This window comes from Diadema antillarum, unplaced genomic scaffold, assembly GCF_040938485.1.
Source record: "Diadema antillarum isolate AM-2024a unplaced genomic scaffold, OU_Dant_1.0 scf00000212, whole genome shotgun sequence".
Lineage (NCBI taxonomy): Eukaryota > Metazoa > Echinodermata > Echinoidea > Diadematoida > Diadematidae > Diadema > Diadema antillarum.
Window position 1 is genome coordinate 1344379 of NW_027271101.1, and position 125938 is coordinate 1470316.

At 39.6% G+C, this 125938-nt stretch overlaps 2 protein-coding genes across 2 annotated transcripts in view; one reads left to right on the forward strand and one right to left on the reverse strand.

Annotated features, from left to right (window-relative positions):
* Positions 1 to 15036, forward strand: part of LOC139724410 (uncharacterized) — a 16105-nt gene extending 1069 nt beyond the window's left edge. Inside the window, exons 2-13 of the mRNA XM_071635555.1 lie at positions 2761 to 2792; positions 3151 to 3205; positions 4653 to 5484; positions 5991 to 6089; positions 6811 to 6928; positions 7815 to 7963; positions 8589 to 8724; positions 9522 to 9721; positions 10169 to 10298; positions 11129 to 11271; positions 12670 to 12798; positions 13771 to 15036. Of these exons, the coding sequence (XP_071491656.1) occupies positions 2761 to 2792; positions 3151 to 3205; positions 4653 to 5484; positions 5991 to 6089; positions 6811 to 6928; positions 7815 to 7963; positions 8589 to 8724; positions 9522 to 9721; positions 10169 to 10298; positions 11129 to 11271; positions 12670 to 12798; positions 13771 to 13847 (2100 nt within the window). The 3' untranslated portion in view covers positions 13848 to 15036. The remainder of the gene's footprint in view (positions 1 to 2760; positions 2793 to 3150; positions 3206 to 4652; positions 5485 to 5990; positions 6090 to 6810; positions 6929 to 7814; positions 7964 to 8588; positions 8725 to 9521; positions 9722 to 10168; positions 10299 to 11128; positions 11272 to 12669; positions 12799 to 13770) is intronic.
* Positions 15037 to 29605: 14569 nt separating this feature from the next.
* LOC139724413 (D-glucuronyl C5-epimerase B-like) lies at positions 29606 to 120699 on the reverse strand. Its single transcript, XM_071635559.1, has 4 exons — positions 120629 to 120699; positions 71132 to 72072; positions 32521 to 32757; positions 29606 to 30991 (listed from the first exon to the last, which is right to left on the reverse strand). The coding sequence occupies exons 2-4, from the start codon at positions 72042 to 72044 to the stop codon at positions 29952 to 29954; spliced, it is 2190 nt and encodes a 729-aa protein (XP_071491660.1). The 5' UTR covers positions 72045 to 72072; positions 120629 to 120699; the 3' UTR covers positions 29606 to 29951.
* Positions 120700 to 125938: the final 5239 nt, after the last annotated feature.

Sequence of the window (125938 nt, forward strand, 5' to 3'; positions counted from 1 at the left end):
GAATGTGTTAGAAAATCTATAGCAATATCACTCACGGTCCTCAGTGGGTTAATATGACATTCACAGGGTACACAGATTTTGAGGTTTTAATTTAATGGAAGTCATGAAATTTTAGGAATAGATATTTTAGTTGTCATAAAAATTAAAAACAAGATCTGTACTGATCATCTTGCACAAAGTGATAGAGAAATAATCTTTTTTTTTTCCTTAAAATGCAAAAGAAGTGATATAAAGATCTACTTTGTTCTTTGATGCATGATGCAGAAACAAGATTGAAGGAATAATTCATTTTGGGGGTGGCAAACTTGTGCTGTTTTAAAATGATTAGTGCCTTCAACAAATTTAGGTGGAAAATTGGTTGCTCTGAGTGAGGCCAGGGAGGTGTAAAAAAGGAGAGACATCTCTTCGTAATTCATACAAACCCATATTTGGGTTCAAAGCGTTACAATGGGATGTCTAGCATTCCACTATACCCTTTGAAGTCATGCTCTGCACTGCTCTAGTTGCAAGGCGAAGTTCGGAGACGAAGAACGCATTTCACCTTTTGTTGAATTACAAGCTTTATTTCCCCGTAAAATTTTAAGTGAAATACTCAAATTGATAAAGAGTAGTTTAGGAAAGAATTCAATATTATAAACATGTATTTCTAGTTTCTTCGTAATGTGCAAATGGAAATGAAATGAAAATTAGGCCCTCTTAAAAACATAATTTTTTCTATAATGTGCACATTTCTGCATGTAAGATTTTTATCCTTTAATCTGGGATATTTTGATCTTTCAAATAAACTACTCCGCGAAAGCGTGCTCCAACGTGCTTTTAAACTATTTGCTGTTAAAATTGTCAGTTTTGCACTGCATTGTGATTCGCTGCTCCAATTCAAGGTACACAAATTCATTGTTGCCATCACATTGAAAGAGAGAGAGCGAAATGCAGTAGGGGCAAGTATTTCTAGACATGAGAGCACTAGTCCCGATAATGGATGCTCTCTTTTCTCGAAGCGCCTGATTTCCACCTGTAGTTAAGCGCATAACTTCTCGGCGGTGCCGCGCATCCTTCAAAGGAGAGCAGGAGTTGTCTCTCCTTTTCTTACACCTTCCTGGTGAGACTGAGCCGAGTATTGTGAGAATGGAGTTTTTTATATTGTTGTATCCTGCAATCATATCACCAGGACCAAACTAGAGTCTTTCAAGAGGAGGTGCGCCCAGGTAGTACCTGTCCATTGGATTGACGTGAGGAGGCAAAAGGTGCACTTTCTGGACATGTTGAACCTGCCAACTTATCAAGGCAAACTCGACTGGATGAAAGTGGTTGAAGGTGGAATGGTTTTAGTCTTTTCCATTACCCATCTGTCGTTGGCCCCATTGTAAGATGGGAAAGGGAAGGAGAGAGATGGGTCTTGCGTGACCCGAGTATGAAGCAATTAAAGAAGTGTAAAGCAGGGGGTCTTGCGTGGCCCCAGGTCATACTGAAAGCACCAAATGGGAACCATATAGCCCATGATATGTACGTATGGCGGGCTTATCCCATGAATGGGTCTTGCGTGGCCCACAAGTACAAGTTTAGAGTGATGGCCAGTTTTGGAGGGCCTTGCGTGGCCCAGTGAGTTGGAAGTGTAGTGACCAGTGTATGGGGTCTTGCGTGGCCCATTGAATTGGAAGTGTAGTGACCAGTTCATGGGGTCTTGCGTGGCCCCAAACAGTATGTTGTGTTATGGAAAGGGTCTGGCGTGGCCCTTTAGTTTAATATCAAGTTGAAGATTATGCCTAGACTGGGTCTGGTGTATCCTCTGATACACAAGTAAAAGAGTGTGTAGGCTGGGTCTTGCGTGGCCCAGGGCTGCAGGCAAGGTATTTGGGTCTGGCGTGGCCCAAGTGTGAGGACAGGCAGTGAGTGGCAGGGCCTTGCGTGGCCCAAACACGATGAGTAAAGTAAGTGGAAGACACTCTTGACTCCAACCAACCTGTGGATGGATGTCTTACGCTCTGCTTATCACCAGGCCACGCCCACACACCAATTCCACCTCAGTCATTGGTTGACGGTAAGCTGCTTGTCCCGTGTTGTGGTGATTGTTTTTTGCTGCAGTAGTTAATTGTAGGCAGCAGATGCAATGGCATAACAGCAGTTGCCATAGATGTGTGAATTGTATCGTCTTTGTTTCATTATTGGCATCTGTTAAAACATTTTCTTTTTTCATACACTGTAAAAGGTCTCCTTTTCCTCAACATGAAGTATTATGACTGATAATGTTCAACAGTGATGAATGTGAAGTCACATTTTTTGGATTTTAATGCAGAGCTTGTTAGAACTTGTTTTTATTTTCCCCCCAGCTATGGAGTCACAGAAACTGAGAAAACCTAGTCTACTACTGAATGTACTCTGGCAATTCCATTTTGTTAATGCACACATGACATGTTGCATTCATCACAGTGGTAGGTGATGTCATGCCTTGAAAATTTCAAGAAATGTACATGTAACTTTCTTCATATTTGGAAACGAAAGATCTATAAAAGGTAGCTCTTCAAATGTGTGTGCGAATAATACTGTCCGTCATACTTGCAAAGAATTTGTGATGGAGGGAACCTTAACATGTGTTTTGAAGAAGAAGAAAAAAAAGAGGAGTATTGGAACAATCACATTACATGTATCTAATGTTTTTGTTGTTCAGATTGCATGGTATAGAATTGTATTTCATGTTACTTAATTTTAAGTGATTTTTCAATATTTTACAACATATTTACTTCATTTTTCTTCATTTTACAGGCTGCAAAGGTAGCTCCAGAAGCCCCTAAAAAGTAAGTTTTTTAAAAGAGTATGTTCATGTATTTGACATGCTGTAGACTTTGAAAATTGTCATTTCCCAATGTCGGGGAATAATTTCTAGAAGGAAAAAAATTAAATGCAATCTTCAAAGAAAGAAAAAATATTTCCCTATAAACTGTATGAGATGAGTGTTTGTTGTGCTCTACAAGGGAAGACTTGCTACTTTATAATGATAATGATAAAAAAACAGAATCAAGAAATGCCTGATAAAGATAAAGCTGGTTCATATGCCCATGAAAGAAACTCAACTTGTCTTCTTTATGCAGGAATGGACTGTTTTATATTCTCTGTTGATATCTCCTGAAAATTGTATTTCCATTTTATTTTCAGGGCTGATAAGAAGGGCAAGAAGAAAGCCTACAACAATGTTCCACCTCCTAAGCCAGTAAGTATTTTAGCACTAAAGTGCTGAAAAACAAGTAATGTTTAGAAATGCAACACTCTGCAGGTTGAAACACTACACACAAACTCAAATTAATCACATTTAAAGGGACTGTACAGTACTGGTTGAGGTGGGGATCCATGTTTTGAACATTCCTAAGTGAGATAATGAGAAACCTCTTATGAAATATGAAAGAGCATGTAATTTTAAGAAGGATTCAATGTTAATTTGATGAAAATTGGTTTTCAAATGGCTGAGATATCCCAAAAAGTGGTAATAATAAAAGGCGACAGGCCATGCCTTTTATTAGGATCTCTTTGTTTTACTTTGTTTTTGGATATCTCAGACATTTCAAAAGCGATTTTCATCAAATAAACTTTTGATACCCCTTAGAATTGCATGCTCTTTGACATCTCATAGAGTGGTTTCTGAATATCTTGCAAAACGTTTAAAGCTAAATCCTCACCTCGACCAGAACTGTACAACCCTTTAAAGTGATTGTATACAATGTAGTATTGGTGGAGATAAGGATTGGGCCTCAAACTTATTGTGAGATATTGAGAAACCACTATGAAATATTACAAAGGATACCATTCTGAGAAGAATGCAAAGTTTATATGATGAAAATCAATTTTGAACTGGCTGAGATTTCCAAAAACCAGAGTTAAACAAAGGGATCCTAATAAAAGGTGGGTCTCACTTTTTTTAGTATCGTTTTGTTTCCAATCTTAGCTATTTCAAAACAAATTTTCATTATATGGTGAATTCCTCTCGGAATTTATGCTCTTTCATATTTCATAAGAGGTTTCTCATTATCTCACAAAAAAAGTTAGAAACCTGATGACATCAACCAAAACTATATCATCCTTTTAAGTGATGATATTGGGGTAGGGATTGCAACAAAGAGGGGGTCGATAGATGGTTAGTACGAGACAGTATACCACATGTTGCTTATGAGGATGATCATACACATTTCAATGACTTTGATATCCATGGCATTTGGTACGGGTTGTGGAAAACCTTGATGCATTATCAGTAAGAGCAATGATTTAAAGAGACCTTTTATACACTGCTTTGGGGTAAATGTCTTGCATTCATTTTTGTGTTGGACTGATCCTCATGTTATAGTTGGCCTAGTGATTTGCTTTTTAAGTGAACACTAACTTGTTGGAGACAAGGGAGTGGGTATAGTTACTGTATAGATTGTTGTTTTCACAAGGGTTTAATTTTCACGATTATCACAAATCACTGTTTGATCATGAATTTAGCAACATGCGAAAATGTTGCAATGCACTAGAGGGTAATACTTGCAGTGCAATAACGATACCGTCGGTGTCAATTCGGGAAAACAACATCCTGTGAAAGTGTCTGTGAGCTCCTTATTTGTGAAAATAACAGCTTCTACAGAAAACAGCAATGCCAATAATTTTCCTTGACTGGTTCTTTGCAGGATCCAGTTGAGGAGGATAGTGACAGCTCGGAGAAAGAGGAGGAGGAGGTGCCAGTGAAGAAGGGGTCCAAGCAACAAGCTGCCCCTGCAAAGAAAGTTGTTAAGCCCCAGGATGAAGATGACAGCAGTGATGACGACAGTGATGAAGATAGCAGCGAAGAGGAGGAGACGAAACCGGCGCCCAAGGCCAAGCCTGCTGCAAAGGCACAACAAGCCAAGGCTCCGGCCAAGGCTCCAGCGAAGGCAGCCAAGAAGGAAGAGAGCGATGAAGATGATAGCGACGATGACAGCGACGAAGATAGTGACGAGGAGGAGGAAACACCAACACCAGTGAAACCGACTCCCAAGACCAAGCCTGCTGCCAAGGCACAAGCGAAGGTCCCAGCAAAGCCAGCTGACGAGGAAGATGATTCCGACGACGATTCTGATGACAGTGAGGAAGACAGCAGCGAAGAGGAGGAAGAGAAGCCGACGCCTAAAGCCAAAGTCCAGAGCAAACAGCCTGCGAAGGCTGCCAAACCTGCTCCCAAGAAGGCAGCTGCCGCCGCAGCCGACGACAGTGATGAAGACGATAGCGAGGATGACAGCGATGAAGAGAGTGAGGAGGAAACCAAGCCCACACCAAAAGCCGCTGCCAAGGCGGCCGCTCCAGCGAAGGGCAAGCCGAAGCAAGAGGAGGAGGAGGAGGATGACAGTGATGAAGACGATAGCGATGAGGATGAGAGTGAAGAGGAGATGGAGACGGAGCCTACCAAGGCAGCTGTGAAGAGGAAGAAACCGGAAGCAGATGAAGAGAGTGATGATGACGATGATGAGGATGATAGTGATGAAGGTAGGATTTATGTTTTTCTTGCTTTTGTGTTTATTATCCTTTTCATGCTTTTGCCAAGAGGGTGCCTGAGGAAATTTGAAAAAATTGATGATTAATGATTATAATAATCCGTTGCAAATGCTGATGTTGTTGCAGCCAGACTGGCCTGGGAATTCTTCAACACATCCCTCTCCTATGTAATTTCTGATCATTTTCAGAAAAGTTGCTTTTACATTCTTTATTGAATGTTTATCTTGTGAAAAATTGTAACAACGGTAATTTATCTTGTGCAGGATGTCGATGGTTTTTCAATGAAGCTGCCACAGTGTAAGATTATGAATAGAAAGAGTAATCACTTTGAAATGATGCTATGATACAAATTGGTTGTCAACTGGTATTCTTCAAGTTTACTTGCATGCTTCCAACAGTCGCTCTTTCAAAACTACTCTCAGTTTGTGAGTGGATGGATGCTCAATTTTGTAATCCCTGTCACAATCCCCCCCCCCCAAAAAAAAAAAAAAATACAGAAGAGGAACCACCTGTCAAGAAGGTAAAGACACCAGCTGGAGCCAAGAAAGCCAAGGAGAACGGGGCTGCCACGCCCAAGGCTGATGGGGACAGCTCTGGTGAGTGTTTCTGTGTTTGGGGTCGTTAATATTTTTCCTTATTTGCACAACCTAGTGGGTACAATTACAGTGCACTCCCATTATAACGAACACGGTTATAACGAAATTCCGGTTACAACGTAGTAAAAATTTAAGCTCCGACATTATCAGCTCTATGTTTTGTTGTTTATTTGTTCGGTCATAGCGAAATTTTGATATAACGGAAGAAAAATGCCGGTCCCAAGCACTCAGTTATGATGGGAATCCACTGTATGTGGAATGGTGTACCTCAGCTCAGATATTTTCAGTACAGACAGGAGCAAATTAATATTTCCAATGTGAGGTTTAAGCAACTGATAACTCTTGAAGGTTGGAAAAAGGAATCCTTTGTGTGTGTGTTTGTGCATGGAGTTTAGAACTGACTGATGTAGAAGTGTGAAAGAGGCATCAATTATGTGAATATTTCTACACAAAAATGAAGGACAAGGTTTTTGATAAAGTACTGAGTACAAGAAAGTAAAATTATTGTACTTAAGGAATAATTTAAAGTGTGCATTGGTACAATGTATCATTTCATGGGCTCATTGTGAAAAGAAGCGAATGGACTGCGGGGATCTTTTAATGCCATTTTAGTTTCTGACCCGCCTTCTCTGACAAACTGCGCACCAATGTCCTTCAAATATATTTGAAGGAATATGATAGTTTAACCCCCCCCCCCCCCCCTTTCTGGTCCTACATGCAGATGTGATCAGTATCTTCATCGCAAGGGTAGATCCATCGACCACTCCGGAGCAGATTCAGGAATTCTTTGAGGAGAACGGTGTGACATGCTCTAATGCCCGCATGGTGAAGAGCAGGAAGTAAGTGCTGCTTGTGCAATTTGTCAATGTTCCTTATACAGCTGTAAATCTATAACCTTTCTTACCATTGTACTTATTATCTTGGGAGGAGGGGGGGGGGGGGATGAAAGAGCGATAGGATATAAGTGTACTATATTTGTATGTCAGAGGGAAAACAAGGGGTACTGTGTGCTACAGTTGTAACAAAATTTGATTGGCATTTGCAATGAAATAAAGAAATTAAATAAAGATTCTGGTACCAAAATTGTTTACTATTATATGTCTTTATGTACTTTATTTGTTTGGCTTCAGCGAAGTTTCAGTATAATGAAAGATAACTGCCTGTCCTAGAGACTTTGTTGTATCAGGAGTTCCGTGCAGTAATCATCTAGTAAGAGGTTTAATTCTCAAGAATATTAATTCTGCATGGCTTGCAAATTAGAACTCCTTCAGGGCCCAGCAAAATAGATGCACGGAGATTTTCAGAGTATGCTCACTTGTTTAATGGCATCTAGGTATCCAGGCTTAATGATGACTGTTGCATCGCTGAAATTACAGTGTGAATGTTGAAATCAACGACGAGGCATTTGTCTGAAAGCCTGCGAGAAAATAATGAGGAGGAAAAAAAAATATTCAAGCTCACTTTCAAACCTGCCAAAAACGTATGTGATAAGCACTGTAACATGTTTCCTAGCATTTTTATACAGTCTTCCATGTGCAAATCACGGATGGGACATTACAGGGGGAAAAACTCTCTATCTGCAGAGTTATTGCAGCTACCTGAAAGGATCTTGTGATTTCATAGCGGATACAGTGTAAACATCCAAGTGTGAGATGTCACATACAGTATTGTCACTGGCACTGATGCATGATATAAAACAGAGTCCGACATTCGGTTTTCCTGTAGGTTTGCCTACGTGGACGTGCCCACTGAGGAAGAGTTCAACAAGGCCATGGAGCTGAACGAGAGCGAACTCAACGGCAGCGTCATCCGGATGGAGCGCGGCCGCAAGATGGACAGCAGCAAGGCACCACAGAAAGCTGCCCACACACCAAGTAAGACGAAAAGCTTGCCTTGGGAATAACCCCCCTTGATCGTTAGACATTCCATTTCCACAAACTTCTTTTAAATCCCCCTTCCAGCTGTGCACAAATACTATTCATGTCTATTTATTCATTTATTATCATTTATTTTTTTGACCTGCATAAACCTTATGGGAAGAGCGTAAAGAGCATTAATTGTATTTTCTTATACAATGATGTATTACACTTTGTCAGCTTTTCACAAAGGTTCATCTAATATTGTAGAACATGTAGTGTTATTCCAGAGTATGTGTCTAGGTAGTTGAAATGTGTAGGAAATTGATTTCTTTACACTTCTAAACAGGTTCTTGGGAACAGAATGTATTTGGTATTCAAAGTCTGTTGCTGAATCGTTGTTTGGCCAAAAAAAAAAAAGAAAGAAAAAAAGAAAGTGAGAATAAAGAAAAATAGTTTTGGTCGTCAGGTATCGGAGAGTCGGTGAAATTTTAAGAAAGAGCTCATGGTGTGTTAACAGTTGTGCCAAAATTGCTAAGCAAAGGCAAATAATGCCTAGAAAATTATGCAAACAGGTTGAAGGAACTTACTAGGTATTTAAAGGCAGTGAGGAAATTTAACATCTTTTATCCTTGTCCTGCAGGGAGAAGCGAGGGTTCAGACGACCGCACTCTGTTTGCCAAGGGACTCAGTTACAGCACCACCAAGGAGACATTGGTGGAGACATTTGGGGCATCTGATGCCAGGATTCCCGTCAACGAAGAAGGGCGGCCAAAAGGGTGAGCTATTTAAAAATTTATAAATCCTTTTCCAGCGTGTGACATCAATTGAACATAATTTTACCCCTTGTTCTTGCCAAAAACTAGCTCTTTCAGTCACTGTCAAAACGACTTGGTTATGATGGGCAGACTTGTACTAGAAACCTTTCAGAAATGTGTAAATCCAAACCCCCTAATGTACAGCCACTTGCCTGATTTCGTAAAGGCAGTTTGGATCATATTTGCAATCAAAATTTGTTTGTGATGTACAACCAGTGTGAAGTCGGAACACATCTTGCCCCATGTGTTGTTTACATTTGTGCCATCAGAAATTGCATTATTCTTGGACCAAAGTAAACTGCCTTGTGAGTTTCTGCAGTGGTTTCCATACCAGGACATAATCAATAGAAAAATGATCAAATACTGAACAGAGAGTCCTTACCAGACACCTATGTTTTGACTTTAGTGGAATCTCGTTATAATAAGGTCAGATATAGCGAAATGCCTGATAAGCAAGGTAATTTTTCAGGTCCTATTCTTTTTATATTCTTTCTTTGTATCCCTGATGCAGTGGACCCCCATTATAACAAAGTCCTCGGGACCGTCAATCTTCTTTTTGATATATCAAATTTTTGTTATAACCTAACAAATAAACAATAAGAGACATAGAGTGGATAATGTTGCAGCCTGGATTTTTACTTTGTTGTAGCCGGAATTTCATTGTAGCGGTATAACAAAGAAATTTCAGTGACCCTAAGCAGCAGCTGTTTATAATGAGGTTCCCCGGTGTGTATTCTTCCCCTCTCCCCAATCACCAGGTTTGCCTTCATCGAATTTGAGTCAGAGGAGGCTGCAGACGAGGCGATCAAGGCCCATCAGGGCGTTGAGATCGACGGCTGGTCCCTCATCTTGGACTACTGCGGCAGCAAGAGGAAGAACTTCGCCTCGCCGGGAGGCGGCCGCGGGGGCCGCGGCAGATTCAACTCGCCCCGGGGTGGCTTTGGTGGCGGCGGAGGAGGTGCGTGTGATGGCAGAATCCTCTTGTGCAACTTTTAAATAATTATCGTGAAAGAATTGATTTGACTCTCTCACCTGGTCAATGCTATTCTATGACAAGCTAGTATCAAGAAAAAAGAACAAACCCCCACATTACAATCCTATGCCCTCCTGACTGTCAGAAATTGATGGTATTTTGTTTTGGTGCATCTTGATTTGTCTGTAATTCTTTATGTCTTGTTTTCAAGTTTCAACACAGTGACATTCGAGTGTGTGTGGTATGCGAATTACTCCGCACAGTCATGTCAGATTCACTCTGACGGAAGTGTTATTCAGTGAAGTTTTGTAACCTCTTTTCTGGTTTAATTTATAAAAAATAATGCCATTGTGTAAATTTCTTTTCCTGGCACATGTACTTTGCCCATAGAAGGTGTTCTAAATCATTATGTTGCTGATCATTTTATTGCAGACAACTCGAACAGCAAGACACTGTTTGTGAAAGGTATTTCGTCAGATGCGACGGAAGACTCCCTCTGCGAATCTCTCGGATGCACAGCAGTCAGAATCCCCCGGGATCGGGAAACGAATGAGATCAAGGGGTAAGAGAGCATTGAAAAGTGTCAGCAATTAAGTTTGTCCAAAGTTCTATGCATGTTTCATCTCACAGACTGCCGGGCACATCCTGAGCTTGCTTGAAACGGTGTAATTGGTGTAACTACAGTATGAGCATAACAGGCAACATTCATGATTTGGTGGATGCATCTGGAACTTGATTCTGGATGCCACAGTTGTATTCGCGACAACATTTCTGGGACATTTCTTGTCTCTCTTTGAAGCGAGAAGGCGACCTGTAGTGATTTGCTGCAGGAACAATAATTAATCAATGTCCAGGTGTATTAAGAAACCCTTCAAATAAGGCATGCCTGTGGCCATTCCAACCGCTTGCATGTAAGACCGAAGGGGACAGCAAATCTGGGTCAGATCCACGCATGCAGGAGACTGTCCATGTCCTGTGTCGACTAAGCTGGCCCAACACTGAAATACCTGTGTAGATATTTGTCAGTTTGTACAAAGTGTTACGATCGCCATCAGGGTTATTAATCTGTATTGATTTTTGAGCATACATGTCATGTGTGTGGTGTATTTGAGAATATGATAACACTGTACTCTATGACCCACCATATTCGCAAAGGTACTTTCAAGTCAATCCATGGTTTATGCAAATTTCTTTCTTATAAATGTGTGCAACAGATTTGTGTATGTCTGCAAAACATCCAATAATGACCACATGTCGATTCACGCATGTGAAAGGTACACCTATTTTACTCTTATTTTATTCCATGGACTGAAATTTAAGCCACTTCTGTGAATACGGGCCTGTGGTCGTAGCTCTTTGTGAAAACAGCGTTGTGCATTTTCCATCATGCAGATTTGCCTATGCTGACTACGAAGACCACAGCGCTGCCCAGTCGGCCATCGATTCTCTCTCTGGCCAGGATGGACTGTACATGGATTTCGCTCGCGAGAGGTCCAGCTTCGGAGGCGGCAGAGGCGGCGGTGGATTTGGACGAGGTATGGACACAACTGTTCCATACTATTAAACTGATGATTAACCTCAATTGCTACTGGCTTATGGTAACTGATCTCTTCTCATTGTATCAGGGCTTGGATGTGCAAAACACTAAATATGTTACAGGTGCTCTTCTCCCAGGGGTTAAAGGGAATCTCTCCACAAAAATCTACATTTTGAGAGGTGTGAGAGCATGTCCTAAGAACTCTAGAGAAAATTCTATCCCATCACAAGAAATGCCCAAAACTGTGAAATATCAATTTTTATAAATCAACACGCACTAGTGCATGCTGCAATAGTAGCCAGACCTGAAAATAGTAGCTGCGCGTAGACCATTGGTGTGTGCACCTTTCCTTCGTTCGCCTCCGTCTGCACACAGCTATATCGAATACTGTCTGTCAGTATCGCCTCATCGAGCCATATGCATCCGCATGAGTAGATGCTGCCGCGGCTGCCTGGTCAGTTAGTGGCTCGGCCCGGCGCGGCAGCACCAACCTAGCTGCGTATGTGGACATTTGCGTGTTTTGAGAGTATCGTAGTACACTGATCGTACAGAAAATCATCAAACTACGCAATCGAATGCAGTCGATAACGCCAGACAACTACTCTTAAATCAAGGCGCATGTAATTTTTGGCATTTTAAGAGATTGCTCTATGTCTCTTTATATATTGCTATATTTCTGTATGTGAGTAACGTTGCACTCTTATATTTGATAGGGATATTACCAGTACAATAACCTACAATGTCAGAAAACTAAATTTCTGTGTACAGATACACTTAAGTTTGCTGTGGATTAGGAGTAGGAAAAACAACATACATGTATATAACTGAAAGTTTCATCAAACTTGGAAAACGATAAACCTGGGAGAAAATTTAGCAATATCAAAGTTTCACATGTTTCCAGAAACAGTGGCTTTGACTATAGTCTCATTCAAATCAGACAAGGCATCGACATTGCACCTCAGAACTCTCCTGCAGCAATGGTGTTTTTGCAGTAGAACTTAGCTACTGCTATGAGCAAAGAGAACATTCCAAGAATCGTTTTTGTAGATGATGCAGAAATAATGCGTATGCCCAGTACTTAATCTCCAAGATATGTACTTTTCAGCCAGAAACACCTCTGTAATACCACAGTATTTATTAGCATGGTATTGTGACAATGAGAAGTGCTTACCTCCGAGAGGTGTACTTGTGAGCATAAAATACCATGGTATTTTATGAATGAGAACGGTCCCAACTGAAATACTGCGATATGTATATTACAGACCTGTGACAATAAATTACAATGGTATCTATTACTAAGTAATTCCAATATGAAAGCAACTACTGTGCAGTGGATTACCCTGCATCGAGCTGTAACAAATCTCTCCCTCTCTCTCTCGACTCTCCTTGCCTTCAGGTGGCGGATTCAGGGGAAGGGGTGGACGAGGCGGTCGTGGCCGAGGAGGATTTGGTGGTGGCCGAGGAGGATTTGGTGGTGGCCGAGGCGGCTTTGGCGGACGAGGAGGTGGACGAGGTGGCAGCAGAGGTCAGTATGGGGGGCTGAGTGGTCAAGTGTCAACATTTGTATTCAGCAATTTACTTGTGTGTTCAGTGTGAGTGAAAGCACGCCTCTCTGGTGTTAAAAGCCATTGGATCTAATTTTACACTATTAGGAAAACGTGCGTGTTTTGTACAATACAGTGCACTCGCATTGTAACAAACACGATTATAATGAAATTTCGGTTACAACGAAGTAAAAATTCAAGCGGCAACATTATCCACTCTTGTATTTCTATTGTTTATTTGCTCGGTTGTAACGAAATTGCGATACAACGAAAGAAATCTGCCGCTCCCGAGGACTTCGTTATAATGGGAGTCCACTGTACTTGTATATCACTGCTGTTATTTAAGACAGCTTTGCATTTCATTGTCTTTTTAATGATTGGATGATGTACTAGGCACACTCTAAATGATGAAAAAACAAATATTACTTTAATCCTGGCCAATAAAAGCTTGCTGCTGTCGAAGCAGCCTGTTGAAGCAGCCAGAAGACAGAGACTGTAATGACACAGCATGTCTTTTTTTAAAAATCTCTAAGATATCTAATCAAGTTGATTACCACATGCTTGTAATTTTGATTCCAGTTTGTTTCAATGATTAAAAACAAACTAAACAAAAACAAATGATGATCATGTAGAATCAAGTGGAGCAACTTTTACAGAAATTTGTAACACAAAAGCTGCCAAGTTAGCAAAAGCAAATGATGACTTGCCCTGGGTGGCAATACAAACTGTGTTTGGAAAGATGTTGAATTCTGGATGCTACTTGTTATCCTGCTACTTGTAAAACAACATATTTGCTTACATGCATCAGTTCAAACTTAGTATAGAGATATCTTCTTGAGAATGCTGGAATATGAGGAATGTGAACCTTTGATATGTTTTGTGAACTCCCCCCCCCCCCCTTTGTATATATTAGTTGACTTATTTTCAACCTCTCATCTTATATTCATTTCCAGGACGTCCTGGGCTTGGTTTCCAGAAGAAGGACGGGATCAAGGATTTCCAAGGAAAGAAGACGACATTCGATGACTAGGAATTAAATCTCTGAAACAAACTTTTGGACTTATTGAACTAGCTGCAAGGTCAGCTAAAATGCTTGATCACCCCTGTGAGACCCAAGCTGTGAAAATGACATCCACAATACACTTGCTCGACAGTGTGACCAGCTGTGAAGTGGTCATGCAAAGCCGAAGGTGGTCTTGACGGTCAAACGGTGGCTAAACATAGGAACCGTACAAGCTGTAGCACTGAAGTGGACCTGACATGACGGAGTTGGTCGCAACAGTTGTTTCAATCTGCTGTTGTAGGCAGTACTTTTAAAATAACCAACAAATGTGAACTCAGTATTAACAGTTCTTGTCTGACCCATTTTAGGTAACGATTTCAATTTAAGCATTCTGCTTTGGCCAGATTAATCACATTTAAAATATGTGCATAATTTTTGAATAACCTATATAACATTGAGGTGTTGTTCAACTAGCAGTATGTTGTCTTTGAAAATTTATGATTTGATGTAAAGCATTGGTCCTTACATTTTCTCCCCAAGGTTAAAAGAGTGATCCCATCCAGGGAAAAATTAAAGTAAATTTATGAATATTGTAAAAACTTTGTATATTATCTGCGAGCTGGAGGGTCACATTGTACGTATGAAGGGAGTTCTGGCCGTTTGAAAGTGCGTAAATCATATCGCTTGGTGGTCAGCAGGCACTGTGAAGGGGTTGTATAGGGTCATTCCTATGTCCATTGCGTACTTCTCCCTTCCTGTATACAACATCACTTCACAAAATTCATCTGATAAATTTCTCAGTTGAACATGTTTCAAAATATACTTTTTTGCATCCTAACTCTAAACTGTCTTACAGGCAAAGCCCTACAAATTTGTTAAAGGAAAATGTACAGACAAACAGAAATTCAATCTATGTGATTATTTCTTAACCTCTCAGTAGTTGTTAGCAGGGTGTATGTGAGTCGTATGAAAGGACTAGTACCTTAATTTGTGTTGCCAAACTTGCAGAAACCTTGACCGAAAGATCGGTCTGTATCTGTTCGTCGGGGATATGTTCCGCGGAGACTGCGTCTGTACGGATCCCCTCACGGAGGAGAGCAATAACGTCAAAAAAATAAAATAGAATAAAAGACTCCTCCGGACAGACAGATCTTTCTGTCTAGCAGAAACCCTAAATGTGTAAAAATACTTTTAAATGTAATCAGCTATGAGTTAATTTGATCTGTACTCTAATCAGTATTCTTGTATGCTCTTGTCTCTTATTTTTTTTTTCCTGGCAGAATGTAGAACTGCATGGATGCGTCATATTCCAGGACAGTAGGAATACATTCAAATTTTGTTTCATTTTAATCACCAATTTACCTCTCAAATCATATCTGGTTAAAACACTTAGGGTGTCCACACCCCACTCTTAGAAACAGGAGTGTGAATAAGAGTTTTCTTTGTTGCGGCACCAGACTCTAATGAAAAAAAAAAGTCTTTATGCCTTGAGATAAGTTTTTAATGCATCGTTGCATTGCTGTTTTGACTATGAATTTTACAAAATGTACCTAGATTATGTGATTTTACAGAGAAGTGTGTACAGTTGATTAAGTGCATTTGGACAGCAGTGTCTGTGCTTATGAGATATTTATGTGTCTTTGGATATTAAAATCTGGAAATTTTATGTAAGTGATGCGTACTTGTGAATTCATTCGTTTCTGTAAGTTACCAGACTTTCTAATGGTTTTGTGAAAACACAAAAATCTTGTCTGATTTTCATGAAACTCCCTCTGTTCTGTTAGTTTCTCTGAGGTCTATTTTCTGTGGTCAATTAACTTTTCACATAGTCTATCACTTGTACTGAACCTACAAGACCCCATTGATGAAATTTATATGTTCATGTGTATGTCCATTCACACATACGTACACACCACAGACAGAAACACTATAGACTTCCAGTGCAGGAAAAAAAGAAGTAAAACAACACAATGTATTCCAAGAGGATAATGTTTGAAACTGAAGGCATTTATGCCTATGACATGCTGTCTTCTTTTTTTTTTATTCAATCTTGAAGCCAGGTGAAATTGAAAATACTAACATATTGCTTCTCTTCTCTTTTCCGACATGTTTGTTAATTTACAGATCAGCAGTTGCGATCTTAAAGGGATAGTACAGTTTTGGTGGAGATGAGAATTGGGTTTTTAACTTTTTGCGAGATACCAAGAAAACACTTATGATATAGTACAGAACATACCATTTTAAGAGGAATTCAAAGTTTATTTGACGAAAATCCGGTTTTGAATGACTGAAACATCAAAAAACAAAGTAAAACAAAGCGATCATAATAAAGTGTGGGTCCCACACTTTATTAGAATCGCTCTTTTTTATATCTCAGCCATTTCAAAACCAATTTTTATCAAATAAACGTTGAATTCCTTATAGAATTACATGCTCTTTCACATTTTATAAGAGGTTTCTCATTATCTCACAAAAAATGTTAGAACCTGAAATTAGGTCTCAACCATAACTGTACAATCCTTTAACAAATCTAATTTGTAGAGGGAGACAAAGTGAAGAAACTCGCACCTGAACCTTCACCCCTCTGAATGATATCTTTCTTTCATTTAATATGCCTTGTCCGCCCTGGACTACTTAACATAATGTTGGAAATTTCGGAGCTTGGGTATTTGTTCCATGTTCATCGTGTCACTGCCGGCAACCAGGGACAGCCTGGTGGTAGTGTCGCTGCCTGGAAAGCAGTAGATGACAGGTTCGAGTTCCACTGGTTCCTTTTTTCCGACATGTTTGCCAATTTACAGATCGGCAGTTTCGATCTTAACAAATTTAATTTGTAGAGGAGACAAAGTGAAGAAACTTGCACCTGAATATTGCTTCTCTTTCATACAATTCTCACAGAATAAAATGGTGTAGATTATTATTCATCCAGTCAAAATGTGATTCTCCAAAATTCTTATCACAAAACTGAAATGGAAATGTGAAAATCTGTGTACGACTTCACACATATAAGGACCATTCTTCCACTAGAAGGACACCAGAAGGAGCTGATTGTTTAACCCTAATCAGGCTGGGGGGGGGGGGGGGGGAATCCGCCCCCCCCTTGACGTTTCGCGCAATATCTTCACAGCGCGATAAGCTTCCGCCGCGATGTTTCATGACTTTTTTCTTTAAGTATCGCGCAACTTTTGAGACCCAAATTGTTGCGCCCGCGTGTACAGTTTTGACGTGACGCCCGTTTGAAAAAAATTTGTCAACCCCAAAATTGCTCCAAAACGTGATTTGTGTACAAATCTAATGCAAATTGTGTTTTTTCAATTAATTCACATAAAAATTCATATGTTGACTTAGAATGGACGAAATTAATTTATTTTAGCATAATAAAGCTTCGAAAAATGTCTGTGACAAATTTTGGCCAAAAAAACAAACAAAAACAAAAGGTCGAAAAACAAGGAAATAAATAAGAAATTCAAAAAACAATCAAATACATAAGAAATTGATTTCGATACAGATTTTTTTTTTATCCTATGTCTCAGGAGAATGATACAAGAAACATTTTAAAAAGAAATTAGCTTAATTAGAGCATTAATAAGTGATTTAGAGCCCAAAACTGATTTTATGCATAAATTACAATAATTAATTAATATAAAATATAAGAAAAATTTTTCGGAGAAAGCAACCATACATTTTGATAGTATACGTCGCAGGCGTCGCGTGTGCCGATTTTCGGCGCGATCACGCCGTTCCATAGGCGAGATCTGAAAGGGGGGCGGAATCCGCCCCCCCCACCCCCCCCCCCCCCCCCCAGATATAGCATAGCCAAAAAAGCCCAGCCTGATTAGGGTTAAATCGGCAAAATGTTGCACTGCATAATAGTCCAGTCAAAATATGAAATGACCCACAACTAATTGCAACAGAAACGATTCCACTTGCATTTGACCCGGAAGAGCTATCAAAATAACATATTAAAAGTTCCCTAAAATTCGAGTGGTGGATCAGTGTCTAATTTGCATAAATTCAAAATGGCTGCCATACAACTATTTATGCCTATATCTGGGGATATATAACCCACAGAAAGTAAATTCCGGTGTCTAATCCTATGTTTTTTAGGTCAAGGAATACAATTATGTTATGTATAGCAACTTTCAAACATCCTTTTATATAGTTTTTGCATATATTTTGCATATAATTACATGCAAAATGGCCGCCATATTGCCTGCGCAAGCCCGTATCTTCGTATATCATTAATGTAGTACACTCAGGAATAAGTCGCTATATATCTGGACATAAAACCCGCAGAAAATAGATTCTGGTGTCTAAACCTATAGCTGTTTTTTAGGTCAGGGAATACAAGTATGATATAAGCAGTAACTTTCAACTTCCCTTTATACAGTTTTTGCATATATTTGCATTCAATTAAATGCAAAATGACCGCCGTAGTGCCACTACAGGCTTATATTTCTATCTGTAAAAGGTACCTAGTGATGGTGTCTGTGGTCTTAATTTTACTGTTGAGAATCACTGATGTAGAATACGTTCCACTCAGGAATAGTTACCTATATTTCACTAAAAATTTGCATATATTTATACATAAATCTATTCAAATTACTACTGTGAATATGATTTCAGATATACGAATACAAGCTGCAGAACGTTAATTGTACTGTAATGTCTCATCCAAGATATCAAGGGAAAATTGTTATAATACCATTTAAAACCTTGATGATTATCCTACTCCTAGTGTGTATATTCTTGCATTTATCAAAAGTATTGTATTACATTGTACTCACATTTTCTTGAGATACAGCCTCAAAACAGAAAACAACTGTAAGTAGCATCGAATAGAACATACCTTTATTTAACTGTAAATTCAACTTATCTTCCAAAGTGTGCTCAATAGGCACACAAATATTAAAGTCTGAAATTATGTAGTAGGAATCGTTAAAATATTTCATGATTGCATGATATTTAATGTATTATGTTTTGTAGTTTGCCCTCATGTTTACTGCTTATTACTTGTGTCTATGTTGCAATTCTTTATTTCTTCTCTCTTTTTTTTTTTGCCAAAGGGGGGGGGGGCATATCATCAAGTTCATGATTATCCATAAGCTACTCTACAAAAGTTTCATGAGTTTGGACATATCTCATATAGCTTTCAAAGTGTGCTTACGGTACACAAAAATTGGTCTTAAATCATTCAGCAGGGTTTTTTTCAAACATCTTTTTTCTTACCTGCGATGATTTACATCCATGTTTAGTTGATACTTGTGTCCTTTGTTGCAAAACTTTTGGTAAAGGCATGTTTATCAATGAGCAACATATGACCGTGATAATTTGTATGGAAGTGGATTTTGTCATATTCTTGCACGGTTTCACCCAGTGACTCACTGAAAATGTAAAACATTGTGATTTACAGCCAGATACAAAGAAAAAGAAAAAAAAAAGGAAATGCCTTAAAGGAGACCTCCGGATGACTTTCAGATTTTTACATTTGAATAACTATTAGTTATACAGAGGACAGAGTTTCAGAATTTATGATAACTGGGTTGAAGAATAAGAATATTTTCAAAATTTAGAACAAATTGAAATGAACAAGGATGATGACATGGCAGAGTCACCATAAGAATGCTTTAATTGGGACTCAAGGAAGCAGAACAAAAGAAGAAGGCATGCATAGATTATACACAGGTGAACTCGCAAGCAAGTGGCATTGTAATGGAATTACACTGCTACATTTCTGAAATATGTGAACCTCCAATGTCATCATCCTTGTTCAGTGTAATTTATTTAAGGTCTTTCAAAGTATTGTTTCTCTGATCAAGAACCACAATAAATTCCACAAATCTATACATGGAGTTGTCGATTTATGTACTACATGATGTGAAATTATGAAAATCGTCTGGAATGTCCCTTTAACAGTTCTATTACTAGTACTCTGGATTCATCAGTCGATCAATACAAACAGCATCCTTCTCATTGGCTTCAAGCTCATACAACACATATAAATTCTTATAAGTCTTACTTTTACCATTTTTCGTGTTGTATCTGCAGCTTTATTAAAAGAAATGTTTCCTATTGCATTGAGGCTTCGCACTAATAACATTTTCACCAACACACAGTTGTTGTTTTTTAGAAATGCGAGCAGCATGAAGGCTGAATTCAATTTTGCTGGCGAAAAAGCAGTCTTAAGTCAGATAAAAAAGAAAATATATAACATCATTTTCTGTTCCTAACCCTTCCAAAAGGTCCCTTCCCTCCACCTCGGTAGCAGCTTTTCTTCAAGTTAAACAGTGGAAGGGAAATGACATGCAATCATTGGAATTGGGACGATTTGAGGAAGATGTTTAATCAAAAAATCAAATATGTTCTGATCACTACAGACAAAGCTGCAGCTATTAAGGAACTCCTGAAGAAAGTCTGATGCAACTGCAAGACAGGATGTTAGCAACTGGCAGTGTATAGTTGCAGGGCAAGCAGATTTGACTGCACACAACCCATACCAGTGTCAGATGCAGGCCATATATCAGACACTTGTAATGTTGTATTTCTAAAATATGTGAGGAGTGAGATTATGCTGTTCTAATTGGTGACTAGGAATAAGAAGCATTCTCGAAAGACATCGACACAGTGTGCAACAAACGTGAGACTTACCACGCTTCAGTATGAAATGGAGCCGAGATCCTGTTTGCTTTAAATTAATCAACTGCAATTTCACACCATCCTAGTCCAGAATTTGTGGTAAACACATAAAACACTGTGAGTGTAAGCTATACTCGTTTTTCACTTTTGTCATTGATCTCTATTTTGAGAGATCACATTACATACCTTAGTATCTGTATTATCACAAGCTAGAAAATGAAAATAATGTACAGGAAACGAAAGAAAGTTTTCTTGAAATCAAGTGACTTTGATCCATTAGATTTTAAACTCATCTTAGCCAAAGGTTCAAGACAGCAAAAAAGGTTCAAGCTAATATTGCAAATAGCCATCATTTATATTCTACTGTCCGGTCGTCGGTCATGCATACATTTTCAAAAACCATTTCCAGGTTCTCTTTAAAAAACCCATGTAATGACAGATTTTCAACAAACTAGGCAAGTAGCATCCCAAGGATGATAGACTTTCAAGGTGTTCAAATAGACACCATGTCCAAAAGGTCCCAGAACCCCGAAATTAAGGAATCTATTATAAAAAAAAAACTCCCCTCACACACATACACCCTCACACACACACACGCACACACACACACACAAAAGTAGAACCAAGTGTAACAGAGCTAGGTATAATGTACAAAGTTGAATATCTTGGAGATTGCATATAGATTTAAGTTTACTTTCGCAGTTTAACTTGTTTTCGAAATATTACACATTGTATATATGTATATATATATATATATATATATATATATATATATATATATATATATATATATATGATACTTGTAATCCATGTGTTAGTACCAGTACAGAAAAGATGACGAATTAGGGTGATAATGCATTTCAGTCCAACAGTGCTATTTATTCAGACCAAATTTTCGACGAAAACATTTGTCTTTCTTCACAATTGTCATTGTCGATCCTGAGGAAGACGAATGTATCCGTCGAAAATTTGGTCTGAATAAATAGCACTGTTGAACTGAAATGCATTACCACCATACTTCGTCATCTATTATATATATATCTATATATATATATATACTCCACCCCCCCCCCCCTCCACCCCAGGCCACAGGATGCCCAAAGGCACCTTAAATATTACTTATAGGTGCGCACGCCTTGGGGCTGGGACCAAATTATTGGGGGCCACTTTTGATTTTTGATCCTCTTTTTGAAAACATATATGGTCAAATTTTCAACAAACTTAGTACTGTAGGTGCATTTATTGCTAGTGTCATGAATATATGAACATCATGCCTCCCTGGACCATGGAGGTCCCTAAAGGCTTGTAGATATGGTCCTAGAGGTTCCCAAAGTCTTCCAATTTCCTCTCTCCCAAGTAAAAGTCTGTAAGAATGGATGGAAGGTGAACTTGAGATACTCAGTGAGGGCTGGACCCCTGGGTCTTTTATTCAGAAAGTGAGTGAGTGACATGGTACCCTGATAAGACAAGAACATTCTCTAAACAAATGTCCAAACTCATGAAACTTTTGTAGAGTAGCTTATGGATATAAGCTACTCTTAATTTGAATAGATTTATGTATAAATATATGCAAATTTTTAGTGAAATGTAGGTAATTATTCCTGATTGGAACGTTTTCTACAACAGTGACTTTCAGCAGCAAAATTAAGACCATAGACACCACCACTGGGTACCTTTTACAGATAGAGATATAAGCCTGTAGAGGAATTATGGCGGCAATTTTGCATTTATCAAATGCCAATATATGCAAAAAATGTATAAAGGGAAGCTTGAAAGTTACTGCTAATATCATAATTGTATTCCCTGACCTAAAAAAAAACATAGGTTTAGACACTAGAATATATTTTTTTGTGGGTTTTAGGTCCAGATATATAGCGACTTATTCCTGAGTGTACTTCATTAATGGTATACGAAGATACGGGCTTGCACAGGCAATATGGCGGCCATTTTGCATATAATTATATGCAAATATATGCAAAAACTATATAAAGGGATGCTTGAAAGTTGCTACAGATAACATAATTGTATTCCTTGACCTAAAAAACATAGGTTTAGAAACCGAAATTTACTTTCTATTGGTTACGTATCCCGAGATATAGGCATAAACAGGTTGTATGGCGGCCATTTTGAATTTATGCAAATTAGACACTGATCCACCACTCGAATTTTAGGGAACTTTTAATACGTTATTTTAATAGCTCTTCCGGGTCAAATGCAAGTGGAATCGTTTCTGTTGCAATTAGTTGTGGGTTAACCCACTTTTTGTCGTATTTTGACTGGACTATAAGCTTCCATTCCAGTTTTGTGATTTATAAGAATTTTGGAAATTATCACAGAAATATATTATGTTTGTGTCGTGTACTTGTATGTGTGCTTGTCACATTTAAGTGATTAAGAATCTATTGATTTATCTAAATGCTCAACTATTATTTCCAGGTGTGTTCGAATCTCCATTTTGCCAAATTAGGCGTTTTCACATCAGCCCGATGTTTCGAAATAGCGCGCTATTTTCTGACTTGGGGAAATTAACCCGATCACGAAATAGCGCGCTATTTGATAATGTGAATACAAATTAGCGCGCTAATTGATCGAGAAAATTTCTCGAGTCCAACTCGGGAAATTTCTGAAATAGCAGGATAATTAATGCGAACTATGAATAGGAAATGAATAGGAAATGAAATAGCGCGCTAATTTGCGATCGCAAAAAATATCTCGAGCTTGGATTTTTATCGGGCTGATGTGAAAACGCCTAATGATGGTGCATGAACCCTATTTCTCACTCCCACAGAGATTTATTTTAGAGAAACATCACATACACATATTAGTCTCCCACTGACATTGCACACAGATCTTCACAAAATGTAGTTTTGGTTGAAATGGGGTTTCAGGTTTCCAACTTTTTATATTTTTTCAAAGATAATGAGAAACCTTTTGTGAAATGTGAAAAAGCATAAAATTCAAAGAGGAATTCAAAGTTTAATTGATGAAATATGGCTTTTGAAATGGCTGAGATATCCAAAACAAAGCGTTCCTAACAAAAGGTGAGACGCAACGTTTATTAGGATCAATTTGTTCTACAATGTATTTTGTTTTTGGATATCTCGGCCATTCCTAAAACCGATTGACATCAATTTCTTTTTGAATTTCTTTTAGAAGTTTATGCCCTTGAATATTTCAGAAGTGGTCTCTAATCATCTTGCAAAATTAAAGTGATTCTAACACAAGGAGTTCATTGCTGTATACAGGATGGAAATAAAAGTGAATGTGTCTTCCATGGACTCAAATACACACACATACACAGACACACACATGCACTAATTAAAAAATATGAAGTACCATTAGCAAATCACTAAATCACACAAAACTGCTTTTCTGTACAAAATATGTACCCACATTATTTAATTCAACATTTCTTGTGCAATAACATGAGCAAGGTTAATTTTACTTCTCAAATTATATTTCCAAATGTTAGTACAGTGTACAACATCACCATGTACCCAGTACTTTTGCATGTAAGAGTGGACTGTTGACAGACAGTACATTTTCCCCAAGACTCGTGCAAATATAGACACGCACTATCTCGTCAATGAAAAAAAACAGAAGAAAAGAAAAAGAACAGCACATGTAATCACAATTAGTCTACTTCAGAGTCCAAATATACAAATATGCCTCACCTTTACAGAAGAAATATAACATTTGCAATATCACAGTTATCTCAGCCTCTGTATACCACAGTCAAATAAATAAAGTTAAAAAAAAAAAAATGAGTACATCTACATAGTGAACACGATGTCGAAAATTTAGCGAAGGAAACATGAATAGTACCACAAGTGGAGATACAATGAATTCCTGCTTGTGCCCAAAACAGGGTTCATCAGTGAATACGTACTGAAAAGAAACGTAGTGCATAAGAAAAGCCTGAGCAAAAGTTTGGATAGCTACTGGTCGCAATTCATGCCTTTCCATAGATTCAGTTGTAGGAGCACAATATATGTTTACACATTGCATTACTTGAGGTACTCTATAATAAATGTCGTTGACAACCGATGACGACTGAAAATCATCGTTCACGTGGGCAGTTGTAAAATATTAAACATTTATTACTGGTACACTTGGATGTAGTAATGTTAACTGCTGTTGATGCATGGAGTCCTTACATCACTCACTGCCATCCAAATGTGATCTTAACAGATGGACAGAAGTCAAAAAGTCTGTTTGTCCAACTCTTGTCTTTACCAGATTGGAAACCTTATCTCATACAAGGTCTGTGATGGCCACAAGTTTGTGATCCAGGAAGGGTCCATAGATGGACCCCTAATATAACATGGTTACTGTGCCCCATTACTGGGGAACGTTGCTATAGAGAGGACCTAAAAATCATATCAATTACATTGTATTCTCACTATATCAGTGTACAAAATCAAAGAAATATAAAGAGTTAGGACCTGCAAAATCACCTTTATGAGATAGGGTTCTGTTATGTCCAAACTCTTTAGAAGAGGTTTCTACTCTACTGTTAGCTTATCATGGTATACAAATGTAGTTTCCTGATAAAGGCTCCTTCGCAGTTTGAGAACTTGCATCACTGCAGCTTCCATATCCAGTTTACGTTAATTAAAACATGTTACAAAAGAAAAAAATATAGCACAAAATGTTGCATATCACTTGCAAATACATTCAGACGGTCTCCTGTTGCAATATTGATGACGAAAATAAGAGTGGCACAATGATATAAGCATATATTTCTGGGTTTTCCTTTCCCCTTGAACTTGCTGCAAAGGATGGTCCATCAGTGTTTAACATAACAACATTTGACATCTTGCTGTATTGTCTAGAAGCAGACTCAGTAACATAAGCAATAACATTTTAATATATCCAAATGCCTGGCAAACGTGGCACCAGTAAATAAATATATACCAAGCACTTCACATTTCAAAGGTCCTCGAACCTACAATGTACACTCCGAACCAAATGTAATTAAAGAATGGAACAAGCAGGTTCTGAATTCCTGCTGTACTTGTACAACAAATAAAAATATGGCAATCAAACATATGAGTAATTTATTCTCTTCAGCTTCATAAACCATAGGTCAATGCATTCTTGAGAGAAATCTTCTTTTTTCTCATCAATTTCAATTTCACTTCCATTGAATAAAAGTGACAATCATGGTAAGGATGCTACTTTGGTTTAAACTGTTAAGCATCTTCAAAGAAATCATATCTTTCTGAGAATTTCCACAACATGTAAATAGATACTCTCAAAGTTAATGTATTCCATGGCTCCTCAGTTAGAAATACTCACTTGCTTGTCACTATTTAGCAAGAAAAAAACAATTATCTACATCATAGTACTTTTGACTTCTCGTCAAAGTTTTCTATACGTCATTGTGACCTCATCACATGGTTTCTGCAGCACTGTATAGCCGACACGGACCAAGAGTAGGAATAAGCAAAAAGAGAGAATACACTAGAGATTAATTTCTAGAATCTGAGACACTGCATGTTGACAATATTCAACATGTGTTGTGCATGAACACAAATGAATACATACTCCATGGGTGACTACAAAATGCTCAGCTCCAAGTCATTGTACAATTGGGTTTTTCTTTTCATAATATTGTACATTGAGTACATATTTCATGCCTTTTGCAACCTTACAGGGAAATCTCACAACACACTTGAATTGATCAAAGATAAAAGGAAAGAAAAAAAAAGAAGAAGAGGAAAGTCATACAAAGACAAAAGATATGAACAAGCTCAAACCGGAAGAAACAGAGTTCTTGAGTATTACAGATTCACCCACTTTGGCAAAGCAGCAATAACTGTTACAGTGATAGTCCCATACATACAAATTAGATGAGGTATTGACACCACTGTCTAGCCATTGTCCCACTGGTTTTTAAACAATATTTGGATTTTTTCCTTTTCTTTTTTTTTTGTGCAATATTCTTAAAACTAAAACTTACTCCCCTTTTACAGCCATCAATGCCATAAAAACTGTGAATAGTTTGATGCAAAGAGCTTAATCTCTTCTTGAATTTACATCATGGACGGAAATGAGGTCGCGCTTTGCACCAAATTTGAATTGGAGATTTGTCACGCCATAAAGGCATTACAGCCTCATCTACATCTACTTTGCATGTGGCTGATTGCGACCAATGGTGTGGTCTTTCTCTGTCCAGCTTGTAAGGTATGGTCTTTGCTGTTATTTCAAAACACGACATGGAGTCTCATTTTTTGTTTCTCTGCCTAAAGGGGCCTGAGGTGGGCTTGAATCCCTAACCCACAGGTTCAGACAAACCTGTGCTTAGCAACCACTCGAGGGGAACCGAAAAATATGGCGTGGCGTTACACTCAGGATGGTGTCCAAATGAATAACTCACATGTGTAATAAACATCATTCCACTACACATTCACATGTATCAAACCCATGATTTCTTTCTAGATGTGTTTGTAGCGGCCTGAATAGCAAGGGGGTGGGGGTTGTTGGCTAGGGATGGGGATGAGCAACAGTTGGGGTACTATCTTTTGAGCATGGACATCAAGATTATAAAAGTGGCTTTCGGATACAACATAGTGCGTATAGAAATGGAACTTCCTGTTAATATCTCCGAGTGGTTTAAATCTATGATTGTGGGGTACACTAAGAAAGGGAGACATGCATGTGTGTGAGTCGCATTCGTGTCAAGGTCCGAGGAAACAATTTCCTGTGTTGTTAAATTTGCAAATAGCACCCAACTTGTGAAATTTGCGAAAATAAAAACCTCACGAAATATATGGTGTATACAGTAACCTCCTACAAGCGGCTTGTATGTATGGCAAGTGCCTGCTATTTTCACTAAGACATTTGGCATCGTCTTGGTAAAGAGTGATAAATTAGCTAAAAACAACAACAAACAGACACATATGTCTTGAATTTGTTTGTTTCCTTTTTTAGTTGGTTTTTTTTTTCTTGTTACATTATGCTAATGACCTCACTGGCTGCAAAGGAAAGGGACTCTTTGTATCTCTTTTAGAGAGAGAGAGAGAGAGAGAGAGAGAGAGAGACAGAGAGACAGAGAGACAGAGAGACAGACAGACAGACAGAATTACAATGATTAGTCTCATTCAAAACTCCATTGAATACACATTTATATCTAGAAGGAAACCTCAGCATCAAATCACATTGCCTTCAAACAAACAGATTAAAAATACAAATGTTGCAGTACTGTAAAAGAATAGAGTACTTGAAGAAATTTGTTCGGTTGGACAGGACATCATACATTCTGCAATATTCTTCTACAAAATGTGTTCCAGACTCTTGAGAATCTGATCAGCTAACTGCCACGTTAGACGATTTTACTAACACTTGGTGACCGCATTCATCAGCGCAATGTCTTGGGTCAAAATCTTCTGGCAAAGTTTGTGAGTAATTTTTTTTTTCATGGTCATTTTTAGGTAAATATCTTGCGGTAAATGTCAGTAGTACACACATCTAGACAGTCACATGTAGACTGATGTTACAAAGCAATTTGAACTCTTTCTCTTCAGGTAATGGGAGAAATCAAAGACACATGAGAATGGGCTATAAAAATGTAAATAATATAATTCAGCCATATCACTTCGCAAGTCAATGGACTGGCGTAAAGCAAACAAGTTTTCATTTCAGTACATCCTCAGAATAATTCATCATGGCACGTTGACACGGAAAATATTACATTGTAATATTCCACTCTCGTCTCCCCAAGAGTCCAATGTATCGGTTGTCATGGTAACATCAATTCTTACACTGTGAGAAGTAACTCACACATGCATTGTGTCGAGCACTTTGGCAGATTGCACGAAATGGCAAAAAAACAGGAAAAAAAAGAGTAAAGATACAAAACCAAATTATTTACAACACTGAAAAGAAGGGGAAAAAAAATCACTTTCAGAGGATGAGTACCAACTATCGCTATGTTTCATCTGTGCTATAATCAATTTTAGGTATTTTGTGTAAATCTATTTGCTATCTAGTCCTTTCTCCTTTTACTCTTCAATCATGTCCTATTGTGTCAGTGGGCTTATTAAAACTTCATTCGAGGATGCAAGAATGCAAAAACTGATGTACAAAATGCGTATCGGAATAAAGCCATTGACAACCCACTGTTGAATGTGAGTTTCCCTTTACAGCAACTATTTGTTCGCTTCTAGATTGAAAGAGGAAAAACATAGGAATTTACCCATGCATTAAGAACATGAATTCAAAATAACTAAATGAGCTTCACGGGCTGAAATTTCTGTCACATGTCAGGTAGACACATATGACTAATTTGGGGAAACAGTTCAAATAAGTCGGCTTTTATTATTCATATGTTTAAATTTCACAGGAATTCACTTTATTTCAATATTCCAGAAAAATGGCCTCTTCTTAAAAAAAAAAAATTCCAAAGAATATTCAAACAAAATGTTATGAAACATACAATATGCTTCCGTCTCTTTGTTCATTTTGACCATTTTGATTGGTAACAAAGGTACTTGTTTATGCCAACATTCAGACATGAAAATAAGGTTTCCAAAGAAATTTATGAAAAAAGAATAAATAAATATAATAAAATCAAATGTGTCAGTGGGGATTTCACTTCCTCTTGTCAAGAACATAACGAAGTGGTAGATTTGTTAGGGCGCCCCCTGTAGAATCTGAGAGACATGGCAGCGCTTTATCACACGCCGTGCTGTTAAGTCATTGCCTCCCGGGAGCCCCTTGGGATACTGTGCAAGGCCAGAGGGCATTTCAGAATCTAGTTGGGAATGGGTTAAAGAGGATATAGGGGCTGGATGTACCAGGCACTGAGTATGGTTTCGGGCTCCTACTCAAAAGATCCGATCAATTTTTCCTCCATCTTTTTTTTTTTTTTTTGGGGGGGGGGGATGAATGGCAGGGAGCATTATGGAATAGATCAGCCATGACCCATGTCTCAAATGCTTTACCCTTCTATTGTTGTCCAATGTGGCACTTTCATACAGCAAATTCAAGAAACAACACAATACACAATAGAACAGAAAAATTTGACTATCCACCTGCAGTGCACATCACTACAGTACTTTGTATACAGTTTTTAGTCCAGAGAGAAACTAAAGATACTACCACCTGAAAAATTGAAGAAAAAGAAAACAAATTGCATGCTCAAAAAGACCTTTCTGCATCAAAAAATATAGTTTTACCTAAAACTAAAATAATACTGCTCAATTTGAAATTTAGAGATACCTCATTCTCACAGAGAAATCAATAAAATTGTATTAGTATTGCATATCCAGTACGCAGATTTTGTTCCAGAGTACTCTCCATGTGAGAACTACACCTTTATCTGGCAGTTTCCAGAATGTTCTTTTTTTTTTGTTCCCAGTAGAAACGGCGATATGGTGCCTTGTGAATTTCTGAGAGGCATAGCTCTTGTTATCAAGGTGTAAGATTTGGAGATATATAACGACTATCAGATCTGCGTAGCTTTGTGGACGCGGCTGGCAACACCCTGTGCTAGTTGTGCTTGGCTCTTTTACCCTTGGTGTAGCCAATCCAGCGCGCTACGGTCTCCTTGAATATGGGCGAGGAGTCTATTGATGCGAGCAGCTGCAGCTGGCTGATGTGGGTGGCGTGGTAGTCCCACCGCGCCAGATTGGGGGCTTTCCCCAGCGCCACGTGGCGGAGGTCGTACGTGGTCCCTGAGCCGACGTCGAACAGGGGCAGCATGGCCTTGAGTGATGCCATCCCCTCGTCGAACAGCTTCTGCGCGTCGCGACTCTCGTCCCGCTCGGCGACGGTCAGCAGGTCGTAGAGACCGATCAGGCTGTAGATGAAACCGTTCAGGACGAAGGAGCTGGGGGATGTGGGATACTCCTCGTACCACGTAAACTTGTCCATAAACTTGGCGGTAATGCCGCCCTCTGATGAGGGATACTGGAAAGGACCCGTAGCACGTAAGGCTGCTTGAAGGTACTTTTTCCTCCGTGTCTTGATGAATGCTCGCGCCAGCGTTGACATGGCCTGGCCTTGGGCCATCGCTGAGTACCATTCGGGCGGGAGGGTCATTCCATCTAAAACCCTCTCTACCTTGATCGACCAGCCGCCTCTCGCGTCCTGGTGGTTGACCAACCAGTCGGCCGCATCGAAGAAGTGCCGCATGTGCCGCGACCTCGCCAGCACGATGTTTGCGATGCGGCCGTGGCCGCGCAGCTCTATTCTCACCAATCTCTGCAGTAAATACCTGATGGGCTTGTTCCTATGGTGAATACCCAAAGTAAAAGCCATGGTTTTTCGGTAATCCACCTGAAGATTTCTTGTGATGGTACGCCACCGCGCCACGGGACCAAGTCCATGCACGACAAACCCGTCGCCCACTCGAAAACCGTCCTCCCCGCTGACGTAATGCATGCTGATGAATTTTCCGGCTTCCTCCCGCTCGGCGACTATCGTGACGGAGGCATTGGCAAGAAGTTTTAGGTCAAAACTGAGCACAAAGTCTGATTTGGAATCCAACACACGGGACCAGGCAGCAATGGAAGACAAACTGTATTCGCCTGGATGGAGAGATGAAAAGAAGAAGCCGACAGTTAGTGACAATTCTCAAGAGTCGTTCACATCTTATGCTACTCTGTGTGAAAAGTGGTATTCACACTCACGCGAATTAGCGGAATACAAATCGCAAGATATTCACTGCTATCCAAATCTCGAGTGTTTTGCCTGTGTGGACATTAAAATCCCACTACACAGCGCGATCAGCATTGTGATCAAAATCTCACGAAATTTGGTGATCATTTCAGAATTATCGCAATAATTTGAGAAATAGTGAGATAATGTGCACGACAGCCAGTGTGTGAACACTGGAGCAAAAAATCTTTGAGACCTTTTATCCCATCATTTAATACAAGTACAACTGAACAGCGCCCGGAACACAACGGCTACCATTTCGGTAGATTTCAGGCATACACAGTTTTGCCGACAAATCATAATTGGCAATTAGCACGATATTTCTCTTTGTCTAAACAGGCATAAAAAATCTCAGTATTTGGATAGTGATCATTATCCCGCTATTTTGTCTGTGTGAATGTGACTGAAGTTGATTCAAAGTATCAAGCATAATCATATACAAAAGACAGTAATGTTTCATTACAATTTGATAAGTAGATGATATTTATTGAGTTATGAACTTGTTTTCACAAAACAGAAATGCTGGTCAAAACTGCATGCAGAAATTATGAAAAAAAAAATCACTGTCTCAAATGACTCTTACTGAACACAGATCTTGATGACATTTCTTGTTGTATGGAACTGAAAGGAAACCTCGATGAAATTTCTCCCATTACCATATGTCCCCCCAAAAAATTACAACAGTACCCTCCACAACCATAACTTTAAAAGTGGTGAATCGACCCAAACAAAATTTTTTTCAGGGTATGAAACTGTAATTCATTGCCCACATCTTACAGAAAAACCCCATTCAGTTTGCTTCAGTAGTCAAAGAGAAATGAGGATTTTTGTAGAGCATGTCAAGAATCCCTTCCCTCCAAGTTCTGTCTATCGTGTTTACACATTAATATGCAGTTCCAAGAGCATCCAAGTGCTAAACTTGAAAGAATCAGACTCATGACATGCTGTTACAACAATCCACATTTCTCTGTGACCACTTAACCAAATTGAACGGGGTTTTCTGCAAAATAGAGCTAAGATGTTATATTCTAAGATCCTGAGGTAGCATTTGGACGGTTTAATCATATTGGGTGTTATCAATGCAAAAAACTGATTGTAATTTTTTTGGGGGACATACTGTATATCTGTCTGATTGTACTCAACAGTCAACTTAACCTTTTCTGTGCCAGGGACTTCGGACATTGCGAACATTTCTATGGTGTTTTCTTCGCCAATCGGCACTTCCAGCACACAAAAGAATTAAGTATGGTGCCAAATCTGATGAAAAAATATCAATTAAAATTGGTGTACCCGTATAGGTACACCCTAGACCAGTAGTGTTGAATGTACTCTTTTCAGTATGCATTGAAAAAGCAGTCAGATAGATGGATAGAAAGAGAGAGATTATGAGAGGACGAACCCGCCGTTTTGAACTCCAGCACCAGCGACCCCTGCTCCTCGTCGTCGACGATGCGGAGCTGGCCGTGCGGATCCGGCGAGGACCAGGCCGAGAGGTCCCCGCTGCTGGCGTCCTTGTACACCGTCATCGTGGGCGGGCTCTCCGTCAGGTTCTTGCAGTAGTGGGTGAGGCCAAACTGGGCTATCTGGATCGGGTAGTAGTAGCTTTGTTGGTCCCACTGGTTGGATAGGGGCACACCTGTAGAGGGCGGCAAACAAAAAGTCGGCACTGTCAATGATAAAGTTTGTTTTCACTATGAATCAACTCGGTGGAGGCTTTTAGGGCAACTTGCGCTCAACTTGCTGCCAAAAGGAATATGAGTTAAATTACGTTCAAAAACAATGAATGAATGAAGTTAAAAAAAAAAAAAACTGCCTGTACAGAGTAGGACCTCAGCACTGCAGGATAGCTTTGTAACAGAGTTTTGTTTTAAGATCGCATTGCTGAAAACTGCAAATAGACCCCCTTAAAGAAACAACAATGGAGCAAAATTAGATTACACATTTTCAGTAACTTTGTCGTTGACACGAGTAGTACTGCACGGGGTATTTTTGAAAGCTCAACCTTCATGTCTATCACTTTCTCGTGACAAATTTCAGCTCGTTTGTGGCTTCATCAACAACTTGAGGATTGCTCAGTTTCGGCGTTTGGCATTCTGCTCCCACGCCCGAGGGAAAGATATTGAAATGATGATGGTGCGATAAAGGCATATAATCCCATACATCTTTACTTGACTAACTGGCATCTATATCATCAAAGAGATGGATTAGTAAATAGGATGAAGCTAAATATATAACTCATTTAAAAAAAAATGGTTGTAAGAAAAAAGGGAAAAAAGGAGAAAAGGTTAGCCAGCAAGATATGCCTGCCATGAGGAGTGAGAGAGAGAAAAAAATTATGTGCCGGAAAATAAGGCAGCACAAAAGGCGTCTCACAAATGCCAAAGGGGTATATCCACTTTAGAATAACAAGCACGCCCAGTAAAGTCTCTTTGATCATCGCCGCTGTTCTAGATAGCTATCAGCATACACATGGTGAGCAACATCAATGTGAAGTTTTGGAAGGGACGGGTCGGTTGGTCGACCACTGTTTTCCAAAAAAAAAAAAAAAAATGGTGGGGGATATTGAGTTCAACCGGCTGGACAATATTGAGTTCACTTGACTCAAGTGTTAAAAAACAATAGAGATTGAAACCTGCTTGTCAAGGGAGGGGTGGTGAGGAAGAGAATGCGGTATCAAAGGGAGTGAAACATCCCCTCCCCCCCCCCCAAAAAAAAAAGAGAAGTTCAGTGGTCATAAAAAGGCATGGAAAAGTGGGAATGTTCTACACTCTTTCTTGCTAGAACATCTGGACTTGTTCTGTCAAAAACCAGCACCAATATTGTAACAAAAACTGCAATGGACAAAAGAGGCAAGAACGGGCAATCCACCAAAGATCTTTTAGACATTCTATATGGCTTTAACTGACCCTCTCTCCACCAATGATTCAAAATGTTATTGAAATCACGGTACAAACGGCTTGCAGATAGTACAGACAAGACTTATGAGACCTTGCACCTGTAAAAGTATGCAATATCAGTAATCTGAAGCTCTCCATACCCATGTCAAAGAATAAACCATCAAGTCAGCTACAGATGAAGTAAACCAATCAACAGTTGTATGGATGAAAGTACTTTTAACCCATTGCAGACGAGTCCCCCGAGTATACTCGGGCCGGTGTCTATGGGAAATGCGTGTTGTAGCAAAATCAGCCCATCCTCAATGGGTTATAGATAAAAATCACACATTTTTATTATGCCTGTGAATGTATTTGATGATCTGTTATTTTCACATGTTATGTACATTATCACTTATGTTTTTTGTATTCATACATTGTAAATATGTTTGTACTCTCATACCCCGAGAGGGGGTCGATAGAGTCAATAAAATCTTACAAATCTTACAAATCTTACTGACTGTGTATATGGCAACGACCTGGTGTAGTTAGATGGTTAAGAAATTGTATCTTGAGAACTACAGTGTTCATGATTCAAGCAAATTACAGTTTTACTGAAAGTGAAGCCAGACTCAGTCACATTCAGTCCACAGCATAATGTGACTGAAAAACAATGGAATTCTGTGGCTTTGACCGCATCTTGCGAGACACGCAAAACAAAAGAGGGGAAGTATTAACTGTTAATATGCTTGTGAATGTATTTGATTACTGACTGTGTATATGGCAACAACCTGATGTACTCAGATGGTTATGAAATTGTATCTTGAGAACCACAGTGTTCATGATTCAAGCATATCACAGTTTTGCTGAAAGTGAAACCAGACTCAGTCACATTCAGTCCACAGCATGATGAGACTGAAAAACAAAACAAAAATTCTGTGGCTTTGACTGCATCTTGTGAGACACGCAGAACAAAAAATGAGAAATATTAACTGGTTATTCTGTTCTGATGAAATATAGAAGGAACAGGGAGGACAAACTTGATTCCATCTTTTTTTTCTCTTTCGGGTAGTGCTGAAAGGGGAAGTAGTATCAATATATTTAATTTTTATACGTGAGGGGAAAAATGGAGAAGCACATATTCAAATTGGCAATGTGTGGCGGCAGGGAGCGATGGCCTCCTTTTATCATTGGTCTTGGAGCCGGGGAATAGTTCATACGGCTGGGTTGTGTCAAGCTCAATCCATCAAATGCATGCTAATCAAATCAACCCCCCTACCCAGCAAACATACAGGTGAAACATTGACACATACCAACATACTCTCTTACACACACACACACACACACACACACACACACACACACACACACACACACGCAGACACACACAGACACACACAGACACACACACATACATACACATATGCATGCACACACTTGCACACACAAAAACAACAATCCTTCTTGAAAGGCAAAATATGATATCATTCGAGCATTCCACGCTGTTCTATCCATTCCATTTTCGGCAAAATTTGAGCAATCAAAAAAATGAGACATTTTGTCCTAAAATGGGGTCGTTCAATTCAAACGCAAAAATGAAAACCACACGAGACAGAGAGGGAAGATACAATAAATTTCAGTCACCACGACTGATTATCAGCAAAGAACGCAAACAAACACATTACATATGAAGGCAAAACACTTCAGTCAACAATGAGGTCTGTAACTCTGTCTGGGTGTTGTGTGCTTGGTGACAAGGATATGCCGAGAAATAACGAGAAAGATCCAGGCAAAAACACAAAAGAACGAAACAAACAAGCGAGGATGGAAGATAAAAATCACAAAGAAAGAAACAAACAAGTGCGTTAGAGAGATAGAATCACAAAGAAGAATGAAAAAAAAAAAAGCGAGAGAAAGAATAAGAGAAAGGAGATATGTAATAAACAAAGCTCACAAAAGGCAAAATGTGGCCAAGCTTTGCTACATTTGGATATTAAAATTTAATGCACTTTGCACACAGACCCCATTATGTTGCATGGGTTGGTTCCTCACAGACACAATTTGCCTGTTAAAGCTTCCCCCGGAAGAAATAATGGCAGAAAGAAAAGAAAAGAAAAGAAAAGAAAAGAAAAGAAAAGAAAGAGGACATATGACCTGCTCATGAATGAAACAGCGGCTTAGAGCCTCGTAAATATCCTTTCCATTCTGTATGTCCTCGACAAGTCTAACAAGGTTTTATGTTGTCTTTTTTCACAGAAAATAGGTAGGCCTATGCCTCTACCATTCTACACAAAAAAAAACAACAAAAGAAAGGCAGTCATCCATTCTAAGAGGAAATAAAAGAGGGGGGATGCTCGCCTAAAAGCCCATGACAGGAAATGAAAATACTGTAAATTTTATCATCCCTGACCTGTTAAATGTCATAGATTTTAAAAAAAAAAAAAAAAAGTCTGGTGTGGATAACAAGTCAAAACATGTTTGTTGAGAATTGTGGCTAAAATTGCTTTGATCAATTGACAAATAAGCTTACACACAACATCATTTTTTTTGTCTGCGTGGATGAGTAAAATCAAAACAAAATTGTGAAAATTTGTTGGAAAACAACACACAGTTTAACTGTCTATCAACACAGTTGTTTTGTTGAATCCATTTCAAAGTTGATTTTAGCCTGTCTTCAACTCTAGTCTTTGGATGTACAAAACACAAAATGAATGGCATCAAACATGTTTGTTACAAATTAAATCATTTTGGTGTTTCAAGGAGCCCACTAAAATTTTAGCAAAGATCCCCCCCCCACAAAACCCCATGGCACGGGTATCACAGAGATTATTGACAAAGGTCTTAAAAACGGAAGCTGGAAGCTCAAGTAACACAACACAGTCAGATTAGGCAAATGGGGGGGGGGGGGGGGGACGTCAAGAATATTAGTTACTTTGCTTTGAAAGCAATGGACGGACCAACTTATGAAAAGAAAGTCCTTCCTATTCATAGCTAAGTGACATCAGAGGGGCAATTTCAGATGCTATCAATGGCTGTAACTATATAAAAGTGGTAATTCAGGTCACTCAATTGGACAAAAGATATGAAAGACAACTTAGAACATCAACAACAACAAAAGAGGGGCAGATGTCAGTATTTTGCTGGACAAGTACTGCAGATGTGTGGGAGCTACAATACAGATATATTCTTTGACAGATACCCCTTTCAGGTAATCGCGGTTCAATTATCCGCATCCAAATAATGCGGATGAAGTAATCAAAATCGCGTTCATATATCCCATGAAGTGCGCACTACTTTTACGAGCGCCCGTTCATATAATGGTGCGAAAGACGGGAGTATTTGTCATGGTTACTGGGCACGCCTCTATAATGACGTAATGTTTCCGGTGAAATATACTCACGTGTATGCACAGCTCTTGCTCAAGCTCAGCAATCAGTGGTTGTGCGGCGGGAAATCGAGTGACCTTTGACCGAACTGTGGAATGTTAGTGCGCATAAGTCGTAAAACGCGTTCATGTATTCTCGATCAACTCCTCATGCTGCAATAATGCGCATAATAGCAGCATCAAAATAATGCGCACTTTTTTACTCCTCTCCATTCATGTAATCAAAATTTTACGACTTATTGCTCCTATTATCCGCATCCACGATTACCTGAAAGGGGTAAGAGTCTAAACACGTAAAAAAATAACTGGTTGTATGGGATTTTGTAAGAACGGTACTGGCAAAATAGGCACACTGCCTTGAGTTGAACAGTCTTTGTCAGCCGTGATTATCCATCCTCAAAATAAAGGAAAAAATAGTATCACAAGATTTAGATATAACACATAAAAGTATCACAAGATTTAGATATAACACATAAAAGTATCACAAGATTTAGATATAACACATAAAAGTATCACAAGATTTAGATATAACACATAAAAGTATCACAAGATTTAGATATAACACATAAAAGTATCAATGAAATTCTGCAACAGTGCTTATACATGTAACTGTTACTCATTGAGTGGTCTGTGCAAAGAGTCTTGAATATATTGATACAAGTAGGCTCTTATGGGCGAAAACTTTGCCACATTTTCATGTCGATGTCTAATACCATCAATGATGGATGGGCTTGGAGTCTTCTTCAGTGTTAGCTGAAAAGTTAGGTTTAATCCTCCCTCAGTCCACGCTTCACACTCTATAGCACTCTGGATTACTCTGGAGCCGACATCACAAATCAAAGTAAATGTAAGAATGCCGGAGGGCAATTACACTATGCACTCATTTCATATCTAAGCCTGACAGTGTATTCTGGAGAGAGATTAACTCCTTGGCTCTCAGTAGTAAGATGCCAATGTATTAAGCCTATATGGATTTTGACTTGGTAGTCCTGACAGGGTTTACATTAAACTCTGCTTTTAAAGGAGAAGAAGGTGGGTGGGGAGGGCTTCCAAATATGATACTCACTCATTGTACAATTGCTGTCAGAGGCAGATTTTCATGTCAAGACATGGATTAACTGTCATTTCAAAGGTCTTGCCACATGCTCTGTATCTTTTGCTTTTTTCCGCTACATATACACAGTTTGCAACACAAGTCGATTATTTACACTGCAAACAGTGGGCTGTTGATAATGACCGTACAGACGCTGACACGGATCGACTCTTTGTTTGGCTTTTCAACAGGAGCGGACTAAGGAGGACACAGGAACCGATGAATGTCGGAAGGATAACATTTTATGTGGCTAATCCTTCCAAAACACATTTCCGTCCTGTTTACAGGAGGCCCGCAACTGTCAATCACAAGAAGTGGGCCGCATCAGATGGCACACTAAAGATCCACCAAATCCGAAGGCATTTTGTTTATTCAATCCCCACAGCACAAGTGCAGATGCTCGCCCTTGTGGTGGCATAGTGCAGCAGTGCTTGAAAAAGTGTAAGAGGGGTTTCGGCTCATTTCTTTTTCGTTTTAACTAATTAATCACTTTAGGTTTCTTTTTGTTCTTTAGCACTAAAATACATTGTACTTGAACATGCTGCATTGCACATTCCTATGATCTTTCCTTTCAAAAATATCTTTCTTTTATATTTGGTCCAGTGTAGATGAACTGATTGATTTGAGGATGATCCGGAGAAAAGAGGGCTCTTTCACATGTTGTTGTTGTTTTTTTTCATGCAATAAAGCCAATAAGCACACCTTATCAGGATTTACGATCATAATTTTTGCCCCGTTATTTCAACTAATGCATTTGGAGATCACAAATAGGCAACTGCACATGGGTTAAGTCTGCAATTATAAAAAGCGTAGCACTGTCTGTTTTAATGGGAGAAAAACCTTTTAGATAAAGTGGTCTTTTCTCACTGGAGAAAAAAAAAGTGGAGTGGATACTACAAGGTTTCACTGAGACCAAGGAGGTTTAAGAGTTGGAGTTCCAACTGGCTGTAATTATTCAAACAGTTGTCAGATTTCTATTGATGTACAAAAGAATTTCACAGGTGCATTTGTGCCTTTGATGATCGATGTTCGAAGCCGCCGTCTTGCTTAGCAATCTGAAGATTCATTTTGAATGTTAACATAATATTGGCCATATTTTGCTTATTTATTTATTAATTGAAATGAAATTTCACTTAATGACCAAGCATGTAAAACAAAAGTCAATACCATGCAGAAATTTGTGCAAAAGTGTAAATCAGAGCTGTATCATGTGAAAATGTTTAAAACTGTACCATCCTGGAAAGCCGGTTTTATCACTTTTCCACTTAATTCCGACAAATAAAACTTACATAGAATAAACTTCAAGTATAATTCTTTATAAATAGATATATCAGATTAGTGCTCGGGTATGCCCAGTCGAGTAATTTTCATCTCTGTTTCAGCATTTTTTTGCACAATTTCTATTCGCACATCCTCGTGTTTGTACCACCTATCTTTTATAAGAAGGGATAGCGAAACGTAATTACCATCACAAAGACACATCTTCTTCAGAAAGTGGCTGGTGATTATGAAATGAGACACGAGTCAATTGTCTTACTATCTGCAGATCCTGTTTGGCACATGCTTCAAATATTTTTGAGCGGCGGCATCGAACATCTAGTAAAGGAAGTAAGACGGTTGTGACTCCATTCTCTAGAACCTCCTTGCTGAGACATACATGACAATTTTTCCACAAGAATTGTATAAAAAGCTATATGGCTGAAAAAAAAACAACAACACAAAACATCTCTGCTGCTATGTCATTGTTACAGCGATGACAGGACCAAGTCCCGCCCCTTTTCAGTCATATCTGTCCAATCACATGTCAAGTTGGTCTGACTGGAATCCTCCAGGTCAATTTGATGGAATGAAAAGAAAGAGAGTATAAGAGAATACGAGACAAAACATAGAGAGAGAGAGAGAGAGAGAGAAAGAGGGGGGGGGGCAGGAAGAAAAGAAGGGAGAACGAAATTCAATGGCAATGTCCCTCCCAGCCTTTCCATTAGTAAAGCAAACACTCTCTCAAAAGGATCATTTAGCACACAATCATTTATTGGTGCTGGATTTCCCTCGCCCCTCCAAAGTTTCACACCAGTTTGCCAACACCACAAAAGAGGGGCTGATTTGTCCCCTTTCACGTGGTACACCCTCCCTACCGAATTTGCTCTGGGGGGAAAAAACAGAAATGAGGGAAAGTTGAAAACTTTGGAAGTGACATGCACGACCAGCATAGGCACCCATCTCTGTCCCCATTTTATCGGAGTGTGAGAACTACGCCAGACAACTTAAAAAACAGAAGAAAACACAACACAGCAGCAACATTAAGGTCTATCAGCAAAAACTGGATCTTTCTTATGATCTACCAACCGTGCATGGTAGTCCTCACCCACAAGTGGTCCTACCAATCATGACATGTCCCTTGTTATGGGATACAAGGCTCTTGCTTCCCCAATTATTTGTTCGGAAGAGGAGTGGAGTGTTTTGATTTCATTATCCCCCGCCCCCCCCCCCCCCTTTAATCTCTCTCTCTCTCTCTCACCCTCCTTACCCATCTCTCGAAGGATAAAAGCCAACTAAATTTGGTCCTGCCCTGCTATGATGAAGATGAAGTTCAAATGATACTGACAGGCTGCCTTTTTGCACAAGCGTCGCTCAACCCCCGAGATAAAATTCCCCCGAAAAGAGCATCCTTCGATCATCTCACGGCGAGGGGCCACGGCCTTCCATCACAGGACTGAGGCCTACAGGTTGGCTTGAGGGGTTGGGGGGGGGGGGGGGGGGGGGAGGGAAGGATTTGGCTGCCTTGGATACAAAACCTTTAAATAAATGTCTACATCAAGATTATATTCTCCTTTCGTGATTGATAAAGTCCCGTTACAAAGACTCAGTGGCTGGGGACTGCATGCTATGAGTGATTTTACGTCTAGACGTCAGGTAAGGTTTTGCAAAGCTTCGCCAGGGGGCCCTATACACAGAAGAACAATGACCATGCAATAAAGTGCAACACCCTTTTCTGTTTACTGACTTCCATGATAGACTAAAATCAAGTGAACGGATTGATGAGGATTTCCTCAAAATCTGACATTAGATAAAGAAAGTTATGGAATTTGAAGGTAAGAAATCTTATAATTTCACACATTTGCATGATTCACTGATATTAGTTGAAACAGATATGCAAATCAGATGAGCTAATGTCATCTCTCGTCAGTCTCTGACAGATATGTAAATCTTATGGCCTGCTGCTGATTTCCTCCACCATTTATTTTAATTGTTATGTCAATCTTCAACACACATTTTTTAACTATGATTATGTACTTACCTGTATATGTATATATTTGATTTGATTGATTGTCTATCTGTATGTTTTTTTTAACTGAACTTGTGGAAATAAACTAAATTCGAAATTTAAAATATCATTTCCTTTCCATCACTACCACCTACAGTCATCATTTCAATATCATTAGCAGAAAAAAGTCAACCATAAATCATCTTCAAGTTTATCCTACTCAGCATTAAGCATCATTAACTGTCATCTCCTACAAAACTACAAATGTAGCCTCGTCACCTTTATCATCATCATCACTATCATCATAATCATCATTATCACTGCAATAATAATCATCACGACATCAGCATCACCTACATCATCACAATCATCGTTGCCTACACCATTACTTCATCATTTACATCATATACCATCAGCATCATCAGCATCATCATCATCATCATCATCATCATCAATGTCATTATCAAATCTTCACACACAGCAGCCAAAGAAATAGCAGCACTTTGAGCATTATCTGCATTATCAACTTAACATTTCTCATTCAGATCCTGTCAATCCTGTCACATGATGAGGCGATGCGGAACTTTTCGAATCATCAAATTTCAGAAAACATCCTCCACAAGGTGGTATGTCTCAAGGGTGGAATGGAATAAGCTGGGAGGACGGACCCAGGAGGAGGGGTGAGGGAGAGAAAAGAAATATCTAGGTGCAGTCAGACTGGCAAAAGATCGAGATGTTTAAGATCGAGATGTTTAAGATCGCAAAGTTTGGGCCATTGGTACGCGCGCAAGCAAGAGTGCGCCGTCCGATGGCTAGTGATAGTGACGTAACAATGCACATCTGTCATGACAGTGGCCTCGCGCTTCAGAGGCGCCGAACGCGAACAGATCGAGAAGTTTCGCAGGAAGTTTGCAGTCACACTGGCAAAACTTCAAGATCTTACAGATCGCGATCTTTTGCCAGTCTGACCGCGCCTTCTGTGAGGATTTCATTGCTGAAATAATGAAGTGGGTGTTACCAAGGTGACTTGTATCACGTTTGGCCCTTGAGTTGATCCCAGGGCACTCATCAACTGCTCGCAGTCTTGAACCAACAGAGAGAAGAACTTGAGAACTCATTTCCTCACACGCCATTTAGACCTCCGTGGCAACAGAATGGCCGCCAAGATTGGAAAGATTAAGCAGCATGTGTGGTTAACACTGATAGAACCAATGGGATGCTCCATCGCTTGAAGATGTCAATGGAATAATAAAAGTTGCGGTCCTGTGAAGGTTAATTCAGTTTGTGGTAAACAGTCCGGTCTTGACCCGATATGACATTTCTAATGTAAATCGGGGTGACAAACCACTTTGTCTAACTTATTGCCTTCAGACAGCATCTGAAGGGCATTTCACACTCGAAATACACATGTTCTACTTTGCCCTGTCCATATGTTAGCATACAAAGAGCGCACCTTCTTGCAACCTTCAATGTTAAATTCAATTCATGTCCCACTCTGGCTGACAGTGACACACAGCTGTTCATGACAACACTCCCCTCTTCAACAAAAATGAGGCTGACTAGCCTTCCTTCCAGATCCTTTAACTCATCTCCTCCAGTAATACAACTCACATTAATCTTAAAGGGATAATACAGTCTTGGTTTAGATGGGGCTGCAGGTTTCCAACTATTTTGTGTGTGCTTGTAAGATAATAAGAGTCTCTTATGAAATATGAAAGAATGTGTAATTCTTAGAGGAATTCACAGTTCATTTGATGAAAATTGGTCTTGAAATGGATGAGATATCAAAAAAGCAATCCTCATAAAATGCGACAGGCCACAACTTTTATTAGGATCTCTTTGTTTTACCTAGTTTTTGAACATCTTAGTCGTTTCAAAACTGATTTTTAGCACAAACTTTTAATTCCCCATTGAATTGTATGCTCTTTAACATTTCATAGAGTGCTTTCCAAATATCTCACAAAACATTAAAAAGCTGAATCCTCACCTCAACCAGTGGAATATCCCTTTAAGAGCTATGACATTTAATGCTATACCTATAATGATATCCCCCACTTCTGCTTCAGACAGTACAACCTCGTCCCCACAAGATGTGCTAGACTTTTCCTCTATGAACAGAAACAATGATATGGACTTAAATATAAAACTGAAGTCTGGATCCCAGACTAGAACCTGACCTGATGCAAACTTGATGATTAGATCAAGTTTTACTCCTTGAATGAGCGTGACCTCCACGTTTCATTCAGACAAATGTTGCCAGACTGCCCTGTGGGACACCAGGAAAGTGGGCTAAAAGACAAATTTCTGCACATGTTTTCAAAATTCACTGAAGCCATGCCACAACCTTTTTGAGCTTGGAGAGTTCCCCCCTCCCCCCCCCCCCCCAAAAAAAAAAACCAACACACAATGAGTTATGAAATGGGGGGGGGGGGGGTAGCATGAAGAGGGAGATAGAAAGGAAGAGAAGAAAAAAGTGGAAAAGTTGAGCATTTACATTTGAAGAGTTTGTTCGCAAAAACCGATAAGTCCATATTTGCCAAATGGAGATATTTGCGATTAAAGGTCAAGAAAAATAAAGAGAATAATAAGAAAATTTTAGCTTCTTTTGACCATAACTTCAAAAATGTACCTTTATATGTAGTGACCAATATATCATTTAAAAGGTATTATTTTTTACTTTATGACAGAGACCGCACTTTAAAATCTTCAAAAATGGACTTATCGGTTTTTGCAAACAAACTCTTCATTTGGTATTCTAGCACAATATAAAGACAATATTCAACAGCGTATGACAGCCCACTATCAGAAAGCGTTGAACTTTGCTAATTGCGCTGAACGATGATGTCAAAATACACTAAAGAACACTCTAGATATATTAAGTTTTTAAGAATTGTGCTGACACTATCAGAAGATCTACAAATAGATATTACCATGCTATTAAAACCTTTTACTGAACAGTTGATTGAATAGTTAAACACAACCATCTGTGGGAAACAGTGAACATGACAAATAAAGCCACTTGCTGGTTTTCACTTTTTTGAAGCATTCAGCATTCAAATCAAACTCCTTTTTTTTTTCTCCTGAGGGGGGACTCTTACTGTAAAACACGATATATTCGCGGCACAAAATTTTCACGAATTGGAGCCGACGGCCTTTTTCGTGGCATGAAATTTTCGTGAATTGACACTGGCGTTCAATGCATATAGTGTAGACAAGAAATTTCATGTGCATTTTAATTTCGCGAATCTTGGCACTCGCGAAATTCGCAAAATTAAAATGCACGCGAACATTCCTCGTTTTACAGTATATGTAGATAGCTTTATATTATCATACACATGATAGCAGAGGTTCATGTAGTAGGTAGGACTGTGCAGCACAAATTTGTCAATCTGAAAACATTGTTAAATGCAGCCTTTAATATGAGTTCTCTCTACGTGCTGCAGGATTAGAACACAGTATGGCTCTACATATTGAATATGACATATGGAGCAAGGATGTGTCATGGGACAAGACATTATAATTCCGATCTCTGTTTTGTTCTGTTTCTAGTCTTGTTTTGTCTGCCTCGGGAACACTGGTGTCACAGACACGCCTTCTCATATATCCAGGAAGTTCCCTCCATTTGGGTGAGGTGAAGAAACCCCGTCTAATGATGATCACTGTCGTCATATTACGATGGATCATTTCTGGATTCGAATCCATCCGTGCCTCAAGAAGTCGAGATGTCGAGAGAACGAAAAGGGAGAAACCGAGAGCTGAATCACAAAATACAGGATGCGAGGGGGGGGGGGTAGGGATAAAAAAGAATGAACATATAAGCAAACAAGCAAACAAAAGAGGGAAACCCAACTATCAAATGGCAGCGAGAGTCAGCAGTTAAAGAGACTCTGGCCATTATAGCCATCTCTGATGTTAAGAGTAGAAGTTTCCCCATCGCTTGTAACCATGGAAACCGTATCTACCCTCACTCAGACGCCCAGGCTTCATCTCCCATCTTGCCACCAATCTCTACTGCCGCCCACCGACCTCGCTCCAACTAAAGATTTCTGCCATCTCCACCTTGAAGAAAAATGTTAATCCATGTACCAGCACCTTTGTCCCCGAATTGGGTTGGTCATCGGTGGCGGCAAGTGTTTCAAAGGCGGTCGCCCTTCTTGCCCTTGGGAATAGACGCCAAGTGTCACTGTCAACTCCAGATGGCAGAAAGCTTCAGTCGACTAATTTATTAAGAACTTTATTAAACGCCAGGGATGAGGCCAAAAAACAGAGATCAAAGAATGCGCTTGTTACTCCGGTTTGTTTTTGCCAGTAGATACGAAAAGCACCACACCGGACTGTTCAATGTATAGATACTTAAACTGTACCTGTTTATATCACATGTCACATAGGCCTACATAGTTTCATCTTTTATCACTCATTCATGATGCATTTTCCATGGAAACCTTTTGCAATAAGTCAAGCAAAAGAGGCCTGAATTTAGCTGCTGGCACTAAAATGTGTTTTCTTGCTTTGTTGCCTATATGCATGCTTCTTTGCCTGTAGTATTTGCTGTTTGTTGCTTTTGTTTGCCCTGGTTTTCAAATTTTTTAGGGGTGGGACAATATTGAGAAGCAAATTTCATGTTTACTGCTGCAACATTCATGCTGCTAAATCAACAGTGCAATTCACTCTCTTTGCCAATAAAACACCCACATAAAATAAATTTGACCTTCTACATACCACAAATCATTTTTCATAAATTTTAACCCCACCTTCAGCTTGAAAGATCAAGTACAAGCTCAAAAGTGGATCAATTTGTTTTGGAGCATTGCAATACAAAGCTTGGGTCATTGGTTTGGTGACATTTTAAGCCCTTGATCTGGAAGTGGATGGGGGTCATCAGAATTAGCATGTTACAACTGTTACTTCAAAGATTCCATGTTTTGTTTGTTTGATACTAATGATAGTTGTGTGTGTGTGTGTTTTAAATAAGGACCTATGAGGAAAAGAATGATATGTCAGGCCTGAAACAGGATTCAGAGGTCACACCCCCCTCCCCCCCACCCCCCCCCCCAAAAAAATGTATTCATACTTGAGGTGTTTTGATGTTAATTTCACTTTCATGAATAGATACTGATATTTTGGTATCCACCACAAATATAAAAACGATAATCACCACTTGATGAAATAAGATCAATTTGTGTTAGTATAAAATGGTTTGCATTAAAATGCATGGAAATATATATTTACCAGCCTTTCTTCCAATCTCATAACTTTATTCACAGTATCAAATTACTTTTTTAAGGAAAGATCCTTTAAAAGGGTTGGCAGATATCCTGTCAGTGGAGGTGGAATATGGAATGTATATATTTTTATGTTTGTAGTCATCTATGTGGTCATGCATGCATGCATGTCAGAACACATATTCCTTTGTATCTACCTTGTATATCTGACAGTTTGTTCACCAATGTGTCTGTCTATACCTCAAATTGTAAACCACGTTTAATGAATCATAACAACTATACTCTTGATCAAGAACTGTCAACCATCTGTCTATAATGATGCTTCTAATGATGCTCACCAAAATTTTGTTACAGAAAAAAAAAGGAACCCACAAAGATGTTTTCTACCAGGAGGTATAAGAGAGGAGGGGCGGATGCCAGATGAGTTTCGGTGCCCTCTTGACCACCAACTGGTGTGTTGTCATGGCAACCCTGCATGGCTCCACCGGAGGATGTCCTCCAGTGCTCCAGCCTTTAATTGGCTCTGGACCTCATCAGCGAAAAAGGGCCAGAGGGAGGATCCTATTATCTAGGCTAAGAAGATGGGTATTCAGATGGGGGACACACGTCACATCACAACAGGGACCGACCTGACATTACATCCTGTCAAAGCATATGCAGCTGAACCACCACGACAGATCTCTGAACACCGTGACACCAGACCCAGCTTGGCCAAGTCCTCTCTGCAGGAGGTTGTATCCATGCCAACCACATTTATCCCTCATCTGAGAAGAGCACTTCCAAAGATGGACAGCAAATTGTTTTTGTCAATGAGTCAGCACTATCAAAGCCACTAACGTTTATTTCTATCCAAAGAATATTTCAGGATGATGGTATAAACCACAAATGAGATATTTACCCGAAACCTGTAAAAGGGATCGTATAGTTTTGGTTGAGACCTAATTTCAGGTTTCTAACGTTTTTTGGTGAGATAATGAGAAACCTCTAATACAATATGAAAAAGCATGTAATTCCATGAGGAATTCAACGTTTATTTGATGAAAATTGGTTTTGAAGTGGCTGAGATATCCAAAACAGAGCAATTCTAATAAGTGTGGGACCCACACTTTATTACGATCGCTTTGTTTTACTTTATTGGATGTCTCAGTCATTCCAAACCCGATTTTCACCAAATAAACTTTGAATTCCTCGTAAAATGGTATGCTCTGTACTATTTCATACGTGTGTTCTTGGTATCTCGCAAAAAGTTAAAGCCCAATTCTCATCTCCACCAATACTGTACCATCCCTTTATCAAACATACAGTAAAAAGTGCAATATGCATGTCTGAAGTAATATGTCTATTAATCACAACAGCAATGCCAGTTTTCCCACAACCAGTGCAGCTGAGCAAGAATGTTTCTTCTCCTTGATATGAAATTCATATGTTGGAATGTTCTTTACCCCCTTTTCAGACGCATGCCATTTTATACCAAAACTCGATAACGAAACGACGTATAAAGAATTATCGTATGGCCGACACACCGTTCAGACGCTTATTTTGACCGTTCTGGTAAACGTCGTATAGATGTGCAGTTTCCCACTGCGCACGCTGTTATAGTCATGAGTGACAGCTGTGGGGTCACCTATCATGCGCGGTCCCACTAAGCCCCGCCCAGTTAAACCGTTCTATGGTCGCCATACGTTCAGACGCACAATGGACACGATGGAATGCTGATTCACTATCGAGTTCTAGTTCACAACGATGCTCTGACCGTTGTTTCGCTATACGTCGTTTCGTTATACGTCGTTTCGTTAGTCAGCGTTCAGACGTATAAATTCATTGAATAGCATAAGATATGTTAGATAAGACATCATGATAGTCCATTGACATCAGTGTAAATGACAGACACATTTTGCTCTTTTACGAGAAATGTCACTTTTGTCACTTGCTTCCTTTTGCCAAAGTAGGGCAGTATACTGTTCTAGTATAATTTTATTTTTTTTTGCGTTTGAATGCCCTGTTAGTCTTTAGCCGTCCCACTCCCTGTCTTGTGCAGACAGCTCTCTAAATCACAAGAAAACAGCTGTAGTATGAACGAAGTGTGAAATGATACCAAGAGTGAGCTTTGCCTCTCCAAGCCACTGACTGCTGACCCCCTCAAAAACGAGAAGTTCTGTTGCTTTCAAAATCAGCAGATAGAATATGATAGATACAGGAGTATTTATTGATGATGATAGTCTTGATGGTTAAAATGGTGAAAATAATGACGACGACGACGACGACGACGAAGAAGAAGAAGAAGAAGAAGAAGAAGAAGAAGAAGAAGAAGAAGAAGAAGAGAAGAAGATGAAGTAGAAGAAATTAAAGAAGAAGATGGTTGTTAAAATGTACTGCTGATGATGAAAATAATAATGGTTTATTTGTTTTGTTTTCCTTCCAGTGACCGACACTCGGTGTTCACTGGGCCCCTGTGTAGCTGTACATGTATATGGAACCTGATATGATTTTGATGTACATAATCATTAAACAGATAGGTATGTTACACAGATATGTGAGGACAGTGGTAAATCTGTAGATGGTGATGATGGTGATGAAGATGAACAAGATGAACAAGAAGACGAAGATGATGATGATGATAATGATGATGATGATGACAATGAAGACGATGAAGATATCTGTGGTGAGGACAATGCTTGCTCTGGTGGACGACTGCACAATGATGATGATACAGAAAAACCCCATTTTAACAAGCTCACAAGCAGCGAGGCACCACTTTTAAAAGGAGGAATTTGGCAGTCCTGATTTCCCATTTCTGCATTTAGCTGGTCTCCTTTTTAGTACATTTATGAGGTGCCGGCTATAACAAGGTAAAATATTGGCAGTCCAGGCGACCTCGTTAGAATGGGATTTCCCCGTACACAGAAAACAAGCACAACAAAACTAAGCAAAAATAAAGTGACATGATGCATTTGACACACTTGGAATAAAGCACAAAATCAATATGGAGGGGGAGATAAAAGATTTGTATGATGGGAAAAGGGTGGCAGTAAAACAAATCAAACAGTGAGGCAGGACTAAAGAAGTAATGTGATGACATCTAGAATACATTAGAGGGAGATGGTTGTAGGAATCAGATGACATAAAGTGGGAGTGCGAGGCAGGTGTAATGAGAGATGTAATGCACGTCACTCCCGTGTGCATCTGTGTGACCCACATATGCGACAGAGAGCCTGGGGGTATGGAGAACATGTACAACGTAACATATTTAGAGACGTATATGTGCAGTGTGTGTGTATCTTGCGTTGGAAAGGTTGGATCTGTGGCTACACATGGAAGACCAGCTCAAAGAATAGTACAGTCAAAATGGACACACAGACTATTGAAAACATATACACACACAGAGTTACACTGTCAAACTAACACAAACTGAGCAGGGGTAAGGGGTGGTTGAGCATAACATTTGTGAGAGTGAACAAAAAAATCAAAGAATGAATTTAGAACGACATGATACTTCCTGCTTGAGTAATTCATAGCCGACCCCTATCCCTAAACGACGCCCCCCCCCCCTTAGAAAATAACATTGTGTGTGTGTGTGTGTGTGTGTGTGACACTGAAAAAAACTGATGAAAAATATGAGAAGCAGCCCCCTTGCACCTGAATATTGCTGATACCACAGCATTGTCATTTTCCCCATTGCCAACCCCCATCTGGGCTCATCTCGCCCTCACGGGATAGTTCCCCCAGCCCTGCCTGCTGTCCTCCAAAATCCTCACAGTCTGCTACCAACCAGTAGGAGCTACGAACATCCCATATGACACATGTTCGCTCACTCATACACCATTACCGCAACATCTTTCCCGCGGGAGTAAAAGTCCGCATTATCTTGGGATGACATTGTCTCCACAGTCGTCTCAAACACTTGACATCAAGTCGGTGGGTATTTGGATCACGCCAGAGAGAGAGCTAAAGGAAAGGAAGGAGCGGAATGAGGGGGGGGGGGGGGTGGGGGGGGCAGGTTGGCCAGGCAATGACTTTCGGAAGATTCTTCCGCTCGCTCCACACTCGCATCTGCTTTTATGCCTTGCGGTGTGATACCAGCGCAAGCGGACGTGGAACATATGGTTTGAGGGTCATGTTGAGGTTTGGGGAAGAAAAAAAAAAGTAACCCGAGGCAATGCAACAAATGTTCATTTCCGACATGTGCACTCACCAAGGCAGAGTTAAAAAAAAAGAAAAAGAGAAAAAAAACAAACAGAATACATCTATGAGGGTGCAGCATAAAGACATTAGTTTCATCATAAGAGTAAAACAATGACAGAAAACAAAACAAAAATATGATTTCTAAAAAAGGTGGGATGCATACAGCTGAAGGATAATTAGATTAATTTTTAGCACTTGAGGCTTCAGCAGATATGACACAAATCAAATTCTGTTTCAGATAACTGAGTATTGTGGCTCTGCATTTGTATACGTTTTTGTTTTTTCTTTCATCTGTGTCAAACTTGTTTTTCAAGATGGGCCAAATGATAAAATGTTGAGTTACATCTTTCCCGAGCGTCTCTCATTTTACCATCATTCCTGCATGTGAAATCTGATTACTTATTTCCTGTATTGTCTGAAATTTTTCCCCATTGTTCAGGGACGCACTATTTCAAATTCTTCTGTCCTTGCCAGACCCATCCATTCTTTCTCTTGATATTTATACAGATTGCTTGGTGATAACACCTCCCTGGTGATAATAAATGGATATTTTTGTACACAACTATATTCGGCTATCGAGTCCTTTACCGCTACTAACTCTCTTGACTCCAAGATGTTGTAAATTCCCACATAACACAAGGAGGCTATACCTGGAGCCAGTGTTCAATGTTATCTGAAAGATACAGTGTATGTTTAAAGGAGCATTCCGGACGATTTTCATAATTTCACATCATGTAGTACATAAATCAACAGCTCCACGTATGGATCTGTGGAATTAATTGTGGTCCTTGAGCAGAGAAACCAATAAATTGAAAATCTTCATCAAATTACACTGAACAGTGATGATGACATCAGAGCCTCATATATTTCAGAAATGTAGCAGTGTAATTCCATTACAATACCGCTTGCTCAACAAGTTCACCTGTGAAAAATCCATGCATACTTTCTTCTTTTATTCCACTTCCTTGAGCCCCAACTCATACATTCTTATGGTGAGGCTGTCATGTCATCATCCTTGTTCATTGCAATTCATAATAAATTTTGAAAACATTCTCATTACTTATCTCAATCGCTATAAATTCTGAAACTCTGCACTCAGTTTGACTAATTTATAGTTGTTCAAATGTAAAAGTCTGAAAATCATCCGGAGGTCCCCTTAATAAGACAGTGTCTCTCAGCTTGGTGAAATAACTTCACGTTTCCATCCCTAAGCATCTATAGAAAACAATGACTGTGGCTGCTGCATGCAATTCCTAGTATAATGGAGATCATCTATCTACTCTTCTTTAATTGAGTTACCACTTTTACCAGCCTGATACTGGCAGTACTACACATGAAGTTGGAGAAACTATATTTATGTCATTTGAGGAAGGATTGAAAAAGAAATAGATTTGTAATTTTATTGTTAGTGTTCCACAAGAGTGCCAAGAAGTAGCCTTTTGCTGTTCACCTAAAAGAATTTTAGTTCCAGAATTTTAATATGCCTCGGAACTGCTGAATTTGTAACTGATTTTCACATTTCAAGACACTTTTTTTTAGCTCCCTTTGTTGTATTTGTGTGTATTTTTAAAACAAATTCAATGATTTATGCCATATCCCATATATCATAGACTCAAAAGAGCTATAATCAATATTGCAAGGACAATATGATGATTTCTGCAGTAGTGCCAGGATTTGATGGGTTCATTTGCACTCAAAACTGTCTGGAAGAGGAGCTAGAGCCATTGTCAGAAGTTAATGATGACATACACAAATATGATTTATCACCTTCTACCATATCATAGCCTGAATATCATATTCCATTTTCCTCCGCTACTGGTGGGGACAAATATGGATGCAAAGAATCTATACCTGGCCAGCTGCCAAACTCACAGCTTTCATCAAGGGCCTGATTTTTCCCTGGCCTTAGTCTGCTGGGTCAAGGTGTCTATATTTAGATGTATCTACAGAGAACAATCACATATATTGAATATTGCTAATTCCATTTCTTGAAAGAAAAAAAAAAACCACAATGGACAGAGAAAATACAGGGAAATTGGGATGATGGGGGCAGGGAGGTTTTAGAAGGAAGGGGACAGGGTGAAAAAAAAATTCAACTTATCTGACCCCCAAGGCTTACACTTTTTGCATTTGTCATATGTCAACACCGCGTTATCAATCACGTAGGACTAGCTGGCCTGGGCAGTCGACTTGCCCATGTGTAAAGCCAGCTCGCTTGTACCTCGGGCAGATCGGTTTTCTATTCCGTCAGAGCTGAGACGAATCAATCACGAAATGAAACCTCCAATATGAAATTAGGACAGACACAAGGAGGTAAAGATTAAAGTTGTGGGGGGGGGGGGGGGGGGGGGACAAGAAAAGGATGAAAAATAGTCCACCATATTTTAAATGAAGTCCTTGAGATCACGACACAGGATCCTCCAATTCCCCTCCCCCCCCCCCCCCCCCCCAAAAAAAAAGGAAAGAAAGAAAACACTTCAGAAAACCTCAGAAAACAAGATCCGTACAAAAGGAGCGATGCACACATCAGTCCGGATCATCCTGATATGATCCTGGTGAGAAAGACTGAACCCAGTTCCATCTCAGAAAAGAGGGTGGGGTGGGGGTAGCAGAGGGGCTTGCTTTCACTTACGACTTTAAAGAATTCACCTTTAACTCCCCAAACCAGATATTGGGCAAGGACTCGGCAATTTCCGATTTCTGTTGACATTGTAAAATTACACGGATAGGATGACCAGAGAAAGAGAGAGACAGACAGGCAAGGAAGAGAGAGAGAGAAAAGGATTACACTCTTTGATTTTTTCTCACTTTTCTTCTCTTCTTCGTCAATTCTGGAGGAAAGCCGAAATACACTACACAGCCTGGTCTCCAACGATGGAAGGGTTTAGCTGGTGGGGGAAGTGAAAGGAAAAGGACGGGAGACCAAAACTTCACCTTTTCGCGAAAATAAAAGCACAGCACTTGACATTTGTACCATCCTAAAATACTGCAATGCACCTGCTTTAACTTTAGAACTTGGATCCAGCCATGAAGACAATTCAGACCTGAAATGCTTTGAGGTACTGTAAAACGAGAAATGTTCATGTGCATTTTAATTTCGCGACAGCCAAGATTCGCAAAATTAAAATGCATGCAAAAGTTCTTGTCTACACAATATGCATTAAATGTTAGAGGCAACTCGCGAAAATTTCATGCTGTGAAAATGTTGTGTTTTACAGTACCCTATGCATGTTTTAATTCTGTCCATGCTGTCTTAAAGTAGAATTTGCTTATGAAGTCTAAAAACAGGATGATGATAACCAAAGATTCTATATGGGGCACCCAGAACAACAACAACAACAATAAAACAGTCATCAAAACCGAGTATGACAGTATGGTACAAGGAGAAAGAAAGGTACTCCGCGATTATTTGAGAAAAAATTCTCAAACTACAATGCAACACTTTCTACATATGTTGTCTTGAATAAACTAAAACTGAAAAGAAACATATTCAACTTTAATCAAATTCAAATTATCCTCATACGATACAGCCCTCATATGTATCTTACGCTGCTACCCAGCATTTACTTCACCAATATGAAATTCTTTCTTTAACTTCTTCAGACACCTGGACAATGAGCAATGTAAAAAAACAAAAACAAAAAAAAACTTGAAAGCATGATGTAAGCAGGAAATTTTCATTTCATTTTTGGCACTTTCTTGTTAAGTGCAGTGAAATTTGATGCAAGCTATTTGCCTGTAATTTAGATAGAATTTGTTGTAAATTGGGTGGGCTTAATATGGACTTTGATTCTAAAGAGGAAAGTTCAAGATAACAACATTTTTTTTTTTCAAGCAAAGGCTTATAAAATGTGCCTCCCACTATTGCCACGAGGTGAGAAGGCAAACATGAATTACTAATCCACTTTGTGAATATGATATCTCTCTCCTTTACCATTCTCTATCAAGCGATGAGCTTGATTGGAAAGACAAACATGTTTGTTTTCATTTGCTGATGGACAATCACTTTCTCCCCATATTCTATCAAACCTCCCCCGATTCTCCTTAAATTGTCCCCAACATAATCACAGACCTCCCATGAGCCAGCAGAAGAAAGACCAGGCATGGGACAGGACAGGATGGTTGGATGACCGGAGCGAGGGAGATCGACGCTGGCCCACGATAACGAACCGAGTCGCGGGTCATTCCAATCGCGATTTCACTTCCTTTTCTTCTCTTTATTAGGTACAGTCTTCCCTCTCGGGGGCTCTTGTCTCTTTTGTAGTCCGGCCCCTCGCTAGTCCACCGAGTCCCTCAAAGCGTGGAAAATCAGGTCATCACTACAAACTGCTTATACCAAGCAGTAACCCTACACTCCTTGGGAACTACATTTATTTTGTCACATCTAATTTCTCCCAAGGTATTTCCTTTCTTCTTTTTATTCCTCCTCCTCTTTCGGACACTTAGCCTATTCACGGTGAGGAAAAGGTAAAAGCTTTGGGTGACCTGCACTTTATATCGCATCGCTTTCTCTCTCTCCCTCCAGCTCAGAAATATAAACACAAACTTCTTGCAGGGATTCTAAGGAGGATGCGATGATGGGAAGATGGAAAATATCAGCTGAGAAGCAGGAGGAGTTCCTCTACAAACTATCACACTGAACAAAATAGAATAACAGGCAGACAACACAAATGGAAAGAAAACAAACTGTGAAAACCCAGAGTGATGTTAATCCTGAATGTTGGCATCAGCGTTTGATTCACTTTAGACTGGAATGACGTCTTTTATTACAATCACTTTATCTCTTATGCTTTTGCTCAGAAATGCATTTATTGTGCATCCAGTACAGCTTACAAAATATTTTTTCCCCATTCTTGAGCATATACCATGTAATTTGCTTCAGAAGAGAAAGTGAATTATTAAAGAAGTACTAGCTCACTGGTGAAATGGCTCATTATTGGCCTGAACATTCTGAAGGTTGATCAAAACTATGAAACAAAAAAATTCTGTATACCTAGATGTTTGTTAATCCGAACGGTTATGGCATTATTCTTAAGGTTTGTTCATCCGAAAATGAAATAAGGTCTGTTACTCCAAAAGTTCATTAATCTGAAACTAGAATAAGGTTCATTCATCCAAAAATGTAAAGAAGGTACACACTGACAAACCTTCAGAATTACAAACCTTCATTCATTTTTGGATTAATGAACTTTCGGATTAATGAAACTTCAGAATAGTAACTGTAAGCAGCTATGATACTGTGTAAGCCAATTCAAGAATATTCATTTCAAATAGACTTTTGTCATTCCTTTGTGTCTGATAAATAACACTCTATTGCAGACAATATGCATGTGGGGTGGAACTTCTCTTAAATATCCATCTTTAAAACGTTATGAGAAATCCTACCAAAGCAAATTCACATAACAGAATTTGGCAAGTGACCCTGGAAACCATTTTGACACACCCAAAAGACACCATTTCAACTGCTAAACTCACTCTATTACCAACACTTGAGTGCTCATAACTCTCCCTCTCAAATTTGTTATATTACCTCAATAAACTTTCCCTGACCTGCAGATTTGTTCTTTTTTTGTTTTGTTTTGTTTTGTTTCAATGAACCAGGTGCACATTGTAAGATTTTCATATTTTCTTTTTTAAAGAACCAGTAGTCCTCTTTTTATTAAAGTGCATTCCCACATTATTATTTTTTTAAAGTTGCTATACATAAATTGGCCTACAGATAATGTAGACAAACAAAAGATATAGGTTTCACCCAAAATTACACCAAAGATAAGAAGATGTCATGGAATTGTAAAGTTTAACAAGTTTTTAAAGAAGAGCAACTCATATATTCAAATTTAAGGTAATGTGATGATGTCATAGCCTAACTAGCCTCCCATTGGCCAAATGATACACAAAATCTTCTATCACATTCTCTACCACCCATCTGCCAGTACTTCTATCTCTCTCAGTCTCTCATTCATTCCATCCATCTCTCCTCTTCCTCTTTCTTCAGCTTTTCCACTTATTCCCCTCGATACCCTCTATACCCCCACCCCCACATCCCCCACATCCACATAAATATCTTTAAACATGTGCTACTGATAAAACTGCAAATACCGGAGGAAAGATTATGACATATCTATTACCACTAAGTACCTATGTGCACTCCTTCCTTCAAACGCCCAGTCGAAAATTGAACAAGCCACTTGGTCCAAAGGTTTGACTGCCTCATATCTGGGAAAGGTGGTTTCAAAACGGGAGAGAACATATTTGCCTTGGGTGCATGACACCAATCACTCTGCGCCATTCGATCCATGGCGACTGAATAAAACTCACTCAAATAATGTGCCCTGCAGTATAATTCTGTTCTCTTTGCCGGAGTCTGTTCCGTCGCTTTAATGTTGGCATATATGACTTTGGGATTTCCCATCAATCCCCCCCCCCCCATCTTACCCATGGTTCCCTCTCAAAGGACTCATTTCTACATTTCCCCCCTTTTCTCTCTTTATTTTCTGTTTTCCCCTTTTTCTCTCCAAGTGTTTGTATGTAAACAGAGCATTTATATCTCTTATGTCAATCACAGATGGAATAGCCTTGGTTAAATTCAGGCATGTGTATTTACGATGCGCTTTTTTTTTTTCACACCTGACAAACTTAGTTCTGCCATTTACGCGGATAAGTTTGTGCGATAGCCTAGATTCCCTTTCTGGTCCGGACTCACAAACACAAGCGTTAAACCCTCGTAGTATTTTCGGTGGCATGATCTTGAGTGTTTGATGTCAGGTCCATTACAGCTTTATTCCGTCTGCTCGAGTATTGGAAAAGTATAATGATGGCTTCATTTCACTTTTACATATTTATTCTTTTCCTTTTTTTTTTGAGAAAGAGATTTCACACCATTTTTCCCTTCCTCATTCTGGTCAATTTGTCCAAGAGGCGATAACAAATTTCTCTAAGTTTTACCCTCTGGCATACAGGTTGTCTAGTTGTCCGAGTCTGGAGGGCGCTTCACCGCATTTTGGTACCGACAACAGCGCCATGACGATTGTCGAGTCCATGCACAGTTATTGACAGACAGGTAAACTCCAGCTGCACAGACTTCATGTCTTATCTCTACGAAAATGACGATTATGTGCGGAGTAAGTCCTGGCTGTTTGGATTTCTTTCTGTGAGTGTTACCCAATATCACACAAGTCAAATTAGAGCAGTGTCTAAAGAATTGATTTTCTATCAACCTAGTGGTGTTAAACAGAGTAAAGAATCAAATTCTAACTTGCAGATTGTGGCAAAAATCATATCTTTGAAAAAAAAAATTCTATGCATAGAAGGGTATAATAATGGCTATGAATCAAACAACACAGTACAAATAAAAATCTTTGATGGAATGTACACTATTTTCTTCACAAACGAACAAACAAAAAAGGATAAATATGGCCTGCAAAAAGGGAGGTGGGCAGGCCATACGTATGAAATCACCACACAAGAGAAAATTGAGAAGAAAATGCCCAGCGGACAAGCTGTAATACTCTGCCTACTCAATTCACATCCCTCGACATGCATACGCACACACTCTTGCATGATTGATTTGATTAATACACAGCTCGACAAAATATCTTAAGACGTGAAACTGAGACGAGCAAACTACCTCATCGAAGGACCATGGGGAGCGGGTCGCTCTGATCGCTCAATCAACATAAAATCTTTTACAATATTATTACATTAGGAATGGAATAGTATACAAGACCACCCCAGTGGAAACAATGCAAAACAAAACAAGAATGAAGTAAAAAATAGATAGAACAAACTCTGAACCTACATTTAAATGTCAAATATTTAGTCAAAACCTATAGTTTCATTTTAAGATATCCACAACATTAAATTTAATGAACTCTATGGGCATGGATCTATAGTCAACATCAAAGCATTAAAATATTTTTAATCTATTTTGTACGATCAAAAAAAAGGTTCAGTCTCCTTAAGGAAAACATGAAAGCCCATGACGAATTCATAGCATACAAAAATAGACTGTCATCTACAAGTTTATTGCATTTTCCTTTAATTTCCTTTTGATAAAGATATTTAAAACAATCCCATATATTCCCAACTCACCTTGACTTCCTGCGAAATGAAAATTGGATGAAGCAAAATGAATAGTTTCGGGGAAACTGTCTATCAATCATCCAAATTATGAGTTTTGGTAGCTACAAATAACATCTTTGGCAGCTTAACATACAAATTAATCAAGTTTAAAAGCTAGTCACATGTAATATTTAGCAGTGTAGCCATTTAATGGTCTAAAAGTTGGTTTCATAGTTGTCTATAACACAGTCATCTTTATTCTCATTCTCAGTATGAAAAACAAAACAAAACACTGAAATGGACAATTCCTTAAATGGAAATTGAGGAGAAAATTGAAAGAATAATTCATTTTACTGCAGGCCTCCATGAATGATTCATGGCTAATTGTCAGTACATCATTAATTCATCATTATAGCACAACTTTCCTTAAAAAAACAAAACTTGCTGGTTCAAAGTTGTATCAGCTAGTCCAGTTAACTACCCCCTTGGGCAACTAAACATAATTACCTGGCTAATCACATTTTAATAGTTAAACACTATGCATACATTTCTGGTTCAATGAGATGGCAAAGACAAAATCCAATCAGAAAATTTTCAGCTGCCTGATGCTAATTTGTCATGCTCTAGGACATTTGGCAGACAATATTGCTGAGTGACTGATTGAACGATACTGCCCACAGACTTGATGCAAGGCAAGTCAAGCTATGATATTACAGGGCTCATAATTTCGATAAAAAAAGAAAGAAGGAAAGCACAAACAACAACCTGCTGGGCGGTTGCATTGCAAGTGAAATGTAAAATTTCATCCTCCTTGTTGAAAGACGCCTCTGCCTGGCATTGCGAAATGACAAAATCTGGCTGTTTAAACCCATACAGCTCTTTGATCTCTGATTGGTGCATTTTGTACATGTGCCCGGAGTGCTTTCTTTGCCAACTGACATGAATCTCATGAAAACTGATCATCCATGAATAGAGATTACCTAATCCCCCTTGTGTTACCATGGCAATCCTGCTGGAATGCAAAGAGATTACCTAATCCCACTTATCCCCATTGTGTTTAAATACCATGGCCATCCTGCTGGAGTGCAAAGAGATAACCTAATCCTACTAATCCCTATTGTGTTACCATGGCAATCCTGCTGGAAAGCAACGAGATTACTTAATCCCACTAATCCCTATTGCCTCATCATGGCCATCAGGTTGGACTGAGGCACATACTGTAGCTACACCCAAGTAAGCTTCTTGCTACATTTACAACTTGGTAAAATCTGTAATGGATTACAGAATGTTTATGAAAAACTTTGTGTAGGGGTATCACATCAAACCAAGCTTTACTTTTCATGTTTAATAGTCTGCATATCTTCTTTACCTCCGCCAAGGGAGGAGGTTATGGTTTCATTACCGTTTGTTTGTTTGTTTGTGTGCAAAATAACTCAAAAAGTCGTCAACGGATTTGGATAAAACGTTGTAGGAAAGGTTGAGAATGACACAAGGAACAGATGATTACATTTTGGTAGTAATCCGAAAGCTTTTATGGATTTTATGAACAATTTTTGCTACTTTGGTAGGGAAGGTCAATAAACTTGGGAGTTCAAGCTGCGCGTATTTGAGGTTTGCATGAGCGCACTAAAGCACATGCTCTGGTTTCTGCTAGGGCCAGGCCCACCGTTGCAGCTGGAAGTTGATGACCTAACAAAAGACTTCTATACTGTGAAATTGGGTGATTTTCAGCATGCATACGCATGGGTGGAAAGTGCACTGATCTCTCTGCTTGGCGGGGGTTTGCGCTCTCAGAGTGCTCCTCTAGTTTTGTCTTGAATCAGTGAAGAAATCATTTTGTAATGCACCTAACAGCAGACCTCCCACATAAGACATCTTCGTCCTCTCCTTGGCTTCTCATCTGAACCAGGCACTACTATTTTTAAGCTCAGTTACATTTTTCCCTATTTCTCTTCATACAGGTCAAACAACAACAGCAATAACTTTGATAGCGCTCATTCTACTACACGGTTGCAAAATAAAACAAAAACAAATAAACACACAAGGAAAATAGACATGTCATAGACAGCATAGAGCATATCAATGTCAGGCCTATGACAAGAAAATAGCATAAAGGCCAAAATTTGAGTCATCCTATTGCCATACATCTTTTTCTCTTCTTCAATTTTCTATAAACATATGATACTGACTAAAAACTGTTATGAAAAGAGCATGTTTAATCATGCTTTAATAAATTTCTCATTTTCCAAATGAAATGGAAACTGAAATGGAAACTGAAATGTAATTTATCATTCAGACAGAATTCTAGACAGTTTCTCCGAATGCACTGTGTTAAACAACAACAACAACAAAAAAAGATTGTTCATCTCAGATGGAAGAAATCAGTTGTCTTTGTTTGAAAAACAAAAGAGACAAGAAAGAACCAAACCTGAGGACAAAGAAGAAATGTGTCTTTCAACCTAAAGAAAAAAAAAAATAGATCATCTCCTCCCCCTCCTTTAAAAAATAAAAAAATAAAAAAATAAGAGAAAAGAAAAGAAAAGAAAACTGGCCATGAAACTCTCTTACTGATATTTCAGATGTAAGCAACCATGAAACTACAGCATTGAGTTACAGGAGTTTGAGAAGTAAACAGCCGTGAAGTGAAGCTACTTCATTGAGTTTTGGGGAAACAAACAAGTCGATTTACTCTCCTCGTGTCATCATCGGGCAATCTCAAACAAATTTGCCATGAATTGTTGCAACCGAATCCTTCCCATAAATCCAGAGGGAAAGGACCGATGTTGAAGAACCAGAGGAAGAGCGAAAAAAACATGTCCCCCATCAGCCATCACCACCTATAAGTACCAAGGGCTCCAAAAGACCAAGTGGTTCCACATTTTGGAGGCCAATGTGATAAAAACCATATTTTTGGCCCTGGCATCTCATAAAAGCCATGATAACTCAGCCACTCTCGCATTTAATTGGCGACTTTCATCTTGCCACTTGGACTAGAATGTTTTGGTCTCCATCTTGAGAAAAAATGTTACACCCCATTTGCTCTTGCAAGGAGAATCAATGTCAACAACATTACTCTGTACAATGACACAGAAGCAAAATGAAAAGATGCACAGGTTTTTTCTGCTAGACATCCCCCTCCCAGCCTTTTCAGATTGGCAAAGAACTTGTCTGCAAGTGTATTTAGAAACATATTTCATGTTATATGTTTCATATTATATATTTCTACTGATGTGAATACAAATTTTCATCACTTTTCTCCCAAAATGTGAGTCTCATACTGAGCCTAGATCAGTCTCTACATTAAGACTGAAGTGATGGAGCTTTCATTTACCAATAACTTCTTCATTGGTGCACATACAGGTGTGTGTTTGTACACACTGGTCCTTGACTTCATAAGCATATCAGGAGTTTGATGTTTGATTAAAGAGCAATGGGATTCGTTATACACATCTGGCATTGGGAATGCAATTCGTATATTGTAGTTATCGAGTGATCACGAAGGAGACCTATTTCAGGGTTTTGAACACTCGGTAACTCAGAACACATTTGGATACATGTTTTAGAAAGAGGATTAAAAGCCACAACACTGTGCTTGGAAAGGCTCAAAATTCATCTTCTACCCTATCTATCGCAATACATAGAAAGGGTCTACCAAGAAGCTTTATGTGACCAACTCAATTTGCTAGAATGACAGGTTGTCAACTGGAGTATTTATAGATTGAGGGTGTAGAATAATTTTGATCGTACAAGTGTAGTACACAACTTTTATTCCACAGGCCCCTCCTCAGGGTAGGTAGAACAATTTACCTGACGACTGATTGTGCCCTACAAATTGTATTTTCCAACAAGGTCCATGATGCGATTCACTTGAAGATTGGCAAGGACTGCCGTTGCCCGATTTGTAGATCATCAATAATCGATTTCAACAAATTAAAGGGATCGTATAGTATTGGTTGAGACCTAATTTCAGGTTTCTAATATTTTTTTGATGAGATAATGAGAAACCACTTATGAAATATGAAAGAGCATGTAATTCTATGAGGAATTCAACATTTATTTGATGAAAATTGGTTTTGAAATGGCTGAGATATCCAAAAAAGAGTGATTCTAATAAAGTGTGGGACCCACACTTTATTACGATCGCTTTGTTTTACTTTGTTTTTGGATGTTTCAGTCATTCCAAACCCGATTTTCGTCAAATAAACTTTGAATTCCTTTTAAAATGGTATGTTCTGTACTATGTCATAAGTGTTTTCTTGGTATCTCGCAAAAAGTTACAAGCCCAATTCTCATCTCCACCAATACTGTACCATCCCTTAAAAAAAAACAGTCACCATGAGCAGTATTCTCTTAGACACTTGTGCTTCAGGCAAACCTTTTCGTCAACCAAAATTGTGTTACTACAACATTATGTCACACAATTCTTACGCATTTGTGTACATATCTAACCCATTGAGGATGGACTGATTTCGCTACAACATGCATTTCCCATAGACACTTGCCGGAGTATACTCGGGATTGTCTTCAACGGGTTATGAGAAAATATCAACAGTTCTGAAGGTACACAACAACTATGTTTTTTCTCTAAGCAAACTTCTTTTTCTGAAAGTGAGAAAGCCCTCTTCCAGCCAAAACCGACTTCTCTCTCTCTCTCTCTCATTTTAAAATAACATCTGTCTTCTATGTTTATTGCATCATGAAATGTGCCACCCACTTCCAAGAATGTGCAATCGAAAGCACCGTTTGTTTTTTTTTCCTCTTTTGCCATCAGTTACTTCCAGGATTTTGATCTTTTCAATGGCAATAAAATTTTTAGAAAATCCTATTTGAGGTACAGTCTCAGACCCATGTTCATATTTACTATACTAAGTAGAATAATATCAAAAAGTAAATTTAATTTTCAAGTTTTTTTTCATCAGACAATGATAGCACTTTGCATTTGGGAAGCCTAAATGTGACTTCCGGACTTACTGATATTCTAATACAGTCAAACCTGTCTATAGCGGCCACCCAAGGGAGACGGAAAAAGTGGCCGTTATAGACAGGTGGCCGCTATAGACAGGTAATCCAACTTTGTGTGCATTGCTTACATGTACATGTATCATCGTTGTATCCTTACATGTACATGTATGTGTGTACGTATGTATACACCGTGTGTTTCATGCATTTAACCATGCCGGTGTATATGAAATTGTTGCACAGTAGCATGTTTATAGTCGTGAAGAATCGTGCATTATTATGACTGAATGAGGGATGAATGTAGCGGTGGCGATCACTGAACGCTGCCCGCACGGCTACCAAACAGAAAAACACGCTGAATCATCGACTTGGCTACGGCTCCATTGGGTTTTTGGCCGCTATAGACAGGTTAATATCTCCCGCGGGAAACAAAATTTGTGGCCGCTGACCGCGTTAGAGAGGTGGCCGCTATACACAGGGTCTTTAACAGGGCTTTTCTCTCGGGGGGATTTTGCAGTGGCCGCTTTAGACAGGTGGCCGCTATAGACAGGTGGCCGCTAAGGCAGGTTTGACTGTAGTTGTAAATGTTCTTAAAATGTTAAAATCAGGCAAATACAAATTATGGGAAAACATCAATGGACCTTGATTTCCTCGACCTGAATTTTTAAAAATGTGATGACTGAAAAAAAAATAATAATAAAAATAAAAAAAAATATTCTTTCAAATTGTCTTGATATGTGGTATGAAAGTACCTATATTACATCACATTTTGTATCTAAAAAGCGTGAAGAACAATCAAAATTAGTCAAGTTATGGCTTTAATATTTAGTTATAGTCACTGGCAAATATGAATTGTCAATGAAGTGGTTAATGATAAAAGCAATACAAATAAAAACATCAATAACCATTATAAATTGATAATGATAATAACAGTAATCGTGATGATAACGATAAAAGCGATTAGCAACATATATAGCATCTATGAATAGAACAGTTGTAAAGACATGTACAGTCTAAAGAGCAGAATCATAAAAGAAATCTATTTGTATCACTGTAGTAGTGCATGATACTTAGTGACATGCATAAAAACAGACAAATTGATGCACAAATAATTACGAGCCATTAGGCACCTTCTCAGTAAAAGTATCATACTCCGACGCAAAGTGCACAAACTCAAGAAACCAGAAAGGTCAATGGACCAATACACCAGTAAAATCCTGCTCCATCCAGATTGCATCAATTCAATGCTTGGCATGCATTCTTGGAAATTCTCACAATGTGCAAGCGGTACTTTAGTTTGATGGTAGGCCTATAGATTTTTTTCATCAGCTGAATTTGCTGATACACTGCAGATGCAAAATCAAAAGACACACAAACATGTATTACAGTTTGATGGTACGTTATCTTCAGAAGCTCAGACAAACTGAGGACTTCTTTCTACTGCGACCATATATCTGTCACATATATATTTCATTCTTAAATGACATTTCCTGTTCTCAAAACAAACAATCAAACAAACAAACATGATGCTCTGGCTATTAAAATGAACCCATTTCAGAACACTTGAATAATATTAGTCCACAGTCAGTGATTTCTGGATGGTCTACATGAATGGGAAAAATGTTGGCTACAGCACTCGCAGTTAAAAACAAATTTAGCTTTGGGACAAGGCCATTGTGTCAATTCCCATGTAGGCCCTATAGATAGAATTCTGTCAAGCTAATCTCATAGTTCCTAAATGTTTGAGTTTGGAAGTTCTACACATTCTTAATAGTCTGTGAAATTGTTACAAACATCGCTATTGAATAATAACTATCAGTATGGCCGAAGAGACTTAATAGCTATATTAGCCTTGCACACAGGTAAACTGAGTCGGTTCTCAGTGATACACAGACATGTCTTTCATCATAACGCAAGGTAAATACTACACTAGGCCAACATTATAATATTATGTCTATAATCCAGAAGTAAATATAGAGTAAGACTTCAGTTCCCAATCCCATTTCATACACATTTCCAATAATAGCATGGGCCGAGTACCATTTTTTTTTCTGTATGAAATACATTGTACGTCACTGATTTGATTGGGACGACTTTGAATTTGAAAGAAAAAATATAGTCAGATATCAACTGTTTCAATCTTTTCCAACTTTCTCCTATACATGTACAATTGAAAGTGTGTGTTTTTTCTACTGAGGTTTTTCAAAGCTTTTACAAATTTAGCAAATAATCCTTTGATAAAAGGAAGGAAGAGAAATGAAAATGGCAAAAAAAAAATTAAATAAAAGGAGAGAAGTAGAGAAGTAGTATAGTCCAATATCAAAGTGTGGTGAGAGGAAAATTAATTGAGTTGAACTGAAAGAGGAACTGAAAGAGGAACTGAAAGAGGAACGAAAGAACGAAGGAATTGAGGTTGTAGAGATGACCACTCAACACAAAGAGCAAATGGGAGAGGGGGAGAAAGAGAGAGGAAAGACAGATTAAATGAGAGCTATTTCTACACACACAAATAAAGCCTCTACCAGTTCGAAGGTTGGACAGCAGACACATCATATTAATGACTTTCAAAGATGTAGGCCTACATGGTGCCTAAATGGAGAGACGATCAAGGCCTCCTTGAAACATTTTCTACCTTTCTACTTCTCTCTTTCTCTCTCATTTAGAGAGGACAGGAAGAGGATTTAAAAAAAAAAGAGGTAATCAGAACTTCCTCGTCTGTATAACATTCTTCAAGAACTTCTTGGTAATGTGACTATTTGCTTTGCTTTCAATTTACCATCTTGACAAGACAGCCGGATAGCCCATATCCAGCTGCACTAGATGGTCTTCCATGGGGTCCACTTCACTGGTTACGCACCCTGCTCTTTGCAATGAATGAAATGAAGCGGGTATGGCATAACATTCACCCAATAATTCTGAAAATGCAGTTTATTGCTGATACACTTAGTTTTTCCACTGACAAACTTAGTTTATCACCAAAAAACTTAATTTGTCAGTTGGTAAAGACATTTTTTGGGAAACAAAATCTGTTTATCGAGAGTTATTATGCAAAACTTAGTGTTTTAAGTGATAAACTTAGTTTGTCACCAAAACATTAATTTATTGAATGATAAACTGAGGTTTTCTGGCAATACATTAGGTTTTTCAGAATTATTGGGCAAACGGCATGCCATATGGCTAGCCTGTCCCATTCCATCCATATTCAGTCCTCCTTTGATATCAGGCCATGCTACTGTTTTGTTGGTTTTGTGATGCACGGTCACATTTAGTCGTCTGCACGTCACAGATAGCACCGATGCCTTGGAGTAGACCATCAATGTCTCAACAGGAAAACATTCACTTATATCCGAAGTAGATCATCTTAATCTATACATTGTTTTTAGGTATGTAATTCCTATAATGACCACAGGCTTTTGAACACATTTCAACATGAACCTGAGGTATGTAGGAAGGGAAACTAGGTACTGGCAACAGTCAGTAATATTTTTTTTTTCTTCTAAATACTGGTTGCAAAAGGATTCGCGACTTAAAAAAAAAATAAAAAAAGGAAAGTTGACCTTTTACACCTGGTCATAGATTGGAGGACAAACAAGAACAAGATTGTATGGGGTTTTACTGCCTAATGTTCCAAAGTATTTGGCATGCACTGTGTGAATTCCAAATGTATCACAAGCATGTGGTACTTTTGAGAAGCAAGTTAATCATAGGATCAATGAGATCACAAACAAGTAAACCTTTAAAAAATGAGGAGTATGATATATAAGAAAATGTAAAAAAAAAAAATTACTTATGCTGGTATGGGTATGTGGGAGCAGGTTTTGCCCGAGAGATCATATTTCTCATTTTCAACTAAAAACCTGACAATAGCTTTACTTCACAAAATACTATTTACCCCATGAAGTGACTTGCAGTGGACTCGTGTGTGTTTGTAAACTGCTTTACTTCACAACGACTGTGAAACAGAATCAGGTAAACCTCATTGGCAAATCTCAGGTATTCATGTTCACTTTTCGCAAATCGATGTTACGATCATGACATGGGGAGCACTTTGTACCGATGGAGCATGGCGCTGCATGAGGCTAAATAAGAGTCGACCCGTATTTGCTGGAGTTGGCCGTACCTGATGTCGGCAGATTTATTTATTTCTGAAGGGATTTCATCAGGATCCATCCTCCCCGTAGCACTGCACTTAAGAGGATCTTACCGCCTCTCTCTCTCTCGTATCGGTGGGTCGGAGCGAGCGATAGTCGGGAGCGGGGACGCACTCAAAAACATGTGCCACCTCCGTCAGCGTCCTCGCATTGTAGGGAGTGACACTTGACACGTACAGCCATACATCTCCATAAATAAATACCACGTGCCGACAGAATGCACCCAAAGTGGCGAGTGAGAGGAGTACCTAGCTATAAAGGAACTCCTCGGAACATTTGGAGTCCATCCAACCTGTCTCATCAAGCTACGGGTTAAATGCAGGCATGCTCTCGGTAGCAAGACACGGGAATCACGGAGGTGATAAAATTTCTGGCTTTATGATGATACTTTGAGGCACACTCACAACTAATTTTTTTTTTTGCCCTACATTACAGTTGGTTTTTTTGTTTGTTTTTTTGTTTTCTCCACCCACTGTGCAGGTAGGCAATGAATGAAAACATGTTTTAAAAAACAAATCTGGCAATATCATGCCTCATGTATGCCCATCGTTGTTGCTCTGAGCTTCCCTACTGATGACGGGTGACCCCATGACCTCTCGTCTCCGCAGAGGTCAGCTGGTTGTTTAAAAAAGTTGCTTGCTGTTTGGGACAGCCTCCAGAGTGCTCCCTCTTGTCACGCTTGCCATAAATCAGCCAATTACCGCACTTTGCTCGTCGTCATTATCAGCAACGCACAGGTAGTGTTCCACTCTTTCCAGCAGAAGCAGCAGCAGCACTCTCACCAAGCATTGCAACTTAACTTTGTGGCGGATATCCCTTTAGGGCCACACTCTCACTGGTTATCCCCTTACGACTGCATTTATCTAACTTGCGATCGAGAGAGAATCACGCTTCAAAAGGCATTTCAAATGGCGTTTACTAACGATGTTTGAAATGCAATTCTTGGGGTGCCATGTTTATCTACACATGCTTATTTGTAACCGATGGTGTCTGTAGTATAAGCCCTTCTGGAAGATGACTTTGGCAGCTTGGAGAAACAAGTTCCAAAATAAGAAAAAGTTTCATCTGCTTGCAGAAAGGTGATCGATGGTCTCAATCGCATTTCAAGTCACCCTTTGAATGGCATTTCACATTGCCGTTTCTAAACGCATTTGAATACATGGTTGCATTTATCCATCGCCTGAAAATGCCGCTTAGGATCATGATTCTACCTCACAAAATTGTTCGATCAATACCCTTTAAGACAACTTTTCACTGGTTTTCTTAGCTCCATACTAATACCTCATCATAACTAAACACAGCCTTTCGAACCAGACTTACCACAACAACATCCAGACAATCTTTATTCATTTTGCTTGTTGAGACGCCAAAGGTTGCTCGCACTTTGTCAGAGTAAGTTTTGTCAAATTCTAACCCAGGTCGCTTTAGGTAAGGTACTAAATTTCCCTGACATCACCATGACATTACCGCAATAACATTCAAACAACCTCTCTGTTAAGATGCTTTGGTGGTAAGAATTGGCTAGTACACTGACACACAGGCGTAATACTCTAGATAGAATGACACATTGCACAGACCACGTAAATGGATTGTGACCATGTTTTGTAACTGCGCAATTGATGTGCGCAGTAACAAGGCGTTCCTCTCAACTTTTACGACAAGAGATGATAGACACAATAACTCAAGATTGAAAGGGCTTTGCGAACACGTTTTGATAGTGGGAGTTGAAAAGTGTTTCAAACATGAGAAAATGTTAAAGAAGCCCTTGATGGAGCCCCAAATGGCCAGTGAGAAGAAAAACAGGGCTAAGCACCACCCCTGGGAACCATTGAAGATGGGTGTATGTGAAAGGGGGAGGGATAAAGATGTGTCTTGGCAAAGAAAATAACAAGCCCTGAGAAATAGAGCACTGGGAAAAAGTCCTACAGGTGTCACAGAGTATAAATAGACAAACTCATGTCAATAAAGCACATGCATGTATATTGCCACAGACTAATATCCCATTTATACAGGGCATCTAGAGCACTCCAGGAGTGTTCCTGATGCCCTCTAAACTCTGTATGAACAGACAATTGAAGCCCTTGAGCGCTCTGCAGTTATGCCCCTCTTGTGAGCTAGGTTCAGGAGTGCTCCTGAAACACTCCAAACCTTTTATAAACAGTCACCATCATTTCGAATGATCCAAAAGTGGTATGTGGTGTGTGCTGTGCACTTAATTTATATGTGAGAAGTTCCTATGCACCCTACTGTTACTATGTCACTTTATGCCCCTCTCAGCCACTTCATGAGTGGTCTTGTTGGTTGAACGGTGATTCTCTGTATGAACAAACTCAGTCGAAGCACTTCAGGAGCGCTCCTGGGTCCAACTTTGTGTATGAATGGGGTATAAGACAATCTATCTGGTGTTCATACAAAACAAAGTCAAATGGAGAAGTGGTTAGTATAGATTGTATGAATATGGCAGAAAGTATGAATGCTACCATCACAAAGGAGATAAGGCTAGCAGCAGCTCTGAACAAACATCAATGTCATTTGAATCTACCCTACCCTCTCACCTAACAAAATTGTGACAACAGAGTAAGGTCTTATTCTTAGCAGGACTTATGGTAATTCAAAGTAGCCACTTTTACCACAGATGAAGAATATTCAGCTGTTTAATGCAACAAAATAATTATTACAATTGTTGCACATCCTGAACAAATACAAACAAACAAATAAACAAAAAACAAGGGTCATGACAGAGTGACCGAGTCCAGAAAAACATAAAAGTTTTCCTTTCTGAGAAAGACAGGGGTGCTCAGAAATGGTTTTATACTCACCCTCCACACCACAGATGTATTTCACCCGATTCCGGGCCTCCACGTTGTAATGGTTGAACGACATGAAGAGACCGTCCGACTTGTAGGGCTGCTGGAAATAAATCTTGGCGTTGCTGTGCTGCCACTCAAAGTGCTCAGTTCCGTCCGACTGGACAATCTGACCCTGGACTTCAAAGTACTTCCTAATGAAAGAGAAGGGAAGGTACACCTCGCTACCTTCCGCGTGGCCTTTGATGGTGTAGTCACCGTTGATTAAACAGTCCATCTCCTTGTAGACGTGAGCGGCAGGATCCTGGTCATTGCTGATCTGCTCCAAGTGTCGCTGCTGCTGTTGAATTTGCTGCGGTTGATCGTTGCTGAACTGTTCTTGCAGCTGCGGCTCCGGCTGCTGTGGGTAGTTGCCGAAAAGTTCCAATGGGTTCTCCTGCTGCTCCGGCAGATCATCACCAAACTGTTCAAATGGCTGCTGCTCATCTTGTTGTGGATCGTTTACTTGTTGCAGATCATTTGCTATCTGCTCCAACTGTTGATGCTGCTGATGGTTGCTCCCCTGCTCCTCCTGCTGTGGCCGTTGCGCGTCGTTGCTGAACTCTTCCAGGCGCCTCTGCCGCTGTTGCTGCGGTTGATGCTGCGGTTGCAGCGATCCCCCGGAGTCCTGGTGATGCTCCGCGATGCGGCGCCTTGATGAGATGTCTTCGGGCCGCGAGTCAGCGCTGTTTGCGTCAACGGTGCGACCGACCACGCCCACTGCGACCGCGTTGCTCCGAGCGTCCACCAGGAGCTCCGCCTGTGCACGCCCCTCCTGCTGCCCATTGTTGTGGCATCGCAGGAGGAAAGTGAAAGTGATGAAGGAGGACGTCGCCAGAAGAAGCAGGAGGGTGCGGAAGCAGGAGCGGTGAGACATCAGGCGCATCTCATCGGTGGCACATCACAGCATCCACCTGCAAGGGAAAATGAGAGAGAAAGAGAAACTCACAGGTAAAGATTGGAGCCCAGTTTTTGTCAGGCACAGTTAATGTTCTACCCAACTCAGCTGGGTACTACACAAGAAAATGGATCATACAATAAACCAGTTCTGGAATGTATTCAGATTTTATGCATGCTTCGTTTATAAAATTTGCCTAACAATCACACAGCTTGCCTGAGGCTTGCCCTACCTAGCAACAAATATGTGAATTCCTGCCTTGACGTGACTAATGAGAAAGAGCAGGTGAATGAAATGCTTTTGCTACTTGGCTGTTCAAGAAAAGAAACATCCACAAATTGTAACATATTACAGAATCCATCTATTATTGGAAAAAAAAAATGTACATCTCACAACAAAACACAAACAAAAGATTCCTGCATGTTGCGGGGGAATCTTACAAAGTAGAAAGAGCGACAAGTTTCAAGTGGTGCTCAGTTGCCTCGATTAATGATGGCCTAAAAATTATAATAAAACACCTTACCAAACCAACAAAACCGGTCAAAAAAGATGGGTAACAAACACACACGCACACACACAAACACGACAAGCTGGTCAATGTGCTGGTCACATATCTGGGTTATGGTATTGATTCCATGGCCCAGATTGCTGTATTTTAACGAGATGAATTGGTCTGCTGCAGCACCAACTTGCGAATCCATACAAGGAAGGGAAAAAGTATTAGAAATATGTTACTGCGATCAATGGCACTGATCCAGAAGAGCACTTGAGGTACAGCTGCAACCATGCAGCATCTTTTGTATTCCAGTTTTAATGCAGCCCACTACTATTGTTGCCCCTCTGCATTACATCACAGGATTATTGACCCATGAGTATCTCCTACATTCTACGGTCAAAGAGATGGGGGGGGGGGGGGGTAGGGCGGGAGAAAAAGCTAGAAGAGGAAGAGAAGATACAATAGGAGCACTTTGTAAAACTCTTCTCTCATCTTTCACATGATGAAACAGGTGGGAGAAAAATCTACATTGACATGATTTTCCGTGGTACAATTTACGTGCATGCATTGCCTTAAATACCAATACACTCTCCCGACGTCATTACTTTACAAAATTGTTGATAGATTCTGACTGGCACAAATAAAGTTGAGGACTGTAAACCCCATTGGCAGTGAGATCCGTCTATATTGCTGTTTCAGTGTAGGTTGATGAACTCGCTGGATCCGCTCTCGACAAATTTCAAAAGGCACATCAAGGCTTTAAGACACAGATATTTTCCCAGCTTGATAGGATATCTGTCACATCCAATCACAGTTTCAGCACTAGAAAACATAAACATTTCCTCATGTAATATTATTGCAGACCTCTCAACCTTCCTAACTGAAAAATGAGGATGAACTGGCTCAAAAATAGGAAAGAAAGAGTAGTTTCCATAGGAGTGTGTAGTACAATTATCAAGAAAAATAGGAAAATCCTATTGAAACAAAAGCAGGGAATGGTAAAAATGCAGATTCTTTCCTCCAAATTCAGAATGGTTGGGATGTCTGCCATTGCAACTATTATGGAAAGACTGATGAGAATCAAGAAGAAAACAATTCTCAAAATAATAAAAACACAAGAATTCCTGAAGACCAAGCAAACACAATGAAACTGCACATTCCATGACACCAATGCAGAACACTGTATGCGTGAAGATGTAAGAGAGGAGATGCCATTTTGGAAGCTTTTCCTACAAAGATATTTTTCATTAAAAAAAAGAAATGATGGTGGAAACTCTTGGCTAATGATAGAAATACACATGCATATATATCCACTCTGTTGTTTTTTTTTCTTTGTTTCAACCTATTGCAATGCAAACCTGATTTTGTGGTTTGCAGAAACCCTATTCCATCTTCTCGTCTCACAAAAATTTAAGGATACACTCAAAAGAAACTGCAAAACTTTATTGTTGACGCTTCAATTCCATGAGTACAAACGCAAAAGAAGCATAGTACACAATGCCCCAGTGAATTTCAGATGAGCACAATGTGAATACCTTTATGAGCTCCTTTGTGGAGAAAACATGAGCTCCCTCGTGGAGACGATATGAGCTCCCTCGAGGAGACTTGGTATGCATTTAATATTCTTGTTTATATCTCTTTAAGATCTATAATGTTTGGTTTATGTTTAAGTGCTGTCTGGGGCAAATTATTTGTATAGGGCCCCATTTCTCTCTCTTTCTCTTCTTCCGATCTTTAAAATAACAACAACAACTTTAGGGACAAACATTCCCAAATTTTGATTCTGGAATGTAGTCACAATAAAAACTAATTTCAATGTGCTGTTTTAAAATTCACAACATATCATACTTTCATCACTTTAAAGGAAAATTGGAGGGGGGCAGAAACAAGGAAGGACTTAAACCCTGCAGAATACACAAAGAGGGAATGTCTGTTTGTCTTGCAATCTGTTACGAACTGAGTTACTTTTTAGCAGCTGACTGTTGTTTACCTGAAAATTAGGATGGCAGGCACCAAAAGACTACCGGGGAATTGTCACTGCAAGGGGAGTTTGTGCACATTCTACAGATCCAAGAAAATACAGCGTTTGCTTGAGAAGTGATGCACCTGAAACGGTAACACATTTGCGCTAACATCCACAGACTCCGCGTCATCAAACAGTGGGTATTAATCTCCCCAGGTGCACAAAAGGAATTTGCTTTGCACCTGAGGATAACTGCCCTTCCTGTGTCAACCGCAATCCTCCGCAGACATTTTCCAAAGTGTTTGAATGACTTGCATTTGGTCCAAGTTTTCCTCCAAGCTCATCCACATCGCTCGCACAAAAATAAGAGGAATGCCATGAATTTGCCGATGCCTGCTGCAGACTGTCAGCAAGGTAAAACCATCCTCCAAGAGTGGATGATCACCGATATGATCCATGTATTTTAATACCACATATCATCATTGTTCCAGCTAGTCCAGTCCTAGGAATGGGGGAACTTGCACAAGATGTTCTTGCAGTAAATATCTCACCTTCTTTATCACAAATCCATGGTCCTGGACCCCAGACTAACACTTCAGCCCTTTTGAGGAGGCAGGATGGGTATGGTGGTGTGAGTGTCGTCAACACTGGTAATTTCACCAAGAAGTACTTCTGTCATTCTCATAGTGTAATGATGCCACAAGAGCAATTGTCTCCTTTTCTTGGGGGAGGAGGGGGGGGGGGGGGCATGGCCAGCTTGACTGAGCAGGAATGCCTGATTCCATAAAGCACAGTAGACATCCTTTCTACTGCTGGGTTCTTGGTCTGGATCTTGGCTGGTATCTAGAGGGATCGCTAGGTAATTTGGACTGCCTAAATATCCCATATGAAACACAATACAGGTCCTTCATGCTTTGCTAATACCGTCTAGCTTGTGAGCCATTGAGAGATCTCACGATCGTCAAATCTCACCAGCAGCAACTACACATGTTCAAATAACAACCGCTCATATTAAAGGGACTGTACAGTACTGGTTTAGGTAAGGGAGTCATGTTTTGAACATTTCTAAGTGAGATAATGAGAAACCTCATATGAAATATGAAAGAGCATGTAATTTAAAGAAGGGTTCCACGTTTATTTGATGAAAATTGGTTTTGAAATGGCTGAGTTATCCAAAAAAGTGATAATAATAAAAGGAGACATGCCACATCTTTATTAGGATCTCTTTGTTTCACCTTGTTTTTGGATATCTCAGCCATTTCAAAACCGATTTTCGTCAAATAAACTTTTGATACCCGTTAGAATTGCATGCTCTTTGACATCTCATAGAGTGGTTTCTGAATATCTAGCAAAACGTTAAAAGCTAAATCCTCACCTCGACCAGAACTGTACACACCCTTTAAAGACAAGAGGTGGGGGGGGGGGGGGGGGGGGGGGCGCACACCAAGCTTGACTGAGCAGGAACACCTTATTCCATAAAACACCGGAGTCTTCATCCTTTCATGAAGGAATATCACTTACTGCAAAGCTGTTTGGTCCTTTCAGGCCTGAAGATCCCCCCACCATCCCTTTCTTTGATATCAGAATTGTACCATTTCTTCCTCAGAAAATTAAGTATTTTTGTCACGAGCGTGGCGTCCCGCTGGGGGAGCACAATTACCTGAGCATTAGGATCCCAGCGGATTAACAAGCTCTAGCAAACTGGATAGCCTGACCCCCATTCATTGAGAAGATAATGGCCAGAGTTCTGGACGATGGATTATGAGAATTACACAGATACAGATGAGTACCTCAAAACTCTGAACAAAATGCTATCCACGGAGAGAAAAGTATACTAAACCACAAGGGTTTATCCCTTTAAGAGGGATCTCTGACTCTATAGGTACAAGTTTGGCCTGCCTAAACATCCCATTTGCAAAGATACAGGTCCTTCATGCTTTGCTAATACTTTCCTAATTCATGAGCAATTGAGAGATTATGTCATAATCATTACAATGACAAATCTCACCAGCACAAACTACAACAACCCTCCCCCCCCCCAAAAAAAAAACCCCAAGAGACCCGGGGGGGGGGGGGGGGGGGGGGGGGGTCACGCGCTCACCAGAGTATCGCAAGTTCACCTTCCTTGAATTCTTGCAGACTCTTACCTGAGAACATTGGAAACTTGGGGTAGGGGTAGCTTTGAGAATGGGGGCATGGTGTCCATTTACATATATTCAATCGCACGGGTAAAAATACCTGCCAAATAACTGTACTTTATAGAATGTTGGATTATGCAGCTTGGGAAAAAAGACTTAGAGCCCTATCGCTTTTAATTAGAACTAGAAATAAATATTATTTAATATTCATTAATTTAGGAGGTTTGGACCCCTGGGCCCCCCAAGGAAAGCATGGTGCCCATTCAAACACTTTGAGATCTTATCCCTATGGGAATGCTACTTGACAAGTTTGATGAAAATCCATTATGTTGTTTTCAGCAAGAAGATGAAAATTTAGGCCCACATTTGGACACCCCCCCCCCCCCCCCCAATCCTGCTTCCTTGGGTCCCGGCGGGAGGGGGGGGGGGGGGGCACATCTGATTCTCCAATGAACAAACTTGGAAAAACAGTCATCAATATACTGACTCATTGTATTAATTTAGCTGAATCACTTCCAGTTCTAGAGAAAATCTGTAAAGATTCCTTACAGGAGGGGGGGGGGAGTGGAACCCCTGAGGCCCCCCAGGTGGGGCATGGTGCCCATTTGATGGAATTGAGATTCTATCCCCCGAGGGATGCTACCTGCCAAGTTTGGTGAAAATTGGTGATAAGGTTTTCAAGAAAAAGATGAAAATTTACAATTTTGGTCCAAATCTAGGCCCCCTGGGGCCCCCCAGGTGGGGCATGGTGCCCATTTGATGGGAATAAGATTCTTTCCCCCTAGGGATGCTACCTGCCAACTTTGATGAAAATTCATAATGGCATTTTCAATAAAAAGATGAAAATATACAATTTGGGCCCTATTAGGACCCCTCCCTGGGTCCCAAGGGGGGCACCCCTGATTCCGCCATGAACAGACTTGAAACTACTGTCATTAATGTACTAATTCATAGTATTAACTTAGCTCTATCACTTCTGGTTCTAAAGAAGAAGATTTTTTAAGATTCTTTAATTTTGGGGGGTTTGGGCCCCTCTGAGGCCCCCCAGGTGGAATATGGTGCCCACTTGAACAAATTGAGATCCTTTCCCACTAGGGATGCTACCTGCCAAGTTTGGTGAAAATCGGTCGAGGGGTTCTCAAGAAGAAGATGAAAATGTAAAAGTTTACGCACGACGGACGATGCACGACAGATGACGCACGACGGATGACGCACGACGGACGACGCACGCCGGACGCCGGACGAAGAGCAATCGCAATAGCTCACTTGAGCCTTCGGCTCAGGTGACCTACAAAAAACAGGTCTGTAACAAGCTCTAAGGTCAGTCAATCATATATGCCAATTATATGCGCGACATGTTACATACATGACTAAGATGCGTGTGTATGTACGTGTGTGTGTGTACAATATAAGCCTACGGTATAATACTGTAAAAGTGGACATTTTCTTGTCAGCAATATTTGTGTGTGCGTGTGTGTATGTGTGTGTGGTTAGTCAGGTAAGAATTCTCATTCGGCCTATATTTTCCTAAAAAGCAACATAAAATCAGGATGGAATTTCCCTTTAACCCGTTGAAGACTAGTGAGTAGTGCCGAGTATACTCAGGCAGGTGTCTATGGGAAAGGTGTGTTATAGCAAAATCAGCCTGTGCTCGGCGGATCATTTTAATGAAAAACTGGCACTGTGATACAGCAGATGATAATGTCTTCTACAGTCAGGCTACAGAAAAGAAGGGTTTGGGGTTTTTTTTCAGTGTGCATTGATCTTGACAATAGACTTGGTATAACCTGACTTAGGTGGGGTCAGGTGGCACACACGGCAGGTAAAGTTAGGACTTGATGAAATGTAAACAGTCATAGTGGGGGAACATAGATCGAGAGCACAAGGCAGTCCGAGCAGTGAGTTTGGCCTGTGGAGAGAAAGTTCAACGGCAGTTCGTCACTAAGCCTGGCACTTCAAAGCGCCCTCAGGGCGAGAACAGGACCAGTGACCAGTATGAATAACATCTCGCTACAGATTATACGTCACACTTATAGTACATCCAACTTTCTTATATCAATCCCTAGAAAAAATGAAAAAGTGACATTCTGGAATGACGTGCAAAAAACAAAAACAACAAAGGAAGATGGGGAGTCAAACCCTCCCCCCCCCCCCAAAAAAAAAAAGAAGGCCTAGATAGCTCTAACTATAAGAATGAGATGTCTCATGGACGGCACAATTTTGGGTAATAACTGCATTATTAAACTGTAGGCCAATCATTGTGTACTTACATACAGTGTATACCCTGTCACTACATGTATAGGCTTTGGAGTTGAAAAACGTAACCTAGATGTCTCAGTAGCGATGTTTTGAGGTCACAGGGGTCGAGCTGCCGTGTTTGTCTTTTGACACCCAAGAGTCAAGGGTAGATGGGATCATAGGGACGAGGACAGAAGTGGGAGTAGACTGGGAGGAGGGATTACTCACAGACGAACACACCCGGTACCGTTTTTTCCACTACCAACCACCTTACATCCAAGAACTGAGAAGATTCACCGGCTGTGAAGCCCCTCCTTTCCTTAGTGGAATCCTGTAGGCCTACAACTTCACTTTGTTTCTCTCCGAGCATTTCTCTTTCCTGACCAAAGTTCTACAGTTAGTTCCATCATTTCCCTCTCAAGTTTCATAACTGCATTACCAATCTGTTGCACACAACACACCGAACAAGATAGAGTGAAAGTAGATACGTAGTCATGGCAACTTGTTGCGGCCGGTTCTCTTGTTTGTACAGTTTCTCATCACTTTAATGGAGATGGCGTGGTTCAAAGCTTATTTGTAGGGGGTCAGAACCAACGTGCGCACCAACACATTTTGGGGAGCCCTGAACTTTCTTCCTAACATTATACAGTCATATTTGAAAGAATCCCTACAAATTGACTTTTTTTTTGTACATTGAAATACCACAAATGAACAAACATGCTTTACCGTTAGAGTGAACTTACACCAACAAAACCTCTGGGTGATAATTTCTTTTATCATCAAATATCCAAGCAGCTTATGCAGAAACTGTCTGAATGGAAAGACATAAGTGTGGCAAATGTTTAACCCACTGTATATCTAAGGCAACTTTGGTGGGTCTTGTGTAAATTCTACTACAGAAAGTGGCAATCTGGGATGGAATGATTAAATTTCCATAACAGATCTCTGCAAATTCATAAAAAAACAGACTCTTTTCATCTCACATACACCCACTTGCCATATTTCAGTTTGCCTTTCGACAGATTGTACAGGTAAGAGTAAAACACAATCTCGACAATATCCTCAGCACAGACATACCAACGCAACCAAGAATAATGTGCAGCATTGTCGATCTGCACATAACATGTAAAAAGAAGCACAAGGTGTACATAAATGTCATGAGCTGAAAGCACCGCCACTGTGCAGCGGGCAACTGGTATACCTACGCCAAACTGTAATCATGGAAATGCCTCGCATTACATTACAAAATCTAATTTCGAAATGCGGCGAGACTTTGTGGGCATCACGCCGTGCTGTTTGGTAGCCACTGGCCTTTGTCCTCTGATCCTGAACAAACCACAAGTGACATTCCCGCTGATTGCTGGGCAGAATTTTTCTTTTCTTGCTGCTCAATTTCTCAAAACGGTATGAAATCATTTTTCTTCTCTTCTTTTTGGCTGGAGTTTGGGTCGTCCTCCCCAGCAGAGCGACGGTCATGGAGTTTAAGCAGCTGTGAGGCACACAGATGCATCTCGTTACGATGAGACGTCATCGTCGTGGTAACCACCGATCTCTACACTGGGAGGATGGAGACAGCCAGCAGGGAGCAAGAGGAGAGGAATTCAGAGGTCAAAACTAGTGCTGGCCCACTGGCCAGTGACCAGTTCACTTTCAGCACATGACTTTCCTGTGTATACAGTAGGCCTGTGTCCCCCAAAAAATCACAACCGTATTTCCGCATTGATAACTTTTGATATGATTGAATTGTCTGAATGCTATTTCGGGGTCTAGAAATATAACATCTGAAGTACCTATATTTTGCAGAAAATCCTATTCAATTTGATTAAGTGGTCACAGAGAAATGTGGGTCATTGTAAAGCATGTCATGGGTCTGTTTATTCCATATTAAGCATGTTGATGCTCTTGGAACGTGCATATTGATGTGTGAACACAATAGACGGAACTTTGAGGAAAGGGATTCTTGACATGCTCTACTAAGATCCTCATTTCTCTTTTTTGACCACTGAAGCAAATTAGATGGCGTTTTCTGTAAGATGGGAGTAATAAGTTATAGTTTCAATACCCTGATATTGTATTTGGATTGATTCACTACTTTTCAAATCAATGCAGAGGGTCCTGTTGTATTTCTTTCTCTCTTTTTTTTTTTTTTTTTTTTTGGGGGGGGGGGACATACAGTACAGGCCTTGATCAGGCTGCATTTATCAACTTTCCTATGTTTGAAACACTTTTCAATATCCACTATCAAAATGCATTTGCAAACGTCTTTCATAACCCATTTCTTGAGTTGTTGCATTTATCAACTCTGTCGTCAGTCAATTGGGAGGCCTTGCACAGTTCCATCCAAGGAGCAAAGACGTGTAGGCCTAGTTGGCGTTGGTTGGCATGGGTAGGTCTGAGCTATAAATGCCTTCCAAAACAAACAACTTTGCATTTACTCTACAGAAATGTGTTCTGGTTCCAATGAATTTGTGATCACACTTTTTTTATTTTGGTGTTTCAGAAACTTGTGCATATCAAAAGCACATTTCTAACCCCATAGGGCCTAAATCAAAACAATTTTGCACTTATAAACTGCCTAAAACTGCTCGAAAGTAGTTTGGAAACCTGAATTCTGGACCAGAAGTGAGTTGATAGATAGGCCTACATCCTCTCTGAACCACACCCCTGGTTCTGTCACACAAAGAATCTACTACAGATTCCCCAAGAAAGGTCTTTGCTTGTTGCTTTTATTAATATGGCCCTACTTTCTTGTGATCTCACTGCAAATCCTTCAGCGTGAGGAGAGTTGGTCATAAGTTCTTATGGCATACTTAAACAAATTGGAAGGGGCAATAAAAAATAAAAAGACAGCTGTGTGATGGTCTTTTTTTTTCTTTTTGAGAAGTAATATCAAGGAATGGGTTTATCCCTTCTCCCCTCCCCCCTCAAAAAAAAAAAAAAAAATGAATGAAAACATTCAGATGTGCAGGAATGCAACCCTCTGTGCATTGTAAGATACATCATGGAGCTATATCTAACAATTTTCATACTCCGCATTCCTCTCCCAATGCAATAAAGAATAATTGGAAACACATAAATAAGGTCTCGTCTTATCTCTTCGTAACAATTTGAGTCGTAAGATCTGCCACATGCTATGTATATCACGTGTCCCCGCACTTCGCATGGATCCAATCACTACCTGTGCATACTTTCAATGTATAACACATGTGCGAGTGAATTTCGCTATCCCTGGGCCACTAACTGACCATATGGTTTGATTCTTTGAAGGACCGGTCAGCAGCAACTTGCCTGAATGCTGGCGTTCTTTGACCCTTGGGATTTTGTTTACCGACCTTGGATGGGCATTAATTTCCCTTTCTTGCATTTTCGGAAGCATGCAACATTTGGCAGGAGGAAAGGAGTGATTTAGTTTTTCTATCTTTGAATGGGAAATCTGGGTCCAGTTAAAGATTAGGGGATTAGTGGAATGGGGGATCTACGTCCAGTTAAAGATTAGCAGATTAGGGGAATGGGGAATCTGGGTCCAGTTAAATATTAGTCTGAAAAGAAAGAGTAAAATTTTACAAACACAACAGTGAAAATTTGACTATGAGGAAGATATGAATTGTTAGATATCACTAATTTTCACACAACAGTTCTCAAACAGTCAATGTGACTATGCAAATGAGTGAGTTGATGTCATCGCCTTACAAATTACCATATAGTTTCTTTGGTTTTTTTTTCTTCCATTTATTTTCCCCATTCCCAATGGAAATATAGGCCCTATTACTACAAATTCTAGTTCAAACGCAAAATCTAAAAATTCAAATTTCTTTCTTGTGAAAATGCAATTTTATCCAAGTTTCAAATCCTAATTACATCTGACTCATCATTATATTGAAGTTATTTGTCCAGGACAGCAGAATAATTTAATTTTTGTCAGGTTGTTGTTGTTGTTGTTGTTGTTATTGCAAAATCTATGAAAAACTGTGAGGTGATGACATGTACTCACCTCAACTGTTCCAGAACTGTTTTGCAAAAAATAACGCAACTTCACAATTGAATATTTATCTGATTTTGATCAAACATTCAGTGTTTCGCATATACAGTATAATTTTACTTGTCCTTTTTCGAATACTTTTAACTTTAGTAGTAGCTTCTCCACTGTATACACAATGATTCAACCAGCTGAAGATACACAGTCAGCCTACTGGAAACATGTGACTTGCATTATCCACTTGAGAACCAGACTCACAATTTCTGCATTTGGATTCTGTATCTCTTATCAAAGGGATCGTACAGTTTTGGTTGAGACCTAATTTCAGGTTTCTAACATTTTTCGGTGAGATAATGAGAAACCTCTCATGAAATATGAAAGAGCATGTAATTCTATGAGGAATTCAACATTTATTTGATAAAAATTGGTTTTGAAATGGCTGAGATATCCAAAAAAGAGCAATTCTAATAAAGTGTGGGACCCACACTTTATTACGATCGCTCTGTTTTACTTTGTTTTTGGATGTTTCAGTCATTCCAAACCCGATTTTCATCAAATAAACTTTGAATTCCTCTTAAAATGGTATGATCTGTACTATATCATCAGTGTTTTCTTGGTATCTCGAAAAAAGTTAAAAGCCCAATTCTCATCTCCACCAATACTCTACTGTCCCTTTAAGCATGTTTCTCAACATTATTTGCTAATGTTTCACCAATTACCATTGAAAAAAAAAATTGATTTCAATTTAACATTTTTTTTTTAAAGTCCATATTTAATTGCTTGCATTGGCTGTAGAATTTGCAGAAGCCCCTCTTCTGCTAAACTGTGTAATACTGATTCTCATAATTGCCAACACATCTTAAAAGATAAAACAATTCCTATTTCTCACTCAAACTGGTAGGATTTTTGATCATTTCCTTCTAACTTTGTGCAGACATTTAATCCTTTGTATGCTTAAGTTAAAGCACATACTGGGCTCAGAAGAACACCACAGCATTGTACACACTGTAAAAAGTTGCTGAGCACGGGAAGGGATATTCAAGTGAACCAATTAGATAGGTAGTAAAAGTCCTTATCGCTGCTGGGGTGACAAGACCTTGCATCTCAAATTTTGGTGAAAATGATTTTTTCTGATCAATGGCCAGATAATCAGTTCAGTAACGTCCTGTCTAAAGCCTAGGTGCCTTAATAACCCAAAATGAAGCCACCACAGCATGTCAAATGAAAGGCTATCCCATTTGATTTAGTGCTTTGGCTTCCATGTCTTGTCGCTCTACTGAACATTTGACAATTTGTAGATATGATGTCTTGTCGCCCCAGCAACATCATATGGACCACACACACACACACACACACACACACACACACACACACACACACACACAAAATAAAAATAAAAATAAAGACAAAATGCCTTAGCATCCTGCACAATTTGAACAAGTCAACTTCTTGATAAAATTTTAAGCTTCTGTACATAATTTTCTCCCTGAATCAAATATGCAAGATCTAAATTTCCCTGCAGCTTGTGACTGTGTTTTTGTTTTTCTTTGATGTTTTCATTTCGAATTCCTCCTTTGAATACTGTTTATTGTACATGATCCTACCTGCTTGAGTGTTGGGACGTTCTATGCACTGGGGTTACGATCACCATGGTTACGAGTTGACGCAGTTCTCGAAAGCGGTCACATCCAAGGAGATGGGCATATACTGTATAAGCTCTAGCTCTCCACACCTCTTGCAAAGGAGGCTATTTCATGTAAAATGCAGACCAGAATGACATTTATGCTGCTGATAATCCTGACTAATGCAAACGGCAAACGAGCATCCAGAGAAGATGTTTTATCACGCTTAACAGCTCCTCATCTAGCATACAATGATAATCAAACAAAGCCACACATTAAGTTGTTGCAGCCATGAAATATCCATTTCCACTCCTTGCTCTTGAAGCAGCTACAATCAATCCAGGTTCTGCATGATCGATGATGAAATGTCCCCTTTCCAAAGTCTGTCTTTCCAATGACATCACACTTAAGTTGGAATTTCTTCGACGAGACGTGATCATGACAATGAAAGACATATTCATTCAAATCCAGTGCTGATAACACACATCACGGCAGAAGTTATAGAGGCTGTACGACTTCTCCGGGAAGGAACAGCGATGAAAAAGTTCGGCCTGGATGCACGAGAGAAGAGGAGTGAGGAAAAATACAGAGGAGGGCAGGACCAGGGGGAGAGCGAAATGAGAACACCTTTCTCTGTTTGCTCTGGACTCCTTCCGACCCGACTTGCTTGCTCCTTGCTTGCACATCCCAAACTAATCTCGCCCCTCGTGAGCAGCAGCAGGGATCCCATGTCCGCAGAAGCAATCTACAACAAACTGCGGGGAGTGATTGGAGTGCAGGAGGGGGAGGACGAAGCTAGACTCCCAGTACAGCCTTCTTGTTGACACAGCAAGCAAAAAGAAGGAGATGGGGAGATATTACCATACTGAGGAGTATAGACTTTCTCGCACAGTCACTTTGATGCATTATCTGTTTCTAGGGGAAAAAAATGCCTTTGACATAATGACAGTCACAGCAAGTCTTTGTAGAATACATGGACGTGTATGTTTAGTATGTATACATTATTCAAAAGCAGGTTTAAAGGTGTGCAGCCGTCAAACTAGCAACATTTACACATCTTTAAAATGGAGACCAAATGAAACAGAAAGAATTCTTCCAGACAAGATTTTCCCCCTCGCCCACCACCTGTGAATGGATGGAAGCGAAACAGGTAGAAGAGGGTCACACACGCTTGATCTGTGTCGCATACTCCAGTGCACAAAAATGAACAGGCTTTAATAATCTGTTCTTTCCTTACTTTTTTCCCCCTGTGGCATGCCAACCATTATCATTTTCTAGCAGGTAGGTGCTTTTCCTTTCTCCTTCAGACTGACCATTTGAGCTTTTGGCTGCGTTTATCATCTTTTCCATGTTTGAAACATGCTTCAATACCCATTATGTTTGCAAAGGCTTTTCGGGCCACATTTCTCAAACTGTTGCATTTACCATCTCTTTTATGAGTCGAGAGGGATGCCTTGTCACAGCACAGCTCCACTGCGCGGTTTGAGCCGCGGAGCGGAGATGCGTAGTTGGCAGTGGTTGGCATGGGCAGGTGGGCACCTATAAATGCATTTCAAAACATCTTTGCATTTATCATCTCAAAAGAAACAGGTTATTGGCTTAAACACATTTCATTTGTGATCACACTTTTTACGGCATTTCAGAATGGAATTTCTAACCCCATGAAAAAAACAGATATGTTTATCAACTGCCCAAATCTCCCTGAAAGTTCTTTGAAAACTATAATTCTACGTAACAAGTGAGTTGATGAATGCACCCAAGTGTGAGCATACCCATATTGATGAGGATGAAAGCTGCATACTGCTGGACCTTTGTGCAGTCTTTTGCATCGAGAGATAATTATTTAGCTTTCTATTACACCTGCATGTGTAGATATTTAAAAAAAAAAACCTTTGGCAAAGAAAACAAAAACAAAAACAAAATAGTAAAATAACATACCTATGGGGGAATACTTAAATTGACACTAATGAATCAAAATCAACCAAAAGATTGAGATTTTGAGAAAAGGAGACAGTTATGGTGGTTTGAAGGCCGATGAGTCAACTCATAGGAAAGGGGGAGGGGATGGACCCATAAAAACAATCAGGGTCAAGTATCTGGTGTCATTGAGATGCAGCCTTTCCCATGTTTGAAACACGCCCCCTGTTCAGACGCAAGCCAGTTTATACCAAAACTCCATAAAGAAATGACGTATATAGAATCAGCGTATAGCCGACAGACCGTTCAGACGCTAATCTCGACCGTCGTATAGATGTGCAGTTTCCCATTGCACATGCTGTTATGGTCATGAGTGACAGCTATGGGGTCACTTTTCTTGCACGCTCCCATTAAGCCCCGCCCAGTTATACCGTTCTATGGTCGCCATACATTCAGACGCACTGTGGACACGATGGAATGCTGATTCGTTATTGGGTTCTAGTTCAAAACGATGCTCTGACCGTCATGTTGTGATACGTCATTTCGTTCTACGTTGTTTCCTTAGTCAGCGTTCAGACGTATCAATTCATCGTATAGCTATACCGTTTTGGTATTGCTATACTGCTCTAGTATATTTTTTTGTGTGTGCATCTGAACACCCTGTGAGATGCAGCTCTTCCCCATGTTTGAAACATAAACTGTGATGGTAACTCTGCATCTTATTGTCTCAGTTCCTCAGTGATTCTCTTCTGGGAACATGAAGGACGATATATTCACATGTGTCCCATCTCAGACAAGCAGAATTGAATCTTTCTTTGCCTCCCCTCCCTCCCCCCCCCCCCCAAAAAAAAAGAAAAAAAGAAAAAAGAAAATGGACAAATAAATAAATTAAATACTGAGGGAATGTAATTTTAAGGGGCTCTAAAGAAATAGTTTAAACAGAAGGAGTACAAGTTGAGATTGTAGAAAAGTACAAAATAAAATTATGTACTGGTATCCAATGGTCACAGCATTATGAATCATTTTGTCTATTTTCTCCCAGTTCTTATTATTCTGCTGCTTTCAAGTTATGTCACTGTGATTTTGCAAACAATTTTCTCAGGACCCTTATTGTTGATTTATAGGCCTATGCACTGAGGACGGACTGATTGTGCTACAACCAGGGAGGTGTGAGAGTCTCTCTCACACCTCCCTGCTACAACACACATTTCTCATAGACACCTGCCCGAGTATACTTGGGACTCGTCCTAACCCTCTTATGAAGTGATCAAATTTAAAAAAAATTCAAATAATACAATGTGCTAAACAGTACACCCAAAATGAGGCAAGGTCTATCTTAACAAGAAACTTAGGTTTCAGCTCACTATTCCACAAACATCTAAAATTCTAGTGTCACTGGTGGCATGACAGTTCAAAGCCAAGGTTATTTAGAATCATGAAGAGCCGGACCATTCTTGTGACAGTAGCAATACTTTGTGTAGCTTGACCCGTCAAGGATACACTGATTTTGCTACAACACGCATTTCCCATACACACCTGCCCTAGTATTCTCAGGACTCGTCTTCAATGGGTTAGGATCACTTTAAATATCTTTCGGGGGTTTTTTGGTTGTTTTTTTCATATCATTCAATGCTTTCTGTAATTATGTCTGACTTTGAAACAAGGGGAAATACTAACAATTGAGAACTGGGGCATTTTTGCCATGATGGATGCACAACCCCAACAACATAATGTCACACCCTTTAGAACCATGAAAACATAGGAACATTGTGAGGTAAAAGATCGTAAATTAAGCAGTAAATTACTTATTAAAGAGAGAGGGCTTGCTAATTGCAGTAATTTATTAATTATGACAACATCTGTCCCATACATCTACAGCGACGAAATGAAAGGAGACAAAATAATTGCTGCTAAATTAACATTATCTGAGGTGATAGATTGCACACGACATGAACTTCATCCGAACAAATTCCCGCAGAGAGAGCACAAAATATTCCTCCGTCACAAGAGGTTTGGTCTTGTCCAGTCACGACCTTTAATGGACAGCTCACCAAAGCCTAGGGAAAATTGTTTCTGACACAAGGCTTCCATGAACATCTTCCCAGGAATTTGGGATGACACTCAGTTACTACGACGATAAAGAAAAAAAAAATGTATATTTATTGTACGCTGCTGTTTCACAGGACAAAATTATTGAAATTTCTTGCCGGGACTTCGGCGGGAGATTTTATAGGACATGGAAGTCTACTAATTCAATGTTACAATACTTAATTATATCACTTCAGACATTTATGATTGGAGGAGAATATCTTTTCCTTTAAACGAGTGGGCGGACAACTACAGGATCATGACCCAACCCCCCCCCCCCCCCAAAAAAAAACACAAAAAAAAACTAAACAAAAAACAAACAAACAAAAGGACTGAAAGATGAACATATCCATATTACTATTAAAGAAAGTAACACATAAGACAACAAATAAACTTTAGGTTTATTAGACTGCGGAAGGATTTATAGCTCAATCAGGTCTGTATGAGAACCAGATGAAAAAGAGGGTACCACACAGAGTCGGACGCAATGACAGAAAGGTACAAGCCATCCTCCCACAAGTATGCAGGATGGATGTTCCCCTGGTCATTAGAGCCCAGATTGGTCACCCGGGAGTCTTTAAAACTATGGAAGAGACTGTATATCAAGTCTAGCTGCCACGGGCGATCACCTTTCCTCACAACCTCTCCTCGGAGATTCAACGCAGACTTCTGGCACCCAGCAGCTTCTTCAGAGGTAGAGAGATTCCAGAATGTTTGGGAGGAGGGGGTTAATACGGGCAGTTGGTAGGGGGCGTAATTAGCACCTATCCACCTCACGAAATCTCTTCCCTCCTCTCCGAGGGGGATGCCATATTTATAACCTGTATTTTAAAGGAGATCTCCGGATGATTTTCAGACTTTTACATTTGAACAACTATAAATCAGTTATATAGAGCTTCAGAATTCATAGTGATTGGGTTGAGGAATAAAGAATGTTTTCACAATTTATAACAAATTGCAATGAACAAGGATGATGACATGGCAGTCTCGTCATAAGAATGCATGAGTTGGGGCTCAAGGAAGCAGAACAAAATAAGATTGCATGCATACAGTGTACATTCTACACAGGTGAACAACTTGTTAAGCAAGTGGTATTGTAATAGAATTACACTGCTACATTTCTGAACATATGTGAGGCTCCTATGTCATGAACACTGTTCAGTGTAATTTGTTCAGAGTATTGTTTCTCTGCTCAAGGACGACAACAAATTCCACAAATCTACACATGGAGCTGTCGATTCATGCACTACATGATGAGAAATTATGACAATTGTCTGGAATGCCCCTTTAAAGATCCGGTGGCATGGAGATGCATACTGTAGAGTGGAAGGACTGGGCCGGCTCAGGAATATTCAAGAATCCCCATAACAAATTGTGTGCAGCTTTATCATCGATCATTACGCAAGTTGACACACAGCTATAGAATCCCCACTTGAGTCGACTGCTACCTATGAGCGTAAGCTTCCCCACACATATATTCGCTGACCAGTGCTATTTGTGGTTTTTGAATGTACCCCAGTAGGCAGCAAAAAAAAAAAATTGCACCATCTATAGATCTCCATTCTACCGGGATTTTAAAAAAGAAAACCTTTTTTTCGATATTGTGATACTGCCTTCCATTGTAAACTCATCTGACTTGAAACAGGACACCAAATCTATTTGTATGAAAATATTTATACATCAAATGAAATTGAAACCCTCTCATTTCTGTGACACATACATGTACTCATTAGGGTTTGGGCTACCTCTCAATTGCTGTGCATTTATTGAAAACTTTTTATTTTTGATCAGATTTGATCCAAAATATCTGACCTGCTCCATCAGCAAGGCTGTGTCTAGAAGGCTAATTCAGGTCTTACCTTCTAGGAATAAGACAGTGAGTCAAGTTGCATACCTTTCTCTACAGGATAAAAAAATCAAAGATCCAAAGCCTAGATAAATTCAAGAATCCAATCAAGTCTTCTTGGAGCAGTGGTAGTCTCACTACAAGTCTCTCAGACCCTCTCTTGTCGCCTAACATCTGATCTACACTTTCACCTCCTATACACTGCATATTAATACACACACACACACACACACACACACACACACACACACACACACAGAGTTCATTCCTCCACGGAAGGCAGCATCCACTAACAACTGGCTGGCACGAGAGTCTATAGACTGAAAATGCAACAGCTGACACAGGTTCTTACCCGGCCCACACACCATCCCAACATGATCACCAAAACATAAATGTCCGTATCATTCAGTAAATGCCTGGACAGTGTTTTCCCAATAACGAAGTTGATTGTGGCAACATAAATGTCATTTATCGGTAAACGTGGATAATTTCCCCTTGTCAATTTGGCCAATGCTTTCTACATTAATCACTTTACAGCACAATTTTTTTTTCGTCCCGCCTCTCCCGATCACTCTGTGACAAGGACGATGCTGATTAAGACTGACTGCAAAGGGGTTAATAACCGTGAGGATGTTACAGAGCTGTCTTCAAGTCAAAGAACGATTCCATACTTAACCCGTTCCCTTTCGCAATTTTTTGAGAACCTTCAATGCCCCCCAACGAGATTTTTTTTCTGTCCGTGGACAAAACACAACAGGTTACTAATCTGCCTGTGCAAAAGCAGTTGAGCAGTACGTGTTTCCCCTTTCAAAGGGTCAAGTGCATGTGCTGTCGAACAATGCAAAATATCTATTAGCCGTGAGATCTGAATAGAGCATGCGCTGGGCTTGCAAACTCTTTTGTTTTATACTATAAAAGGGCACCCGAATGGAGTCAGCAAATGTCAAAATCTAGTGAGCTCAGCTGCGATTGCTGTGTGCACCTAAATGCGAGTTTTATAGCAAAACACGTGCACTACATTGTTGGGAAAGGTAAATAAAAAAAAATACACACAGTTTTGCTGAAGAAATAAATGGATTTGATAGAAGAAAGTTTAGAAGAAAGTTTAGAATACGGGAACCTGGCATACCAGGTTCCCGTATCCTTGGTGACGAATGGGTTGAATCACATTTCTTTTGAAAAAAAAAAAAGAAATAACTCGGACAAACAGAAAGAAAAAAATTTCATCAAAGTGGGATTGTAAAAAAGGAAGAAAGTAACGGATTAATAAAATTCTGCGCATTTCGTGGCGTGAAAGTTTTTGTGCACATCATGTGGTATAAAACTAGTGCAAAAATAAAAGCAAGCTAATACATTTCCTTGTAACATGTAATAATATTTTGTCTCTTTCTTCTCTTGCAATTAAAAACACACGAGATTAAATTTCACTCAACTGAACATGAAATATTACACAAAACTTTTCCAGAACCACAGCTGCCAAGAATGTGCAATCACTCCTGAAAGCAAGACTAGCTTCATCATGATATCTCCAGCATTTTAATCAAATCCCCGTCTGAGATGGTAGGAGAGGTATTTGTCATTTTTCCCTTTCTCTGCCTTATTACAAGGTGTTAAAACAGTGCAGTGAGTATTGTCAAAACTTATCTTTCTTGGGGAAAAGAACTGGAGAAGGTAAAAATAGGAGGAAGATGAAGAGGAAGAGGAGGGAGCAAAGGAGGGAAGGAGGAAAAGGAGGAAGAGAAGGAGGAAGAGGAGGAGGAAGAGGAGGAGGAGGGAAGTGTGATTACACATACTGGAGCGATTAAAGAAAAAAATTATGAGGAAGTATGTTCCATGTTACAGTTAAATTTCGATGAATAAGCAAACAAAATGGAGAAAATTGAATAAAATGTTTAAAAACAACTTATGGAACTTTTAAAGTTTTGACATGTGTACAGAGTTGTGATACCAAGTATTGCATTGGTTTAATAGCAATGGTTGTTAAGCCATGGTATATTTATACTTCCTAAATTACTGAAAAAAAAGTTTTTCAAGGCCACGATACAGTTACCTTGTATAGTTTGCATCTACCTGATTGTGACCACTATCAAAAGTCAAATTCAAAACTCCATACCTCTCTTATTCTTTGTCACATTTTGATGAAATATTTACTGGTTTGTTTGTTTGAGTTTCCACTTCTTATCGTAATTAACCTCAATAAAGTAGACTTTTGCCTTTAGGCACATTAATGTCTCCAAAAAGGTGTCAGACAGCCGCACAGGGAACAGACACCTATTAAGTGAAGCTGAAGGAGACTGCAAATCTGATACTCTTAATTCAGCAATATCACAGCTTTTCCATTCAAAATTATAATCACAGCTGCCAAATATTATTCAAAAAGAAAACAAATTAGTCATTTCCCACTTCTGGGTTGGGGGCTCCCGCCTAATGATTTATGAGGAGGAGAAAAAGACAAGGAAGTTGGAAGAAAACGGACGATTTCAAGTATCGCGTCACGGACGGGGAGGCGTCTCGAGAACTCTCCTGTTTCCGACCTGGGGCTAATTCCTCCCGTCTATGGCGTTAATGGCACCGTTCAAGTATTCCAGTCAACTCTCGCCTCATTAAATAATCAACATGACCACATTTTGATTCATGACGCGCCATACCCACAGGGATTTGAATCATTTTTCTCTCTATGGGCGACTGGAAGAGAAGCTGAAGAGGAGGAATAATGGAAGTCGTGTACGTACGTTCTCTCGCAAAAGTGGGTGCCGCATCGATCTTAATTCATTACCGCGGCATGACCCGCATTGAATGACAAGATCGTGAATGGAAGACATTCCCTATGAAATTGGTATTACATGCAAATTTAAGGGCATTTATCTTTATAAACTTGTGTCGGCTCAGTGATAGACCCATGAAGGGCGTGGGTGTCTGCAGAATGATGAAGATGTTGGCGCCTAGCAACCGCCTCCATGATCTCCTCGAGGAAACAAGTAACGTTTTAAAGACAGAGAGGCCTTTCTTGTCCTTCCCCTCACCACCACCACTAACACCATCACTGCACTTCCCAGGTGCACATGCAACACGGAATTGACCGAAGATCGTTCGAAGTAATGGCCTCGCTAATGAGGCGGGGAAGATTAAGTTTTCTTCGACCCGCCAAGACTGATGTACGGATGAAATAAAGTGCAAGGATGGTGTCGGCGGCACCTGTGGTGGAAACGAAACACGAATGCTAAACAACAAGAGAGGGAGAAAAAAAAGTAGGAGGGTGGGGACGGTAGAACCAACAACTTTGCCTTCACATTCAATGATCTTCAATCTTGTTTGTAACTCATGAGCAGAATCAACTTTCCGAGCCAGTTAAGTTTGACGGACTTTGCGGCGTATCGTATCCCATGCTCTCTTCCCCGGCAACCTAATAAGCTCGGAAAATTAGCGATCATATTCCAGATTAAAAAGCACGATGGTCTTTCAATCATGAAATAAGTTGGATCTCACAAAAAAAATAAAAGATCCTCTCCAAAGTTACAACCCCGCCATGCCTCCAGAAAGATAACCCAACAGTTCACTGCTCTGCGTAGTTCCCACAATAATCTTTACACTTCACCTGGCTGTGTATACTCTCATAAAATTGGGTCTCTGTTGATTCAGAAATATCATCTTAAAGTGAATCTTTTTTTTATGCAATATTTGGGCAATGACACGAAGTCACTAGGATTGACATAGATAATGTTCTCTCTCTTTTCTTTTCCTTCACAATACGGTCCAAAACAATAAGATGCAACAACTCACTACAGCTCTTAAAGGACAAGTTCACCTTCATAAACATAAGGATTGAGAGAATGCAGCAATATTAGTAGAACACATCAGTGAAAGTTTGAGGAAAATTGGACAATCGATGCAAAAGTTATGAATTTTTAACATTTTTGTGTTGGAACCGCTGGATGAGGAGACTACTACAGCTTGTGAGTCATATGCGTACAACAGTATAAAGAAAATGTAAAGAAAATTCGACATATTTTCACTTTTTTTCGCATAATAAAAGAGCACTTGACTTGCCTCTTTCTAAAGGCAGGGGGAATAATATTACCCATAACATTTGTCGGTAACGAGTCAGGGGAATGTGTACTTTTTTCAAAAGATGAAATTTTGTGAAATTCTCTTTATATTTTCCTTACATTGTTGTACGCATGTGACATCTAAGTTATTCACACACTGCAGTAGTCTTCTCATCCAGCGGTTACTGCACAAAAACTTCAAAAATTCATAACTTTTGAACGGATTGTCCGATTTTCGTCAAACTTTCAATGATGTGTTCTACTAATATTGCTACATTCTCTCAATCCTTATGTTAATGAAGGTGAACTTGTCCTTTAAGAACTGTGCTGTCACAGCTGACAGCCACAATCACCCCAGAAAAAAAGAAGAAAGTTTACACAGCCACACAAAGACCATAAATTAAATACTCTTTCTCGTAACCAGCTTTGGCAATGACTGAAATACATAATGACCACAACCCTCCCAACCCGCGAGTGATGCGACGAACCAGCCCACAAATATGTGTACTTATTAGGTTCTGGTCATGTTTGACATCTCAGCCGGAAATGTCGTCCATTTGAGGGTCTTGATGGCCTTTACGCACAACACCCCTGGCGACAAATTTACATCTATACATGGTATCGGCACTACGAGAGGAACAAGGTGTGAGATTGGTACACTTCCTTGATTACTTTTGATTGGAAAAAAAAAAGTGGGGGGGGGGGGGGTTGAGGGAGTGAAGAGAGGAAGAAGAGACCAGAACGTTCTCCAAAGTTTCTTCCTGTTTAGGCTTTTGAATGCTAATCGTGTCTTCGCAATCACCTGGAGACGCAAATTGTACATCTCTCGCGTTCATGTTTACATAGTGTCCATGAATCAAATTCTGAATCCTTGTTCATCTGATATCATAAACTGCGGGGTTGACACCAACCTTTCCCTGAATGTCGCGGGGACAGCATCTATAAAAACCGGGCAGAGGACAGGTGCACTAAATGACGAGACTTTGTGACGGCAAGCGTGCCATTCACCCTGCTCTTGCATCTGATTTTAGTGAGTGCCTAAACAAATGGACACTTCCTTTGTTTGTTTGCTGAGCTATATCTGAAGCTATGACCCCATTTCGTCTTGAGGATCTATTTCTCAGTAATTGCGGAGGGGGCTTTTGCTGCTGACCAATATTGAGGCATAGAAATTACAGTGCTCTCTCGCAAGAGGCAATTTGGGGACTCTCATATTTGTATTGAAAGAGAAACAATAGTCTTGATAAGTGCTCTAGAGGAAGTCACTTTTCTCTCCAAAATAAACATGGAAATTGGGTTTTCCATTCTCTCTCCATTATGTTTGCCTACCAGTGCTCCATTCTCTCTTCTTTCTCTCTCTTTCTATCTCTTTCCTTCTATCCCTCTGCTCCTTCTATCTGTTTTACTATCTCCCCTCTCCCTTCTTTCTTTCTGCCCCTTAAAGGGACGGTCAAGTATTGGTGGAGATGAGAATTGGGCTTATAACTTTTTGCGAGATACCAAGAAAACACTTTTGAAATAGTACAGAGCATACCATTTTAAGAGGAATTCAAAGTTTATTTGATGAAAATCGGGTTTGGAATGACTGAAACATCTCTTTCTATCTCTTTCCTTCTATCCCTCTGCTCCTTCTATCTGTTTTACTATCTCCCCTCTCCCTTCTTTCTTTCTGCCCCTTAAAGGGACGGTCAAGTATTGGTGGAGATGAGAATTGGGCTTATAACTTTTTGCGAGATACCAAGAAAACACTTTTGAAATAGTACAGAGCATACCATTTTAAGAGGAATTCAAAGTTTATTTGATGAAAATCGGGTTTGGAATGACTGAAACATCCAAAAACAAAGCAAAACAAAGCGATCGTAATAAAAGGTGGGTCCCACACTTTATTAGAATCGCTCTGTTTTGGATATCTCAGCCATTTCAAAACCAATTTTTTTTATCAAATAAACGTTGAATTCCTCATGGAATTACATGTTCTTTCATATTTCATAATAGGTTTCTCATTACCTCACCAAAAAATGTTAGAAACCGAAAATTAGGTCTAAACCAAAACTATACCATCCCTTTAATCTTCTTTCCCTTGGCCCCTCCCCCTCCTCCTGCTATCTCTTGCCCCATTTTCTCTCCTTCTCTTCCCTCCCTCTTATATCTTTCACTTTCTGTATCTTTCTTCCCTTCTATCTCTCACCTTCTCTCTCCCTCTCCCACCTGTATCTCCTTGTTCCTCTCTCTTATATCTCTGTCATCTTTTCTGAAAGCTCTTTCCTCATGACATTTATAACCCCTGTTGATTTTTTTTTTCCACATGGGTAGGGGAGGGGATGGAAGGACTTTAATTTTGAAATAGCTAAATTGGAAAGTTTAGTCTGTCTAGTTAATTCTTTTTGCTTAGTCTGTGTTTTTTTTTGTAACATGTGGAAATTAAAAAATAAACATACAGATTATATAACAACAAGATTCAAGATTCAAGATTCAAACAGCGTCAGTTTGAAAAAGTAAGGTTATCATCTGTGCAAGGAAACATAGTAAGCACTTATCAAACTCTTTCATAAATGTGCATCATTAATGTACAAGGCAAACAGGTGAAAAGAGATGAAATTTGACTAAAGATGAAAATAGCTTGTGAGCTTTAGCTGTAAAGGTGTCACAGGTTGCAGGTAACCTGTAGAGCATTTTCCCCCTTTATTCTCCAGGTTGTGTCCTGTAAACTTCTTGGTTCCTCCTGTTGCTCTCCCTCTCCAATATCCTTACCTCCCCCTCTACCCCTTAATTTGCTCGGGAAACAAAAATGGCAGAGAGGTACGCAAACAGAACGCAAGCCGCCCTGAAACCGTATCATGATCTGCGCTTAATGTTGGCGGGGTATCGCTTTCATCCCGTGTTCCCTGAAGACAGGCGGACGGGCGGAGGGGTTCAAGAAAAGATGGGGGGGGGGAATGCACATCGTCCCAGGGTCTTGCCGAGGCCCCTTCTAACATCATCATCACCATCATCATCGGGTGGTATCCAATGACCACCGCATGACCTCTCCAGGAATGCATGTATATTCAGACGAGGGAAAGGGTGACTTGATTTTCGTGGGACTAGAGACGGATCAGGTGTCCCATGACGACAAGAGGGCTTTGGAACCTCTTCTCAGTCTTATACTTGCCCCCCCCCCCAAAAAAAAAGATCGAAAAAAAGAGAGCCAAAGATGACAGAATCAAAAGATGCTCGCCACCAGAGACACTTAGAGGACATACAGTTGTGTACCATAAAGCAAAAACATTACCTAACTTAATTAATGACATTGGATATTAAGTGCTCACCATAATTATAATAAGGTCTTCTTTATCCAAGGTAGCCTCTTCAGTGTTGCCATTGCTCTACCAGAGGGCCCTGCCATTATTATAACCCCAGCGTTGCCAGGTACCCATCTATACACCTGGGTAGAGAGGGACATGGTGGGTAAATACATCTTGTCCAAGGACATAAGCACTGGGTGGGAATCGAAGTTGGGTCCTCCGATTGGGAGTCGGGAGTCTTATCCACTACATGCTACAGCGCTCCCAAGAAAAAGAAGAGAACTCTTCATCAAACTAAGCACCCTAAGGACAGTGTTTGCCTCCAACTCTTTCAAATATGCCCATAACTTGATGGGATGAAAAGTATAATCTCACTAATGTTAGGTATTTGAGTAAAACTTGGCTTTCAAAATCATCATCTGGTTTTTGTAGTCATAGAAAGAACTCTATTGCTTAAGATTATCTTTGTATTGATAGATAAGAATATGAATACGGACAGAGAGAGACAAAATTTAAATCCAAAAGGCACTACATTTTTTGGTGCTTAAAGAAAATGAAGTCACTGATGTGAGTTGACCTGTTAATCATAAACAGCAACCAAAAAGGTGCAAGCACATAGTCCAGCTTTCACAGGAAAGAAAAGAACTATCAACACAACAAGCAGAAGTAAGAAAGCTTATAAAGGGTGAAATTATGTAGATATGCAAAACTTTCAGAATACGTAATAGCATCTGCTCTACTCCAAAGAGGATATGGTGCCCTTTGGAACTGGGCACTTCAAAAGCCCTCCCCAGAGATGGCTCTTTTAATTAACTATGGCAGTCTAAAGTCTCCTCTTTTCTACATCCTTCTCCTCCTCCTCTTCCATCTCCTCCTCTTTCTCCTTCTCCCCTCATCTTCCTCTTCCACTTCCTCCTCCTCCCCCTCCTCTTCTTCATCCCCCTCCTCCTCCTCCTCTTCTTCGTCCCCCTCCTCTTCCTCCTCCTCCTCCTTCTCCTCCTCCTTCCTATCTGGCCCCTCCTCCAAAACTGTTTCATCTCACATCTCTCGTGTGACTCTGCGTCATCCGACATCGATACGGAGACCGATGAAGTTTCTCCCCGGGCCTCGACAGCTCGTCTGGTATTCCGGCAAGCTCGACTCTCACAAACTGATCCCCTTACGGTACTCGGCCAAAGTTTTCAAACATCACGCCAGATTTTTGGGCAAATCTGACTCAACACGTCTCACATGAACCTTCTCATGACCACAGCATCTCTACAGAGCAAATCTGACAGCAGAAATATGATGATGTCAACTGTATCAGTGCTCGATGACTCTGGGGCTCATCAGGATCAAACTTGTAACATATTTAAGTGGTATAAACCATAATTCTTCCATTTCTGATACAGCGCTGAATAAAGCTATGGATGAACTGTGGTTTGGCATGGACTGCTAAAATATTTCCAAATTAAAACAGTGACAATCTCTACATGAATGGATTTAGATACATCCTCAATACTTGATTTCTCCCACAGATGGGAGTGGTAGAATTTAAAAACCAAGTCAGCTACGCTATAACAGCATGGTGACAATTAATCACAGATATCTCAATAGTGATGAATTGATTTCAAAACCTTTGTCTGCTGGAGTATCTCCTTCATCCATTTCAACATCATCAGTCAGCAATATATTCAAGAATCTTGTAAATCTAATATTAGGCAACCATGATGTTGAACACTGCCTTTGATAAGAATGTCCCATGGGGGGATTCACCAGTTCAGCCATTTTTTTAAAAACAAGATATAAGATGTCATTTTAACTTTTTTATACAAAGATAGAGCCAGCGTCCTAATAGAAAAAAAAAATGGCTACTTTCCCACGTAATAAGCAATTTTAAACTTGAAATTCAATTGTGATGAAAGATACATAACAAAATCAACAAAGATGTAATCAATTCCCAAATGAGGTAATCAAACTTGCTCTTATAAAGAATTGAACATGACAAGACAATCCAAATTTCAGCCATCTGAGTCGTAGCAAACTTTAGCCAGACATGGCTGTCCTCCGGAGAGATGCAGTTTGTACCAGTGGTCTCTATTATGAAGCTTTTAATTCTCCTTCTCCCTCTCCTCTCTAATTCCTACTTCTATATGGATATATCTCTTTCTTCTTCTTCTCGCATTTCTCATGTGGGCTGTCCTCATTTCATTGCATTAGACTCCTATTACCGAGGTCAAAAAAATCCACCTGTAGACAATACATCGGCTCCACTGGAATGGCCCCAAGACATAAAAACAACTTGACATTTTCTCTTCTTGCCCACCGCTTTTTATTCCATCTCCATCTCCCCCCCCCCCCCCCCCCCCATCCACTACCCTTTCGATGATAACATGATTCCGCAGCTCCCCGCAAATGTCCATAATTTGCTCTTTCCTCAAAAACAAGCATCCCAAGCGATCATTAGGCATGTGTGCGGAGAGGAACGTTGCCGGCCGAACAACAATCAAATTATGTCGCCGCTCTGAGACAGGTAAATCACATTACGGCTTGATATTTGTCTTGCATTGCTCTTTGAGATATGATGACGATTACGATGACAATGATGATGATGACGATAACGATGTAGATGATGATGATGCTGATGGTGATGATGGAGATGATAATGATGATGATCAAGAATGATACTGATGATGATGATTTGTGATGATGATGATGATGATGATGATGATGATGATGATAGTGAGAGGATTAATGACTATGATGATGGTGATGGTGATGATGATTGTCATCATGATGCTGATGATCAAAAATTATGCTGATGATGATGATTATTTTTGATGACAATAATGCTGATGGTGACATTGATGGTGACAATGAGATGATGAAAACTATGGTGATTGTGATGATGATGATGATGATGATGTTGATGATGATGATGATGATGATGTTGATGATGATGGTGATGATGATGATGGTGGTGGTGGTAATGATGATGATCAAGAATAATGCTGCTGATGATGGTGATGATGATGTTGATGATGATGAAGATGTTGATGGGGATGATGATGATGATGATGATGATGATGATGGACAAGGTGATGATCATTATGTAGAATATGATGTTGAATGATGATGATGGTAATGGTGATGGTGATGGTGATGATGACACTGATAATGATTATGATGGTGCTGATGATGGTGGTGGTGGTGGAAATGATGATGGTGATAATGATGACAATGCGATGGATATAGTGATGATCATTATGTAGATTATGATGATGAATATGGTGATGGTAATGATAACGATGGCAGTGATAATGATTATATGGTGCTGATGATGATAATGGTGGTGGTGGTAATCGATGATGGTTAATGATAATGGCCATGACAACAATGACCTATGGCAACTGATATCTCTGTGTTATGTACAGACATGCTACTCTGTTGAAATGAAAGAATATTCCTCTTTCCCATAAACACCATACTTTCATCTTGCCGTGAACAGGATATTGGGCAATATATAATTTCAAAATAAACTCCAGAGCAGCTGCGTGAGTTCCCAGGCAAACTAGAAGGGGAAAAAAACAACAACTCAGAATTCCCTCAGACACTGAAGTAATACAACTCTATCATGAAAGGGTTATGACAGACATGGTAAGAATTTAATCCTCCACACATATGGCTGGCCCTCTACATCTGAACCACTGAAACCCTGGTGATGATACAGTATCAACAGTTTGGGGTGGGATTCGAGTCAGGGTAAAGACGGGGTTGGAGTCAGTGGTGGTAGGGGGTGGGTGGGAACAGCAGGTGCGGGTGGGGGGGATGACTGGCTCCAAAAATAGCCGAAATAGAAAATGAAAGTGGACACAAAGTGGATTTAAGTTCATTCACATCATCCTCCCACCACTACTTTGATGATATCGGGGCAGGGAGGAAAGTCGGCAACATTCACCGCAAAAGCATTTGCTGGGCATTTCAGCATTTCAGCAGAGAATGATGAAAGTGCTGGCATGTTCAACTTGGGCCTCTCTTGTGGGAGATTTGTGGTAGTGAGGATAAAAGACTTCATAAAGAAGGTCTCAAATTCAAATTCATCGGACAAATTTTCTGAAGAAGATTATTGCCCATAATGTCCATTTCCATCCAAGTGTCAAAATGAGAGGTCTTCTTATTATCAGTCATCTTCTTACTGCTACTACTACTACTACATTGTACTACCACTAATACTACCTCATTATTATTATTACTTCCATTATCATTATTATTATTATTATTATTGTTATTATCATTATTATTATTATTACTATTATTATTATTATTATTATTATTATTATTATTATTATCATTATTACTACTATTATTGTCATTATTAATCTTTGTCATCTTCTTCCTCTCCCTCTCCTTCCAAATGCAAGTAGAGAGGTAGATGCATCTTCCAAAGGAAGGTAAAAAGACTAAAAAAACAAAAGGAAGATGTATGACTGATTTCTAAATGCTGAAACAAATGCCTGAAGAATTTGACCTGGTACACTTGTCCAGGCTGTATTTGCGGCTTGAGAGTCGGTGCAAAACAACGGTGGCAAGATGCTAAATCTGCAACAGGTTATAGCCGGTCCGTCCCCGAATACTCTGCGGATAATCACAGATTCAAGCATCACCTTTCCCTCCTCCCCCCCCCCCCCTTTCTCTACCCATCTGAAGAAAATGGAGGTCAATCTCATATCCCATCTCCCACAAAGGAAGTTCCGAGAATTTCAAGTGAGATGAAATATGAATAAAGATGGAAGGGATGAGTCCGGGTACAGCTGGTGTCTCAAGAGATCACAAGGGACATATAGAGGAGCCACCTAGCCCATATCCACCTCCCCCATTACCCCCCCCCCCCCTTCCATCTCCTATTTTCTGCCGACCCACGGATCAATATTCGCGGGAAATGTGCCGGAAATGAAAATGTGCCAGCCATATGAGAGAAATGAGGGAGGACCGATCGGACTCCGCGGAGGTGCTGGCGGAGGAGGGTGATTGCAGCGCCGTTATTTGAAGTCACGGAGAGGGGTGAAACTCTGGGGGAGCCATCTATAGATGATGTTCGGGATCAGGTATGAGATGAAGATGCTAGCCATCACAAAGATGGAGCTGGCAAGCCCGCATCACGGTCAGATGTTTTTAGATAGAGCTGCCACTCGCGGCTTTTGCTCAGAGAAATCGAGATCCTCTGCAAATTTGGTTTCCAGTTTCTCGTAATGCTAAACGTGTTGGGAATGACACACTCTGACCACAATATTGCAGCGAAGTTTGCTATGAGGGATCAGATTTAAAATGAGATAAGCTTGCTGCGTGAGTCATACTTCCAACAGCCGACGATGAGCACTGTCCTTTGGAAGACGGTAAACTTGAAAACACTTCCCCGAAAGTGAAGGCTTATGTGTCTAACCAAATCAAACTTTACCCATATCTGTTGATGCGACATGTGATACTGTAAAACGAGGAATTTTCACGTGCATTTTAATTTTCCGAATTTCGTGAGCGCCAAGATTCGCGAAATTAAAATGCACGCGAAAGTTCTTGTCTACACTACACGTGTATCTGCATTGAATGCCAGTGGCAGTTCGCGAAAATTTCATGCCGCAAAAAAGGCCGTCGGCTCCAATTCGCGAAAAATTCATGCCGCGAATATATCATGTTTTACAGTCAATGCCAAGACCACACGGTCCGTAGACTTTATCATTTTTTTTTTCTAATTGCATAAATTTTACACTTTGCTAAAAAATCAATGTGCCATAATTGCTGGAGAGGGAGGCTACAACAATATATGATATCAATGTAATGGGGTGGGGGAGGGGGGGGGGATGGGGAAGCAAATATCCAATTTGAGAGAATTGCACATAATTTTTCTTTTCTTTTCTTTAGCACAGTGAAATGGCACCTGACTCTATACCAGCTTCAGCAAGCAGGGGGAACCATATCACCCTAATTAAAATCCCCATGAGCTTGTGGAATGTGTACTTTGCATAAAAATTGCAAATTTGTCAAATTCTCTTGAATTTTCTATACAACATATATCGCTCCACACCTGAGACAACACAAACTATTGCAGTTTTTCTATATCCAGCAGATGGCTGCAAAATGGTCATGGATTTAATAAAATCTGTACAAATTCAAAACTTTTCAACTGAATGTCTGATTATTATCAAACTTCAGAGATATGTTCTTCTAACTTTTTTTTTGTGCATAATTACTGAAGTCATATGTATATGACTGTTACAAGCTACTGAAATCCTTGCATCTGATTGGCTGAGAGCAAACTAGTCAGACAACTTTTTCAGACGAAATGCTTCATGAAATGCCCCCCAGATGTCTGGAGTGAAAAACCTTTCAAATGTACCAACCCCTAGCACAAAGGGCCGAGTTCCTAATCCATCCAGTTCAGGAAAGGGAAGAGGGGATTGGTATATTGTGGGCTAAGCACTAGTGGTGGCAGTGGGCATAGCAAATCTTTTTCGGAGGGTCGGGGTCAAGAGGAATGAAAGTATTGTGGATGAGGTAGTTAGACAGTTGCCATGGCAACTACACAGAGATGGTGACATGATTGAAGAGAAGGGAAAAATGCAATCTGGGAGGCCAAATCCTTGTCTTGTCTTCAGCGCAAAAATCAGCAGCTCATTCATTACGATGTCTAAAGTCCATGCATTAAAAGAAAAAGGGGGAAAAATGGGGGGGGGGTGGACTTAAAGGCACGGTTACACATTTTCAGTTGAAGATGCATTAGTCATCAGAGGTTAAGTACCATTATGAAGGAGAAGATAATATAACCTGTATAACTGTAAGTCAGGTCAATACGAGTAAACCGATCAGAATGTTTGCACACCGCCCATCAAAATTGCTCTTGAAGTGATATTCTGTCTATTCCCTTGTTGATTTGTGATATCTATTCCATATCATTTAGAGAGGAAAGCAGAAGTTTGATTTTTCTCTCTATATATAATTTTTCAGCATGTTTCTGGCAGTTCCTAATGCTACATCTGAGACTTAAAGAGTAAATCCACCCCAAACTAAATAAACTCCGAAAGAGAAAAGACAAATTCCTACAGAACATTCCAAAAATGACAAAAATCGGATAAGAAATACGGAAGATATGACATTTGGAAATTTCACATTTTTACGGAAAATATTTCTCGACCAGCCATTATGAATATTCAAATGAGCGAGTTGATAATGTCATGCCTAAAAACTTTTCATGTATATCATATATGAAATTTGAGGAAAAAAATGCTATGTTTAGCTAATACCAGTGAAACTATATTCCCATATAAAAATGTAATAGAGGTAACATTTCTTCTTTTTTATTTTGAGTAGTTTTAAAGACAAGTTTTTTATTCATACAGCTGAAATATGAGATTTTTGTCATTTCTGTATACAATATGAAATGAATAAGAGATTGTGAGAGCATGACAGCATCAACATGCTGATTTGAATACTCATAACAGCTTGTTTTCATAAAAATATTGACATTTCAGTATGTCATAACTTCCTCATTCCATATCCCATTTCATTAATTTTTGAACAGTTCTGCAGGGAATTTTTTTCTCTCTCTTTCGTATGGAATTGAAAAAAAAAATTGGAGAGTATTTCTTCTTTACATGTAACTCTTCACACAGCCACCATCTCGAAATGTCATTGATTCTGTGTAAGAGCAAGAGGCCCATGGGAATGATGACAAGGGGTTACAGATTTGACGGATCACCAATAGTCTACTGTTTCCATTCCCGTCTGTGCTGAGCGTCGCCAATAAAGCTCTGCATCGCGGATTCCACGGGATACGGCTCGGGTAGATCCCTCCAGCCGAGGAACGAAACAAGGCTGGCACGCAGAAATCAAGCCCGAGGAATGTGCAATCTTAGTCCCACTCCTGCTACTTTGCGTGAGCTGTAATGAGGTATACTTGTAACAGTTGGGCCCCCACGGATCGTGCTACTGGACTGCTGGAGAGCCATTACAAATCCTACAGCACACACAAGAGAGACACGACTGTCATCACCAATGCTGATGACAAATCTCACTCTGAGATCCCTACACCTCTTTCCCCCACCCCCCCCCCCCCCCCCTCCCAGGTCTGAGGACAATGTAGCCTGACCTGTATCATACGCCACTTTCATTGGGCTTGAAAACTCGCAACATTAGAGACCTCATGAAGTTACAGCAAAAGTTGACTAGCAACAGTACCTAAATTCACCAGAAACTCTGCACAAAAACCTTCAAGTCAGAATGCAAAGCTTGCATTCAACCTTGCAAAGTGTTAGGTAATGATTGAGAATGCACACAGCAAGAAGAAAAAAAAGTTTGAAATTTACTCACGTGGCTTTTAGATCTGTTCCTCCTGTGGCGGATGACGAACCAGCATACTGGTACATGCACAATTCTTCTAGAAACGTGGCAATTTCTCATCAGAACTACTGTCGCAAGTTTTTAAAGTCAATGACAACACACAGTGTAAAACACTGCAAGTTTCCACGTCGCAAGTTTTTTTGTAATGAGAATGCTTCTCTGGACACCGGTGATAAACCTCATGACATGATGGCTCAAGATTTTTGATCTTTTACTATTCGAAGTTGTTTTTCATTCAGAAATGATATATAAAGTAAATGCCTTAATTGTCAGTTATTGATTTATATAGCATCTATTTTTTCTTTTCTTTTGTTTAGAAAGGAATGGGAGGTGAGCCTAGAGGTTGTATGACTTCAAAGCTCTTATTCTTTACAGAGCTTGCCAACCAGCCAATGACAAAACAGTTATGGGGGTAGGGGTACGTCACGTTACAGAAATATGAAGTTCAATGAAGCCTTAAATAGCAACTTTGTTCAAGGGGAACCCTACCTCAAGATGGCAATGAAGTGGCCTTCGATTCAATGACCATACTCTCCGTTGCAAGGTAACTTGAGAATACTTTTGGGTGTGTTGAGAAAGAGAGAGGAAATATTAGAATAAAAGTGGGGTAAGAAAGGATATTCACTGCCACTCCAATAGGCAATTTGAACTGAAACCTGATGCACCTGTATGGACATGGAGTACCGCCACTAGATGAAACTTGCAGGGTGTTCAGACGCAACAAATTTATACTAGAACAGTATAGCTATACCAAAACAGTATAGCTATACAATGAATTTAAATGTCTGAACGCTGACTGATGAAATGACGTATAACGAAACGACGGTCAGAGCATCGTTTCAAACTAGAACTCAATACCAAATCAGCATTCCTTGGACGTCTGAACGTATGGCGACCATAGAATGTCATTATAGGGCGGGGCTTAGTGGGAGCGCGCACGAAAGGTGACCCCAGAGCTGTCACTCATGACCGTAACAGCATGCACAGTGGGAAACTCCACATCTATACAATGTTTTCCCGAACGGTCAAGATTAGCGTCGGAACGGTCTGTCAGCTATACGATGATTCCTTATACGTCGTTTTTTTATCGAGTTCTGGTATAAACTGGCTTGCGTCTGAACAGGGGGTTGGTAGTAGTTGCAAGCGCAGGTGGGGGGAAAAGGCTGGGGGTGGGGAAACATGATAACAACCCACACACATTGAGGGTCATCTATGATATCTGGTGCAAATATCACAGATATAGGCCTATATCATATCTAATGCTGTCTTTGCAATGTCATATCGAATTATCGACAAAACATGTATGTATGGACAATCAGTATTTTCAGAGGATATTTATTCATAGGAGAAGCTAATATCTATACCTGCTACAGGCAGTAACAAATTAGCAGTTGATCAGTTATGATTATTGATTTTTTTTTCTTTTAATAGGAGCATAACTATCATCGTCAAACTTTCACAAGTTTGTTAAATAGGGCCTATATCATGTACTTTTATTGATAAGTCACCTTTTTCTCCACTCCTTATTTTAAATCACATTTTTCCCCATGAGACACAGACTGTCGAAAGATAATACAAAACAGCTTTAATAAAAACACAAAAACAAAAACAGAAAGACCATCAAAAAAAACTAAATAGAAGGTTCAAGTAACAACTCTGTTTCCAGGCCATTGTAACCCCTACTACTAAGGCCCCAGTCTCTCTTGCTTTGCTCTCTTTTCTATGTTTTTCATGTAAGGGCTTTTTCCCCTCAATCTTGTACATTGCACTATGTAGGATTGTGCCCTCTCTGCTTGCATACTCTTCAAAGAATAATCACAGAGAGATTGTTGTAACACTTTGATATGTGATGGGCATATGAAATGGGGCAGAATCATAAATTTTCAAAAGACAAAAAAAAAATCTTAACAAAATAACACAGGCTCACACATAAGAGGGAGGAAACAATATTACAATAGCAGGATTGAATAGATAGGCCTACATGGTTCATTTAGGCAGCTTCTGAACTTCAAAACTGTTCTTCAAAATTGGCTGAAATGTCTTGATTTAAAATCCCCAAGATGCTCCAGTTGACAAAAATGAGCTAAATACTCCCTGGATAGAACCCCCCCTTTTTTTTCTCCTCCCCTCAAATTTTTCCCCAATGTTAGATCTCACCTGTCAGGGACTGTTAGCCCCGGTAGCTATCACAGCCCCCACAAATATCTCATCGCGCAACCTAAACACGTCTGTACATATCCCCGATTCTAAACAAACCATCGGCCACCCTATGTGCTAGAATCAGAAAGAGGGGGAAAGAAGGGAGGGGGGGGGGGGTCCTCTCCTCAACTAGAGGACCTTTAGGAGTAGCAGGGTCACGTGTACTTACAAGAAAAGAACATTCCTGCCCAGTTTCGCTCCTTCTGTGTCTTTGCCACATATCATCCCGTCTCGTTTTCTCTCCGTGCACAAGATTGAAAGGGATGTTGCCCACATGAAAATCCCTTTGCAAACTTGCGTATCGAGTTTCTCCGACTTTACCACTGGGAAGGCATCCGTCTCATGCATGACAAGCGAGGGGGTAAACTTGTATCATATATGTCATGATGGTATAACGCCTTCGGGGGAGTATCTGGCGGTACACAAGAAACATTTGTAGTTGCTTCTCCAAAGAGAGCTCACGGCCGCGACAAACTGCCTGAATTTATTGTCGGCATATTCCATCTTTACTGTCTGATGAGAATAAAAGTGATGTGCAACATGAGACAATAATATGGATCACTGTGAACTACCGAATATCACAATGGTTCATCAGACACACACAAAAGTGTGCGCCTGAAGTATCAGACTATAAACTCGGCATCATGGGATGGGGGCAATATACAACAATATTCCTCTTTGAAGCCTAATACTATAATTTTGCATTATCTGCATGTACTATGCTCTATCTGCAATCTATTCATGCAATGGTAGTAAAAAACAAAAACAAAAAAACAAAAAAACAATGCAGTTGAAATTACAATCTTTCCAAAGAAGTAAAAAGGGTATCTCCATAGCTATGAAAAGATTGAACGAAAAAAAAAAATAAATGTGTGTGTGTAATATATGTGGGACTATTGATTTTTCAAAACCCTGAATTTATTGATTCTAGTGTAACACAGACTTTTCTTGAACAGCATGTACATCACTACTGAGCAGACTTTTGTGAATATCTAATATACATTTTACTTTTTATTTGTCTCAGTCATGTTCTGTTCTCTTTCGCATTTTGACTTCAGCTCTAAAAGGAATAAATTGTGATTCTAAATTTATACCAAAAACTGTCACATACAAATACATACACCTGCATAAGCAGAATTTACTCTTTTTAGAACACTCGACTCGCACTGAACGAAAAAAATGCATGAATTGTGAGGGGTGAAAGGTATTTTTATCGGTATCACCTATTAAAAAGTCACGAGCAAACGTCATACAGACAACAAAACAGAGAAGAAACCCCCGTCTGAGTTATCATTTTATCATTTCTTGTCATTTCTTGCCATGATTTATGCTCAAAATTGGCAAGAAAATCACGCACCCGGCTTCGCCCCAATGAAAACATGACCTTAAGTAACTTGCAGGGAAGAAAACAGAAAAGGCAGGGGGTGGATGGGGGGGGGGGGGGGTTGCGAAATGCTGCCTCCTAAAAATAGTTCTGCAAAGCCAACAAACCGGCTTTCCGCATGTAATATTAGATTAGCCACTTTGACAAGGGGAGTTCAGGAGCAGGCCGGTAATGTTATGTTCAACCATCGCTGACATAAGATGCAGACGCATTTCGCAGCTGCATTCGACCGACTATACACGCACAATGACGAGGGTCCGCCCAACCAGAGAAACGAGGATTAATGTCTACATCTGCACTTGGGGAAATCTAGCAGGAAAAGGCGTGAATTAGTTTCACCTCCTGGTGGAACACTATTACATATTTTCGGTCCATCTCTGCCTTCAGTTACAACTTCTCTTCTTGATAGTATTGGCTCCAATAAGAAAAAAAAGATTCCACTCTTGTTTTCCCTTCTAGACAACCTTGTTCCAAGTCACTCATGTAATGAACTCATTTACTGAATTTAAAGATAATATAAAGTTTTGGTACCTCAAGAGTTTCCCTGAGTTTCCTTGTCTTAGTTTGTGTTTCAGGTTAAAGTACCTTTCATATAACTAACACTGTGAGAATTACTTGCCCCAAAGTGCTCTCTTGTCTTAGTAATCATGCAATAATGGTTTCGTACCAGAGCAGAGCCGGCTCTGAAAAATTCGAACGAGCCGTTAGTTTGACTCGAGGCGGTACCGCGAGAATCAATATACACGCATTGTACGAAACCATTATTGCATGATTACTAAGACATGAGAGCACTTTGGGGCAAGTAAGTCTCACAGTGTTAGTTATATGAAGGGTACTTTAACCTGAAACACAAACTAAGACAACTCAAGGAAACTCAGGGAAACTTTTGAGGTACCAAAACTTTATATTATCTTTAAATCGTTTGATATATCCTCGAATTCTGTTTTCCACGATAACATTACGCTTTACGTTCAAAAGATAACACAGACTTTTGAAAAGAGAGGGAAATTGAAGAGATATTTGGATGTTAAAATGTGAAATTTTCATCAAGCATGCAACATTATGTGTGGATTCAGCGAATGTGGAAAGAATCCCCATGTTGTTTTAGCAAGGAAATACTGTAGCAATGAACGACACCTTTCATTGCATTGTGGGATATAAAATCTTGAAATCTTTGGAATGGTCACCATTGTCACTGGACAAATTGTATCCTTTTGAAAAAAAAAAAAAAAAAAAAAAAAATTGGCCTACACCACCAATTTGTGCAATTTGGAATGCATCCAAAATTATGCCAACCCCCCCCCCCCAAAAAAAAAAACATGTTAACTCTGTTTTCAATACAAAAAATGTCAACATTTGACCTGGCAAAATGCATGATTTTCCTTGCATTGAGAACGGCACTGTCGAATTTACACCTCAGGATGTAATTTATGCCCTGTCTTGAGCAGAAAAAAGGCAAAATAAGGCAGCACTTTTAAGATTCTGGCTACTTGCCATCCACGGACTGCACCTGCTGGCTTGTGCTGAATATACACAGGTCAAGTTTAGCTCTCCATCAACTCACCTGAGCTTGGGGTCAGTGCTCTCCACATAACAACAAACAAACCGCAGCTAATGGGACCCGATCAAGCTGTTAGTCTAGACTGGTCCAGACTCCGCCATATACACTCACCTCATCAAACTAACATCTGTGATAAGCATCATTCACACTCAATGTAGAATGTAGAATGAATAATTTGTTTTCATAGCAACTCTTTCACAAAGGGATGAAATCCATACATTCCTCGAAGAAGATGTACCAACTTCAACTCTTTGGAAGAGAAACCACAATTTAAAGTCTGCAGAGACAGACTATTCACTCTCCAGCCGATCTTCAGTTTACAGCAGAAATCTTTAGCCTCATTTTTTATATCATATACAATACTTCACCTATGGGACTGAAAAAACCACAGCCAGCCCTGCAAGTGTGATCTGACATCTGTATGACTGATAGGGCAGAAAATAGGCCCTCTTTGTATACAGTGTATAATATGATATATTATTCCATTCAAAGTGGACATAAAATAGCATGGCCAATCAGAGGCATTTGAAAAGTTAAGTGCTGCTGATGTTTGGCCTTCCCTTCAAGAGAATGAGGTCAATGAAATGATGTTGAGAATTTACAACTTTGCTCTGTTAATCCGCAGCCTTCTTACCTCAACAGTCACCATCAATCAATTGCAATATTTTACACAATCATAATTCAAGCAACTATAATATCTTTGAAATGATACCACCTCAATACCCTCAGATTGGGCAATTATTAGTGCATTTAAACCAAGTTTCTAATTATCTTTGCAGGTCACACAAATTTGAGATTTTTTTTCTCTCTCTCTTTTTGTGCTATTAAGGAAAGTGTCACAAGGCTTACCTAGAATTTGGACAATAGGGCAAAAATTTTTAAAAATAAAATCATAAGTTGTGGTTTGTTTGTTTGTTTGTTTGGTTTCTTTTTTCTTCTTTTTTTTTGGGGGGGGGGGGTTGTTTCATGACCAAACTGTGAAGAAAACTGCAGGCCTATAACTTGCTTCCCCATTTGTGTAGGTAAAAAAAAAAGGAAACATGACTATCAGTATAATGGATGATATAAGCAAACACATCTACACTGATTTGATAACATATTACACAAGGTACATTTCTTCCATCATTAGATCATGCAAACCTAATGGGCTGTAGATATTCTCATCTTCACATAGAGATTGATGGGTGATCCCTTTTCAAACATAATTTTAAGCATGATGAATGATGTAGGCAAAATACATACCTACATTGATATGATGACATATTACACAAAGTATTGTTTCCGCCATTTGATCGCCTAAACCTAATGGGCTGTAGATATTCTCATCTTCACATGCAGATTGATGGGGATCCCTTTCCAGCAGTTTAAGGAGAAAAAAACAAAAGTTTGCAAAATTGTCTTGTTCATCTATTCAGAACTGTCAAGGCCCGACAACTCGACGGTCGGGAGTTTTCAAAGTGTCTACAAAATCTGTGATTTACGTAGGAGAAAACATTACTATCTTCTTTCCTCATCACCACATCAACTGAGGGCGCTTCATATACAGAGTTCTCGTATGATTCATCTCACTTATGGTTCATAAATACAACGAGAGAGCATTCAGACACAACATCTCGTTATATAATAATCGTATGGCAGCATTCAGATCTCGTGCATTGTCATGTTTCCTGGGAAGCGCATGAATATATGTACGAGTCTCTCCGTTGAGCAGTACAAACTTTGCGCGGGCTTTGAGTTGAATCCATCTCTTAGCTTGTGAATAAGCCCCATCTACTTCATACATGTACATGACGTAAGGATACAAGAGCATTCAGACACATATTATGTCAAATGATTCATACGATGATTAAACAAATCAATGCTCAAAACATCAGTTTGATATAGACATAATATGTTCACAAAGCGTTTCAACACACAGGTTTTCCAGCACATGAAATTGTTCTGTATCCAAACGTTGTGTATTTTTATATTTATCATACAACCTCACAAGAGCTCCCTAGTCTGAAATATTGAACTGATTCAATGCAAGCATATCTCACTGTAATTCAATCCCATTTCCTACTGAAGAAGGTTAGAAACTTTATGAATTTAGGTAGACACAGGAATACAAAATAAAAAACGACAAAAACTTGCAATTGAATGTGAGTCTCCTATCGAGCGGTCTGCCGCTTTTTGTGCTCCCTTTCACATAAAATCCAATTATCAACTTCATATCATCTTTATGTGGCATTTACTATCCGCCATGCATTGAAGGCATTCAAACTCACAAAAGTAGTTTGTCCTGGTACTGGGGTAGTAAAATGTGATTGTATGCTGTGAATTTCTCCCCGATGGCTTTCGATGTTTATGGCGTCTTCCTGTCCCATTCGATAAAATGATCATTATAATGCGGGAAAATAAAGCCATCCTAGCACATAATCCAATAAAGGTTTTGTCTACCATTGGGATCGAGTAGTTATTTTAATATTGTTTGAGTTATCACATTTGATGCATAGGCCTATGTGTAGGTCAGTTGTATCACAAAACATCCTGCCATATAAAAATTTAGCAATAAAGCCTAAAATATAAAGAGATATCACCATTGTTTTTTCTCAATACACCATAATTGTGGATGTTTTCTTCTAAAAACAATAAAACAATTTTATTACATCAATTGTTCACATTTTGCATATTTAACGATACTTAACATTTATCATAATGACTAACATTTTTACATGTGGTTGTTTATATCCCTAACTCAAATTTAAGACCTATTTTGAAGCACTAAGATAGGTTTTTGTTTCATCCGCAAATGGTAAATAATGCCTGTAATTGGAAACCATACACTGTCAGAGTGGTACAAACAGAGCTGATAACATACAATGTACCACTTTAGAGACACCTGTAGTGTAACATGACGAATGGAACCCCTTCCTCTAGAAGTTACTTGTACCATAGCGATAGGTTTTAGACTTATAAAAGGACTTGTTTGCAGTTATATTTCTGAAACATGGTTAAAGAGCTAGAGTATGGGGACAACTGAAGTGGGTTTCCGTGGCGACCAATGACTGCAGACAACTCCGTATACACGACAGCTGGTGTCACACACTCCCACGGCCTGTCAATCAAAAGCATGCACAACTCAATGATCTTCCCAAGATGCATCTGTCTGAACCATTGTGAAGGAAGTAGGCCTACATGAGGTGAAGTTTAAAGCTCCACATCCACAACCAACATTCTGGAGGTCGAACTGTTCAGACTGCAAATGGGCCTACAGAATTGAGCAAACCCCCACCAGAAGTGCTTCATGATGACAAGAAGATTATGTCCGTGGAAGCAAGGTAATTTTTGTTTTCCCCCTTACAAAAATAATTTGATTGGCATATTAAAATGCATTTTTTTTTTTTTTTACATTTTGACAGTCGAGTCCACTGGAAAGTGTGAAACCCCTCATAGACTTCAGATCAGATAACAGACTTCAAACAAGTAGGACAGGCATCTATCATAGCTTCAGGCCAATGGGGTGACTTTAGCCTCCGTTGGAAGTAATAAGGTGCATCAAGAAGGTGAGATGTACACAAGGCTGAACAGGAACAGAAAGGAAAAACAGACACTGTCAGATGAGACACAGGGAGAAAGGGAAAAATATGATATTGGCAGTTTTTGCATAAGAATGCTACTTCCCATTTTAGCAGGTGGCATACATTAGTAACTATAATCTTATGACATATAATGATGATGGTGATGATGAGGATGATGATGATAATGATGATGAGGATGATGATAATGATGATGAGGATGATGATAATGACGATGATGATGATGACGATGATGATGATGATGACGATGATGACGATGATGATGATGATGATGGTGGTGGTGGTGACACAAGTGATGGTGGTAGAAGTGACGATTATTATTCAAATGATGATGATTTGTAATGATTTGGGATTATCGTGGTGATTGTTATCAAGATAGTGGTGATGATGATGGTGATGGTGATGATTTCATATCCAAACAAGATATCATCCCGTAAATAAATGCCAGAAAATTAATATCATGCCACCATTTTCTTTATCAAGGGACAAGAAAAATATAACTTTGAATATGAAGTATATTGTGGACTGAAGACCAGGAAACTTATAGCTGGAAGGGTCTTAAAATAACCAGTGAAGTAGTAAATTCATAACTTTTCAGTGCGAGGATAACCTATGTATGACAGGGAAGGGGGAGGGGGGATAGGAAATGACTGATATACAAAAATACAATTTAAGCATATTAAGGCAGAAATAGTTCATGCAGCTGCCACAGGTTAATAACCATGTTGACTCCCCATGGTTCCCTGTGTACTCACAAAAGATGACTCCTAAGAATTAAGCGCGGCTATGAGATGGGGTTCCCAGCTCAGTCATGCAGAATTATGAAAGGAATCATTCAGACTCCTGCTCACCCTAGTCCAGAAGTTATGGGCCATTCCATGGTTTTTTATCTGCCCACAGAGAGCTTTGGCTTTTATCTTTATAGGTTAATAAAATGACTTTGCTGGAGTTGGAGCCATGTATAACTGGGAGGGGGGGGGAGAGCTTTAAGATTGGCAAAAGAGCTCAATTGTAAACATGTTTACAGAGATGTGTTAATCAAGTCTTTTCTTCATATGTCCAAAAGCAGAACTAGAACCATTAACGTTTTGTCTAAATACATTTTTAAAACAACACATACCCAATCCTGGTCGAGAAGGTGTATGCAAAATATATGTTTAACAACAGCCAGGTGACCAAATGTGTATCCTATATTATAATGAGTATTTTCCATTGTATTCCAAAATTATGAATGTTTCTGCCTAACCACAACTTGAGGGTTGTTTTTATTTTATTATATTTTCATTCTGTGAATTCATATTTAATATTAATAATCATTATCATGGCCATGACAATAATAATGATGAGGATGCTTATATTAATGCTACAAATAGCATTAACAATATCAATGCTACCACAGTGTAGTATTAACAACAATAAATAATTTTATTAACTGGAGAGATTCAATGGCACAAACTTTCTACATCAAAGCAGGTAGCTCTACTTTTCTTCCTGCAAGTTAACTTAGCTTTCATATATCAAACATTTCCTTTGCTTCCCTGTACATGCTTGTATTGCATAATGCACACTTTTAATAGTGCAAATTTCTCTCTCGTTACTTGTTGTTGTTGTTGTTGTTTTAATCTTTGGTATCATGCTATGTCCGCTGGTTCATTATTTATGATGTAATTATCAGCCGCAAGGCTGGGCTCATCTATAATTTCATATCCTAATTACACTTCAATTTCTGTTTTCCACTAATACGCACTCATTAGTGGTATCAGCTTAAGCATAATGACACAATATTCAACTTTAATATACTTGCCCCTTTTTCCTCCCCCCCCCCCCCCCCTCCCCTTTCATGGGGCTGCCTACCCTTTTCCCTCTCTCTATTTTTCTCTGAGGGCTTTTAGACCTACAGAAGAACTCGTTTTGGAATCATGTTTAAAAGCACATATACATTGTACAATGTAATTCCTCCGCCAAGGAGGTGGGTATGTTTTTGCCGGTGTCAGTTTTTGTTTGTTTGTCTGTGTGCAAAATGACTCAAAAAGTTGTCAAAGGATTTGGATGAAACTTCACAGGAAATGTTGATTGTGATACAAGGAACAGATGATTACATTTTGGTGGTAATTTGGGAATTTGTATGAATTTGTTATCTTTTGCCAGATAAGGTCAATGAACTTGGGAGGTCAAACTGCGCGTATTTGAGGTCTGCATACGCGAACTAAAGCGTGTGCCCTGCTCGGGCTAGGCACCACATAGCTGGAAGCTGATGATGTGAACTATTAAAAGGCTTCTATATTGGGAAAGTGGGTGATTTTCAGTATACGTGAATGGGTGGAAATGAGCTGCTTGGCGGAAATCTGCACTCTCAGAGTGCTTTTCTTGTTCTCAATGAAGATATGTTGTATACAAAAACTGAGAGCAGACTTGAAAACGGCTTTCTCCCAAACACATTTCTCGAATTATATTTGGCCATTTGTGGTCTGGGAGGTCCTGTCAAATCAAGACCTGGGGTTGCCTGTTTGCAGCCTGACCATTTTGTGCTTTAAAACATGATTTGGGGGTAAAACTTGTCTTATTTTGTCTCCACTCCTGCCATGGAGTGTGCATGAATCGGGGCTTGACACTAACTTTTTTTTTTCCTCTGGTAGCCCATTGGGGCCACTAAGATCTTTGAATTTGAAATCTTCATGGCCCAAAGTGGAAATGTAGTGGCCCAAAATTGAGGAAAACGTAACAATCTACTTTAAATCTTAAGTGCCCAATCGGGCCACTAAAAAATAGCCCATTTGGAAATTTTCAGTGGCCCCGGGCCACCGCTAATGTCGAACCCTGTGACTGTGTACATACTCTTAAACATTGACACAGAATTACACGTTTAACCCGTTGAGGACGGTTTGATTTTGCTACAACACACATTTCCCATAGACAACTGCCCGAGTACACTCGGAACTCATCCTCAACAGGTTAATCAAGTCTGCATATTTTTTCAGGTGCTGCTGTTGATAGCATCTAGGATGTTGTTGCAGTTCGACATTTGTCAGGAGACTCATGTTTTTGTCCGAATACATCTCTAAACACGTTTAGAAACGTGTTTAGATTAAACGTGACGATGCAATTTTACAAGTCTGAACCCCCTTTTTTTGTTGTCCCTCACACCATCCAGCCTCGCTCCCTTGAATGCTGATGATGTGCAATGTATGTGCCACTCTGCTAAAAGGGCAACGCATCATCCCCAATTTATGAACACTCTGACAGCCCCTCAGCTCCAATGATCATTCTAATCAAGACCCGCTAAATAAATGGTATACCCCTCATGAGAACATAATATCAGCCAATTTGGTTTAGTCTAAGGATGTTCGGGGGGGTGGAGGTGTTGGAGGGGGAATAACCATCAGTGGTCTGGCATATTAAATTCCAAGTGTCTCTCTTCTATTTCATATATCTCGCTTTGACGATATATCTGACCTCGGACGCTGAAATACCAAGAGGCTCCTAATTGATTTGTGAGTTAGTTGTTGTTGTCGTTGTTCTGAGAAGTTGCAACATGATTTCCGCAAAAGATTAGGGAAAATGGCGAAGAAATTCAGAAGCGCGCCAACATGACAATTAAGACGTGAATGGGAAGTGACTTCTGATCTTGCTGATAAGAGCTGACTGCTGCACAGATGGATAATGGTGGTCCTTGGCCGCCTGTTAGATACAAATGAGCAATTTGTTGCGCCATTCCCCGACTTTCCCAAAGACTGGTCTTAGAGGAGAAACAGTATACATTCAATATATGGCTGATGAAATATGATGACAGGTTCAATTTGGAGAAGAATGTAACAATTTTCTCAAACACAATACAGAGAAATCAAGGCTTGGGGCTAGGGCAGGTGCACTATGTGTATATTGGTTGCAAACAATCTGGACATTCCACTTACTCCCGAGTATTTTTTTTTTCTGCATTCATTCATTCATTTTTTTTTTCTTTCTTTCTTTCCTTTTTTTTTAAGCTCTACTGACCCCTCCTCCCCATCTGATTTTTTTCTCTCTTAATTGCTTCTGCTCTGAATATCTTTAAATATCTCGTTTTTCTCAGTAACAGAAATATATTCTCTCTCTCTGAAATATGTGCCTCATAATTCAACATTCCCTGAAAGAGCAATTTTCCATATATATATATTTAGCATCATATACATACATACATGCATGCATCCATATCTTGGAATGCAACCCCGCCGCAAAAATTACAGTTTCAGATATTAGAGTGGTCAGAAATGAAACGGGGGAGAAAGAAAGGGAGGGCAATTACGTGAGGACGGAGAAGAGATAGTCAACTCTGGAGCACTTTCACTGCGAGAATGAAATTCATCAAATATGGTAGGAGCACCATACAGAGCCAGAGCACTAGCTCACGTGCGGAACGTGCCACGTAGGGTGAGACTAAACCACAAATATCTCGTATCCCCACAGGTTTGGGCCCTGGAATTCGCCGGCACATCACGTCTGGAGGTATATCACCACCACGTGATGCGTTGGTTGGCCCTGCGACAGTCGGCCACGGCACATCTGTCCCCGCGCCCGTCGTCGGTCCAATTTGAGACAAATTGTCCACAAGCTTCCGAGTATTGGCCCTCTGCATGATTTATTTGGTCATTACCACGGCAATATTTGGCCAGCGATGACGGGGCGGAGGAAACACTCGTGTAACGAATGCTCTCTAACAAGGAGAGTGCAGCGAGTGGAACAACTTGTTTCAGCCAAGGGAGATGTCACGTCAATCAAATGCGTGTCGTTTGAGTCTGCAATTCATTTGATGGGGATGTATGGCAAAAGATGAGAAAAAAAAGCGTAACAAAGCCCACATACGGGCGACAAATGAAGCAAATCATCCTGCTATTTCTTTGGATGCTCTCTATGTATCTCTTCAAATCCACACAATTGGAAGTCAGTCACACTGAAATAGAGAAGGGAATTGCAGTCATACTTGTAGGTTTGACAGCTTACAGAGCAACTGGCTTGGTACTGCAACTTTCTTGCATTGCACACATATTTGGTGCAAGAATGAGATAATGAACCAACAAATTACAACAAGTGTGATGTATACTGATGCCATAATAGCAAGGTGTGGTATAGAGATCAGCACTGAGCAACAGGTAAGCCTAAATTGATACAAGTGGAAATCTTTAGCATCATCAAATATGATAAAAAAATACCCAAAAGATATAAAAAATAGGTGTAAAAAAGATGAGAACATTGCTCAACTCCTCTTTAGTTTTGTTAATACATGAAGTGAAGGTTAAAAAAAATCATATTATGTGTCTCATCGCCACAAAACCTGAATAAAAATCAAGTCAAAATTTCCCAATTCTTGAAACACACACATCCAAAAAAAAAAAAAGTTGGGAATGCAAAAAACATTCTTAGACAATGAACTTTGGACAGGGACGGAAGGTAGTAGAGATATGACACTTTCGATTTCAGCATGAGCATCACCTTTTTAAATAAATTCTTTGCCAAGATTTGCCTCATTTGGCAACTTTATTGGCTACAATGTCTTCCACTTTATCAGGGTAAGGTGTTGAGGGGTCACAGGTGGTGTCTGTGTGAAAATTCTCAGATTAAAAAAACAAAAAAACAAAAAAAAACTGAAAAGAAGACTTCCAGTTCAGTCAATTACATGTCTTTATCAAATAAAGAAAAAAGGCATTTGAAAAAAGACAAAAACAAAGGAACATTGGAGAGTAAAAACATGAGGCAAACGGGAAGAGCAAACATAAATATGATAAGAGCATGCTGAACAGTTTCACTTTTCCTTTCACAGTTCATGAGATTTATTGTATCATTATCGTGAGAACAGAAGCTTTGTTTAATTTCCTTTGCTTCTTGCACTCACCTGAACAAATCCATGGTCAGTTGAAGATCATGATGCCACTGTTTTTATGTCATTCTTTGAGTCACCGTGTCCTGCAAAGTAGATTAGAAGAGTTGGAGAAATACAAATACAAGACTTGAGATATATAAAAACAAATAAGAAGCAAGAAAGAATGAGAGATGATGACACAATTCATATAACAGAGAATATTCAAATGCATCTCAAAAACATTAGCGGAAATATTATTATGATGCATCCTTAAATGTTGCATATTTCAAAGATACAGAAGATGATTATCTGAATGGGCTAATCAGGTTTGCGAGCAAACACATGACACATCCTCGACGTGACTGTTACCATTTTCTTTGTCAGTGCTTTGTTCCAGTCACAGAGCAAACAGTTTTGGAGAGATACTCTCACACTCAGCTACACAAATACCATAAATCATGATTCACAGCTCAATATGATGGGATGCGGTACACATCATCTAATTTTAGCTCTCTCCAACTTTTTCTCTCTTTTCTTTTAAAACATTCAAAGAGATATGTTGGTAACTCTTCATGTTATCCTTACAAGTGTGATCAAATAATATCAAAAGATTCGGTCCCGGGGGCTAAAGGGACACTCCAGAATTCCTGGACTTGAGTGTGAAAGGCAAGATGCGAGACTAAACAACCACCCGATGATCCCCGTAGTCGGTTGGAAAGAGATCCTCCGAGGGGGGCAAGGCATACACTGGCTACTGAATCATATTCGCCGCAAATATTTGCCGAGCGATTTTGCCAAAGCCACTTGACACCCTACTGCAGAACATTTCAAGGGATGTAGGAAAGCCAATTCAACGTTCAAGTTTCAACCGAGAAAACAATGCTTTGGGGACACAGTTTTTAATGGAAGTTAAACCACAAAGTTCTAAACCAAAAGCTCTCAGGTGCCATAGGAAAAAATAATATATATCTCACTACTGGATTAAGGTTGTCATACAGACAACCCTTGGGGTCATGATGCTTGTCTTTGTGTATAAATCTGTATTTTGAAACTCAAAATTGCATGGACAGAGTATCCACTTGAAACAGACAGGTCATATATCATAGTCCCACATGATTCAATACTATGCTGCGTCTCACATCCAACATTCATTCTTTTTCAAATACCTGCAGAAGTTTACCCACCTCAGCAGATACTGGGGAAATTTCATCTAAAATGGTTTGAAATGCCAATTCCCATATATATTTTCTTTTGATAATGATAATTCAAGATTGAAAACAAAATGTAAAACATAAATGATAGCCTAGCATAATACAAATACCAACAGAAGCATTGCAGAATCACCCTTGCTGAATTTTTCTTTTCTTTTCTTTTCTTAAACAGAAAGACATGTGTCTTACAGAAAAAAAAGGAATTTGGTTTGATTGATTTTCTTGTCTGTGACTTTAGTAATATGGGGCTTCCATAACCTGTTCCTCTACCACATTACACAGAAAAGACCACGGTGTCAATGTCAACATATATATCTCGTACATCAAACTTACTCTAAACTCGAGATTTTTTAAGTTATACTGTACATTTGTTGAGTTTTATCTTTTTGTCAGTGCATTCTTTGCCTGAAGCCTATATACTTTGCTGCAATCAAATCAAATACATGGAAATGTAAATTGAACTGTGAGTAAATTAATAAGTATGTAATTTTGCAGAATAGAATTTTTTAGTGTTGCATTTTACACTTACAGGAAAAAACAATTAAGTTGTATTGTACGTCAGAAAATTCTGTAATTCACACACTGCCACTTCCAACCCTGTAGAAAGGTGTGGAATACATTAAATTCTTTTACAAGATGAGCAACTCCCCTGCAGCTCAAACTTGAGCAATTTCCTGGAACCACCTCAGGCAAGATATACATGTAATATTTACAGCAATACCGGTTTCAACAGACGCAGGTCACACAGGACACTGCCAGTCATCTCTTCAGCAGCAACAGGTCAATGACTTTGTCACACAGCAGAGCTTTGAAAGACCCTACAAATTACATCAAGAGCTGAGTGCCTCATAATAGCATGACAAGTGTTTCGCACAATCATTTTCATGAACTTTTTGAACAGGAAAGAAAGACAATGTGGAGAGAGGATAAGATATATGTGGGGTGTGTGGGTGTGAGTGTGTGTGTGTGTGTGTATGTGTGTGTGTGTGTGACAGACAGACAGGGAGGGAGAGAAAAAGATATAGAAAGGGGTATAAAACAAGAAAGTTAAAGAGAATGAGGGAGATAAAGAGATGGAAAGAATGGAGGATAGAGAGAGATAGAGAGAGATAGAGCTGGGATTACTCTGCTTGAATGAGAGGATATGGAAGAGAAATATGAGGGACATTTTGGTATTTTGATGAAGTTGATGATGAAAAGATGATGGTACAGAAGAAACAGAAATTGATGAAGACAAATGGGGTGAAGCCGAGAGGGGGAAGAGGGGAAGAAACGGAGATAGGGAAAGCAGTGTAGATGAGGAATGGGAGGAGGGTGGGGAGATCAGAAGATAAAAAAAGTAAAGGAACAGGAAAGAGTAGCATTGTTAGGAATAGAAAGAAGTAGAAAGGAATATAGATGGGATTACTTTGGTTGAATGAAAAAGAGAGAAAAAAGAGGATTAATGGGAAGTATTATAGCGGAGATGAAGGTGGAGCAGAAGATGGACTTTGGGACAAAGACAGAAAGAGACAGAGAGCGAGGGAAGGTGATGAAAAAAAAACAAGATTAAAGAGTAAGGGGGAATATTAATGTGAGGAATAGGGAGAATGGGGGAAAGACTGTTGAATACCCGAATATTTCATAATGTTTTTATTTTCACGAATTTCGCGAGTCAGGTGCTATTCACAAATTTAGAAAAAACACATAAGAATATTAACTCTGATCCCAGCATGAATGTGACGAACACGTATACATTTCTCCATTCAGTACTGCACTCCATAAATGCAAATTTAACCACTCACAAAATTGGAGGGAACTCCAGATTCGCGAAAGTTTACACTCACTAATTATATGGCATGTGAAGTATTACAACATAGAGAGCGGGAAAGATACAAGGAATTACAGTTGGGTGTTATGACGGAGATACAGATGAACTAATGAGGATTTATACAGAAACATGACAAAGATGAATAGGATACAGGAGAGAGGGGTAGTAGCATAGAAAGGAAGATGGCACAATAGATACTAACTAATTTGTCTTGTAAAATTACACCTTCCTTACTCCCCCCCCCCCCTTCCCGCTGTTGTCACTGTCTGTCGATTTCCCAACTCTTGTGCCGTCTGACGAATATTACGCAGTTCACCGATGAGCCATGCATGCTTCGTCGTCGTCATGCATATGTGCTCGACTGGATTGTCTCTATTCCAGGGGGGTGCATCCCGGACGCAAAGCTAAATACAAACCTCATTAGGTTCTACTCAAGAGTGGGAAGGCAAACATTCGACATTTATCTAGGAGCTGCTCAGCAAATATTGGCAAATGTAATGCCTTTTACAACACATCTGTCTCTCCTTCTCTCTCCTTTTCTCTCTCCCTCTCTCCCTCTCTTGGCACTACTTAGTGGCTTAATTATCTCAGAGTAAAATCCCGCTGTGTGCTCATCGCCCTGCAAATCCATCATTCACTAGCAATTCAATCCCAGCGATATATCTGTTCCGAGGCTGTCTAGTCCAAGGATATTGAAATGCTTAAACAAATCATTATGAACCACCAAAAACCTCCCTCCAACAAAAACAATAATGATATATCAAAACAGAATGATAAATTATACAACAAATATCCCATATTGCCTTGAGCATAACTGAAGTGAACTAATTAACAAACATAGAGCAATCTCATTTTACACTGTTCAGTGCTGTGGTTGCTACGACAACAAAGTATCTCTCTCCTGCCATCTTCCTTTTCCTTCTTCTTTCCCTATTTCTCTCCTCTTCTCCTTCCTCTTCCTATTTCTCGCCTTCTTCTTCACATCACATTTCATAATTTTTACTGCGCAAAAGATGTCGTAGCTAAAACATCAACAGGATGACACTTCACATCACATTCCATAATTTCACGGTGTGAAAGATGCCATAGCTAGAACATCAATAGGATGACACTTCACATAACATTTCAAAATGTTTACTGTGTGAAAGATGTCGCAGCTAGAACATCAATGATGACGCTTCACATCACATTTCAAAATGTTTACTGTGTGAAAGATGTCGTAGCTAGAACATCAATGATGACGCTTCACATCACATTTCAAAAATGTTTACTGTGTGAAAGATGTCGTAGCTAGAACATCAATGATGACGCTTCACATCACATTTCAAAATGTTTACTGTGTGAAAGATGTCGTAGCTAAAACATCATAAGGACGACAGGAAGGTGTCTGCCGGAGCACAAAATGTGTGTACTCACAAAAAAAAAGGATGGTCTCTCATCAACTTGTCTCCAGAAATCCTGGGTTTTATCAACGAGGGCTCCCTACTACCGACCGTCTTCCTGACAACTCTTGATAACGTCCTCTCCAAGCTCGGCAAAGGATCGAGACAGCTCGTACTCATCACATGATAAAATTCTCTCTTTATCTCCACATTTTTTTTTCTCCTCTTAAATCGTCTTATCACATTTCAAGCAGGGTCCCATAATTCCACTTTTGTCAATTTGAGGAGAAAGCACAGCAGGACACGGACAAAATCCTGGATTTGAGAATAAGGGAACAGTGACAAGCATGCCACCCAGATCTTCATCATAATATCAGCATCTATACCTACAGGAAATAGCAGGCTCAAACTTTAATCTCAAAACTTTCCAAGTATGTATTTCTTTTAACTCAAATTATGCACTTCCACATGCTACATATGATTTTTTTTCATTATCTTTTGATTGACTTAAAAAAAATATAAGTAAAATTTTGATATCTTTTCTGCCCAATTATTGCCCATCACAGTATTTGGTTGATGACCTCTTCACCTCAGAGATGGCATATGAGAATCATCACCAGATACAGCACACATAATTACATATGAAGTGTGTTTTGCTGCTGCGTTCGATCATTGCCAACTCCAGTCAAAACATCTTGATCCGCTAGGAGATTATCCGCAGACGGGTGATGGGGTAATTACCTACAGCAACACCTGCGCTGTGTCCTGCCATTGCTCTAGATGGATCAAGTTTGGGGCCATTTATCATTCATTTTTTGTTTGTTGTTGTTATTGTTGCTGTTCAATCTTTGATACAAATTATCTCTACGCTTGTTGACAGGCCACAGGAATTTTCAAATATTTACATTTATCTTCTCTTCTTTTTTTTTTCTTTTTTTTG

Bases quoted from the DNA above. Each gene is read 5' to 3' on its own strand.
- LOC139724413 (XM_071635559.1), bottom strand. From the start codon at position 72,044: ATGCGCCTGATGTCTCACCGCTCCTGCTTCCGCACCCTCCTGCTTCTT. The intron at 32,758-71,131 runs GTGAGTATAAAA...CGCCCTCTACAG, and splicing joins ATACATCTGTGGTGTGGAGG to GTGTGCCCCTATCCAACCAG. The intron at 30,992-32,520 runs GTTCGTCCTCTC...CTCTCCATCCAG, and splicing joins GCTGGAGTTCAAAACGGCGG to GCGAATACAGTTTGTCTTCC.